This window comes from Mobula birostris, chromosome 21 (assembly GCF_030028105.1).
Source record: "Mobula birostris isolate sMobBir1 chromosome 21, sMobBir1.hap1, whole genome shotgun sequence".
Classification (NCBI taxonomy): domain Eukaryota; kingdom Metazoa; phylum Chordata; class Chondrichthyes; order Myliobatiformes; family Myliobatidae; genus Mobula; species Mobula birostris.
In genome coordinates, this window is record NC_092390.1 from 60,270,591 (window position 1) to 60,408,633 (window position 138,043).

General features: G+C 40.5%; 1 protein-coding gene across 1 annotated transcript; it reads left to right on the forward strand.

Annotated features, from left to right (window-relative positions):
* Positions 1-2,474: 2,474 nt before the first annotated feature.
* fhip2a (FHF complex subunit HOOK interacting protein 2) lies at positions 2,475-81,070 on the forward strand. The gene is made up of 17 exons (XM_072239589.1): positions 2,475-2,751; positions 30,925-31,003; positions 33,423-33,592; positions 35,751-35,855; positions 38,568-38,690; positions 40,439-40,768; positions 43,297-43,493; positions 50,110-50,224; positions 52,912-52,988; positions 53,416-53,605; positions 63,926-64,095; positions 66,681-66,824; positions 68,753-68,843; positions 70,605-70,748; positions 73,887-74,027; positions 75,038-75,141; positions 79,446-81,070. Exons 1-17 carry the CDS (start codon positions 2,707-2,709, stop codon positions 79,549-79,551), a joined length of 2,331 nt encoding a protein of 776 aa, XP_072095690.1. The 5' UTR covers positions 2,475-2,706; the 3' UTR covers positions 79,552-81,070.
* Positions 81,071-138,043: the final 56,973 nt, after the last annotated feature.

The following is a 138,043-nucleotide window of genomic DNA, read 5'->3' on the forward strand; positions in this document are numbered from 1 at the left end:
TGGCCACAGGCAGGAATGACTTCCTATGACGCTCTGTGTTGCATCTCGGTGGAATGAGTCTCTGGCTGAATGTACTCCTGTGCCCAAACAGTACATTATGTAGTGGATGGGAGACATTGACCAAGATGGCATGCAACTTGGACAGCATCCTCTTTTCAGACACCACCGTCAGAGAGTCCAGTTCCATCCCCACAACATCACTGGCCTTACGAATGAGTTTGTTGATTCTGTTGGTGTCTGCTACCCTCAGCCTGTAATGAATTACTGAATCTGAAGTAAAAGGTACTGAACTGCAGGAGGAATTGAGCAGCATCTCTGGGAGGCAAAGGGTGCTGTTCCAGGTCTCAACGCAAGGTCTTGACCTGAATCATTGATGATCTTCTTTTCTCCACAGGTGATGATAGTGGTGAATCCGTATTGGATGTCCCCACTATTCAGATCAAACTCTCTTCTCACTGCTGCCATCAGAAAGAAAATATAGGAGCCTCAGGACCCTCACCACCAGGTTTAAGAACAGCTTCGAACAAAGTGGGATAACTACACTCACTTGCCCCAACATTGAAATGTTCCCATAACTAGTGATCTCACTTCAAGGACTCTTTCTCTCATTATCTCATGTTCTGCTTATTTATTGCTATTGTTACGTACCCTGTAACTGGGTTGCCAAACCAGCAGAAATGGATCACTTAGTTGGAGTCTGGATTACTGGAACTAAGAAAGTTTTATTAAAGAAATAAGTAACACAGCACTCTAATCGCAAGGATATAAATGAAACAGGCTAGCAATGATAAACCACACATGTACACAGAACTAGGATAATAGGAATCAATCAAGCTCTATCGCAGCCTAGGGGTAAAATGATCGGTCTCGAGTGATGCAGAGTTCAGTTCAGCTGAGTACAGTCCGCAGCAATCGCTGCTGTGCTGTTGGGGAGAGAGAGAGAAGGATGATATGCAAATCGGATTCAGACAGATCTTTGATGTTCCTCGCAGTTAGCTTTCGGGCGAACCCTTTTAATGTCTTCTGAGGTCACTGACTGTGACCCCTCCGTTCCAGATACGACCGTTCTTCCGCGGTGAACCCGGCACCCAGGCAAGGGCGGACACACGCACCAGGTTCCCGCCGATTGTACCTTTTCACCCTGTGCGTCTATGGTCGGTTCTGCGACCAGACCGCCAAACTCGCACCAACTTGTGGGGGCACACCGCTTTTCCAGGGTCTCGTTATCTCGTGATCTCGTGGTGTCTGTCGTGCCTTAGCGAACCTGTTCCTTTTATCCCCCTGCTGGGGTATCGCCTGTCCATCAAACTTCAAACAGTTCAGGTTCAAAGCAACCGGTCTGTCAATACTTGGAACTGTGTCTCTTTTCATTAATCTCTCTTCTCTCTCATTAACATTTTAAACGCTTCTCTCTTTGTCTCTTATCTCTCTCATCAGCATCAATCTTCTGATAACTTGGTCTTTCGTCACACTATTTATTTATATTTGCACAGTTTGTTGTCTTCTGCACTCTGGTTGATCTCTCATTGATCCCGTTATAGTTACTACTCTACAGATTTGGTGAGTATGCCTACAGGAAAATGAATCTGAGGGCTGTATATGGTGACATATTTGTATTTTGGTAATAAATTTACCTTGAACATGAGGACCTTTTAGAAATACTGACATGACAGAACCAATGCAAGAGACAGGGCAATATTGGAATAGAAAAATGTACCTATGAGAAGCAGCAGAAGTACCTCGCATCCGGAGTTTCTCGGTTAGCAGATGATTTCCCTCCACGCCTCTCTGATGTAGTGGGGAACCGCGAATGAGGCAAGTTACAGCTGGCTGAGTTTCCAAAGAGATCACCAGCTCGTAACCCAGCATGGATGAAAAGCTTGCAGGGAAGCCGGCTGGATGGATTCGAATTCAGGACCTTTCATCCCGAGGTCCAGCGCTGATACCACTACGCCACCAACTGGGTGACTTATGAGAAGTAGGTGACTAAAAATGTTGTTTTATGAGCTACAAGAGTCTAAAGTGCCACTTTTCCAATCACAGAACCTGACTTTAACATTTGAAAATTGCTAAATACTTAACTTAGAACAGAATAACTTATTTCTGTGGTAAAACAAATGATCCTTTTTGATGGCTGGTAGAGTTTTCCACAATGCTATGCCTTTAAGATCCACCCAGGGCTATTCGGAGACCAGGACTGTCAATTGGCCCCGCCCTTAAGGATGTGTCCTTACTGCCCCCTGGCCGCAGGATGATCATTGAGTCAAGCTGGAGGACTGCATCCTGCGCCCTCTGGTGCCAGGATGACCACTGCCTGCATTCTACGCTCTTGGTGACGGGAGGCCTTCGATGCTGCCGCGCCCCTGGCGGCGGGAGTCCTCGATGCTGCCGCGCCCCTGGCGGCGGGAGGACCTCGATGCTGCCGCGCCCCTGGCGGCGGGAGGACCACGGCGCAGCTAGAAGGAGCAGTCAGTGAGTGCACTGCCACCGTGTCGGTTGTGTACTGATTGTCGGGCCGTCCAAAGTGTTTACTGTTTGCGTCTGCGTCCGTGATCCGTCATCTGACTTCTTTTCCGTGTTCTAAATTACTGTTTTACTGTGTTGTGAGTCGAGGCTGTATGAACTGTCAGGCTGGATCGAACCAGGAAGAAGATTGAGGAATCCAAGGAGAAATTCCGCCGGGAGATCCGCGAGTCCAAGGCCAAGATGTTCACCAAATTCACCAACATCCTGCAGCAGGCGGTGGAGGCGGTGAGTCCCGGCCAGACCTGCCTAGCCCTGCCCTCCCTTCCCCTTCACTTTACCGCGGGATTCACACCGGGCCTAGTCTCTAGGAGCCTAGGGACCAGCTGCCTGGCATAACAATACTTCATGTATTTCCTTAACATTGCATCTTTCGCTTTGTTTCGATTTATTTCTAAAGCTTTATCAGGTACAGGCCTTGAGAGAATTGAGCTGTCTCCTCCCCTCCAGCTCTCCTCCCCCACTTTGTCTGATGGTCCAGTTCTTCTGGGGTGGGGAGAGTAGGCATTATATACATTATATATTGCGACTGCGGCTACGTTGTTGTCCTGGAACCAGCTGTTGGCCTCAGGCTTGACTCCCCCCCCGGCCAAACAGCCCCAGCACCTTGTATACAGGGTATGCTTCGGGGGAGGATATGCCTTTTGTCTGTGTAATTGCAAATTCCACTACAGTAGTTTGGGAGTGATCTGGAGAAAACGACGATTTCCTTTCCCAAGCGGGCTGGAGAAGCACTTGCTTTCATTTATTTCTGGGTCTCCTGTATGTAATTGCAATGGGTAATGCAAAGAGGAAACAAAGCAAGCAATAAATAAAGCGAGTGTGATTAATAATGCAGAACTTATGAATAAAGGCAGGTTGGTCAGTTGTGTGAATGGAGTAACTGCTATTAAATAATCTCTTTGTGTTAGGAAGCCTGCATACTTAAAAACAACAATGTGTTTCAGCACATTGACACTATGAAGGGACATAAACAACCTGAAAATTTGCTTTATTACGCTTATACTCTCACTTTTTATTCCTCTGTCCACTTTTCCATCTCTACAACATAAAGTGCTTTGAGGGATATTTTTCCAAATTAATACTAAGTTAGAGTTTATCTCAAGATACTTGGAGATAGTTGCCTAATTTTGCTTTCCAAGCTGTAATTCTTAATGGAGTATTTGAACTACAGTGGTCATCATCATCATGTGCTGTGTCGAATAACAGAAATGGTTTGCCATTGCCTTCTTCTGGGCAGAGTCTTTACAAAACGAGTGACTCCAGCCATTATCATTACTCCTCAGAGATTGTCTTCCTGGCGTCAGTGGTCACATATCCAGGACGTGATGTGCACTACCTGCTCCCATTGCTTCATGTGACCCTATCTGGTGTTCCACCTTGCCCAAGGGTGACCTACAGGCTAGTGGCATCTTCCTTCCATCTCCTTTGGTGGAGATGTATCTCTAACCCGTCATCCAGCTGCAGTGGTATAGGGTTTAATTTGCTGGAAGATAGAAAAAAAATGCTAGTCCTTTTATAGAGGTACAAAGGAGAACATGGACACTAATTGAAACTTTGAGAAGTTTGGTTAAAAATAAAGGTGTATTGGTTTAATTGAGCTGAGATCAGAAAGAGTGGGAACAATGGGGGAGCAGAGAGTTGGGGTAAAGAGCTTACAGAAGTGTGGCGCTTGTTTTAGAGAAACTATTGAGATCAAAGGGTGGCAGGGTGGAGATACGTCTCTACCAGAGGAGGTGTAAGATGCTCCTTCCCCCCACTAATGCTTGGGCCACCCTTGGGCAAGGTTTAGCACCTGATCAGGGCCACGTGAAGCCCTGGGAGCAGGTGGTGGATGGTCTTATGAGCAGCTGGTGCATATCACAAGTCCTGGTTATACGATCACTGACGCCAGGCAGACAATCTCTGAAGCTTATTGATAATGGCTAGGGTTACCCATCTTGTTAAGACACTGCCCAAAAGAAGACAATGGCAAAATGCTTCTGTAGAAAAATTTGCCAAGAATAATCATGATTATTGATAGACCATGATCCCCTGTGTCATACAACATGGTACATAATGATCAAATTCATCAATGTGTTTTTTTTTGGAAGGTATGATCATCCTTTCATTGGAGAACACTTGGCTGGTATTTGATTTCATTTTGTATGGTGTTTTACAGGGGAACAAGTCAGTCTTTTGAATAGTATGGATATATGTTTAGCAAAATAAACTTTATCAGAATTTGCCTGATTCTCAGATTCATGCCTGCCTCTGTCATGTAACTTTTTCTGGACATTTAATAATTACTATTTCTGTTTTTAGCAGTTATTGTATGAAGTGTCACTTGTATGTGTAAGTTACACACAGGTACCCACATGAAAATTTTTATGCTTTAAGCCAAGCTGGACTCTGTTAAAATTTGTTCTTGATTTTCGTACTTTTCTGTGATGACACACTACACACGGTACCGGAACTCACAGCCCAAATTTCAGTCAGATAAGTCAGCTGTCAAAAGAAAAATGTTGCTTTTGTTGCACAAAATGATTTTTTACTAATGTGCGGTGATGGATAAACTATCCTGCTGTGAACAAACACACTGATCTCATGAATTGTGGTCACCCTGAGATGTTCTGCTGAAGGTTGCTTGGGTTAAAATATCCTTGTTTGTTTATTTGTGGGACATGAGAGTTGCAGATAAGGCTGACTTCCTCTGAACACACAAAATACTCTGCAGATGCTGGGGTCAAAGCAACACCCACAACACGCTGGAGGAACTCAGCAGGTCGGGCAGCATCCGTGGAAAGAACAGTCAATGTTTCGGGCTGGAACCCTTCGTCAGGACTGAAGAGGGAAGGGGCAGAGGCCCTATAAAGAAGGTGGGGGGAGGGTGGGAAGGAGAAGGCTGGTAGGTTCCAGGTGAAAAACCAGTAAGGGGAAAGATAAAGGGGTGGGGGAGGGGAAGCAGGGAGGGGCCCCCTCCCCCAGCTGCCTATCACCTCCTTCATGGTTCCACCTCCTTCTACTACCCATTGTGCTTTCCCCTATTCCTTCTTCACCTTTCCTACCTATCCCCTCCCTGCTTCCCCTCGCCCACCCCCACCCCTTTATCTTTCCCCTTACTGGTTTTTCACCTGGAACCTACCAGCCTTCTCCTTCCCACCCGCCCCCCCCACCTTCTTTATAGGGCCTCTGCCCCTTCCCCCTACAGTCCTGACGAAGGGTTCTGGCCTGAAACGTTGACTGAACGTTTCCACGGATGCTGCCCGACCTGCTGAGTTCCTCCAGCGTGTTGTGAGTGTTGTGCTGACTTCCTCTGTCCATCCCTAAAAATGCCCTCAAGGAGCCAGTTACGATCTACCATCTGCTGTCACTTTGGTGAAGATATTCTCTGTGTTATTTAGTGAGTTCCAGAATTTAAACACTGTAATGATGAAAGATCATAGATTATTTATTCGTTCAATTGTTCGTTCATTTATTGAGATACGGTGAGGAGTAGGCCATGCAGCCCCTTTGAGCCTTGCTAACCACCAACCCACAACTTAACCTAAGCCTAATTACGGGACAATTTACGCTGACCAATTAACTTATTAACCGGTACATCTTTGGACTGTGAAAGCCTTCATAATCCAATTACATCCATGCGACCAATTAACCCACTAACCCATATGTCATGGGAATAGTGAGGGTGGAGCATCATAGGAAGGCTCTGGGACAGGTAGCAGAGGAGGAGTGCCTCGGGCAGTGGGTGGTGTGGGTGCAGACACACCCAGCCTCAAGATGCCAGGCAAGATTATTTGATTCAAACAATTGCTTTATTGATCATTACAGAAAGTCTTTGGTGCTTTCCTGTCCTTCCCCTTTTCCCAACCATGAGTCCCCTCTCCCTGCCCCTTTCCATTCTCAGTCCACAATAGAGACCCATATCAGAATCAGGTTTATCATCACTCGCATGTTAGGAAATTTTTTTTTGTGCGGCAGCAGTACAGTGCATTACACAAAAGTATTACAGTACTGTGTGCAAAAGTCTTAGGTGCCCTAGTGATATATATGTGCCTAAAACTTTTGCACAGAACTGTACGTATTAATATGACATCACCTTGTTTGTGAGTAAATGTACTACTTTTGAAAAACTTTTAGAAGTATAAGGAACAGTATTCTTCAGAAAATTGTGTTATGGGCATCCTCCCACATTCATCAACAGCATTATCTGTCAAATTAGGTTAGGCTGCTGTCAAATTTGAGGCAAAATCTTGTCATTTGATTTCACAAGCATTCTGTACTGTTATATTTCACCAATAATGCCTTTTCATTTTGATTATATATTTTCCATCTGGTTAGTGAACCAAATCATTGATTTTTTTCTACTCTTTTCTATGTCCCCAACCTGTGGGATATTTTTCTGTGATTTGTGTTTGTCATATAATGTAGACATCAGTTTGCAACAAGAGCTTCCTCCAGTAAACTTAAAAAAAGAGGGCAGTGTATTTCCAAATCATATTCCTTTACTTAAGCAAATTAAAAACTTAAATAAAGTTCTTCTTCTTAAACCTTATCACCCCAACTGGGACATTGGCCACTAACAGCAACTTGCCAGAGTCCTCTATCCTGGTCCAGTCTTTCAGTCTTTTAAAGGTGTAACCCATCGAAGATCCTTCTTCTCCCAGGGATGACATCTTTGGAGCTTCTGTTGGCTTTTCTGTAGCTCTGTGTTTTTACGAGATGGAGTTGCTAGCCCACACCCTCCTCCTTTTGTCGTAGGGCATGGGACCATCCAAGGTGTAGTTAGATAATAGTTACAGAGAAGGATAAGGTGATTGATCTTGCACTTTTACATCCACGTGGTCCAATTAATCTACTAACCTTTGTTGTAGAGAGATGTGATAAAATTATGACTCAGATTAGTCTTGCAGAGTATATGGGAGTCAAAGTAAAGTAGATTTATTTAATATCAAAGTACATCTATGTCACCGTATTCAACCCTGAGATTCATTTTCCTGTGGACATACTCAATAAATCCGTGATAGAGTAATAACCCTAACAGAACCAATAAAAGGTGGGACCACCGTGGGATTCAGCCTGTTGTGCAAACTACAACAAACTGTGGAAATGTATAAGGAAAGAACTGATAATAAATAAGTAAGTAATAAATATCGAGAACTTAGATGAAGAATCTGAAAGTGAGTCCATAGGTTGTGGGAACATTTCAATGAAGAGGCAAGTGAATTTGAGTGAATTTATCCCCTTTGATTTAAGAGCTGGATGGTTGAAGGGTAATAACTGTTTCTGAACTAGTGATGTATGCTCTGAGGCTCCTGTACCACCTTCCTGATGGCAGCAGTGAGAAGAAAGCATAGCCTGGGTAGTGGGTGTCCTTGATGATGGATAGGGTTGTCTAGTATGGAAACATGTCCTTTGGCTTAACTCGTCCATGCCAACCACGATGCCCACCTGAGCCAGTCCAATTTGGCTGTGTTTGCCTCACATCTCCCTTCCTATCCCCCTTCCTATCCATCTATCTGTTTATGTGTCTTTTAAACATTGTGATTGTACCCACTTCCTCTGTGTTTCAAAACTTTTAAATCATTCCTTTCTCTTCTTAAATCCATACCCTCGACTTTTAGACTTCCCTACACAGGAGCAAGGTGTTATCATTCAGCTTATCTGTGTCTCTCTTGATTTTATAAATCTTTAAAAGGCCACCCCTCAGTCTCCAAGGCTCAAGGAGAAAAGCCCCAGTGTATCCAGTCTCTCATTATGTCAAGCGATTCAGTTCTGGCAACATCTCGATTCAACATTTGTCCAAATTGCAATCAGTATTAAGAAATTATTTAGAATATTGGCAGTCTGTTGTATAGAGCCAGGCTGCCTTGTAATGAGCTATCTCTTCATTGTCAGTCTCATGGCGTTCATTCTGCTTTTGAGCGTTCTGAGGTGACAGATGAGTTCCTGAGGCTCCTTGATGTTTTCTACAGATGGGGCAGAAGGTGCCCGCCCGGTAAGGTAGGTGGGTCACTTGTGGGGTGGTGCATTCCTTCTGCTGAGTGCTGCTGAGCATGGACCTGAGTCCTCAATAGTATCCTCAAGTTCAAAGCAAATTCATTATCAAAGTATGTAGATGTCATCATATACTACCCTGAGATTAATTTTCTTGCAGGCATTCACAGTAGAACAAAGAAGTACAATAGAATCAATGAAAAATTACAAAGAATGATGAACAACCAACATGCAAAAGAATGCCAACTGTGCAAATACAAAATAAACCATTAATAAATAATATTGAAATCATGAGTTATAGAGTCCTTGAAAGTGAATCCATAGGTTGTGGAATCAGTTCAGCTTTGAGATGAGTGTAGTTATCCACGCTGGTTCAGGAGCCTCATGGTTGAAGAGTAGTAACTGTTCCTGATCCTGGTGGTGTGGGTCCTGAGGCTCCTATTCTTTCTTCCTGATTGCAGCAGCGAGAGGAGAGCTTGGTGTGGATGGTGCTGTCCTTGATGATGGATGCTGCTTTCTTGTGGCAGCGTTCCTTATGGATGTGCTCAATGCCGGGGAGGGCTATCCCTGTGATGGACTTGGCTGTATCCACTACTTTTGTAGGATTTTCCGCTCTTGGGTATTGGTGTTTCCATACCAGGCTGTGATGCAACCAGTCAATATACTTTCCACTCTGCATTTATAGAAGTTTGTCAAAGTTTTAAATGACCTGCTAAATCTGCGCAAACTTCTAAGAGAGTACAGGCGCTGCTATGCCTTCTTTGTAATGGTACTTCTGTACTTGATAATGCCAAGTTACTAAGCCTCTCACCCTTTGATTCCTCGGATGTGGACTGGCTCGTGGACCTCTGGTTTCTTCCTCCTGTAGCCAATAATCTGCTCTTTGGTTTTGCTAACATTGGGTTGTTGTGGCACTATTCAGCCAGATCTCCCTCCTATATGCTGATTTGTTCCCACCTTTGAGTCAGTCAACTACAGTGGTGTCATCAGCAAACTTAAGTATGGCATTGGAGCTGTACTTAGCCTCACAGTCATAATTATAAAGCAAGTAGAGCAGGGGGGCTAAGCACACAGCCTTGTGGTACAGCTGTGCTGTTGGTGATTGTGGAGGAGATGATGTTGCCAATCCGAACCGACTAGGGTCTGCAAGTGAGAAAATCAGTGAATGTTCCTTCAACACTTTGAATGTTCATCAGTTAAAGCTTCCCTAGAGTTGGTGGGGATGCTTCAATTTTTAAGGAGGATTTGAGAATATTTGCAATTAATTTTCACTATACACCTGATGATCATTTCTTCTGACAGAGCCCCGCATGGATCATTTTAGCGAGCCTGCTGATAGGCATGCAAACAGCATGGCCTGCCTGGCAGCTGAAGTTATGTGTAATACACAACCATTTCCTTTTTTTTAAGAGGGCTCTACAACGGGTAGTTAAAACTGCCAGTGCATCACCGGCATCAGACTACTGCCATCAAGGGCGTATATACAAAAGATGACGGGAAAAGGTCAACAATATTATAAAGGGTTCCACCCACCCTGCTCATGGACTGTTTGTCCCACTCCCATCATGGAAGAGGCTATGCAACATCCAAAACTGGACTCAAAACTGTTACCTTTCCCATCAACACCTCCAACCATTAACCCACCCTACCACCCCATGTTTCATATGCCCTGCTGTTACCTAAAAGAGCTCCTTTTGCCAAGAATCACTCGTCACCTGACCATTTCCTGTCAGAGTTGCAGAATTGTTGCAGATAGAGTTCCGATGCCCTTACTGCTGATCTGGGAGTGAGGTCGCATCGCTCTGTGCACTGAAAGGAGATGTCGCGGCCCAGTCAGAGAAGTTTCGATTCTCATTCAACTGGCCTGGGTACAAGGTTGGATTGCTCTGAGTGCTGAGTTCATTTGAAGAGCTTGAGAACGGCTTTGGCTTGGGTGACGGAATCTGAACCCGAAGAGAGTCGCTGGTGTAGGCCCAGAGCCTGGGTCCTAATGTGAGGAAGAATACATTGTTTAGACAATTTAAATGCCGGCCCAGATCAGAGGCGAGAGCTGATTTTGCTCACTCTCCATGATTTTCACTCTCTCTATGGCACTGGAGTCTTTCACTGTCTTTTGTTGGATCAGTTTAAACGCTGGCCCAGACAGACTGGTCGGGACGAGAGTTGATCTTGTTCATTCTCCATGATGGTATCTCCATGGCGCTGAGACTGTGAAGGCTGCCCTGTCCCCTGGCTGCTGCACTCTGTGCTCGCTGATGTGATGAATTGAGAAGCAAGACTTTGGGCCTCCTCAGGGCTGCTCCAGGGTTTGGATCTGAGGGCTCAAGTTTGGTTCGAATCCTGTTCTTGTTTGCTTCAATTGCATGATTTTTTTCCTTTCTCTTGCACATCAAATGTTTGGTCTCTTATTTTAATTTTTATTATTTTTTAATTTTTTTTCAGTTTTCTTGCTCTGTGGCTACCAGTGAGCAAGTAAGTCTCAAGGTTGCATAATCTGTACATTCTTCGATAATAAATGAATCTTGAACCTTGTGTTACTGTATGTTCATACAATCAGTCTAAGCTAATCTTATGTATATACGGCCGTACTCAACGGTTATTTGGATATTGTTTTATAGAATTGCATTTATATTGTATTTTTATGCTTACTGTTTTTTTTATGCTGCATCATTTCTGGAGTAGCAATCATTTCATTCTCATTTACACTCTTGTACTAAATGACAATAAGTAATCTTGAATCTTTTTTATGCTTCTGTGAATAAGTCACCCAAAGCTGGTATTCTAGTCATCTCTGAGCAAATGTAACAACAGCTTGGTTGTGGTCAAGTTGGTGCAGTCGTTCATTGATTCCATTATGGTTATTATTCTATTCTGGACTTAATGAGTATGCCTGCAAGAAAATTAAACTTATGGTTGTATATGGTGACCTTCGTGTACTTTGATAATAAACTTACTTTGTGTATTGCATTTCAACTGCAAAGGTTCAGATGAGCTTGTTCTGGAGTGGGTATCTGAGGAAGAATATTGTAGCAATAATACAGTCTCACTGAGATTGGAAACTCATTGCCTGGGATTGTAATTTGTATACTGTCAGGAAGCAAATACTGTTTCCAATTGGCTATCAATTCTGAGGAGAGCATTCCACAAACCTTCCATTTGTGAGGTCAAAAAAGGACTCACTTCCAAGGACCCTACAACTCATGTTGTCAGTATTATTTATTTACTATTTATACAATTCGTACACAATGGTTGCTTGCCGGTCTTTGTATCGTTTTTCATAAATTCGATAGCATTTCTTTATTTTCCTGCAGATGCCTGTAAGAAAATGCAATTCAAGGTAGTACAGCATATGGTATATATACCTACTTTGATAATAAATTTTAATTTGACTTTGTGTACACCCACACCCACCCACCCACCCAAGAATATGGGCTTGATGACCATACAATGGTGTGTGTGAGAAGTTTGACCACAGATGAATGTGTTCTTCCATATAATTGTTTAGGACGTAGCTATCAGTAGCTAGGCCAGAATTTAATATTTAATCCCTATTCCATATGGCCTTCAGCCACTAATGGTTGGATGGATACCTTTAATCGCTGAAGAGCTGCTGGGCTTTGGTTTTCATCATTTTCACCCAGTAACAAAAACTATTGTTGGTCTCCAAGTCAGTGTGCTTGTGTACTGGATGTCACAAGCTTGGAAGATGCTGAGATGCTGCAACATGGCCTATAGTTGATACACACTGTAGCCAGACGATGCCAGTGGCAGAAGTGGAAGAGCATGTTTACATTTGTGGATGGGATGCTAATCAAGTGGGCATTGTGTGTGTGTGTGTGTGTGTGTGTGTGTGTGTGTGTGTTGCTTGGATATCTTCATTCGGGATGGATTTGGGAATTGATTTTACTCTTGGAGAGTTGATACAAAGCATTTTATTGATTTTAAAACTACTTCCAGTACACCAGAGGTGGGGGAAATGAATGATTTATGTGGCGGTTGGAGAGCCTTGTCCTGTTTGAATTTCTTCATTGTTTGTGGAAATGTACTTGTTTACAGTGGAGGGGTTTCCCAAAGTAGAGTCTCAAAATTGAGGTATGTCCATTTAGAACAGAAATGAGGAATTTTTGTAGACAGAGGGTGATGGATCTGTGGACTTCATTACCACAGACAACTGTTGAGGCCACATCATTAAGTATATTTAAAGCGGATGTTGATAGGTTCTTGGTTCATCAGGACGTCAAAGCTTATGGGGAGAAGCCAGGAGAATGTGGTTGACGGGGATAATAAATTAGCCATCATGGAATGGTGAAGCAGACTCAATGGTGCTCCTGTGTTGTATGGTCATATTGCTGAAAGAGTTTTGCATTAACAAGCATGTACAGGTGTACCTAATAAAATGGCCACTGAGTATTAACTGCGGAGGAGTTAGTTTACTGTGAAGGAAAATTCTACCATTTCTAATCTTATTAGGCTCCAAAAAATGCTGACTGGTTCTAAATGACTTTTGGAATTGGTTATTAATGTTGAATATGTTTTCTTTAAGCTTAGGTATCAGGCTCAGATCAGGTGAATGTTCTGATGAAATAAGGTTTGAGTCAGGCTAGACTACGTCATGCCTTCCAGCACAGTAATATTACCCATGTCAAAATGATTTGTTGGGTATTTCCACATGTCCTCTGTTCTCGATCAACAGCAATGGATCCTTCTTGAGCAGAGAGATCAGAGGATGCATGTGATCTGTCAGCATGGAGTAGCCACTGCCAGTCCCTACCACTCACTGTGCTGGCAAGAGTGCATCTCTGAGCCTCACACAACAGCACTGAGCATTTGCAGTACTCGCCCCAGTTTGCACGACGCCAGCTCTCGTTGGCAGCAATTGCGTTTTGCCTTCTTGGCTCACTCCACGCTGAACTATGCCATGATGAGGTTACATTACTCCACTGCTGAAGGAGTGCCAGTGGATGACTGAAGCTTCTGCTAGCTTCTTGATGCAGCAGTATGAAGGACAAGGGTTCATATCAGGTTCATAGCCCAGCAGAGATGTCAGTGATATAAATCTTTTCGCAATGCTATCATGTTCCCTTTTGCAGCGATTCCATTTCCACTCTTGGCCCTAGGAATGCATCCACACAACTGAGTACTGTTAGTATATTTTGTAAAGACATGAAATCCATGACACTGAAATAATAATTAATAGGAGTAAGGTTAGTAAAATAGTAAAAATAAAATTAATTAAAATAACAGCCAGAAGGATAATTAAAGTAACTCGTGTGAGGCAAAGATACGCTTGGGATTTGGGGGAGAAGGTTCAGATCCTTTATAACAATAATAGGAAAAAGATTAGGTTTGGTCAATAGATAGTTCTTATTTACATGAAACTTTCCTTGCTGATTTTTTTTGAGCTGGAAAATGGTTATGAATCTTAAGTACAGTGGATTCTGGTTAATTAGGACAGCCACTGAATTGCACCAACTGTTACAGAACAAATCTGAATTGAGAAAATAGCTGGGATTCATTCATTCAGTATTTGGGACACTATGCTACTTAATTGAGAAAGGAGCTGCTGCTGAACAGTTTCTGACTAGCATCAGTCATGTGTACTTGCGTGGGCATTCGACTCAACCCCCATGCTTCGAGTGAACAGTTTTTAAATAGTGTCAGTTTTGTGTGTTTGTGTTAAAAAAAGCAGTGAATTTTGTCACTGATAGTTGGTGAGAAATGAGCTGTAAGACAATTTCATACTGGCTTGCTCACTGTGATTTCAAGCGTTCAGGCTTGGAGATGTTAGAAACAGTCGGGAGTGAAAAAGAAACAGATACACTACTTCACTACTACCTATGAAGAATTTGAAGGTATCAACAATCGTCTTGAATATTACATTAGAAATGAAAATTTGGGGAATGCAGTCATCGACAAAATTGTATGAAGGAAGTCCTTAATCTGCACTAGGTGTCTGAGCTGATTTTGGTCATTTACAGTCCAAATACAGATGAATTCTGTAACCCGGATGAATTTCTCCATCGATAAGTATCGGAACTAATACAGTTTTATAGTACTGCAGTAATATTGGTAGTATTCTAATTTGTTCTGTCTTTAATTTAAATAAATAATGTATTACTCAGTTAAACCAGGAATGTGAGCAGATAGAAAGAATCCCTATTACTGATCCAAAAAGGTTACATCAACAAATCAAGAATATCACTGGTAAAAAGGCTCCTCTGTTCTTCAGCTAGATGTTTGAAAGCAAAGGACGGTACCATTATCATGGAAAAAGATGAGATTATGAACAGATGGACTGAATATATTCAGGAATTGTTTGAAAACAATTGAGGCGAAAAACCAGAAATTAAGAAAAACATTAAAGGTCCAAGTATTTTAAAATCTGAAGTTTGTAATGCAATAAATAAGATGAAGAAAGGAAAGGCAGCAGGTCCTGATGAATTAGAAAGAACAAATTATTGCTCTTGAAGATTATGGAATTGAAAAACTTACTGATTTATTCAATGACATTTATGAGACTGGAATAATACCAGAAGAGATGAAAAATCAGCATTTATCACGCTTCTTAAGAAACCTGGAGCAACAGAATGTGAATTACATAGGACCATAAGTTTAATGAGTCATATCACCAAGATACTTCTAAGGATTTTGATGACAAGAGCTAAAAGTAAGATACAAGCTGAAATAGGTAAAGAACAATGTGGTTTTGTGAAAGACAAAGGTACAAGAAACACGATATTGATGTTAAGGATACTATCAGAACGAGCTATTCAAGTGCAAAAAGATTTGTTGTTTTATCAACTTGATAAAGTGAAACACAATAAGTTATTTGAAATATTACAGAAAACTCTAGATCTAGATTCAAAAGACCTCCGCCTAATCAGAAATCTGTACTGGGAGCAAACTGCCGCTGTAAGAATAGATGGAGAAGTGAGTCAGTTTACGAAAATCAAGAGAGGCGTTAGACAAGGGTGTGTTTTCTCCCGTGTACAGTGAAACACTATTACAAAAAATAAGAGACATCTTGGGAATCAAAGTTGGTGGTGAAAACATCAATAATTTCAGATATGCAGATGACACTGTTAATTGCAAGTATGGAGGAAGAACTACAAAACTTAATTGATATAACTGCTGAAGGAAGTGCAAAAATGGGTCTAACTATCAATTGCAAAAAGACAGAATGTATGGTGATATCCAAAAAGAAAGAGAATCCTATCTGCAGGCTGAGAGTAAATGGGGAAGACATAAAACAAGTACAGAACTTTTGTTACTTAGGAGACTGGGTGACATCAGATGGCGGGTGCGACATGGACATCAAAAGAAGAATAAGGATGGCAAAAGACACCTTTACGAGAATGAAGAGTATACTGACCAATACTAAACTAGGCATGATAACCCGCCTCAGAGTACTGAAATGTTACGTTTATCCAGTTAGGTTATATGGCTCAGAATGTTGGACAATATCTAGTAACATGAGGAATTGAATTGAAGCAGCAGAGATGTGATTTTTGAGGAGGATGCAAAGAATATCATGGACGAAACTAGTATCTAATGAGAATGTCATGAACAAAGCAAACACAAAATGAGAAATAATGTATGAGATCATGAAAAGGCAATGTGACTTCATTGGACGTGTGATTAGGAAAGAGGAGTTAGAATGCAGGGTAATTATGGGAAAGATTGAAGGGAACAAAGCAAGGAAGACAAAGACAAATGATGATGGAGACAGCAGCCAGAGAACTGGAAATGAATATCAATGAATTGATCCACTTGACCGAAACAGGAATGTGTGGGCCATGGCAGTCAAAGCTCAAACTGGGCACAGCACCTGATGATGATGATAATTACTCAGTTTGTCTTTTTATACCTTTTTAACTATTTCCGTAAAACTTCGGCTAATTGGGGTAGCCAGTTAATTGGGCCAAAATGTACTGGTCCCTGTGTGTCCTGACTTACAGGAATCCACTGTATTCTGATAGTAATAACAAAGTTTTAATGATATTAATATGTTTCTTATGAAGGGGCTCATTGTTTAATACTGTATATCAACTATATCTATTTGTTCATCTGCTTCCTAACCTGCTGAGTGTTTCCAGCATTTTGTTTTTATTTCTGAATTTAGTACTTGAATTTTTTAAAAAATTCCATTTAATAAATTTAGAATTTATATACTTAGGACAAGGGATTACTTAACTTGGTTAAATGTGCCAAGGTAGGTTATCAACTTGAATACTTAAATAAAAAGGAACATCTCCTGACCCTGAAATACAATGAAGCAGGATTTTTCACAAATGAGTAGACTTAGTAATATTTAGGTGGCAGGGTGAGGATTCATCTCTACCAAAGGAGGGGTAAGGTGCTCCTTCCCTCTGCTAGCCTACAGGTCATCCTTGGGCAAAGTGTACCACCTGCTTAGCTCCCCCACCCCCTTCCCCTTCCCCCTCCCCCTCTGGATCAGGGTCACATGAAGCCATAGGAGCAAGTGGTGGATGGTCGTATGGGCAGCTGGTGCATATCACATGTCCTGGTTATGCAAGCACTGACGACAGACGGATAACCCCTGAAGAGTATTGATAATGGCTGGGGGTCACCCATCTTGTGAAGACACTGCCCAGTACAAGGCATTGGCAAACCACTTATGTAGAAAAATTTGCCAAGAACTATCATGGTCATGAGACTGTGATCGCCCACATCATATGACATAGAACATAACGATGGTAAGGATATTATCCTTTTGCTAAACTTGGTCATAATCCTGCTATTTAAAAGGCAACTGCACAGTTTTAATTCTATAAAGCATACTCTTAATTCGCATTTTACTTGTTCCACAGTAGAATAATAAAATTTCGAGTGAAGCCGTCTGGGAGGGTTGGAAACGGAATCAGTTAAAATTAACAGAAACAGGACAATTGGAACACTTCTGAAGTTAAAGAAAGTGCAGGATGCTGAAAAAGATGTGTTTAAAAGGAACAGGGAACTAGGAGCCCAGTAAGTTCAAAGGATTTGTGGGATCTGGAGCAATTGTGAGTCCAAAGAGAGTATGGGAACATAGGTGCCAGTTAATGAGAGGGAACAAGGGATTATGAGCCACAGTGTGTGAATGAAAAATAATTTTAAAAAGGAAGGGTGGAAACAGCTACTGATGTGTGAAAGGAGCTTGGGGAATCAGCACTGAGATGCTAAACCAATTGGATTTTCAAATAGAAGATTATCAGAATTATTATGAATTAGGAATTCAAAACTCTGCAATGTCTGCCAGGAGGGATTTGGGATCTGTATGACTGTATATCTCAGCCAATCACACTAGGTCATATTAGAGCATAAAGTCTCAGATACTAAGCCCCTGACGCAAAAACAGAAAATAGTGAAGATCCTCAACTGGTCGAACGGTATTTGTGGGTAGAGAAATAGTCAACGTTTGGGGTCACTGACACTGACCTTTTGACACTAATTCAAATGTTAACTTGTATGCGTAATCTCTCAAATAATGTTATTACTAAACTTCTGGTGGATTAAAACAACTCAGACACCAACATCCTGATAATAGTGTTTATTCGAGCGTGTGTGCTCGCTGAACCTGCTGCCCAATTTATGGTCTAGTAATAGGGAGCCCTGATAATTCATGATTGATACTGAGACAAAATCTGAAATATAGTTACAAGAATTGCATCTAACATGGGAAAAGTGTAGAATCTTTAAAGTAAAGGCAATGCAGTGGATGTTGTCTACATGGGCATTTGACAAGGTCTCGTACAGGAGTTTGGTCAAGAGGTTCAGTCGCTTAGTATTCAGGATGAGGTGATAAATTGGATCAAACATTGGCTTTGTGGGAGAAGCCAGAGAGTTGCCTCTCTGACTGGAGGCCTGTGACTAGTGGTGTGCCACAGGGATCGAGTCTGGGTCCTTTGTTGTTTGTCATCTATATCAATGATCCGAATGGTAATATGATTAAGTCAGCAGATTTGCAGATGACACCAAGATTGGCGTGTACTGGATCAGCTGGAAAAATGGACTGAAAAATAGCAGATGGAATTTAATGCAGACAAGTGTGAGGTTTTGCAGTTTGGTAGGACCATCTAGGGTGGGTCTTGCACAGTGAACGGTAGAGCACTGAGCAGTGTGGTAGAACAAAGGAATCTGGGACTATAGTGACATAATTTGTTGAAAGTGGCAGCAGAGGCAGACAAGGTCGTAAAGAAAGCACATTGGCCTTCATAAATCAATGTATTGAGTACAGAAGATGGGATGCTATGCTGAAGTTATTAAAGATATTGGTGAGGACAAATTTGGAGTATAGTGTGCAGTTTTTGGTCACCTACCTACAGGGAAGATGTAAACAAGGTTGAAAGAATGCAGAGAAAATTTACAAGGATGTTGCTGAGTTTGGAAGACCTGAGTTACAAGAAAAGATTGGATAGGTTAAGACTATTCATTGGAACATAGAAGATTGAGAGGAGATTTGATAGAGGTATACAAGATTATGAGGGACATCGATAGGTTAAGTGCAAGCAGGCCCTTTCCACTGAGGTTGGGTGGGACAACGACCAGAGGTCATGGTTTAAGGGTGAAAGGTAGGAAGTTTAAGTGGAACATCAGGGGAAACTTCTTCACCCACAGGGTCATGAGAGTGTGGATTAAGCTGCCAGCACAAGTGGTGCATGCAAGCTCGATTTCAGCATTTAAGAGAAGTTTGGATAGGTACATGGATAGGAGGGATATAAGACATCAGACATCGGAGCAGGATTAGGCCATTTGGCCCAAGGAATCTGCTCTGCATTCAATCAGCTGATTCTCCCCCCCCCCACCCACAGCCCCACTCCCTTCCCTTCTCCCTATAAGCTTTGATTCTGTGGCTAATCAAGAACCTATCAGTCTCTGCCTTAAATACCCCCAAATAACCTGGCCTTCACAGTTGCCTGTGGTAACAAATTCGACAAATTAACCACTCTCTGGCTAAAGAAATGTCTCCATATCTCTGTTTTAAATGGACACCCCTCTAACCTGAGGCTGTGCCCTCTTGTCCTAAACTTCCCCATCATGGGAAACATCCTTTCCCCATCTACTCTGTCTAGGCTTTTCAATATTCAAAAGGTTTCAATGAGATCTTCCCCCTCCATCCTTCTAAATTCCAGTGAATACATGCTCAGAGCCATCAAATGTTCCTCATGTGATAACACTTTCTTTTCCGAAATCATCAGAGTGATCGTCCTCTGAACCCTCTCCAATACCAGCACGTCTTTTCTAAGATGAGGAGCCAAAACCTGTTCACAGTACTCAAGGTGAGGCCTCACCAGTGCCTTGTAAATCCTCAGCATCACATTCCTGTTCTTATATTCTAGACCTCTTGAAATAAATGTTAACATGGCATTTGCCTTCCTCACCACTGACTCAACCTGCAAGGTAACCTTTAGTGTGTTCTGCACAAGGACTCCCAAGTGCCTCTGCATCTCAGATTCTTGGATTTTCTCCCCATTTAGAAAATAGTCCGCGCATTTATTTCTGCTACCAAAGTGCATGACCATGCACTTTCCAACATTGTATTTCATTTGCCACTTTCTTGCCCGATCTCCTAATCTGTTTTAAGTCCTTCTGCATCCTTCCTGTTTCCTCCACCAATCTTTGTATCGTCTGCAAACTTGGCAATAAAGCCATCTATTCCATCACCTAAATCATTGGTATGCAGCGTAAAAAGAAGTGGTCCCAACACCTACCCCTATGGGACACTACCAGTCACTGGCAGCCAACCAGAAAAAGATCCTTTTGTTCCTACTCGCTGCCTCCTACCATCAGCCGATGTTCTAACCGTGTTATTAATTATGGAGGGCTATGGTCCCAGTGCAGGTCAATAGGAGTAGGCAGTTTAAATGGTTCAGCACAGGCAAGATTGGCCAAAGGGCCTGTTTCTCTGCTGTAATTCTCTATGACTCTATGTGGTAATTCTCTAGTTACTTTGATATTAAGTTCCTTTATTATAGCTGCTCTTTTCCTGACTTTTCTGCAAATCTTTCTGATGAGGTCAGGTCTAATATTTCACTGAAATCTAACCAGGAGATAGTGTTATAACAGAATTTAAACTACCCCCCCCCCACCCATTCCCATCCCATAGAGCTTGACAATTTAACAATAACTGAGCCACTGAAAAGTAATTACTTTAAGCTTCAATTTGTAGTATCCTTATCATATGGCAAAAAGCAATCTGCCTGATTGTTGTTGGACTGCAGCATCTGCAGTTTCTTGTGTCTCCATCCTTATCATGTACTTTTATATACAAGAATTTATTTTCCTTTTTTTATTTTGATGTGCTGGCATAGGACTCCACTGATGCCAACATAAACATCTAGTATGTTTTCTATTCCCTAACTTCTGGATATTGCTTCCTCAGTTCAGTAATAAACACAAAGCTGATCTGTCCGGCTTGGTCCCCAGTCGCTGCCTGACTTCTTGATTTCCAAAACAATTGAATACAAACTGTAATTATTTTGAAAAATAATTTTACAAAATGGCTCAGTCCCATGTTTTCTGCCTGCACACTAACACCGCCACCCAGGACATGCTGCCTTCTCGCTGCTGCCGTTAAGAAGAAGGTACAAGAGCCTTATGACTCGCACCACCAGGTTCAGGAACAGTTATTACCCCTCAGCCATCAGGCTCTTGAAACAAAGGTGATAACTTCACTTGCGTTATCATTGAAATGCTTCTGCGACGTGTGGACTCTCTTTCAAGGACTCTTCAACTCGTGTTCTTGATATTTTTTGTTTGTTTGTTTATTTATTAATTATTTTCTTATTTTATTTTTATTATTTATTTCTTTCTGTATTTGTACAGTTTGTTGCCTTCTGCACTGTGGTTGAACACTAATTGGATGGTCTTTCATTGATTCTGTGATGGCTATTATTCTGTAGATTTATTATGTATGCCCACAAGAAAATGAATCTTGGAGTTATATATGGTGACCTATGTGTACTTTGATAATAAATTTACTTTGAGGTTTGAAAGATTGGTAATCACTTAATTCAGGTAAAAAAAAGGAACTGCTCAGTGCATTTGTGCACAGTGAATATTTTTCTTGTAACCTATCCTTTATAAAAATACAGGCACCCCTCTTTATGGAAGGGTTCTGTTCCTAGAATTATCTTAAGCTGATTTCTCTGTAAGTTAGAAATACTCATATCATAATAATTGAATAATCGCCCTTTACTGAATACATGAAACCTACTGAACAATACATTGCTAACTTGAAGTAGGTTTGAAAAATAAATGGGAGAAATTGTGTGAAGTTAAGCTTCAATAAGTCAGGTCATTCATAACTCAAGAAGTTGTTTGACATTGGGATACTGAGCTACATTGGAGTTGGTTATTTGAATGTTGTATATATGAAAGGTTTTAGAAATGTAGGATTGCTTTTCCTGAAGCTGGTATTACCATAAACTTAGAGCTGTCAAAAAGTGACAGTGGTTTAATATTTCATTTCAGTAAAAAACAAGTGAAAGGAATCACAAAGGATTGTACAGAAAATTATTTATGGAACAGATATTCAGCTGTTTAAAGAATCTGAGAAAGCTTAGTTCTTTTATATTATTTATTTTACCCCAGCTCTGAAGAAGGGTCTCAGCCGGAAATGTTGACTGTTTATTCATTTCCATAGATACTGCTGAGTTGCTCCAACACTTTGTGTGTGTGTGTGTGCTGCTCTGGATTTCCAGCAACTGCAGAATTTCTCATGTTTATTATGTATTTTGACATAGACTGTTGAACACCATAGTGTAGATACATGCTTTAAAGCTATGTGATTTATACTTGAGCTCCATTATTCACTGATTAGCTCTCTGCAGGTGTGCATATTTTTGAACTTGACCTCGGGCAACATCTCAAAGGTTTTGTTCGAACAAGTGTATTTTTATATTGAGGAACCCGTCTATTTTTGTATAAAAAGGTGATCAGTTTCCAGACCACTTGTGTTAAGTGGGTCTCTGTAGCTTGATATAGGTGGTCATCGTTTCCATAGAACCAATTTGGAATCTCCAAAGCGGTCTCTGTTTTTAAGTCTCAGTACATTTAATAGGAAGTGTTTGTTGGCTAATAATTTTTTTTAGGCACTTACAGTAGCAACACTAATAAAAACTGGTCAGGTTTCCCAATACAAGATGTAACCTGAATTGTCTGTATGTCCTGTGATAATAAGTTTCAACACATCTCTTGCGATACTGCAGTTGAAGCAAGAAATGCTGGAAAAATTCAACAGATGTGGCAGAATTTATGGAGCAAGGAGATGAGGTGGTGAGCACCTCCGAATTTGTTAATGACCTTTTCACCAAATTTCCTGATGAATGGTTCTAATGCCGTAAACCGGACATGATAAGTCTTCTTTCACCATAGATGCTGCCTGACCTCCAAGTGTTTCCAGCATTTTTGAGTTTTATTTCAGATCTGCATTTTTTTTTTTGCAGATGGGCCGGATGGCCTAATTCTGCTCTTATGTCTTATGGTTTTAAGGTTTTTTTAAATTTTTGGATTCTTATTCTAGTGTGCTGTTATGTGCCATCTCAAAAGATTGATAGGTGAAGGTGCTGATTTCATCAATAGTGTCAGGGAGAAACAAATTTGTTGGGCGTCATGGTAGTGTAGCGGTTAGTGCAATGCTATTACAGCTTGAGCCATCGGAGCTGGGAGTTTGGTCACGGTGTCCGTGATTAGGCTAGGGTTAAATTGGGGTTTGCCGGGCAGCGTGGCTTGAAGGACTGGAAGGGCTTATCTGCACTGTATCTCATTAAATAAATAAGTAAATTTAGAATCAAACCATAATGAAGAAAGTAAGGTTGGCCATGTTGTCAGATTCTAAATTATATCCAAATTTGAAACTATAACAATGCGCAGTTTTGCTAGCTACTAGAATCTTATTTTTGGCATTTGAATTAAAATTAGTTTTCTGTTGATTGTTAATTAATCTGATTAAATGGTGTCAACTGTGCATCACAATCATTGTTTGTCCCAAATTCTGATGCAGATAGTGGTTGTTCCTAGTCAGTGTTTTAGTTGTGCTCTGTCTGATGCCCCAACTCCCCCTGGTACCCCAGCTATTATTTATTTATATACACACATTCTTTTTCTCTCTCTCTCTCTCTCCTTTTTCTCCCTCTGTCCCTCAGACTATACCCCTTGCCCATCCTCTGGGTTTCCCCCCCCTCCCCCTTTTCCTTCTCCCTGGGCCTCCCGTCCCATGATCGTCTCATATCCCTTTTGCCAATCACCTGTCCAGCTCTTGGCTCCATCCCTCCCCCTCCTGTCTTCTCCTATCATTTTGGATCTCCCTCTCCTCCTCTCACTTTCAAATCTCTTACTAGCTCTTCTTCCAGTTAGTCCTAACGAAGGGTCTCGACCTGAAACGTCGACTGTACCTCTTCCTAGAGATGCTGCCTGGCCTGCTGCATTCACTAGCAATTTTGATGTATGTCCTTAATTGGTTTTTCAATGCATTTCTGCTTGGTTGATATACATGCACCTCTGTAGGAGCCATGTGTCTACTTTCTGTCTGTCTGTATTATATTTAGTCACCTGGGCTGGGTGTGGTCGAAGCGAAGAGTTTAGTTAGATATTCATGCTTTGTCTTCAGTTTAGTTTGGGTAGAGCGAGGAAGTGGGCTGGGGTGATATTTTTTGTTGACCACTTATATACATTTAAGAACACTTCACAAGCATTTAACTATGCTAAGATTGTTTGTTTCATAATGTTGCTAGTTTTAGTTTCATTAGTTTTTATTGTTTCAAGACTGTTTTGCTGTTTTTTTTAAGGATTGAGCATTCTTTCTTCGATGTTACACTTTGTTCTTGTGGATAGCGAGCCATACAGTGCTTAGTCTCTGAACGGTTTTGGTTTGTTTTCAAATAATCTCTACACCCTGAAGGACATTTTAATCATTCAACCATAAGGTACTTTATTAACTAGATTCAAAGCAATGTGGTGCTGCACACCAAGAAGAATAAAACATCAGGGTTCTGCAACCTTGATTTTCAGTGGGTTGAGGAATTCAAGATCAGGTAGTATCTGTAGGGGGAATGGACGGTTAACGTTTTGGATCAGGGCCCTGCATGTAGGTTTTAATACACTGAGTTCCCCAGCTTCTTGTTTATTATTCCACATTGCAGCATCTGCAATCTCTTGTGTTTTCACAAAACAATGCAGCATGTACAGTACATCAGCTAAAAAGTTAAATGTAGGCTCTTGTAGGTGAAGATGGCCTCTTTACTGCAACTACTGGGTAGTAATAGGTTAAATTTTGTACATCATTTATAATAAAATAGTGCTGATAGTTTTGGCCAAATATAAAAAGCTTTATTATAGTTCGCTGTATTCCATTACTGAAAATTGTATTAAATTGCATTCACATTAGTAGTAATGGCATTGATTTTCTTCAGCATTAAGGTTTAGATTGACCACTTGCACATTTTAGCCTGCAATTTAATGTTATGAATTATTTCCATAAATGAGATACTGTAAAATTGCCATGATTTGCTTTGAGGCCTGTTAGGCTTTTTGTTTGGAGATCTTTTTTGCAAGTTAATTCAGGATTGCCAAGTGTATAACACAAGGAATCATGAGAAGGAATTGTGTCAGGCTTCGATGAGTACTGTGGTTCATTCAAACTTAAGGTACTGATATAAGCTGACAGGACAGGATCCTTTCCTTTGTTAGTTTGCTTGGTACTGGATTTTGTTTTGATTTGCCTGCATGTTTTTACTGTGACTACTGAGGTTTGTGCAAGGTACTCTGATTTTCTCTCACGTTCCAAAGACATTCAGGTTGGTAGATTGGAACATTACCACACAGGTACAAGCATAATGCCACTGTAAATTAATCCCATGTGCCTGCACATGATTCGTGTGCATCTACTTCCTGTCTGTTCATGTGTCTGTCTGAAAGCACTTAAAGTATTACTACACATACAAAATCTAGAAGGAACTTAGCAGGTCAGGCAGCATCTACAAAAATTTATTTATTTATTGAGATACAGCGCGGAATAGGCCCTTCTGGTGCTTTGAGCCACGACGCCCAGCAATATCCTCGTTTAGTCCTAGCCTGATCACGGGACAATTTACAATAACCAATTAACCTACCAGTATGTCTTTGGAGCACCTGGAAGAGACCCACATGGTATTAGGGAGAACGTACAAACTCCCTACAGGTAACGATGGGAATTGAACCCCCGTCACCTGTGCTGTAAAGCATTGTGTTAACCACTATGCTACAGTGCCACCCTAATGAATAGATAGTCGACATTTCAGGCTGAGACCCTTCAGGACTGAGACGGAAGGGAGAGATGCCAGAATAAAACAGTGGAGGGTAGAGGAAGGAGACTAGCTGGAAGGTGATAGGTGAAGCTAAGTGGGTGGCAAAGGTCAAGGGCTGGAGAAGAAGGAATCTGATGAGAGTGGACCTTAGGGGTATTGCTGCCTTATCTGCTTCTACATCTTCCTGAGCATCTCTTAAACTTTCTCCCTCCCACCTTAAGCCCATGTCCTGGAGAAAAAGACTTCAACTATCTACCTAAGCATGCATTTCATAATTTTATGTATTTCCATCAGGATGCCCCTCAGTCCCCGAAACTTTATGGGAAACAGTTCAAGTTTGCCTGCTGTCTCAAAGCTTTTACACACTAATCTAGGCAACATCCTGATGAAACTCTTGTGCACCTTCTCCAAAGTTTCCACTTCCTTTCTATAGTGTGGCAATCAGAACTGCACGCAATTCTCTAAATGTAGTCTAACCAATGTTTGGTACAGCTGTTGCGTGGCTTCTCAGCTTTTAGACTCAAAGCCTAACCAATGAAAGTAAGTATGCCTTATCTTCTCTTCTTTATGAATCTCTGTCTTATGTTGTCACTTTCAGGGAACAATGGACACACCCAAAGATCCCGCTGTACATTAAGCATTTAGTGTTCTGTTATTTACTATATACTTTCTTTTGCATTTGAATCTCCCACACTTGCATGGATTAGCCTCCATCAACCTAATTTCTCTACCCAAGTTTCCAAATGATCTATATCCTTTGACAATCTTACAAAACTCCACCAATTTTTGTGTTATCTGCAAACTTACCAATCAGATCACCTACGTTTTTAGCCACATCATTAATATATACAACAAACAACAGAGGTCCCAGTACTAATCTTTGTGGAACACTCCTGGTCATCGGCCTCCAGTCAGAAAAACACCTCCTCACCCCTACCCTTTATGTCCTATGGCCAAGCCAATTCTGAATACAGTTCACGAAAACTCCATGAATCCCAGATGATTGATCTTCTGAGCCAGCCTAACATAGTTAATAAAGTCCATGTAGACAACATTCACTGCCCTACCTCTTCACTTCATTACTTCTTCAAAAGCTCAGATTTGTGACATTGAACCTCTCCAGCACAACCCAGTTGGCTATCCCTAATAGGTGCATGCGAGTAATTATTCCACTAAAAAAAATAAAATTGCCTCTACTGTGTAGATGAGTGGTAAAAGCTGGGGAAAGTTGAATAAGTTGTAGTGAAAATTGGTGGAGCAAGATGGTTTTGTATGTCGGCCAAAGCAGCCTCCTATGTTGTGTTTAAATCTGGATGAAAGAATATTGAACATAATTTATTCAGTTTTATTTTATAATTTCCATTCCTTGTCGGCTCACAAGTGCTCCAATTAATTTTGAATTTTTCGTTAGATTTAAGCTACAATTAATGTCAAATGTTTAAAAGTGTTCCATGTGTTATCTGGTTTACCACATCTCATCTATATAAGATAGATTATTTTATGTCGCCATTGATCGCTTGATCTTAATGTTTCTTCGTGCCATGAGTGGAATCAAAAGTAGCGTTTCCATGATCCATCTTGAGGCTGCTTGCTGTTCACACCAGTATGGAAAGCCAGTAATCGCAAAGATTTGTTCCAAACTGCCAGTGTGGATCACTTCGTCTGTTGCCAAGAGAATGGATGCATGTCCATTCAAATACTTCTACCAGCTCAAGAAGCAGCTAAATGATTGGATGCAGTTAGGGCAGAAGAGCTTGACAAAATTGCAGCAGAATTTCTCAAAGTGCACCAAGCTGTGTTTTTCCAGTGTGGCTGAAAAATTGTCATGCAGATTACGGGAAAATAATCCTTATCCATCCATCTTCAGCCAGCCACCCGCAGAGCATCTCTTGAGAATGTTTGTCAAACTGAGCAGGATTGAACCTATCCAAATGAATTGCAGGTACCATTATCCAGTAAAATTCTCAGAAAAGATTAAAAGCATAAATTTGGAATGCAAAATAATATTCCTTTTTTTCAAAAAAAGAATTGTAGCCTCCTTGTGATTTTTAAAAATAATTTCCAGGATCAGCTTGAATGAAGTATTTTAAAGCTACACTTAAGTTTTCTGTCAATAGTTGTGATTCATTGTAAAATCTTGTGCATTAAATGCTATTTAACACAGGAATTACTTTGTATTAAAGCAATTAAACTTTGAACATAATCTTACTTGGTTTTTCCTTTAATTTGGAGAGTGTCATAATTCTCAGTCAACATGAATTGATAGCTTCCAGGATGATGAAAGGAACACTTTATCTGTGTGTTTGCATTTGACTGACTAGTTAGTTATTTCTGCTGATGAATATGTTCATATTTGAGCATTGCATAAGGATGCTCTGAAGTATTTGTGATACTCATCTTTCTAGGCTCACAATGGAAAATGGCACTTAAATAAAGATGAAAATAAGAATAATAAATACTTTATTGATCCCAAGTGGGAAATTATTTCATTACAGCAGCAACTTTTAAAAACACACTTAGACTTAGCTAATAATAAAGTACAGAATAATAATATACAAAATAATAAAACAGACTATTGTACTATGATGTATGTTCTCCTGTTGCACAGAAATGAACTGTTGTATATGCTTATTTCACTTGGTAGGAAAGATTTTCTGTAACGATCCTTTTGCCAGCAGAGCTGAATGAGTCTGGTCAAAAGGGTGCTCCACTGCTTATTCGGTAGGTCACGGAGAGAATGTGCCAGATTGTCCATCATGGATAACAGTTTGCTTAGTGGCCTGCTCTCCACCACTAACTCAAGAGTCCAGATTGTAGCCAAGGACGGATCCAGCCTTTTTGATGAGTTTATTTAGTCTTTTTGCATCACCAGCACCAATGCTGCTCACCCCACATAAAGCCACAAAGAAGACTGCACTCGCTACAACAGTAAACACGAGGAATTCTGCAGACGCTGGAAATTCAAGCAACACACATCGAAGTTGCTGGTGAACGCAACAGGCCAGGCAGCATCTCTAGGAAGAGGTACAGTCGACGTTTCGGGCCGAGACCCTTTGTCAGGACTAACTGAAGGAAAGTCTGGTTTTGGCCACATTCAGGAGCAGGTGATTCCTCCAGCACCACTCCACATACTTGTCCACCAGTTCTCAGTACACCGATTCCTGCCCATCTCTGATACACCCAAACACTGCAGAGTCATCAGAGAACTTCTGCAAGTGACAAGACTCGGATTTGTACTGTAAGTCTGAGGTATACAGTGTGAACAGAAATGGAGACAGAACAGTCCCTTGTGGCGCTACAGTGTCACTCACCACCATCTCAGGCAGAGAACTACCCAGCTGTACAAACTGGGGTCTATCTGTCAGGTAGTCAGTAATGCAGGAGATAGTGGATCTGTCTACACCCATCCTTTGCAGCTTTTTGTTCAGAAGAAGCGGCTGGATTGCATTGAAGGCACTAGAGAAATCAAAAACTGTGATTCTCACAATGTCACAAGCATCATCCAAGTGGGAGTGAGCTCTCTGCAATGGGTAGATGACGGCATCATCCACTCCCACATGAGGTTGGTAGGCAAACTGTAGAGGGTCCAATGAAGATCTCACCTGCTGTCCACTGTAAGTCAGGGCCAGCTTCTCCAGCACCTGCATCACATGAGATGTGAGGGCAGTTGGTTTGTAATCATTAAGTTCAGATGGAGTCACCTTCTTGGGTACAGGAACCAAGCAGGAATTCTTCCATAGTACCGGTATCTTTTCCTGACTCTGACTCAGATTAGAAAGGTACTGCAAAATTCCAGACAGCTGGCTCGCACATGCCTTCAGTACCCTGGATAATGTAGATATTAGCAATTCAAATAAAAATAGAGAATGCTGGAAACATTCATCAGATACTATGGAAAAGCTATGATAGATGGCTATGATGATGAAAGATGAAACAATATTTCAGGTTGATGACTCTGTCAGAAGTTTCTTCTGTAGCCATCCTTAACCCATTTAACAAAGACCGTGATTCTTTATACTTGTTTAAAGTTTTACCAACTTATCCTTCTTTTAAGGAATCGTATGCCAGCCGATGGTGTAGTGGCGTCCACAATGGACTTCAAGGCGAGTGGTCCCGGGTTCGAATCCGGCCTGCTCCTTGCATGCTTTCCATCTGTGTTGGGTTAAGCATCATAAAAAACAGACAAATGCAAAAGAAACAGCAAGGCTGCCATGCTAGGCGAGGAGAGGAACAACAAATTTCTTTTGCCTCCTACTCTTAGCATCGACCTGACCATTTGGTTTTTCAGTGAACCTCCCTTTGCTTCATAAACAAAATGCTCTTTGCCCTTTCATTGTTTCAAAATGCTATCTTTTCATATTTCTTCCACTCTCATTCTCTGTCTCAGCCTCAGAAACTTTGTTGGCAAAACCTCGTTCTCATGTTTCTGGGTTTTTTTGTTGCCCATTATGGAATTATAGTGTCCAAATTTCTGATGGACAGTGCATTTCCAAGACTTTCCACCTGAAGAACTGGGAAAACTTTTTATGCTCCATTCCGGTATTTTTTCCCACTCTATCCCGTTTTACTGACAGTTCCATTTGTTCCTGGCTCCCTATATAAAATTTCAGTTCGAGATAATGTGATTCTGGAAAGCAGTGTTTGCTCATTAGTAGAAACAAGAACGTGAACTCAATAAAGTACTTGAAATTTGCATTGGTGCATGTTTATGAACAAAATACGTCTTTGTCCTGAAAGGTGCACACTGTTTTTCTTCCCACAGATGCTCTCTGACTTGTTGAGTGTTAGCATTTATTTCAGAATTCCAGCAGCTGGTTTTAATTTTATTTTCATGTGTCAGCACTTATGACTGATACGAGAAAATTAATTACTCTTCATTTGCATAGTAACTCATTTTAATGTAAGCAATAATTATTGGTACTGTAATATAACTGTCAATAATCCTAAATACAGTGAATTTCTTTAACCTTCAGCTTTGTCTCCATTTCAATACTGAATTAAATGATTGATAAATGTGAATGTCACCCAGTTTAACTACATATACCAAGAAATTCATGAAACATAAGAATAATTATAATTAAATTTTTAACTTCAAATAAGTCTAAACTGCTGTTTAAATTTTCTGTTTTGAATTTTATAGCTCGCTCCTTCTCTTCCTCTGCAAGAAGACTTTGTGTATCATTGGAAAGCTATTACCCATTATTACATTGAAACGTCAGGTAGGAGGCTGTCAAATTTTATTTTTGATTAATTGTAATTAAATTAAATAGATGAGAAAGCCTGTGCATTGAACTTGTTAATAGCAAGCCTGAGACAAGTTAGTAAGTGACGAAATGTCTGACTGGAGACTCTGATGCAAAGTGTTTTTGTATGAATGGCCAAGCTGACGAGTCTCAAATTTATGGAAAGGTTCTTGCTGCTTGTCATTCCAACTCCCAATTTAGATGTATTTTGAAGTTCAGGTGGGTAGTGTTGTGGAGGGTAGAAAATAGTTAATGTTTAAAGGTCCATGACCTTTCCTCAGGACTGGACTATTGACATGAAATGTGCTATTGAATCTTGCTAATTTCACCCACTGTCTGGGATCACCACTCGAAGTCTTTCATGTCTCTAGTTTCCTTTCATCCAGATACAAAGGATCTGTGTTGCCAACCCAAAGTGTCCGAGACTTAAGCAGTGTGACCCAAATAATGGCAGGGCTTCCAGTTGATTCTTGAATACTTTTAAGTATGAATAATACTGAGTAATTGCTAAAATAATTAAAATATCTAAAACAATTAAAACATTAAATTAAGCAGAATCAGTTGTAAAAGGTGAGTTGCCTTTCCCTTAGAGTGGAGAGACTTCCCTACCAAAGGAAGTGTAAGACGCACTTTCCCTCTGCAAGCTGCAGGTCATCCTTGGGCAAGGGTTAGGGTTAGCACTTGCTTAGCAGCCCCCTCCCCGGAATCAGGGTCACATGAAGCCATAGGAGCAAGTGGTCGATCGTTGTATGAGTATTTGGTACATATCACAAGTCCTGGTTTTGTGACCACTTTCGCTAGGCAGACTATCTCTGAAGAGTATTGATAATGGCTGTGGTCACCCATTTGGTTAAGACACTGCCCAGAAGAAGGCAATGGCGATTCACTCCTGGAGAAAAATTTGCCAAGAACAATCATGGTCATGAGGCCAAGATCACTCATGTCGTACGATACAGTTCATAACGAATGAACACCTTTCCCTTTGTCATATAGTTTTTCCCTATAATACTTGGTGGATCAGGGATCTTGTACCAGGTCTGATGTGTCAGCTACAATGTTTTCTGTCATTCAATCAGTTTGTGATTTCTCCATTTGACAACACATATGGTAGTTTTAGACCTGTGATTTGGCAAGATAATCTTGTCTATAAACTCTGTTTATCTCTCTTGATGGACACTGTCAGATGTAATCTTTTTTTTGCCCCTTGTGTTGTTTCTCTTTGATATTAACTACTTGATAGACTTTGTGTCCCCTTTCCCAAGCTTCACTCATGACTAGCATTTCTATGATTTTACCAAAATAAGCTTGGTATTCAAATATGATGCTGGTTTTATCATGTTAGAATCCTTTAGCATTAAATAATTGACAGCCTGCTGTTTGTAGTATTTGTTTTTTAAATGTGGTTTGATTTTTATTTACTGATATCCTTCTAACCCCATTGACTAAGCTTTGGCTTTGTGCAAGCATGCATTGCCTAACATTTGAACGTAGTTTGTTGAAATTTGTCTCTGGTTAAAGAACTATGGTGCAATCACTGGTTGGGTAAGATGTTCTCGGGGGTGGTCCTGTTGGTGGGTCCTCAGGTTCCACATATTCTAGTGTACTGTGGAAATGAGTAAGTGGTGGCTGTGGTTAGCATCAACAATGGGCAAAGTGTTTGTGTGACTCCTTCTGCTATCTGAAGAAGTAATCACTGAATCACAGTGTGGTTTCCACCCATCAAGAGGTACCACAGACATGATCTTCACAGTACACCAATAACAGGAAATATAAACAAAGGCAACCCTTGTACCTGGTTTTCATAGATTTGATAAAGGCATTAGATATAGTGGACTGCGGCTGTCATGACAAGTACTTGCGAATACTGAGGCTATTGCATGATGGCATGTCAGCCACAGTACTCAATAATAGTGGTTAAAGAACAGATATCTTGAACATTGTATGACACAAGAATAGGACGGGATTGCTGGGGTTTTGAATCTACTCTGAATAAAATAAGTCACTGCTTAATCAGTACTATTTAACTCCTTAAGGCCATAAGACAAGAGAAGAAATAGGCCACTCGGCCCATCAAGTCTGTTCCATCATTCCATCATGGCTGATTTATTATTCCATTCTCCTGCCTTTTCCCTGTAACCTATGATGCCCTGACCAGCTAAGAACCTTTCAACCTCTCCTTTAAATATACTCTATGACTTGGCCTCCACAGCTGTCCATGGCAATGAATTCCACAGATTCTTTCCAGTTGGATATAATGTTAATATAAGTATAAACATTGACAAGATTGATATCAAAGGTAGATACCAAACTTTGAATAGTTCTGCTATTTCATTGGTCTGTTGAAATGCAGTAATATTGATAATAAATCATGATTTTTAATGTGTTTTCTCAACAGATGATAAAGCTCCTGTAACAGATACAAACATCCCATCACATCTGGATCAGATGCTCGATATTTTAGTTCAGGAAGAACATGAAAGGGAATCTGGGGAGACGGGGCCTTGTATGGAGTACTTACTCCATCACAAGATTTTGGAAACGCTGTACACATTAGGAAAAGCTGATGTATGTTTCATGCTTCATTCTTTCTTTTAGCCAGTTGTAGGACATTAAAATTTTTGTAAGGTTTTCAGTGTAATAAATATTAATAGTAGATATAGCTTTTGAACAGTCATTGCAGGATTGCAATGGTCTGCTTTGTTTTTCCCTCTTTTCAGTTTACTCAGGATAGAAATGTATCATCTAGAGCAACACAAACAAAATGTTGGAGGAACACAGCAGGTCAGCATCTATTGAAATTTACAAATGGTTGACATTTCAGCCCAAAGCCCTTAACTAACTTACAATATTGCCTGTTATGCTGCTGACATTTTGGGCAGCAATGAAGGTCATCTATAACTGTCTGTCCTTGGCCATGTTCTGTATTGTGCCCCAGGTGTGGTTCAGTCGCACACAGGTATAGAAGGATTCTTCATTGCTGTTCCCATAACAATTTTTCTTTTTGACCGGTCAGGATTGTTGGCCCTGAGCCAGACCCCTAAAGCTGCAGGACCACTGAGCCACTCTTAGTCTGGCCTCTACCCTTTGACATGTTTGGCATGGGTGACCCTACCAAGAGTAAAGGCACAAATTCCTGGCTCCAGCCAACATAGCTCTCTGAGTCATTAAGGGATGTGTGCCTCCAAAAACTACGACATGGTTGTAGTCCTCTTGGAGGAATACCATTAACGTCAATTGTTTATTCATTTCCATGGATGCTGCCTGACCTGCTGAGTTCCTCCAGTATTTTGTGTGTATGGCTTTGGATTTCCTGCATCTGCAGAATCTCTTGTGTTTATAATGTGTTATCTAGTCTTTTCCTTTTAAGCACTGGATTTAAGTTGACCTTTAAACAAGTCTGCATTTAGTCTCCAAGCTAATACTGAAAACTGAATGGACAAGCACACTCGGAAACTTATAGAATCAAACTGATAATATGGGTTTTAAAGCACTTTTGAATTTAAAAACACTTGGCTAAAACCATTAGGAATAAATATTTGGTTAGTAATTGATCTGTTTTATAGACCTAATGTAATGGGTTCCAAGGCATAATTTGAAGAGGGCAAGTTGTCTATTGGTGAATCTCAGACAGTATCTTTGAGTTCAAGTTCAATTTATTTTCATTCTACTGTACACACGTATACAGCCAAACTTTCCTTTGGACCAGGTGCACAAAACACTGTACATATAAACCCACGCACATAACACATAATTTATCTGTGGTAATATTACTTTAACAAATAATAAGATGTGTGTACAGTACAAGTTAAAAAGTAAACCGTGTAATGCTACTAACACTTCATACATGAGATTCATACATGGTGACAGGGAACAGGGAGTTCAGTAGTCTTCAGAGCAAGAGGCTGTTTCCCATCCTAACAGTTCTTGCCTTAATGCAGTGGTACCTCCTTACTGATAGTAGGGTGTCAAAGAGATTGCAGAACAGATGTGAGGGATCAATGCTAAGGGTCCTGCGTACGCAGTGCTCCGGATAAAAATCTCCATTGGGTGGAAGAGAGATACCATGACCAGACAGTGATGCAGCTGGTCAGGATGCTCTCAATGGTGCTCCTGTAAAAGTTGGTTAAAATGGTGTGGGGGGAACCTCACTCACCTCAATATCCTCAGGAAGTGGAGACGTTGCTGTACTTTCTTGACCAAAGAGGTGGTGGTGTGAGACCAGGTGAGATTGTACATTATGTACACTCCCAGAAACTCGGTGTTTTTAACTATCTCCACAGAGGAGTTCTGTATGTGCAATAATTAGTGGTCAGCCTGCACCTTCCTAAAGTCCACATTCATCTCTTTGGTCTTGTCCACATTGAGACTCAAGTCGTGCTCACACCGTTCTACCGGCCACTCTCCCTCCTATCTGTATGCCAAGACATTAGTCTTGTGACGAATCTCATGGCCACTTGGGAAAATTTGTTACACAAATTGCCAACATTATTGAAAATAGAATTCAGGATAAAAATATTGAAGTTGATACAAAGCCTTAAAATTATTTGCAGACCTTAAAATTAAAGCAAATCATAATTATTTCAATACTGAAGTATTGGCAAAAAAGCACTGTGTCCATTCCGGTTAACTATAGGTGCATTTTACTAAAATTTTGGTTTTTTAATGATTTGGTTGAATTATATTTTCACGATGTGCTTATTATTTTTCTTTGTATGTTTGTTAGTGCCCACCTGGAATGAAACAGCAGGTCTTGATTTTCTATACAAAATTACTAGGAAGGATCAAGCAACCCCTGCTACCACACATAAATGTTCACAAGCCTGTCCAGGTATGATTTGTTTACTGCCATGTAAAGCTGACTGGTGACAATTTCTGTATCACACCAAATATCTTGCATGGTTGTAGAAATTCTGTCATGTAATTTTGGCATGCTTGTCTAACTTGAATGCAGAATACTATAAAAGAAAAAAAAATCTATAAGGTAGCTGGCAGAAGTACTTTTCCATATTGTCTGTGGGCTTACAAAGAATCACCTCCAGCTAGCTGTAAGCTTATTATTTAATTGTTTTATCCAGTGAAGAGCTAAGTTCTACAAATCACCTGAGTCCCAAGTGGACTATTCTGTGAAGAGCTAATCCTCATTACTTGTTTACTAGTTGGGGTTGGGCGGTTTCTAGCTTTTGACAAAAATTGAGCTTTCTGCTTCAGTCCATTTCTTATACTGGGGATGTTAACAGATATAGTGTCACAGAGCAGTACAGCATAGAAACGGGCCTTTTGGCCCATTAAGTCCATGCCAAACTATTACTCTGTTGGTCCCATCAATTTGCACCTGGACAAAAGCTCTCCATACCCCTCCCATCCAAGTACTTCTCTAAACTTCTCTAAACATTGAAATTGAACCTGCATCCACCAATTCCGTTGGCAGCTCGTTCCACACTCTCACCAGCTTTTGAGTTAAGAACTTCCCCCTCATGTTCCCCTTAAAAATTTCACTTTTCACCCTTAACTCATGATTTCTAGCTGTAGTCTCACCCAGCCTCTGGAAAAGCATGCTTGCACATACGCTATCTGTATCCCTCATAATTCTATGTACCTTTATCAAATCTTCCCTCACTCCAGGAGAGATTTGATAGAGGTACATAAAATTCTGTCTCTGCTCCAGGGAAAAAAGTCCTAACTTATTCAATGTTTCCCTATAATTCAGTATGTAAGTTCAATACTGACACAATGCAGAGATGTGTTTTGCAGTTAAAGGTTCCCGTGAAGAATCTTCATGTTTACATGAGTACTAAAAAAAAAGATGTTCGAAAAAGATGCTTTCAAGAAGGAGCTAGATAGGTATCTTATTGTCTATTGTCTATTGAAAGCATTTGTCAGTTGAAGAACTCAGTTAAACATGGTGGTGTCTCACAAAGGAGGCATCTATTGTTAAGGACCTTCAACATCTGGGACATACCCTCTTCTCATTACTACCATTGAAGAGGAGATGCAGGAGCTTGAAGATTCAACAATTTCACTTAACTTCTTCCCCTTCACCATTGGATTTCTGAATGGTCCATGAACACTATCTTATTTTTCCTTTGCTTTGCATTGTTTGTTTAATTTTGTAATTTACAGATTTTTATGTTTTTACACTACTGCCGCAAAACAACATATTCTACAGTGGTAATAAATCGGATTCTGGTATTGGCTTCATATTTGCACAAGGAAAATGGCTCCCCTTCAGTGTACCCATGGATCCTGGCACAAATGAAATGAAATATCAGCATAACTTAAGTCTGGGAAAAAGAGAGATGAAGTCTGCTTTCCTATCATTATATAGAATAACATCAAATAAGGATGAACATTTTTAAATTCGATAAGATGTGTTAATTTTCATTGGTGTACTGAACTGGTTAACTAAGAATGTTTCAGGGATTAAACTAGGTAGATATCAAAGTCAAAGTAAAATTTATTATCAAAGAATGTATGTTACCATACGCACCTTAAGGTTAATTTCTTGCAGGCATTTACAGAAAAATAAAGAAATACAATAGAATTTATGAAGAACTGTCAATGAAGACCAACAGACAGCCAATGTACAAAATAAAACAAATTACGCAAATAAGGAAAAAAAACATTGGTAATAGTGAGAAGAGGGCAAGATCTGGATGGTGAGGGTCCTTGAGTACATAGAACAGTGCAGCACAGGAACAACCCCTTGCCCCATAATGTACCGAACCAATTAAATTGGTAATCAAATGGCTAACTAAACTAATCTTTTCTGCCTACACAATGTCTATATTCTTGCATTTTCTTCACAATCTTGTGTCTGTCTAAACGCCCCTTTTATTTCTACCTCTGCCACCTCCACAGGCAGTGCATTCCATGCACCCACCACTCTATGTATATAAAATAAAATCTTGCTCATCACTTCTCCACTGAAATTACCCCCTTTCTCCTTAAATGTATGACCTCTGTATTAGACATTTCAACCCTCAGGAAAAAAGATATTGGATGACTACACTATCTATAATCTTATAAACCTGTGAAAGATCTCCCCTCAGTCTCCACCACTCCAGAGAAAACAACCCAAGTCTGTCCAAGCTTCAGTTGTAGTACATGCCCTTTAATCCAGGCAGCATCCTGGTATTCTCTCCAAAGTTTCAACGTTCTTCCTATAATGAGGCAACCAGAACTGTGTGCTGTACTCCAGATGTGGAATATCTGAGGGTGGGAGCTGCTTTGCTGTGGCAACGCTCCATGTACGTAGGCTCGTTGTGGGGCAGGCTTTGCCTGTGATTGACTGGGCTGTAGTCTCCACTTTCCATTCCCGGATATTGGCATTTCCTCCACTGTATATCTATCAAAGTTTGTCAAAATTTTTGGTGCCATGCCAAATCTGCACAAACTATTTAGAAAGTCTTCCAAGATATATAGAGATGTCCATGCTATTTCAGGCACCATACTATGTTAGGTATTTTTAGGGAGGTGGGGGTCAAGTGGTTGTACGTATTAAAAAAAAGTTTCCACTTTTCTGCTATGTCTTTTTTTTCAGAAATTAATTAGACTTTGCGGTGAAGTTCTTGCTGCCCCGACAGAAAATGAGGAAATACAATTCCTCTGTATTGTTTGTGCAAAATTAAAACAAGACCCATACTTGGTTAACTTCTTTCTTGAGGTACGTATTTTCCACTGTCCTGCATTGTATATTTTTAAAATGTGTAATGTTGCTTTAGTTAACTACTTAAAATTTTCTATATTATAATGTTGTACCATGTATTCAGAACTTGTGTAGTTTTTCCATATAATAACTTTGGAATCAATAGATCTAGTAATTTGCTCAGCAACATAAAAGAATACGTTGAAGACCTATAATATCCCAATCCTAATCACTGAAATTCAGGAATATTCCTTTTAAAGGGAAGAATATCTGCTATTCCTTCTGCATTAACCTCTATGCTACTCTACAAAAAAGCTATTGTTTAACATTCTGTAAAATTGCTGAGCAAGACAGTTGTAATCTGTTAGGCAAACATGCCCTCAATGTTAATTTTGTTTAGGCTTGTTAAGTTAGAATCAATTACATATGGATTTTAAGAAGTTTTTTTTATTTTTAAAAATGAGAATCGGCAAATTGGCGGTGTGACTTCATTATGAAAAAAACTTGGCAACATTCCAGCTATTCTTATCAACTGAACAATGGTTATCTCTGTTTCTTACTGCTTTTTGCAGTTGAATCATTACTCTTCTAACTCTAAGCTTCTTATTACTGGGTAATATGACAGCTGTACTGTGAAGTGCTTTTGTTCCAGTTTGCTAATGGACTCTTCACATTTGTTTGACCCTATTGCTTGCTGTTGAATCTGATGAGCAATAGTTACCTTTCACATATTCATCCCCTTACAACTTCATAAACATCAGCATTTTCAACAAGGAGTTTCTGCTATTGGGGAATAACAATTAGCGCAATGCTAGTACAACTCAGAGCTACAGAGTTTGAAGTTCATTTCCAGCATCCTCTGTAAAAAGTTGGTACGTCCTTCCCATGAGCATGTGGATTTCCTCCAGGTGCTCATGCTTCCCCTCCGTAGTCCAAAGACGTACAATTTAGTAGGTTAACTAGTCATTCTAAATCGTCCTGTGAATAGAATGGGTTGCTGGGCGGAGCGGATCATCGGCTAGAAGGACCTGTACTGTGCTGTATCTCAAAATAAAAAAAATAAAGTAAAAAATAAAGCTCAGTTGAACAGTGCATTCTATTCAGATATTCCAAACCAGTAATTCACTGTTTCACAATATCATGGCCCAAAATTTACACCGATATGACATGATAGTGTCATTACTCCGGTCCAATTCTGCAATTAATCTTAATAACTTGCACCACTGTGGATTAACAAAATCGTCTATAAACACTAATAACTCCAGTGGGAATTTAGGAGAAATCATATTTATCCAATGACTGATCAATTATGAAGTTTGTGAGTAGTTGATGTTTGAACTTTAGCAAAGCAAATTTTTAACATCAGTAAAATTCTCAATACTGAAGTGGTTGGAGCAGACATGTAATTCTATAAGAGTGCAGACTGGATAAAGGACAAATACTTGGAAAAGGCTGCTGCAGTTCTATCAAAATGAATAGCTTGTTTCTGTGCTATAAACACTATGTAATATCAGTACATAATTGCTACAGAAGACAAGCAACCCCTTTTCAAATCAGCTTATCTCTAATTCTTTCCAAATCTGCCTCTTTCACTGTGATCTGTCAGTATTTTTTGGGAAGTGTACTGTTATGCTGCAAGAATATATTGTCATCATAATAGTGCAACTGTTGTTTTATTAACAAATTAGTGCCTTAAGTTCTTTTGTAGGTTTCCTGAGTTCTCCCTTAAAGTTATAGTTATAAGACGAAATCTTTTCTTCTTTCAGAATAAATCTCCAAGAGATGCAGGAACTACAAACCCACGGCAAACAATGGGAGATGTTGCAAACAAAGCAGTCACAAACAGAGGTGTATCGTCAGACACTGAACAGGCCCAATCTCTGGAAGCTGAGATAAGTACAGGACTTTGCAGTGCCACCTGTGGAGCTGTAACCAGCTCTCTGGACAGCAGTGATAGATCATCTCAGCAGAGTACTGATCTGTCTGCATCATTTAATGAGATGGTCCTCTCTCCACACATAGTTGCTGCAACTGATCACTGTCAAAATCAGGATTATAACTTGGTGAACTCATTGATAAATCTGAGTAAAAGCCCGGTAGGTATTCTTTTAAACACTTTATGAACCGATTTCATTTACAACAACAATTGTGAAATTCTTCTGATGTGATCAGGATCAGGTTTTAATGGTGTCCAAGGTGAAAGAAATAGCTAAACAGAGATACCACTGCACCTATGTAAATATGTAAAGATGAAATATCATTTAGTATAGATAGGAGAAGTAACAGTGGGAACATTTGAATCTTTGGATTTGCTTCTAGAAAACCTGTATTTCATTGTATGTACATACAACCCACAGGAAAAAGAATCTCAGGGTTGTATGTGAAGACATGTATGTAATCTGATAATAAATTTTTCTTTGAACTTTGAATTTGCAAGGGCAATCAGTACCCACAGAACTTAGAGAAAAGCTACCTACATCCACATATATTATCAATGCTTAAAAAAACATGCTACTTAATCGCATTGAATTTTTGTGCCCTTAAAAACATGCAACAAATGTATAACAAAATGTCAGAAGGTGTTAAAAGAAGGTTGATACAAGAGTAACGGTGCTCCTGATGTGGCCTCCTGTACATTGGTGAGAACCAGTGTAAACTGAGGGTTTGCTTTGTTGCGCACCCCCGCTCCATTGGCAAAAAGTGGAATTTCCTGGTGACCAACCATTCTAATTCCTGCCTTCAATTCTGTTCCAATACGTTGATCCATGGCCAGAATGAGGTTAGAGAAGCAACACCTCATATTCGGTCCAGGTTGCCACCAACCTGATGACATGAACATCAATTTTTGTCCCAACTTTCGGTAATTTTTTCCCACTCACCCTTTCCTCTTCTTAAATTTTACACTATAACCTTTTGCCCCTTCTCACCTGCCTATCACCTCCCCCTAATGCCCATCCTCCTTACCTTTCTCCCATGGTCCAAGTTAAAAAAGAGAAAAGTTAGGGTAGAGTGTAGAAAAGTCAAGTGCATAAGAGACAAAGATTACTAGATTTTAAAGGCACAATGAGTGTAAGGGTACTTTATCTGAATGCCCATAGTATTCATAACAACGTCAGTGAAGTTGTAGCACAAATCAATGTAAAGGGGTATGATTTAGTGGCCATTACAGAAATGTAGTTGCAAGATGGAGAGGATTGTGAATTAAATATCCAAGGATATCAGGTAAGGCAGGAAGGTAAGGGAGGTGGGATAGCGCCCTTAATTAGGGATGAGATCAGGGTGATAGTAAGAGATGATATAAGGTCTAAAAAGCAGAATGTTGAATCCATCTGTGTAGAGATAAGGAATAGTAATGGGGAAAAAAATCACTGGCGGGAGTTGTCTGTAGGCTATCGAATAATAACATTACAGTGGCACAGGCAATTAACCGAGAAATATCTGAGGTATGTAAGAATGAAACAGCAGTTATCATGGGGGACTTTAACTTGCACATAGATTGGGTGAATCAAGTTGGTCGAGGCAGTCTCGAGGAGGACTTCATAGAATGCAGCCGTGATAGCTTTCGTGAGCAGCATGTTACTAAATCTACAAGGGATCATGCTATCTTAGTTCTGGTCCTGTGCAATGAGACAGGTAAAATTAGGGATCCTCTTGGAAAGAGTGATCACAGTATGACTGAGTCTCTCATACAAATGGAGGGTGCAATAGTGCGATCTAAAACTAGTGTATTATGTTTAGACAAGGGAGACTGTATTAGGATGAGGGAGGATTCGGCTAGTGTAGACTGGGAACATAGGCTATATGGTGGGACGGTTGAGGAACAGTGGAAGACTTTCGAAGAGATTTTTCATGGTGCTCAACAAAAGTATATTCCAGTTAAAAGCAAGGACAATAATGGTGGAGAGAGTCAGCTGTGGATAACTTAAGGAAGTAAAGGAAGGCATCAAACTAAAAGTTTGTGCGTACAAAGTCGCCAAGAGCAGTGGGAAACTGGAAGATTGGGAAACCTTTAAAAAGCAACAAAGAACCACTAAGCGAGCAATAAAGGAAGAGAAGATAGATTATGAAAATAAACTGGCAGAAAATATAAAAACAGATAGTAAAAGTTTTTATAATTGAATGGCAGAGCAAGCTCAACGGGCCAATGACCTACTCCTGCTCCTATTTCTTATGCTCCACTCTTCCCATTTTGATTCCTTCTCTTCCTGCCCTTTGCCTTTTGCCCTTATCACCTCCCAGCTGCTTACTTCATTTCCCCCTCCCCAGCACACCTGGCTTCACCTATCACCTTCTAGCTTGTCCTCCTTCCACACCCTCCACCTTCTTATTCTGGCATCTTCCTCCCTCCTTTCCAGTCCTGATGAAGAGTCTTGGCCCAGAATGTCGACTGTTTATTCAGTTCCATAGATGCTGCCTCACCTGCTGAGTTCCTCCAGCATTTGTTCTGGATTTCCAGCATCTGCAGAATCTCCTAGGTTTATGATACAAGAGTAGATTTATTGTAGTAATACACTTCATTATTGATAGTCAGTTCAAGAAAACTCTGGAATTCATCACTTAATTATAATGTGAACTACATAGAGCAACACAACACCCAAGCACTTCTTTCTTATTTGCATTTCAGGATGGCCGAATTGTTGTTAAAGCTTCTGAGGGTCTAATGCTACTGGTTAGTTTGCCAGAGCCAGCAGCTGCAAAGTGCCTGACTGAGAATACTTCGCTATGCCAATTGCTAACAGAAAGACTGGGCAAGCTTTATAGAGCATTGCCACAGTCAATAGATCCCATGGATATTGAATCTTTGGAGTCTGTTAACTGGGGGTAAGTAGAACAGAGTAACTCCGATGTATCTTACGTCGTGAAGAAACTGTGCAGACAGTGACAGTTCACAATAATAAATATCCCTGAAAATTGTTCTGAGCCAAGTTCTTCCACTTTGTCAGTTATTCTTCCGCTATTGTGTTAAGTAGTAACATATAACAATGAGATTACCATGTAGACAGCACTGATAATCTTCACTGTTCAAAAGCATGAGGAATGTTAAAAGGTATCTGACAGCCTGGAGAATAATATACCCACAATTTTGACCTCATTTTTGTCTGAAAGGTCTTGTACATTTTCTCATATTTCATGAACCAAAACAGCAAATATTCTATAGGTGTGTTCATGAGGCAGCACGGAAGTGTGGTGGTAAGCACAATGGTTTATAGTACCAGTGACCCGGGTTCAATTCCTGCCACTATCGGTAAAGAGTTTATACGTTCTCCCTGTGTGGGTTTCCTCCAGGTGCTCTGGTTTCCTTCCACAGTCCAAAAACGTACTGGTTAATTGGTCCTTGTAAATCGTCCTATGATTAGTCTAGGATTAAATTGGGGGATTGTCGGGCGGCGTGGCCCAAAGGGTGGGAAGGCCCTGTTGTGTGCTGTATCAATAAATAAATGTCATGCTGGTTCACTATCTCAAATCAGCAATTCTGTTCATACCCACTCAGAACTGCCATTGCTACATCTGTTCCTGTTGACTCAGTGAAAAGGATTTATCATTTCACATTGTTAGCCTCTTAATTCCTGCCAATCAATTGAAAAGCAAAGTCGATCAAGGTGCAAGGATGTAAATCAGGCTATAAGTTTGAAATAAAAACAAAATTCAGCATTTATGGCCACATCACTGGAGACAGAAATAATGTTAAAGACTTGGGTTGATGACTTCTTGTTAGAACTAGAAGGATGTCCACCCAGGAAGTCCTTTCTTCTCGTTACTGCCATCAGGAAGAAGGTATTGGAGCCTCAGTACCCACACCTCCAGGTTCAGGAACAGTTATTACGCCTCAACCATCAGACTTTTGAACCAAGGGGATAAATTCACTCAACTTCACTTGACCCATCATTGAAATGTTCCTACAACCAATGGATGAAATTTCAAAGACTCTTCATCTCATGTTCTTGTTATTTGTCACTTATTTATTATTATTAGTTATTGTATTTGTGCAGTTTCTTGTCTTTTTCACTCTGGTTAAACCCTCTAGTTGGGTGATCTTTCATTGATTCTGCTATGGTTATTATTCTATAGATTTATTGAGTATGCCCACAAGAAAATGGTGACATATATATACTTTGATAATAAATTTACTTTGAAATTTAAACTTTGATTTGGAAAACAGACATGTTTTAAGTAATAAAGTGTGTTGGGGAGAGGGTGAGGTAAAGAATACAAAGAAAATGTCTGATAAGGTGGAGACCAAGATACACAGAGGGTGCTGAAGGCTTAATGGCAGCTAATCTGTCCGATAGGAGGTAAATGGCAGGAGAGAAAAAAAAACACAAACAATATTAGAAATATGAGTTACCAAATATAGGTGTTGCTGGAAATCTCCAATAATGGGGAATGCTGGAAAAGCCAAACAGATGTGGAAGAATCTTGGATTTCTGTCAAACACCACCATCAGCCACAAGCAGGACTTTCTGGTGGCCATCCAGTTTAATTCCTATTCCTGTTCCGATGTGTCAATCCTTGGACCAAGATAAGGAGCGACTTATATTCTGTCTGGGTACCCTCCAACCTGATATCATGAATATTGATTTCTCCTTCTGCTGAACACATTCTTCCCAGCCTATTCCACTCTGACTTTTCACTTCTCACCTGCCTATTACTTCCCCCAAGTCTCCCTCCTTCCCTTTCGCCTATTAACCACTCTCCTCTCCTATCAGCTTCTTTCTTCTCCAGCCCTTGACCTTTCTCACCTACCTAGCTTCACCTACAACCTTCCAACTAGCCTCTTTCCCCTTCCCCACCTTTTTATTCAGACATCTTCCCCCCTTCCTTTTCGCAGTCCGAAACGCTGACTGTTTGCTCTTTTCCATTGATGCTGCCTGACCTGCTGCATCCTTCCAGCATTCGGTGTGTTGTTTTTTTCTCTGTTCAGAGATGTGACCCTGTTTCAGATGATACCATCCATATCAACATTTTTTTCAGTCTTCATCACAGACATGGTCTTTGAACTTCCACCCATCCCTTTTATCCAAACTAAACTTTTTTTTCTCAATTTATCCAGTTCTGATTTTGATTTGAAACTTTAATTCAGTTATATTTTGCAAAATGCTTCCTCTGGCATTTTATAATGAAAGATATATGGACTTAACAGCATAATTTTATTGCACTGAAGATACACTGAAATGTGGTTTTGATTTAATTAACAGGAGGATATCATTGCAGCAGAATGTTCACTCTTCATGTAATATAAGTTGTATTTTAAAAGATATATTGCAGTCCCTGGATAACTTAAGTTTGCTCGAGAGAGAGACACAAGAGATTACAGATGTTGCCTCCTGCTTCTGTTAATACCAACTATCATCTCACCACCCTCAGTCCTAATGCAAGATCTCAATCCAGACATATGACAAATGCTTTATCCCCCGCACATGTTTCAAGTTCCTTCAGCAATCTGATTTTTGCTTTAAATGTACTCGTCCTTTTAAATACTAGTAACACTTATCCCTTCTAAAATTTGCATTTTTGCTTGCATAGTGTAGACAAGTATTCAATTTTTCTTTCTTTGACAGTGGAACATTGTAATCCAATTGGTGGTATTTCTATCCAATTCAATATTACAGCTATTGGCAAGATGACCATAATATTTGGTATGCGTATTTGTGATTTAAAAACATGAGTTTATGAGGGGGTGTGTGTGAATATTTAGTTTCAATTTTTCCTTCGGCTTCATTATAAATTGCAACGGAGGAAACATATTGCATAATGTCCTGGCCGAAACATAAATAAGAGCTAACGTATGTACTTTTGCATCATTTATCAACTGTTGTGGAGCAGACTTGATGGGCCAAATGGCCTAATTCTGCTCCTAAGTCTTATGGTCTATAAATAATCCTCTTTCTACCCGATCCAGTTTTGATCCAAAAACTGAATTATGGAATAATACAATTGCCAGATGTTTTGCAGGAAAAGAACTGTGCTCTAAAATTTTTAAGCTGCTGAAATTGCGTGTTCCTTCAAAATTAACTTAGCATCTCTACAACGAGTATTAGGAATAGTTTTGTAATGAGTGTTAGTTACATAAAGTTACTTTATCACCAAGACTTCCCCTTCCTCTGTCAACATAGCTGGATTGTTGTCATAATGAAATACCCTTGACCTTTTTCTGTTCGTGGTCCACTTGTGACTTTAATTTACCTCTGTGACCCACCCACTCTTCAGAGTCTCCGTTAGTTGCTGAAGTTTTTTTTGGTCATCTGTACTAATTATTCTAATGTAAATGCAAATATCGAGGAACTGTGCTAAGTATAATCTCAGAAAAAAGTATCAGTATTGAATATATGTGTAAAAATAAAACTAGGGTTTTAGGCAGCATTTTTTTAATGATTTAATTTTTAGGCATTTTTTAAACTACTGTTATATATGTAAATTCTATGTTGTAATAAAGAGTGTGTACTTGCCAAGAAAAGCGAATTGAACTTCCTTTCAAAATATGCTAAGTATTACAAATTTAATAGATGTTGTAGGGGTAGATAGTGATGCAGTGGTATACTTCACGTGTCCTCACCTGTCTGCAGTTCTGGCAGATGACCCCCCCACAGCAGTAACTATAGCCTTTGTATCACATTTTATAACACACACAGGTCAGTGGAAAGCATACTTGCTGATTGGTCTTGCTGCAGGCAGCCCCACCCAATCTGCAATTTGAGATTGGGGGGTCGGTGTGCAGGACCACCTTTATACATTGAGAAATCTTTGAAAGTGACTGGTATCCCATGTTAAGAGAATCCTGGGCACAAAGAACCTTTGTATAGATAGCTTCAATAAGTACATAGTCATAGAACAACTCAGCATGTCATGATCTAAGTATTCTCCTTCAGTGGTGCAAAAAAAAATTTCACTAAATTTCTTGAAGATTAGCAGTTTCAAAATATGACAGATAAATCATTCAGAAAATTGTACTGTCCATTTTCACAACTGAATTTATTGAATCAAAATGAGGTTTAATATCACGGTACATATCATGAAATTTGTAACTTTATGACAGCCGTACAATGCACTGCATGATAATAGAGAGAGAAAAAACCTGAATTACAGCAAGAATATATATGTATACTAAGTAGTTAAATTTAATAAGTAGTGTGCATAGGTTCAATATTCATTCAGAAATTGGATGGTAGAGGGGAAGACACAAAATGCTGGAGGAACTCAGCACCTATGGAAAAAGGTACAATTGACGTTTCGGGCCAAGACCCTTTGGCAGGACTGAAACATCGACTGTACTTTTTGCCATAGATGCTACGTGGCCTGCAGGTACAGGTTTTCTCTTGTTTGTGGCAGAAGGGAAGAAGCTGTTTCTGAATCGCTGAGTGTGTGCCTTCAGGCTTCTTTAAAATGGAAAGAAGTTGCATTTTATGGTGGCTTTTCTGATCACACAGCAACCAAGGCACATTTCTCTTGACTAAGCATTTTGAAATGTACAAACCCCATTTCCAGAAAAGTTGGGATATTTTCCAAAATGCAATAAAAACAAAAATCTGTGATATGTTAATTCACGTGAACCTTTATTTAACTGACAAAAGTACAAAGAAAAGATTTTCAATAGTTTTACTGACCAACTTAATTGTATTTTGTAAATATACACAAATTTAGAATTTGATGGCTGCAACACACTCAACAAAAGTTGGGACAGAGTTAAAATAAGATTGAAAAGTGCACAGAATATTCAATTAACACCAGTTTGGAAGACTCCACATTAAGCAGGCTAATTGGTAGCAGGTGAGGTATCATGACTGGGTATAAAAGTAGCGTCCATCAAAGGCTCAGTCTTTGCAAGCAAGGATGGGTCGTGGCTCACCACTTTGTGCCAAAATTCGTGAGAGAATTGTTAGTCAGTTCAAAAGGAACATTTCTCAACGCAAGATTGCAGAGCATTTAGGTCTTTCAACATCTACAGTACATAATATTGTGAAAAGATTCAGAGAATTCAGACACATCTCAGTGCGTAAAGGGCAAGGTCGGAAACCACTGTTGAATGCGCGTGATCTTCCAGCTCTCAGGCGGCACCGCCTAAGAAACCGTCATGCTACTGTGACAATTATAGCCACCTGGGCTTGGGAGTACTTCGGAAAGCCATTGTCACTCAACACAGTTCGTCGCTGCATCCAGAAATGCAACTTGAAACTGTATTACGCAAGGAGGAAGCCATACATCAACTCTATGCAGAAACGCCGGCGAGTTCTCTGGGCCCGAGCTCATCTCAGATGGACCGAAAGACTGTGGAACCGTGTGCTGTGGTCAGACGAGTCCACATTTCAGCTAGTTCTCGGAAAAAACAGGCGTCGAGTTCTCCGTGCCAAAGATGAAAACGACCATCCAGATTGTTATCAGCGATAGGTGTAAAAGCCAGCATCTGTGATGGTATGGGGGTGCATCAGTGCCCACGACATGGGTTAGTTGCATGTACGTGAAGGTACCATTGACTCTGAGGTGTATATTAGGATTTTAGAGAGACATATGTTGCCATCAAGGCAACGTCTCTTCCGGGACGTCCATGCTTATTTCAGCAGGACAATGCCAGACCACATTCTGCAGGGGCTACAACAGGGTGGCTTTGTAGACACAGGGTGCGTGTGCTTGACTGGCCTGCTGCCAGTCCAGATCTATCTCCTATTGAAAATGTATGGCGCATCATGAAGAGGAGAATCAGACAATGGAGACCACGGACTGTTGAGCAGCTGAAGTCTTATATCAAGCAAGAATGGACAAAATTTCCAATTGCAAATCTACTACAGCTAGTATCCTCAGTTCCAAAACGATCAAAAAGTGTTATTAAAAGGAAAGGTGATGTAACACAATGGTAAACATGCCTCTGTCCCAACTTTTGTTGAGTGTGTTGCAGCCATCAAATTCTAAATTTGTGTATGTTTACAAAATACAATTAAGTTGGTCAGTAAAACTACCAAAAATCTTTTCTTTGTACTTTTGTCAGTTAAATAAAGGTTCATGTGAATTAACATATCACAGATTTTTGTTTTTATTGCATTTTGGAAAATATCCCAACTTTTCTGGAAGTAGCGTTTGTAGTTATAGTGCAGAATTTCAACAAAATGTGTTTAATAACTCGGCATTGGAACTAACTTGGTGTATATATAGTAAATTCCTTTTGACTAACTTAGCAGGAATCTATCAGCATCTGTGGATCTTACTCAGTTCTTATGTTAAGTGATCCACCTAAAATATTGTCCAATTCCCTCTTTACAAGCGCAGCCAGACTTGCTCTCAATGTTCAGCAGTTTAGTGTTTTTTTTCCAGTTTCTAGCACCTTTTGTATTTTATCATTGTAAACGTGAGTTAACACAATGAGAAAGGGTGTTTTCCTTTTAAATTCAAGCTGCTAAAAATCTTAATGAACGATGTCAAATTTTATTCTTCACATTCTGTATTACAGTTTGGATTCTTACAGCCAAAAAGAAGACACCACGGCTTTTCCAGGAAAGCGGCCTCTCATCTCTTTCCTGTCTTGGTTGGATTACTGTGACCAGCTGATTAAAGAAGCCCACAAGGTCTGAAAGCTAAGTAAAAAGTTTAACTGTTCACTGTTAGTTCCCCCCTGCCCCACCACAAATTTATATAAATAATTAAATTTTGATTTGAACTTTTTCTCACAGATAAAGCAATATAATTTCAACTGGATTGTCTCTTGTATTAAGAGAGTAAAATAATTTTATAAAGTATTTTTTGTGGATAGCTAATAGAATACTTCCAATGGCAGAAATGAATGTATGAAGGATCCAGTAAATCCTTCTGGGGAATATAATGAAGTTATAAATTAATTTACATTAAACTTATTGGATGTACTTTATCCATGTTCATTCTTCAATTTCTTTAAATATTTTCCATAATAAAATAGTAAATTGGAAGGGTATTTCAGCCCTATTACCATAATGGGATTTAAAAAATTGAATTCCACATTTATGTACCACAGGTGAGGTAACGCACACAAAGTGCTGGAGGAACTCAACAGGCCAGGCAGCATCTATGAAAAAGAGTATAAACGGTTGACGTTTTGGTCCGAGACCCTTATCAGGACCTGATGAAGTGTCTCAGCTGGAAACATTGACTGTACTCTTTTCCATAGATGCTGCCTGGCTTGCTGACTTCCTCCAGTATTTTGTGTGTGTGGCTTGGATTTCCAGTATCTGCAGATTTTCTCGTGTTTGTGATTCTACCACAAGTGAGGTGTTGCATTTTGGGAGTACCAACCAGGGTAGGCTTTATACACTGAACAGTGGGGCACCGAGGAGTGCAGTTGAACAAAGGGATCTGGGAATATGGTCCATAATTCATTGAAAGTGGTGTCACAGGTAGTTGTGGTATTAAAGAAAGCTTTTGGCACATTAGCCTTCATAGATCAAAGTATTGAGTACAGGAGTTGGGATGTTATGTTGAAGTTATATAAGATGTTAGTAGGCCTAATTTGGAGTATTGTGAAGAGGGGTCTCGGCCTGAAACGTCGAATGTACCTCTTCCTAGAGATGCTGCCTGGCCTGCTGCGTTCACCAGCAGCTTTGATGTGTGTTGCTTGAATTTCCAGCATCTGCAGAATTCCTGTTGTTGGAGTATTATGTGTAGTTTTGGTCACCTACGTACAGGAAAGATGTAAATAAAATTGGAAGAGTACAGAAAAAATTTACAAGGATGTTGCTAGGACAGGAGGAACTGAGTTAGAAGGAAAGATGGAATAGGTTACAACTTTGTTCTGTAGAACAAAGAAGATTGAGGGGAGATTTGGTAGAGGTATTCAAAATAATGAAAGGTATAGATAGAGTAAATGCAAGCAGGCTTTTTCCACTAAGATTGGGAGAGACTACAACTAGAGGTCATGGGTGAAAGGTGAAATGTTTAAGGAGAACATAAGGGGAATCTTCTTCATTCAAGAGGGTGAGCGTGTGGAATGAACAGCCAGCGCAAGCAGAAGACGTGAATTTGATTTCAAGATTTCAGAGAAAATTGGATAGGTACATAAGGGGAGGGGTATGGAGGGCTATGGTCCGGTTGCTGGTTGATGGGACTAGGCAACTTAAGTAGTTCAGCATGGACTAGGTAGGCTGAAGGTCCTGTTTCAGTGCTGTGGTTTTCTATGATACATCTGAGGTGGTAAACTTTGAGTTACATGGCTATAATGCTTCTGCTATTTTAAAATAGTGTATCACCCAAGCTGAGTTCCACAGATCATCTACAAATAGCAACCAATATTGGAAACATTTCTGAAATAATTAATAAAAATCAAAAAACTACAGATGTGAAAGTCCAATATAAAACAGAATATGCTGAAAACATCAAGCAGATCAGGTAGTGTCTTCGGAAGGAGAAAGAGTTAAGGATTCATGCAGATGAATGCTTATCAGTACTGAAAGAGAGAGAAAACAAGTTAGTTTGTAAGATGTAGTTTGTAACTGTGCCAGCAGATCATGATTTGGCAGCCATTCTGATTCAGCCTATCAGAAATATTGTCTTTGTCCTATTCAGCCATCCCTCAATATCTAGAAATTTAAGTCAATTTGTTTTCCTTCTTTCCCTCATTCTGTTTGAGTTTTTGACGTGAAAGTCTTAACTATCTGTTTCTGTTTCTCCAGATAATGCTTGAAATTTTCCAGTAATTTCTCTTATGTTTCTGAAACAGTTATAATGAAAATCTATATAATATAATTTAAACGCGCTTGCATTATTTGGGTTCCATTTGACAATTCTGCTTTTTGAGGATATTTTGATTCAGTGGGTCATGGAACTTCCCAGGATGTTGTTCGAGCAGGAGGAAAAGGATACATATACTGAGAGGTGAAGGAAAAAAATTAATCTTAAATTAGGTGTATTGCAGGAAGTTTAAAGGAACTCACATTATACAGATGGAAATTATATTACTTATTAGATAATGTCTCAAATGTAAAGTAACTAAGCCAAAGGGTACAAACAAAGGAAATCAATTTGAGAAAATTAGTGTATATATTAAGAAAAACATTGAACTCTGAAGAAAGATAAATATTTCTTTCAAACCATTGTACAAAGACTATTTGAAACTGGAAACTTGAGATTGCTAACAGAAAAGTATTTAGCTAAGACAAAATCTTTACGTTGTCCTTTTCCTTAATAAATATTCGTTAGGCTGTATCATGGATTGGAATGTTTCATGATGTGGAGTACAAATAACCAATCAACTGTATAATTATTTATGCTGCTTTTCATTTTACAGGTCACTGCTGCTGCCTTGGCAAGAGCTATCCGAGAGAGATTCTTTGTCCCAGTTATGGAACCTCAATTGCTTCAGACGTAAGTCCCTTAATTTCTCTCATCATTTCACTGATTTGTTCTATTTGTCTTATAAAGCAAAGCAGAAGAGTGCTTTCAGTATTTTTCTGTAATTTTTAACCACTTGCTCCTATGGAGGTAATGATTGAGGGACACTGTACCTGGAAATATGGCAGACTTGCTTTCCCACTCTTGACAGTAAAAGAGAGGTTGAATTCCTCAGAGAAAACATATAAAATTTCTGTCAATGTATTCCTTGTGAAAGCTTGCATGAAAATGTAGTTGCTGTCATATTAGAGTTCTTGTTCATTAAGCTTGCTTTATTCTGTATTTACCTGCTTGAAGAAGCCAGAAACTCTAATCTCAAGGTGACTACGATAGTTTCTTTTTAAAAACCTCTTCAAGTCTGGACAATGATACCTAAAATATCTTTTCCTTGTGTGTATAGATCAGAGATCGGTATTCTGACCTCAATATCACTACTTAATCGCATCATCCGTCAGATCACGTCAAATGCAATGCTACAAGAGTTAGTTTTCTTCTTGTTAGGGGAACAGAGACAGCCTGAGGCACCTGGACACAATAAACATCAGCTGCGGTACCGGCTCATAGAACACTGTGACCATCTGTCAGATGAGGTAAATATTGATAAATACAAAGTTTGCATTAACATAAAGCTACATTTCTTTTGTAAAACTTCTCCCATGTTGTGTTCTTGCAATATAACTCTGATGATCCACTGTCCAACTATTGGAAAATCCCAGTGCATGTGCATGTGGCTCTCCAGGTTTTGTTTGTTACACTCTCTTCCCACTCACAGGGGCCCCAGTTCCTATGCTCAATTTCCATCAACAAATGAAAATCAAAAAAGCAAACACAAATGCTGAAAATCTAAACTAAAAGCAGAAAATACTGGAAATATTGAGATGGTCAGGCTGATGAAGGACCCTACATCAAAACTGAAAAGCAAAAAAAAAGAATATCATTAAGCTGCAGGCTGGGTAAAGGAGAGGGGGATATCTCTTATAGGTCAAAACCAGAGTGGCTAATAAGAGAATTGGAGCAGTTAGACAGCGAGAACATGTACAAAGGAATGTAGGAGTTGCAAAATGCAAAACAGGAAGGTATGCCCAGCAGATCAGGCTGGGCATAACCTCCACTTAAAGAAAATGGGAAAAATACTGACCCATAATACTCTCTGCTATCAGATTTATGAAGACTCCAGAAACACTACCTTTTATTCCTTTTTTTGCACTATTTATTTAATTTTGTAATTTACAATTTTTGTTATATCTTTGCAGTATATTACTGCTGCAAAAGAACAAATTTCTTATCATATGCCAGTGATAATTCTGATTAAATACAGGCAGGGGTATCATGTTACTTGCAGTTATGGAATTTAGTATTGATTCCAGAAGGCTGCACTATGCTCAGATGGAAGATGAGATGCTGTTCCTCTGGCTTGCATTAGGCCTCATTGTTATATTTCAGGAGGCTAGAGGCTGATAGGTCAAAGTGTATATACTGCACATTTAAAGTGGAAGGCAACAGGAAGCTCAGGGTCACCTTGCAGTGATTGTACACAGATGTTCCACAAATCATTTGCCTAGTCTGCATTTAGTTTCTCCAGTGTAAGAGTCTGCATGTTGTGAACAATCTCCCAGCAACTTCTTTCCTTCCTTCCCATTTCTAACGAGAGGTCTTTGACCTGAAGCATTAACTATTGTGCTTCACAGGCGCGGCATGACCTGCTGAGTATTTCCAGCTTTTTCTGATTTTAATCCCAGTTCCTGCTCTCGCTTTCAACTTAACCAAGTTCACTGGAAAATTTATACCGTAAAACATCAAAAATTAAGTGAATTTATTATTTAATTAATAAAATTATAATAATGAAAGTCTATAAAAGTGTGTCAGACACCTGAGTATGCCAATTTATGATGACAGTTTTACTGTAGTTCTTTGAACTTTTTTTCTTAAAAAAAAACTTCTTGCAGCATTTAAGGAAATCAGTCAAATCCAGTATTATTCAGTTTGTTCTAGCTTTTGCAATAGAATTGAGTCAGATAATTGAACATGAAGGCCGTTGTGCTTGGTGGATAAAATAGTATATATCCAGTTCCTACCTCTTTTTGTCGTTATATTAAAAAGAACAGTTCTTGTCAGGGGAAAGCAATTCTACTAAGATGTATTGTCTTTAAAAATGAAACAAATCCTTCAGCGTTCAATTGCATTTAATGCAGATGAAGGAACTATATCTTTGGCACAGAGTCTGGCCCTGTGTCTCAGAAGGATAGAGAAAGGAAGAGGATGGTAGCACTGATACGGGACTCTATAGTTAGGGGGTCAGACAGACAATTCTGTGGACGCAGAAAAGAAGCACGGATGGTAATTTGCCTCCCAGGTGCCAGGGTCCGGGATGTTTCTGATCACGTCCATGATAACCTGAAGTGGGAAGGAGAACAGCCAAAGGGCGTGGTCCATATTGGTACCAACGATGTAGGCAGGAAAAGGGAGGAAGTCCTGAAAGCAGACTACAGGGAGTTAGGAAGGAAGTTGAGAAGCAGGACCACAAAGGTAGTCATCTCGGGATTACTGTCTGTGCCACGTGACAGTGAGTATTGGAACAGAGTGAGGTGGAGGATAAATACATGGCTGAGGGATTGCAGCAGGGGACAGGGATTCAGATTTCTGGATCATTGGGACCTCTTTTGGGGCAAGGGTGATCTGTACAAAAAGGACGGGTTGCACTTGAATCCCAGGGGGACCAATATCCTGGTGGGGAGGTTTGCTAAGGCTATTGGGGAGAGTTTAAATCAGGATTGCTGGGGGCGGGGGGGAGGGGGTAGGAACCAAACTGAAGAGACGGAGGAAGAGGTGGTTGGCTCACAAATAGAGAAAGCTTGGAGACAGTGTGAGAGGGAGGATAGGCAGATGATAGAGAAGGGATGTGCTCAGACCGATGGTTTGAGATGTGTATTTTAATGCAAGGAGTATTATGAACAAAGCAGATGAGCGTAGAGCGTGGATCAGTACTTGGAGCTATGATGTTGTGGCCATTACAGAGACTTGGATAGTTCAGGGGCAGGAATGGTTACTTCGAGTGCTAGGCTTTAGATGTTTCAGAAAGGACAGGGAGAGAGGCAAAAGAGGTGGGGGCGTGGCACTGTTGATCAGAGATCAACAGGAAGGGGTCAATAACTCTACTGGGTGTTTTTTATAGACAACCCAATAGTAACAGGGATATCAAGGAGCAGATAGGGAGACAGATTCTGGAACGGTGTATTAATAACAGGGTTGCCAGGGTGGGAGATTTTAATTTCCCAAATATGGATTGGCATATCCCTAGAGTGAGGGGTTTAGATAGGGTGAAGTTTGTTCGGAATGGTCAAGAAGGTTTCTTGACACAATATGTAGATAAGCCTACAAAAGGAGAGGCTGTACTTGATCTGGTATTGGGAAATGAACCTGGTCAGGTGTCAGATCTCTGTGAAAGAGCATTTTGGAGATAGTGATCACAATTCTATCTCCTTTACCATAGCATTGGAGTGGGATAGAAACAGAAGTTAGGAAAGCGTTTAATTGGAGTAAGGGGAAATATGAAGTTATCAGGCAGGGACTTAGAAGCATAAATTGGGAACAGATGTTCTCAGGGAAATGAACGGAAGAAACGTGGCAAATGTTCAGGGGATATTAGCGTGGAGTTCTGCACAGGTACGTTCCAATGAGACAGGAAAGGATGGTAGGGTACAGGAACCGTGATGTACAAAGGCTGTTGTAAATCTAGTCAAGAAGAAAAGAAGAGCTTACGAAAGGTTCAAAAACCTGGGTAGTGATAGAGATCTAGAAGATTATAAGGCCAGCAGGAAGGAGCTTAAGAAAGAAATTAGGAGAGCCAGAAGGGGCCATGAGAAGATCTTGGCGGATATGATTAAGGAAAACCCCAAGGCATTCGACAAGTATTTGAAGAGCAAGAGGATAAGACGTGAGAGAATAGGACCAATCAAGTGTGACAGTGGAAAAGTGTGTATGGAACCGGAGGAGATAGCAGAGGTACTTAATGAATACTTTGCTTCAGTGTTCACTATGGAAAAGGATTTTGGTAATTGTAGGGATGACTTACAGTGGACTGAAAAGCTTGAGCATGTAGATATTAAGAAAGAGGATGTAATGGAGCTTTTGGAAAGCATCAAGTTGGATAAGTCCTGGGACCATACGAGATGTACCCCAGGCTACTGTGGGAGGCGAGGGAGGGGATTGCTGAGCCTCTGGCAATGATCTTTGCCACATCAATGGGGACAGGAGGGGTTCCGGAGGATTGGAGGGTTGCGGATGTTGTTCCACTATTCAAGAAAGGGAGTAGAAATAGCCCAGGAAGTTATTGACCAGTATGTCATACTTCAGTGGTTGGTAAGTTGATGGAGAAGACCCTGAGAGGCAGGATTTATGAACATTTGGAGAGGCATAATATGATTAGGAATAGTCAGCATGGCTTTGTTAAAGGTAGGTCATGCCTTACAAGTCTGGTTGAATTTTCTGAGGCTGTGACTAAACACATTGATGAAGGTAGAGCAGTAGGTGTAGTGTATATGGATTTCAGCAAGGCATTTGACAAGGTACCCCATGCAAGGCTTATTGAGAAAGTGAGGAGGCATGGGATCCAAGGGGACATTACTTTGTGGATCCAGAACTGGCTTGCCCACTGAAGGCAAAGAGTGGTTGTAGATGGGTCATATTCTGCATGGAGGTTGGTCACCAGTGGTGTGTCTCAGGGATCTGTTCTGGGACCCCTACTCTTCGTGATTTTTATAAATGACCTGGATGAAGAAGTGAAGGGATGGATTAGTAAATTTGCTGATGACGTGAAGGTTGGGGGTGTTGTGGATAGTGTGGAGGGCTGTCAGAGGTTATAATACGACATTGATAGGATGCAAAACTGGGCTGAGAAGTGGCAGATGGAGTTCAACCCAGATAAGTGTGTCCTGACGAAGGGTCTCGGCCTGAAACGTCGACTGCACCTCTTCCTACAGATGCTGCCTGGCCTGCTGCGTTCACCAGCAACCTTGATGTGTGTTGTCAGATAAGTGTGAGGTGGTTCATTTTGGTAGGTTGAATATGATGGCAGAATATAGCATTAATGGTAAGACTCTTGGCAGTGTGGAGGATAGGAGGGATCTTGGGATCTGAGTCCATAGGACACTCAAAGCTGCTGCGCAGGTTGACTGTGTGGTTAAGAAAGCATACGGTGCATTGGCCTTCATCAATCATGGGATTGAGTTTAGGAGCCGAGAGGTAACGTTGCAGCTACATAGGACCCTGGTCAGAACTATGCTTAGTTCTTAGTTGTATAGGAAGGATATAGAAACCATAGAAAGGGTGCAGAGGAGATTTACAAGGATATTGCCTGGATTGGGGAGCATACCTTATGAGAATAGGTTGAGTCAACTTGTCCTTTTCTCCTTGGAGCGATAGAGAATGAGAGGTGACCTGATAATGAGAGGCATTGATCGTGTGGATAGTCAGAGACTTCTTCCCTGGGCTAAAATGGCTAGCATGAGAGGGCATATTTTTAAGGTGCTTGGAGGTAGGTACAGAGGTACGTTTTTTTTACGCAGAGGGTGGTGACTGCGTGGAATGGGCTGCTGGCAACGGTGGTAGAGGTGGATACGATAGGGTCTTTTAAGAGACTCCTGGACAGGTACATGGAGCTCAAAAATAGAGGGCTATGGGTAATCCGGGGTAATTTCTAAGGTAAGGACATGTTCAGCACAGCTTTGTGGGCTGAAGGGTCTGTATTGTGCTGCAGGTTTTCTGTGTTTCTATGTTTTTTTGCAAGTGCACTAAGAATTGTGTGTAAGTACATGCTTTTGAGTATTCCACAGAAATAGACTGAAGTTTCTTTAAGACAAGACAAGGAGAAAGCTTAAATGACATTTATGTCAAGCTAGAATCTAAAGCTTGCATTTTAATAATTTAATGGTTTAATGTTAGTGGTAATTCATATTTCTTTATCATGTTTTAAATCATTGTTTTCTGCCACTAGGTGGGGCTGTTTTGCTTTGCAAAGGTAATTACATTGACTGTCAGTTTATTGTGCTGGATTCCAGTGCTTTAAAAGGGATAGAGAGGGGAAGGGGAGGAGGGTTGGTATTACTAGTCAGGGATACTATTACAGCTACAGAAAGGGTGGGTAATGTAGCAGGGTCCTCTTTTGAGTCAGTATGGGTAGAAGTCAGGAACAGGAAGGGTGCAGTTACTCTACTGGGAGTATTCTATAGGCCCCCTGGTAGCAGCAGAGATACTGAGGAGCAGATTGGGAGGCACATTTTGGAAAGGTGCAAAAATAACAGGGTTATTATCATGGGTGACTTTAACTTCCCTAATATTGATTGGCACCTGATTTGTTCCAATGGTTTAGACAAGGCAGAGTTTGTTAAGTGTGTCCAGGATGGATTCCTGTCACAGTATGTGGACAGGCCGACTGGGAGATTGCCATACTAGATCTAGTATTAGGTAATGAACCGGGTCAGGTCACAGTTCTCTCAGTGGGTGAGCATCAGGGGGACAATGACCACCACTCCCTGGCCTTTAACATTATCATGGAAAAGGATAGAATCAGAGAGGACAGGAAATTTTTTAATTGGGGAAGGGCAAATTATGAGGCTATAAGGCTAGAACTTGCGGGTGTGAATTGGGATGACGTTTTTGCAGGGAAATGTACTAAGGATATGTGGTCAATGTTTAGGGATGTCTTGCAGGATGTTAGGGATAAATTTGTCCTGATGAGGAAGATAAAGAATGGTAGGGTGGAGGAACCATGGGTGACAAGTGAGGTGGGGAATCTAGTCAGGTGGAAGAAGGCAGCATACATGAGGTTTAGGAAGCAAGGATCAGATGGCTGTATTGAGGAATATAGGGTAGCAAGAAAGGAGCTTAAGAAGGGGCTGAGAAGAGCAAGAAGGGGGCATGAGAAGGCCTTGGCGAGTAGGGTAAGGGAAAACCCCAAGGCATTCTTCAATTATGTGAAGAAGAAAAGGATGACAGGAGTGAAGGTAGGACCGATTAGAGATAAAGGTGGGAAGATGTGCCTGGAGACTGTGGAAGTGAGCGAGGTCCTCAATGAATACTTCTCTTCAGTATTCACCAGTGAGAGGGAACTTGATGATGGTGACGACAATTTCAGTGAGGTTGATGTTCTGGAGCATGTTGATATTAAGGGAGAGACGGTGTTGGAGTTGTTAAAATACATTAGGACTGATAAGTCCCTGGGGCCTGACGGAATATTCCCCAGGCTGCTCCACGAGGCAAGGGAAGAGATTGCTGAGCCTCTGGCTAGGATCTTTATGTTCTCGTTGTCCACGGGAATGGTACCGGAGGATTGGAGGGAGGCGAATGTTGTCCCTTTGTTCAAAAAAGGTAGTAGGGATAGTCCGGGTAATTATAGACCAGTGAGCCTTACGTCTGTGGTGGGAAAGCTGTCGGAAAAGATTCTTAGAGATAGGATCTATGGTCATTTAGAGAATCATGGTCCGATCAAGGACAGTCAGCATGGCTTTGTGAAGGGCAGATCGTATCTAACAAGCCTGATAGAGTTATTTGAGGAGGTGGCCAGGCATATAGATGAGGGTAATGCAGTGGATGTGATCTAGATGGATTTTAGTAAGGCATTTGACAAGGTTCCACACGGTAGACTTATTCAGGAAGTCAGAAGGCATGGGATCCAGGGAAATTTGGCCAGGTAGATTCAGAATTGGCTTGCCTGCAGAAAGCAGAGGGTCGTGGTGGAGGGAGTACATTCGGATTGGAGGGTTGGTGACTAGTGGTGTCCCACAAGGATCGGTTCTGGGACCTCTACTTTTCTTGATTTTTATTAACGACCTGGATGTGGGGGTAGAAGGGTGGGTTGGCAAGTTTGCAGATGACACAAAGGACGGTGGTGTTGTAGATAGTGTAGAGGATTGTCAAAGATTGCAGAGAGACATTGATAGGATGTAGAAGTGGGCTGAGAAGTGGCAGATGGAGTTCAACCCGGAGAAATGTGAGGTGTTACACTTTGGAAGGACAAACTCCAAGGCAGAGTACAAAGTAAATGGCAGGATACGTGGAAGTGTGGAGGAGCTGAGGGATCCTGGGGGTACATGTCCACAGATCTCTGAAAGTTGTCTCACAGGTAGATAGGGTAGTTAAGAAAGCTTATGGAGTGTTAGCTTTCGTAAGTCGAGGGATAGAGTTTAAGAGTCGCGATGTAATGATGCAGCTCTGTAAAACTCTGGTTAGGCCACACCTGGAGTACTGTGTCCGGTTCTGGTCACCTCACTATAGGAAGGATGTGGAAGCATTGGAAAGGGTACAGAAGAGATTTACCAGGATGCTGCCTGGTTTAGAGAGTATGCATTATGATCAGAGATTAAGGGAGCTAGGGCTTTACTCTCTGGAGAGGAGGAGGATGAGAAGAGACACGATAGAGGTATACAAGATATTAAGAGGAATAGATAGAGTGGACAGCCAGTGCCTCTTCCCCAGGGCACCACTGCTCAATACAAGAAGACATGGCTTTAAGGTAAGGGGTGGGAAGTTCAAGAGTGATATTAGAGGAAGATTTTTTACTCAGAGAGTGGTTGGTGCGTGGAATACACTGCCTGAGTCAGTGGTGGAGGCAGATACACTCGTGAAATTTAAGAGACTACTGGACAGGTATATGGAGGAATTTAAGGTGGGGGGGGTATATAGGAGGCAGGGTTTAAGGGTCGGCACAACATTGTGGGCTGAAGGGCCTGTACTGTGCTGTACTATTCTATGTTCTATGTTATCCTAAAATCAGTTGGTTAGTGAGGAGAATTGCTGCTTTGAGGTGGTCCCCTGGAATAATATCGACTACCAGGTGGAATAGACTGCAACCAGAGGGAGGGCTTAGGGAAGTGAAGATTGGAAGAGTCAAGGTTGAGGTTTTAGCATTTTAAATAGATCCAGAAAGTAAGTGCAAATGATGATCTTACCAGGTCCAGCAGTACTTTCTTGCCTTTGTTAATTGATTCCCCATAGCTGGTGAAGGTTGTAATTATAATGAGATCTGAACATCTTGGAAATCCACAGTAGTCAGACAGCATCTGCAGAAAGTTTCAGGCTGAGGACACTTTATCAGAACTGGGAAAAGACAAAGCATTTAGAGACATGGAGAGGGATTGAATGGGCAAAATGGTCAGGTCAGGATACCTAGAGGGATAAACTGTTAATGAAGTTAGTTAATAGATTAGTAAAGGCATTTTGCGGGGAGGGGTGGGGAATCAGAAGGGCACATAAAAGCTGTACACTTCAGATCAGAGCTGTGGGAAATGACCAGCAAATCAAACAGTGTTAGTGGAAAGAGGATTATTCAAGTCAGGTCAAGTTTATTGTCATTTCGACCATAAGCTGCTGGTACAGTACACAGTAAAAATGAAACAATGTTCCTCCAGGACCATGGTGCTAGACCTTTAATAAAACAGGTCTGTTCTGATACAGACAGACAAAGTGAATTATCTGAAATGGTTGTACTGAATATTGAGCTCTGAAGTCTCCACTGTGTTTGACTGAAAGATGAAGTACTGTTGCTTAAGGCTGTATTGGGTCTCATTGAAACAATGCAATAAGCCACAGACACATGGGTCATTGTGAGGTGAAGATTCAAAGGTAGAGAGTCAAGAGTGCTGAAATTACCTCTGTGCATTGAACAATAGTTCTCTGTGAAGCAGCCACCATTAGTAATACGCATGATTTCTCCAATGTTAGTACTTGTAATATCCAGTGTTTCCTTGTCTACTGACACTGCCTATTCTGCTGGGCATTTCTGTTGTTTTATATGGCCTCCTTGTTTACTTTCTTTCTAATACCCTCATTATTCTATCAATCAGATGACTTCATTTTGGTCCTACCCTTTCAGACAGATTGGCTTATCTGTCTATCCCTTATTCTCCCAGCAATTTAAAACTAAACATTAACGGTACTGATGAAATATCTTCAATCTTTCTCTTTCTATAGATAGTATTTGGTGTTTTCTTCATTATTTTGTTGTATTTTTGATTTTTGGATTTTCATTTACACTTAATTGTCTTTGATTCTGATGGATGTACTCCTTTTATAATACTTAAGTGGCCAGTCTATGTCCTGTTATGCTGCTAATTGTCCTGTTCACACTCCCAAACAATCACAATTCTGTGGAGTTAAAATTCTCATTATTCTCCTTAAATCTCTGGTGACATTGTTTAACTAACCTTTAAATTACTCATAGAACTGAGAGAGCTGGCAGTTAACTGATCTGATTTCAAGGAAAACTACTACTTTGCTACTGAGATCAATCCCAACTTTTTAAAAAGTCTCCCTAAAAGCTGTCAGATTTGCCTAGATATGTGAGCATTAATCAAAGTATGCAGATATCTGGGACTCTTGAACAAATGTCAAAGTCACAAACTCTGCTGAGATAAGCAACTGTGCTTTGCCCTCTGACTCCTCATGGAGTAGGTTGCCACGTAAACTGGAAGATCTGTCTGCTGAGTGACACATGTTCAGCAGACACTTATTTCAACTGGAAGGAAAGCAAAGTACAGAAATATGAGTAGAAGGTATTTTCCTTCTTTTAAAAAAAGTATTGGAGTAAATATATTTATTTCATAAAGCATCTAGGGCAAGTTGCATACTAACATGGAAAATCAATACCATTGTTGATTGAGTCAAATAAGCTCATAGCCATGCATTTGCTCCAAAGAAAGCAGCTTTGTGCATCTCCTTATCTCTGATGCAGTTGTGCATTTCTAACCAAAGGTTAATGGTATTAAGTTATTAAAATGAATGCGACATTAAACTATCATGTTTGAATTCTTAAAGTATATCATTGCGTGCAAGTCTGTAGCCTTCTGGTCAAATAATTAGTTGTTTGTCAGATAGTATGTAATGGGGTGATTGAAGGTATTTACTATGTCCTACAGATCAGTATAATGACTTTGCGAATGTTTGAGCATCTATTGCAAAAGCCAAATGAGCACATTATTTACAACATGGTGCTGAGGAATTTGGAGGAACGGAACTATGTGGAGAATAAGCCACCTTGCCAAGAAGACAAGGATATAGTTGAGAATGGGCAAATAGCAGGAGCAGTGTGAGTTTTTAATTTCTTTTTATCTAGTTACTAATTTAGTCCTGGTTTACATTAACATTTTTATTGAATGCATTGATGGTGAATGAAATGGAAAGGTCAGTTTATTTCTCCACTGTATTTGTTTTATATGTATATGGTACTTTTAATACCTTCATAATATTTTATGTATCAGTTTTTCTAGATTTCAAAAGATGAAGTATCTATATTTAGCTGGTGGTAATTTGAATGTAGGCGGTTTGCTGCTTCGTTAAATAAATGTGAATTCCTTCATTGGAGTTGAAGTAGGAACAGTACTGTAGTTCAATTCTGTTCTTTCAGCACCGTGGCATTGTATTTGGCCCCACGAAATGCTGCCCTGGATATTGGGAATAAGGCATATTGCTTGGGTCGAAGAGAAAAGGGTTTCAATGGAAAACATGTCCATGGGCTCCTCTTGTGCCAAGTTGAGGCCACCCTCAGATGCAGGAACAACACCTTATATTCATCTGGGTAGCCTCCAACCTGATGGCTTGAATATCAATTTCTCCTTCCAGTAAAGAAATTCCACCTCTCCTCCTCTATTCACCACCCTGACCTTTTACCTCTTCTCACCTTCCTCTCATCCCCTCTCCCCAGGTCTCCTCTTCTTTCCCTTTCTCCTATGGTTCCCTCTCCTCTCCTATCAGGTTTCTTCTGCTCCAGCCCTTGACCTTTCCCACCCATCTGGCTTCATCTGTAACCACCTTCCCCTCCTCTCACCTTTTTATGTTGGCATCTTCTCCCTTCCTTCACTGTCCTGAGGAAAGGTTTCGGCCTGAAACGTTGACGATCTATCAGTTTCGTAGATGCTACTTGATCCTGCTGAGTTCCTCCAGCATTTTGTGTGCTTTGCTATGTATGAAACATTTTTTTACATTCAACCTGAAGCATGTTGTTGGAAGAACTCATCAGCTGTGGAGAGAAACAGGATCAATAATCCTTCATTAAAAGTGAAAACATGTTTTAAGGCGCAGAATGGGAGATGAACAAAGAGAATAAATGTAATACGTTTAACCCAAAGTCTTTGACAATATTCACCTGTATCATATCATAATAATGGATAGACAAAGGAGAATTGGTTGATGTTGTGTATTTGGATTTTCAGAAGGCCTTTGGCAATGTGCCACATGAGGCTATTACAGGGAAGATTCTAGCATGGATAAAGCAGTAGGAGGCAGAGTGGGAATAAAGGAAACCTTTTCTAGTTGGCTGCCAGTGACTGGTGTGTTCGACAGGGGTCTGTGTTGGGACTGATTCTTTTTACATTATATGTTAATGATTTGGATGATGAAATTGATGGCGTTGTTGCAAAGTTTGCAGATGAGACAAAGTTTGGTGGAGGGACAGGTAGTTTTGAGGAAGTAAAGAGGCTACAGAAGGACTTAGATTAGGAGAATGTGCAAAGAAGTGGCAGATGGAATATCATGTTGGGAAGTGTATGGTCATGCACTTTGGTAGAAGTAATGAAAGAACTGGTTATTTTCTAAGTGGAGAAAAGTTACAAAAAAACTGAGGTGGTGCAAAGGGACTTGGGAGTGCTTATGCAGGATTCCCTAAAGATTAATTTGCAGGTTGAGTCTGTGGTGAGGAAAGCAAATGCAATGCTAGCATTCATTTGAAGAGAACTAGAATATAAAAACAAGGATGTAATGTTGAGATTTTATAAAGCACTGGTGAGACCTCACTTGGAATATTATGAGCAATTTTGGGCCCCTTATCTTAGAAAGGATGTGCTAAAACTGGAGAGGGTTCAAAGGAGGTTCATGAAGATGATTGCAGGTGTGAAGATCTTGTCATATGAAGAGCGTTTGATGGCTCTGGACCTGTATTCACTGGAAATCAGAAGAATAAGGTGTGTCCTAATTGAAACATTGAATAGTGAAAGACCTTGATAAAGTGCCTGTCAAAAGGATGTTTCATACGGTGGGAGAGTCTAAGACCAGATGGTACATCCTCAGAATAGGGGGGTGTCCTTTCAGAATGGAGATGAGGAGGAATTTCTTTAGCCAGAGGGAAGTAAATTTATAGAATTTGTTGCCATATTTAAGGCAGAGGTTGATAGATTCTTGATTGGTCAGGGCATGAAGGGATATGAGGAGAAGACAGGAGACTGGGGCTTAGAGGAGAATTGGATCAGCCGTGATGAAACAGTAGAGCAGGCTCAATGGGCCAGAAGGCCTAATTCTGTTCCTACATCTTGTGGTCTTACCTTTTCTCTCCATTGCTCCCTGTTTTTGGGACTTAAAATATGATTGTTTTCTCACTTTTCCAGTTCTAACATTGGGTCATTGATAATATTCTTCTCTCTTCGCAGTTGCTGTCTGGCCTTCTGAGATTTTCCAGCATTTTTTTTTTATGTTACAGATATGAAAGTACTCTTGTAAAGGATGTAAGCCACATTTGAAAGGATATAATCCATTCCAGCAAAGCTGGCTGTTTTTGGTTTAAGTGATCAGAGCATTTGGCTCTCACAAACTCGTGGTTGTCCTTTAATGAAATCTTGAGCATGCTGAGTGTTCATTTATTAGAGATTACGCAGTATTTTTAATCCTGATTCCATTTTACAGTGACTTGGAAGAAGATCCACTTTTTACAGACCTGTCACCTGATAACAGGATGCTGGGCTCCAGCTGGCTGACTGCATCACCACCTCCAACTCCAGAGCACATCAAACCTGACGGGAAAACAGAAGTGCATAAAATTGTAAACAGGTGAGTAGGAAGTTTTAATCGTTTTCCTTTCACACTAAACTCATTATTTATTTACTATTTTCCGGTATGCAGTTAAATTGGAACATTAAATGTTGACAATCTGTTCTTGTGTTCTTTAGTATTTGGGATAGATTCAGAAAATATGCTTGCACAATTTCCATTAACAATATTGGACACCTTTTTTCTACCGGTTCTGTGTGTGAGGAGACTTTAAACATGAATGTCTGAAAACCAAACTTCTTGAGAGTTTTTTGTTGTTAGTACTTTGCACTTGGACATTGGAATGAAATTTTATGCAGTGTATCCCTGTTTCCACTGAATTTAATATCAGTTTTGTGCCAGGGCTGCTGACCTCTTGTCCCACTACTGGGCTTCGTACTGATTACAGAGGCATAGCTTAACTCTTTGAGCTGAAGGGTTGGGTGCACTTGCTATTTGGCTGTCGAGCTGCCCTGTTTCTTTGATAGGGCTTGCTGCCATAAATGGAAATTCTATGCTAAGGTATATGGTTAGCAACTTTGGCTTTTTTCCTTTATGTCCTTTTAAGCTTTTATTTTTATTTAATATTTCATCCTTAAGTTTATATCAACTTTTTTTCAAATGCCTCTGAACATCAGAGGAATTTAGAGGTAAGTAAAAGACCTGTAATAACATTTGCTGTCAAAATGCATTCCATCCAATACATGGGTGAATTTTCAGGGTTTGCCAGTTGAAGACTACTTACCACACATGGACCTTTACACTTTGCAGTGTGCTTCCACAGAGGTTATACTCTCAGGTACCCTCCAAGGAGCTCAATGGATTAGTTCATCTGTCGGGATTGCAGTGGGAAGGGGGGTGGAGGGAAAGGGCACAATACAGAAGCTGGGCCATGCACAGTCCAGCCCCTTCAGATTACTTAGCAGCTTTGAAAGTCAATTATACCTGAGCTGATAACTCAGCTGGCTGTCAAGCTGTGTGCAACATGATGCCATTTTGATCCAGAAAGACCTTAGTTATTTTCCAAATAATTTGGAATCAATGTGTTGAAAATTTTGCCATTTGCAGTCCTCCTCAAACTAAGTATACACTTAACAGACAAAGGCAGACTATCAAACTTTCAACAGCAGAACCATTTGAACAACAGCATAGTAATCCTGCCCTAAAGAGTTCATCAGTAACTCAGTGAAATTTGGCAAATTGGCAAGGAAAGCGAGCATTCCTGTCTTTTTCATAACTGCAGGTCATCACAAAATTCCTTTTAATTGAAGTAACAAAATAGGGCAGCAGCAATTTGTCCATAGTGAAATACAAAATATAGTCATAAGTAAATTGGCATTTCTCAAAGAAATCCACTCAAATGTTGTTAGTGGCACAAATACATTTTCTGAATATAAACATACTGGGGTGTCACAGTAGAGTCACAGCCCAACGCTATTACCGCTCATGGCATGAGAGTTCAGATTTCAGTTCTGGTGTCCTCTGTAAGCTAGTTTGTATGTTTCTTCCCATGTGTGCGTGGGCTTCCTCAAGGTGCTCCGGTTTCTTCCCACAGCCCGAAGACATACCAGTTAGTAGGCTAATTGGTCATTGTAAATTATCCTGTGATTAGTTTAGGGTTAAGTCAGTGGGTTACTAGCTGGCATGGCTCGAAGGGCTGGAAGAGCCTGTCCTGTGTTGTATCTCTAAGTAAATAAAAATAACTAAATAATTCCTATACTCAGCATCATTGTTGTAATTTCATGTTACTGAGAAATTAGATGCTGTCTTGGGAATTCAAGTTTCAAGGAATTTAACCAAACTTCTAAGTATAAATTGGAAGGACTGTAACTTTAATATGAAAGAGCTGATCATGAATTATATTTCAGGTACAGTACTTGCAAAATATACATTGATTTGATTCATAATCATAAGTAACAATTCTTTTCAAAATTTATTCGATATTTCAGTTTTCTCTGTCTTGTTCCTGATGAAGCAAAGTCGTCTTACTATGTTGAAGGTACTGGATATGATACCTACCTCAGAGATGCACATAGGCAGGTAAGGGCTAATCTTACAACATAGGTAGTAAGTTTCCATATTTGTGTTGACAATGTCTTTTATTTCTTCTCTGCATTTTGATTCCATGCATTTTGCTGTCCTGTTCTACCACTGAAATCTGTCTGTGGATAAATTAGAATTTTCTGTATAGTAAAACTTCAATCAGAATTTTACGGAAGCTCTCCAAGTACGCAGGACTGGTCAGCAACTGTCAGCAGGCTGGATGGAGAACGCAGTACCACCGATGCGGCAGAGAGGGCCTCAAGATGGCTGTGGCTCAAAATAGGGGAGCCATGGAGTCATAAGTAGCTAGCCATCTGGACACAAACTGGGGTCTGATCAGCCCCGGCTGGGTCACCTGGAGGAGGTTGTATGATGTTGAAAGACCCGAAACACCTGATGATTCCAGGAACATCACTGAAGATGTGTCCAGAAGCATCAGTAGATGTATGTACACAATGCAGCAAAGAAAGCAGCATTTGGACTCGGCATCTGGAGATTCCCAAAGATCTTTCTACTGGATGCTCATCCTTCTTTCTGGCTGTTGGTTCAGGATGAATTTTATGGTGCACTAATTTGATATCTCAGTGACCATGAGCTGACCTTCTAATTCTCTATATAGTTCACCACCCAGCCTGTTCTTGTCACTCTCCGAAATATTACCAGTCTCTGCTTCAGCTGTGTCCAAGTTGATGATTGCTACCCTATTATACACCTTCATATTCAATATATCTTTAATCACAGCATTACCTAGCACCACCTATATTACCTCTGCCACTGAACTTATTTAGCTCCACATCTTGGTACCACTGATTTCTCTCACATTCTGAAACATTTCTGCATTGTTTAAAGTCTGAAGTATTATTAAAGTTTCAAGTCCTGTTAAGGTGGAAGTTTGTGATTCCCAATGAAAAGTAGCTTTAGACTTTCTGGTGCAGTATAATAACATCTTAAATGCAGAACAAAATGTGAGCCCCATAGCTTTGTAGGGATGGTAACTACCTTCATGCAAGTATCAGCTGTTCTTCCTGTAGTTTTTAAAAGCACTGAAGCAGACACTATATTTTTTGAGCAACACTCACAACACGCTGGAGGAACTCAGCAGGTCGGGCAGCATCCTTGGAAACGGTGAGTCGAGATTGAAGAGGGAAGGGGCAGAGGCCCTATAAAGAAGGTGGGGGAGGGTTGGAAGGTTGAAAGGTTCCAACCCTCCCCCACCTTCTTTGTAGGGCCTCTGCCCCTTCCCTCTTCAGTCCTGACAAAGGGTTCTGGCCCGAGCCGTCGAGTCATCGTTTCCACAGATGCTGCCCGACCTGCTGAGTTCCTCCAGCATGTTGTGAGTGTTGCTTTGATCCCAGCGTCTGCAGATTATCTTGTGTTTACTATATTTTTTGAACTGTTTTCTGAGTCTTCATCCTAACAATACTAATTGCTGATTTTAAAATGAAAGGAAATTATTCCTGAATGTGAAGGCGTTAAATATCAGCCAGCTCAATAATAGATGATGTTGTAAGAATGTGATTGGTTTTACATAGTTTGAGATCACTTTATTCTTTTGAAGATTCTTTATGAGCAATGTCATAAATATATGAAAATATAATTTGACTTCTAATTCATCTGAGAATTTTACCATCAAAATAATTTAATACAAGGTATAAGGTGCCACGATGGGCTGCTTTCTTCCATCACTGACAGGAGGAAGAATTAGTTAATTAATTGGTTTTCTTTGCTTGAGTTAATTAATACTGATTTCATTAACAGTTCCGGGATTGTTGTGGTAACTGTATGAGGTGGGACTGGCCAGGAACACCCAAACCGTTGGAGAAATGTAACCTGGAGTCTCCTTTCTATGAGGGACATTTTCTAAAAGTATTATTTGATCGAATGGGCAGGATACTTGATCAGGTACTGTGAAATAATTGAAATTATTATCACTGTTTATTAGAGAAAAGAAGGCATTGTAATATTTGGGTTCTGTTTGCACACTCCAGAACTTAGAAAGAGAACTGATTGTGTTTGAAATTAAAGTGACAGCCTGCCATCGAAGGGGTTTTATTATTGCGGTCTTCTGCTGATAGAATAGACCAAATTCATCCCAGTATGCAAAATAACAAATTACTCTTCCTTGGTATTGAAAGAGTTTCAGTGTGGAGCTTTTATTACTGTACCACAAAATGCCCTGTGATACATTTACTGAAACAATTCCATTTATAATTTGTGTTGGTAAATTGCTGCTACATCTGAACGATCAATAATTAGACCAAAAGATATCAGAGCAAAATTAGGCCATTTGGCGCATCGAGACTTTTCCACCAGTCAGTCATGGCTGATCCTTTTTTTTTACCCCCCTCGTCAGCCCCACTGCCAGGCCTCTCCCTGTAACCTTTGATGCCGTGGCCAATCAAGAACCTATCTCTACCTTAAGTACACAACGACCTGGCCTTCACAGCTGGCCTGTGATAACAAATTCCACAAATTCACCACCCTCTGGCTAAAGAGATTTCTCCGCATCTCTGTTTTAAATGGACGCCCCTCTTTCCTGAGGTTGCATCCTCTTGTCCTAGACTCCCTTGCCATGGGAAGCAGGGAGACTCCCCTGCCATGGGAAGCATCCTTTCCACATCTACTCTGTCTAGGCCTTTCAGCATTCAAAAGGTTTCAGTGAGTTCCCCCCGCCCCCCCCCATCCTTCTGGTACAGCTGGTACAGGCTCAGAGCCATCAAACATTCCTCACATGATAACCCTTTCATTCCTGGAATCATCCTTGTGAACCTGTTCTGAACCCTCTCCAATGGCCGCACATCTTTTCTTAAATGAGGAGCCCAAAACTGTTAACAATACTCAAGGTGAGGCCTTAATTAAAGCTGAATAAAATAAACATGAACATTAAAAAGAGCAATGGACTAAGTCTCACAGCTCCACAAATCTGGTTCACTCAAGAGTAAAATCATGGTACAAGATTTCCCTGGATTCACTTTCCTCTGTCGCCATTTCTTTTGGTTCCTTTGGTGTCAGAAAATGAGATGGTTTCAGTCCACACTCAACATCTGCAGCCCAATGCAGTACAAAGTTTGAATGATTCACAATCCTCTGTGGAAAAAATATTTCCCTCATAAGTGGGTGATTATGTTTTAATGATTTAGACTTATATTTGAATCAAGGGTTCCCAACCTTTTTTATGCCATAGGCTGCAACCATTAACCGAGGGGGACAGTGGACACCAGGTTGGGAACCCCTGACCTTCGATGGATTATAAAGATATTTGTGAATGGCACAAAAAAAATCACTATGTGGTTGACAATGAGGAAAACTTAGATTGCATTGGGTATCTAAAAACTAAAGAAAAATGGTAAATGAAATTCAGCTTGGCAATGAGTGAGGTGCTGGATTTAAGGAGTTGTAGCGGGAAAAATGCACGATAGGAAGATACTGAGGGATAAAGTTGGACAAAGGGACTTTGTGGAGTGTAGATCTACAGATCTTCAAACATAGAACAGGTCAGTAAGATGGTTAAACAGGCGCACAGCACTTTTTTAGCTGAGGCTTAAGAGTAGAAATGTAGTTAGGTCACAAGGTGATCTGTCATGTGTAATTCTAGTCACCATGTAACAGGAAATATGTGATTACTTTGGAGAAAATGCAGAGAAGATTATTAAAGGTGGTGCCAGAACTTGCAAATTTTATTTGTGAGGTAAGATTGGAACAGGGGAGACTGATTGAGCATTTGAGGTACATGAAATGACAAGGGGTTTAATTGGGTACTGTAATAGAATGTTCAAAAACCTAGAAGGGATAGATTGAAGTGATTGGTGCAAAGGTTAGACGGAAATGAGGAAAACATTTTTCGGTCAGGTAGTGATAAGTGTCTGAGGTACAAGCTCCTCGCTTTTCAAAAGTTCTTGAATGTGTACTTGGAGCCATTGTTTTAGGGTTATAAGGCTATTGCTGGAAAGATTAAGTAGCCGAAGTAACCCTTATTTTTTGCCTGCATGAACATGATGAGCCATAAACCAACTTCCTGTGTTGTAAATTTTGTGATCACTTGACTCCTCCTTGAGCTGCATGTTAGCTGACAGCAGTTTTCAATCAAGGCTGAATAACACCATATCCCAGTTTCTAACTAGTTCAGAAGATTTCTATTATATGAAAAGAATAGCTAATTTAGCATCTGCCAGCATAATATGCTCTCCCCATTTACTTTTTTTTACAATCTCTTGTTGAGCTCTTAACATTTTAATTTTTCATCCATCTTTGTATTGTCTGCAAAATGGATAACATGAATTGATTGCACTCAGTATTTCAACTGTGTTCCAGAAATGTGGCAGGTTTTCTTAGCTTAATGATAAAAGTTACTTAACCAATCCATTTGACATGTTGGTGTTTCAATGAGTTGGTAGGACAACTGAAACTTGGGAAGATTTAAAATATGCTTCCTTTCATATCTGTCAGTTCTCATCAAGGTGAAGACTTCAGTACTAGAAATGTCATAGTTACTACTTTATATTCAGTGAAAGCATTTAATTAGTTTAAAGTTGAATGCAATTTAGATTAAATGCAAATTGCCCTTGCTTTTAAAAACCTAACAAGAGAATCAGCACAATGTTTTAATTTCAGCAACTGAATAACTGTACACTTGCTTTGAGATTAGAGTTATTCCAAATGAGATTACCCTTCAAGGCATTTCTGAGATATGGCTAAAAACAATTCAAAATCATTAGAAAATTAGATAAGCCAATTTTTTTTTAAAAACTTGGTATTGTTTTGTTGGTGTGACATCATTTTAGGATACCGGATCAAGATTATAATAATTTTGTTTTGTTTCTAAATTCTGCAAAATATGCTCAAGGAAAATTTTTCATTGGAGTGCCAATGAAAAGCTGATGTTAATAGATAACAATTTATTCTTGTGTGCCATTTTTCAGTTAAGGCCTCCATGATTAATGCATGTGACCTTGTACCTGAAAACATATTGTGTTATTTGAAATAATGTTTTTCTTGTTATTTATACACATACATACTTGAAAATTTCTGTTCCCTTTCCAGCCATATGATGTGAATTTGCAAGTGACCTCTGTGCTGTCAAAGTTGTCTTTATTTCCTCACCCGCACATACATGAATATTTATTGGATCCTTATATTAACCTGGCTCCCAACTGCAGGTCTTTGTTTTCTGTTATTGTAAGGGTAAGTGCATATCTACACACTTAGTCTTTCATATTATTAGATCTGAAAATTAAGCACATTTATTTGAACCAAATTGCTTTTTGTAATGGTTACAAAGTTTTTTTAAAATAAATGTGTAATACAGTGGATTCTGATTAATTGGGCCATTGGTTAACCTAACAGCTGCTTATTTGGGTCAACTCTTAAAGGAACTAAATCGAGAAAATAGCCGGATTCCCTTCATTTATTTGGGACACTATGCCACCTAATAGGGACAGGAGCCTTGTCGAACAGTTTCTAACTAGCACCAGTACACTTGTGTGGCTGTTAGACACTGTATTGTGCTTAGAGTGATCAGTTCTTAAATAACATCAGTTATGTGTGTTTGTGTACTAAAAGCAGCGTTTTACTCACTGATAGTTGATGAGAAATAAGCAGTAAGATGATTCAGAACCGTTTTGCTCACTGTGGTTTCAAGCATTCAGGCTTGAAGATGCCAGAAACAGCTGGGAGTGAAAATGAACTGATTTCACTATTTCAACAAGTTACAAAGAATTTGAAGGTATTTTGAATGTTACGATGAAAATGAAGATTTGAGGGATGCAAATATCTAAAGCATTGTATGAAGCTAGTCCATTATCTGTACTAGGTGTGTCCACTGATCTGTTCAATTACAGTCAATCATAAGAACATGGCAGATGAATTCCTCCATTGATAACTGTTTGGAACCAATACACAGTTTTATAGTACAGTAGAGGTATTGGTAGTGTTCTCATTTGTATTTATTTGAATATATAAATTGTTATGGTTAAATGGTAGTCTTGTCCTTGTTTATACCTTTTAACTATTTCCATGAAACTTCAGTTAATTGGGGCAGCTGCTTAATTAAACCAAAATGTACTGGTCCCGGTGTAAACCAATTAACCAGAATCCACTGTAGATGTTTACATTCATATTTAATTAAAATGACAGTTAATTGTATGGTTGAAACACTAATGGCATTATACAAAATTATTACTAAAATTTTCTAGGTGGTTGGAGACTTAATGTTGAGAATACAACGCATCCCAGACTTCACACCGAAGCTTTTACTTGTCCGAAAACGTTTGCTAGGTTTTGAACAAGATGGGCCCATGTAAGTTCAAATCAGTTGTTTTTTCCAGATTCCCCATCATAATAAGTAAGTAATGATATAATTGACGTGGGCAAAGTATTAGATGTCCCGGATTTTTACAAGCCCTTTTACTGAGTTTGTATGGTAGACTTGTCCTGAAGGTTAAAATACATGGGATTCAGGATGAGGAACAAATGAGACACAAAATTGGCTTGGTTGTAGGAGGCAGAGGGTGGTAGTGGAGATTTGATTTCCAGATTGGAGATCTGGGATCACAGGGATTATTGCTGGTGTTGTCATGTATATTAATGATTTGGATGGGAGTGTGATTAGTAAGTTTGCGTATGACACCAAAATTGGTGGCATAGTGGGCAGTGAAGGAGGTGTCCAGGGTTACAATAGGATAGTGCTCAACTGGAAAATTAGGTAAGGGAATGTCACTTATTTACTTGCTGCCCACTACGCCAGTGGCTTTTAAGATAGCAGTGAAAGCCCTCCATCTCCATCACACAGATATAGAAGGATTCTTCATTGTTGTGTACGTAACAATTTTTCCTGTCAGGGATGTTAGCCCTGAGCTGAAACCCCAAACCTGGAGAACTGGTGGACCACTCTTAGTCTGACCCATACCCTTTAACTTGTTTAGCATAATGACTCTATCGGAAGTCAAAACACAAGGTCCTGACTCCAGCCAACATAGCTCCCCAGGCCATTGAGGCAGGCAAGTCTCCAAACCCTGCGACAAGGTTGTGCTCCTCTAGAAGCAAGGGGGTGTTAGATAACATTTAATGGATACATGTGAGGTTAAACCAGGGCAGGATATACACAGTGAATGGTAGGATCCTGTGTGTGGTATTGAACAAAGAGATCTTGGAGAACAAGTACACAGTTCCTCAAAGTGCCATCCCAGGTGAACAACGAAGGCCTTATCACATGCTTGCGTACAGTTCTGGTTGCCACTCGATAAGAGTGGTGTAATTAGACACCAACAGAATCAACAAACTCATTCGTAAGGCCAGTGATGTTGTGGGGATGGAACTGGACTCTCTGACGATGGTGTCTGAAAAGAGGATGCTGTCCAAGTTGCATGCCATCTTGGATAATGTCTCCCATCCACTACATAACGTACTGGGTGGGCACAGGAGTACATTCAGCCAGAGACTCGTTCCACCGAGATGCAACACAGAGCGTCATAGGAAGTCATTCCTGCCTGTGGCCATCAAACTCCTCCCTTGGAGGGTCAGACACCCTGAGCCAATAGGCTGGTCCTGGACTTATTTCCTGGCATAATTTACATATTACTGTTTAACTATTTATGGTTTATGGTTTTATTACTGTAACGAAAACCAATTTCCCCCGGGATCAATAAAGTATGACTATAAAACGAGAGAAGCGTTCAGGAAAGATTCAAAAGGATATTGCATAGATTGGAGTGCTTCAATTGTAAGGAGAGATCAAATAGGCTGGAGCAAAGGAAGTGAAAGATCCCAAGAAATCAGTACATACAATCAGTTATAGGTAGATGGTCAGTGTCCGTTTCCCATCTTAGGGCGTATAAAACCAGAGGGCACGGTTTTAAGATGAGAGGCTGGATGTTCAGAGGGTGAAGTTTCTCAGAGAAATGGTGGTTGGTATCTGGAATGAGATGTCGGAGGATATGGAGGAGGCAGGACAGTAACAACACATCTGGACAGATACTTGAACAGGGCATAAAGAGCTGTGGAATAAGTGGAGGCAAATGGGGTTAATATTTAAGCATAATAGTCAGCATGGAACAGGGGTTCCCAACCCGGGGGTCTACAAAACCCTTGGTTTTTGTAGGGGTTCAGGGCCATTTCCAAGCTGCACAACTCCCCCCACCAGCACTCACCTTCAGAATTCTTTCTCTCATCTTTGTCGATTACCTTGTGTGATTTCAACCTGAAAGCATACATCTTTAAGCCATTAAAAAAAATATTGATACCTGTGCTGATAACTTTAAGCAAGCACTCATATCCCTCAGAATTTGAATATTGTACAAATTAAAATTAGTCTTGCATATAAATTCATATGTCACAAAGAGTTGGAATTGTGCATCATGCACACCAAATTTGTCTATTTTACATTATTCTTCTAAGTTATCTAAAATGTAAATTTATACTGAGATTTGCAGAATGTACATTTAGTCAGTAACAGATTTTCACTTTCGGCTCACCTCTTATCTTTATTTGCGCCTTATCAAATCTCTTTAAAAGGCATGTTAGCCAACAGGCACTTTGTAATTAAACATTGCATGTTCTAGTAATCTGCAGGGAACTGGATTGGGCTGGTCCTGATGTTTACCTTACATTCACCTCTCAAGGTCATGCATGACTTCTGTGCCCAGGATATTCAGTATCCTAGCAGTCATGACCACGGATATTTGGCAAAGTGGAGCAATCCACAACCTCATCCCACACAGTCCTCTGGTGTATCAGAAGACCTTATCCATTGTTTTGAAATGTTTCTGATGATTAGAAACTGCTCAAAAGTTAATATTTTAAAACATAAATAAAAGAATTGCTATAAAATTATTTAAACCATAATTAACAAGTGAATTCATTGAAAAGATTGATATATTGGTCCATAGCCTCCTCTTGTGCCAAAATGAGGTCAACCTCGGTGGAGGAGCAATAACTTATATTCCGTCTGGATAACCTCCAACCCAAGGGCATGAATATTGACTTTTCCTTCTGGTAAAAAAAATTCTCTGTGTCCCCTCTTCTTCCATTCCCCACTCTGGCTTCTTACCTCTTCTCACCTACCTATCACGTTCCCCTGGGTCCCCTTCTTCCCTTTCTCCTATGGTCTATTCTCCTCTTCTATCAGATTCCCTCTTCTCCAGCCCTTTATCTTTTCAACCCACCTGGCTTCTAGTTATCCTCCTTCCCCTCCCCCCCCCCCCACCTTTTTATTCTGGCGTCTTCCCCCTTCCTTTCCAGTCCTGAAGAAAGGTCTTGCCCGAAATGTCGACTGTATCCCTCTCCATTGATGCTGCCTGGCCTGCTGAGTTCCTCCAGCATTTTGTGTGTGTTTCTTTACCAAGTCATTTTGATTGTCCTTTGAAAATTGTTACATTATCATCTAATGCAAAAGGCTGAATCTTAATTTCCAAATGGAGCTATTTTAGAGATCAAATTGCAAAAAAATCTGGGACCAGAACAAAACATCCTGTAATTTTAGGTGGGGATAGGACTATGGGCTGTAATTAAACAACTCAAGGAGAGGGAGCATTAAAGAGTTATAGTAGAGCAACTTGACTTAATTTTAGGATGTGTTATTTCAATTGTACAACCCAGCTTTGAGAAAGTTGAGGTATTCAGGCATCAACTTCTGGAAATACATGAATGACTTGGATGAAAGGACTGTTTGCGAGATTTGCTGGTGACAAAAAGATAGGTAGAGAAAACTGTCATGAATAGGATATCAGGCTTCTAGAAAGGGGTGCCGACTGGTTCAGTGAGTAGTCAACAATCTAGCAAATGGACGATAACCTTGTAGAACCTTGGCACGAAAAGCCAAAGAGAACAATGTCAAAATAGTGATAGTTTGCTGATCTCCGAGATGCAAAAGAATTAGATGTCCTGCACTATTCAGTCAAGGATAGGTTGCAGGTGCAGCAGTTAAGTAAAAAAGCTAACGTAATGTTATTATTTCTTAGAGGAATTGAGGACGACAATTGTGAGTTATACTTCACTTATAAAGAGTATTGTTGATGCCCCATCTCGAATTTTGGTCTCCTTATTAAGGCAGTTCACTGGAATCTGTGGATTGTCTTATGATTTGTATGTGCTGCACTTTGGAAGAGGAGAGATGCTTCTCTGAAATGTGCAAGATCATGAAGGGTCTTTTCAAGATTGATGTGGAGAGAATGTTTCATCTTTTGGTGCAACCTAGAGCTAGGAATCACTGTACTTTTTTTAAAGAATGCCCCTGTGAGATGGAAATTTTTGTGAAATGTTTCTCTCAATTGATTATGATTTGTGGAAGAGAATTTTATAATATTTTTAGGATAGAAGTTGGATTCATGATAAGTGAGTGTAGTGGCGGGGGGGGGTGGTAGTTGCTGAAATTTTACTCAGAGAAGATGGGAGTTTAGATAGCAAGTGGAGTTTTGCCGGTTTGAAAGCTGACTGGTTGACATGTTTTCTGATTAATACTTTCCAATTCAGAGATGTTCACTGCTGCATATATTCAATATTAAATTTCATTTTAGCAACGATCAGGATTTTACTTGTTTACCTGTAAATGGAGCGATTTTATCTGAATTTCTCAAAACTCATTTCTTTCATCTTTTCTTCATACAGCATAGATCATATGACCTTGCTGGAAGGTGTGATTGTTTTGGAAGAATTCTGCAAAGAATTAGCTGCAATAGCATTTGTTAAATTCCACGCTTCCACTGCAACTTAATTTGCTGACTGGTTTCCACACAGGAGCATCCCATTACCACTTCAGTCTTACTGGTCAGCTTCCATAATAAAACAAGTTTTTGGAATAACACGGACTGCTGTGACTGCTAGCTGTGGTGTGCTGCCCATCACTGTTTTAGATATGGATGGAAAAAAGGGAAAGATGTGCAAAAAATGGAGCAATTTGATACAGTTATCTGAAAAGCTGAGAGGTTGGGTCTGAAAGGAAACCACTTCCTTATGATAGTCACTTTGCCTTGCAGGTGACTTGACTGCAGTATTGGACAGATGTTGATTTACTGATACAACAACAGTCTCAATGTTGTGTATACTGAGTTTTACAGTGGGGCTGGTTGTGTCTCTACTGTCCCTTTTAAAATCATGATACATTCTCTTACTGTTCTCAACACTTGGGAATAGATTGGGCAGAGGTCAATAATAGAAATGTTTATCAGTATTTTATCAGATGATTATTTAAGTAAAGAAAGTTGGAATGCTGATTTGAAATTATTGTATATTGTGCCTTTGAAAAGGGCAGCATTAAGTGTTAAGTCGTGTTTATCTTTTGTCACTCTGTTCTCTTTCACCTCAACACTTTCAGATAGTCTGGAAACTATAGCCATGTCGCTAATGGCCTTCTGTCCGTTCCAAGCCTAAGCCTTTGTGCTCATCCCAGGGAATGGTCTGCATCTGTAGATGAAAAGTCTAAGTTTAAGTATTGTATACTTGCACAGTTGGAGAGGGTGATTTTTGTGTTTATGACTAATGCTCCATTTTTATTTGTTCACTATTAACAAGTACTCGGCAAAGCTTTAATGCTACATTGATCTGAATATAACAATGCCACCCAGTATTAATAAATCATTTAAAACAGTTATCATTAACTCTAAACAGCAATACGGAACAATAACTAGTAGATGTCTATAAAGTAGTATGTCCTACTTACTTTGAAAGTAAGTTGAAATGGTTAATATAATTCACATTGGATACCCAATATGATATGGTGTCATTGTGCAATAACCCTTTAAAAGTGGTTCATAACAAGGTTTTGTTATAAATTACATGTTACCAAATAATTGTTCTGTATTTGAGGATTTTTTTTTGAAATTATTATTTGTGATATATCATTTCTGTTTTCATTTTAATACTGAATATTGACATTTCACAGATCTGAACTTCTTTTCTGGATAGTAGCATTGAATTTTCTTAAGGGAGTACTAGTTTTTAGTAAACATTAGATATGTTTCTGCTTCTGTAAATAACTGGTATTTGGAATGTATTTGGTGTATAGAAACCAAATATTTTGAGACTTCATCACATTCAATATCGGTCTTCCTTTTTCTTGTCATGCGTGCAATATCAAAGCTGTATTGCCTTACATGCAGCTTAAATGCAACACTTTTTTCATATATAAGAAGGTCTTATATATTGATCTGTGCTTGCTTCTAGTGTCACTGTTGTATATGGTAAATGGGTTCATAAACTGCCTAATTTACATTAAAAATTCATTTATAATTTTCCTATTGAATGAATTCTCTTTATAGCACATTATTTTGGTATGTTATACTATTGGGACTTATTTCAGATGAATTTTAATTTTGGGTCTCAAGTGCAAGTTTATTGTTAGCATGGTTTTTATTGTTTACATTTTGTTTAGCTATGACAGAAATTCTGATCAAAACTCATCATTTAGAACATGGAACAAAGAACAGTTAAGCACAGGAACCAGCCATTGGCCCCACAAGGTTGTGCTGAACCAGCTAAAAAACAAATCAAAAAACACTCAAACACTCGTCCCTTCTACCTACACCATGTCCACCATCTTTTTTACATCCATGTGCTTATCCAAACGTCTCTTAAAAGCCTTTAATGTGTTTGCCTTTACCACCATACCAGGCACGCACCATTCTCTGTGTAAAAAATAACTTACCCCTCACATCCCCTATGAACCTATCCCCCTCACCTTCAATACATGCCCTGTGGGAAACAGATACTCACTTATCTTTTCAACTGATGCTGACTGACCTGCTGAGTTCCTCCAGTGCATTGTGAGTGTTCCTTTGACACAGCATCTGCAGATTATTTTGTGTTTACTCACTTAACCTATTTTGTGCATGTAACTCCCTAGCTATCAAAGTAAATTAATACTAACAAGAGTTTATTTTTTTTAAATTTTCATCTTTTTTAAGCCTTCAGAATTTATTTTCTTCTGTAACATCACCTGCATTTTAATTAAATTTAATCTGCATCACTTGCAGATTCTGCACTTTCTTTTTTGTTAAGCTCTGAAAGCTTCGGTAGTTTTGATATAAAAACGTTGAACAGCAGAACTTTCTTTGTAGGTGCTATTTGACCATTAGGGCAGACTTCTTGAAGAAACCATAACAAGTCCACATTTAATTTAATCATTTGGCTTTGTGTTAAATTTCTATGACATCTTTTTAACATTATGCATTTTAGATAATTTATTCTTTCAGTGAGAAGAACGTGGTCCAGTAGCTGCATTTTTTTAAAACTTTGGGATGGCTTTGAATATGTTAGCAATACTTTGGTGCTAATTTGAATCTGAAATGGTAATATATTTACTAATTTTCACAAGTAATATTTTAATATGATTCATTTGTCTAAGCAAACCATTTCATTATTAACTGCTAGTACATTGTGGGTAAACTTAATTGATGTTCTGACACTTGAAGCGCGCGCACACACACACACACACACATAGTAGTGTCCATTTTTTTCCCCTTTTCGTGTGATGCTGGTTGCTAGTTGCTTTTCACTCAATGTTTTTGTGGCATTTCATGGGAAGTTCTGAGCAATGATGCCAGAAAGTGCTGCAGAAGCGTGAAGCCTGGGAGAGTTGTCTTCATTCATTGAATTAAAACATGATTTACACAATTTAGGATTGTGTCGATATTGTTTTGTTGGAAATAAACTGGTGGTTCTTCAAAGATAATTAATGTGAGGGATCCCTCAGTAGTGTTTTTAACAGGATGCACAACAGCAGTGGTGTGGTATTTTTTTCTGATTTGAACATGATGCAAGAAAGACTCTCTCCAAGTCTGTTAGAAGATGTCAGGAGTCCATCATGTCAAGGTAATTGTATTCAAATATTGAAGAAGAGCTTCAAGTTGTCAACATCATATTGATAAAAAGTGCTGGAAAGTATAGTTAGCAAAAAAAGGAAGTAGAAACATCAGCTGTCAATATGCACCTTTCTGACTGGGACCATCTATAACTGTTGAATCCAAAAATTATTTTCTTTTTGTTTAAAACATTATGACCCGGCTGGTGGCGTAGTGGCATCAGTGCCAGACTTCAGGACAAAAAGTCCCGAGTTCAAATCCAGCTGGCTCCCCTGCACGCTTTCCATCCATGCTGGGTTACGAGCTGGTGACCTCCTTGGAAACTCACCCAGCAGAAGGCAACGGCAAACCACTGCTGTAACTTGCCTCGTACGCGGTTCCCCACTACGTCAGAGGTGTGGAGGGAAATCGTCCGCTAACCGGAGAAACTCCGGGTGCGACATACCTTTCCGTTTAAAACATTATACTGGTTCATAGCCGAACTTGGGAGATTATCAAGGAGTAAGGTGATGCCGTTGAAGAATTTCCCTAGATCTATAGATTCCAGTTAATTTTGATGTGCATTGCTCTTTATCTATCTGTAAAATAACAAACTGTGTGAAGCAGTCCCGTTTTCTCAAAGTGGCTACTGTAAACATGCACATTCTTCCTGTCAGTACTGCAATCTTCCAAAGAGCTGAACCGCCTGGCAAAAACAAAGGCTCTGGTCAAAGTTAACAACTCTTAAGTAAAAGGAAATAATAACTGAAAAAAGCAAAAATATATGCACTGGTTCAAGTATTTTATGGAATATTCACTTCCTTTCCAGTCGTTATGTAGTTGACAAAATTGACTTCTAAATCTCTGACTTGGGCAGGGGAAGCTTTTTCATGGCACTTCAGGACCTGGTAAATACAACTCTTTGTTAAATCTACATTAGGAAGTGCAATCTCTGTTCATTATCCTGGAAACTGCCATGAAGTGTTCATTTGATTTATTTTTCAATCTGTAATATTGATGCAGACTGGAATATTGAGACTAATTTGTATTTTCTGTACTGCAATTCTATGAAGTATCTCACAACTTCAAGGATTAACTCAGAACCTAAAATATAAGTAGTGAGACCTTGTACCTAAACAATAAACTAGCCCATGCCCAAAATCATTCTGGCCACTGTTTTTCTGATTTTAAATGTAAGATTCCAAGAATTGTTCTGAGATGGATGACTTCCAGGGAAGAATTTGCCCCAGAGCCACATGGCGGAGACATGTTGGGCAAAATTATGCACTGTATGGTGAATTCTGCTCTCAGCTAACCTTGAAATTAAATGGAAACTCACCCTCCATCTCAGTGACTACTTGGTCCAGGGATTTGCTGCAGAATTTTTTCTCAGAGATGCAAGAAAAGCATCTCCAACTGAGCCAGTTCTGAAATCCAATGTAACCCAAGCAACAAGCAACAAGGATGGAGAATAACGGAAGTAGAGTGTTAGTCCTTCCAGGAAACAAGCTAATTTCTCTAATTTCAACAGCAGGAGAATATGTTTACGAACTTTAGTTAAAGTACTATATTGAGATTAGCATTGTGATTTTTCTTTAATATATGTTGAAAGGAACAATGTCCTTAACAGTTTCTGGAGAAAGATTGACATAGTTCAATGTTTTTTAAGGTTTAGTAGAGTTAATTCTGAAGATAGTAATGTGCAAGCTGCAAATCAATGCTGAATTCACTGTCTGAAAGACTGTTAGTTACCAAGAACACCAGCCTAAAAGTAATCATTTACTCAAAAGTTCTGATTATTTATCAGCAAGTCCCTTCTGTGTGCTATAGATTGTTTCTCTTCGATTGTCTTTGCCATACATACAATGGCAGTGAGTAGATGTTTGAACATGACCTTGTGTCCTGCAGATGATAACTGAACTGATGAATCATCTGGAAACATCAACTATCTATTTCCCTCCATAGATGCTACCAGACCTACAATATTTTATGTGTGTTGCTCAAGATTTCCAGCATCTGCAGAATCTCTTGAGTTTAGTATTTCCATGGCACTGTCTTACCTAATAGAATGAGTGTTAACAATGTGCATTATGTATGTGAACAAATGTGCGCGTAATTTTAAGCACTAATTCAATATACTGATAGTAATAAAATTAAATGGTTTACAAAACAGTTTTACTAAAATGCAAGTTTTTGATCTGAAATATTCACTAGGTGGCAGCAAAAGCTGTAATGTAGAGAGCAATCTTCTGTAATGGATGTCTCTGTTATTTTGTTTTTTATTTATTATAAATGTTTGAAAATAAGTTAAACATTTAAAACCACTTTCCTACTTAACTATCCATGCAAGAGATACTTAAATCAGCTGGATCCCAGTATTTAGTTAGTAAAGTATGTTTGCTTATCCTAGTGTGTTTGGAATGCAGATAAAAATTACTAATGCTACAAATAAGTTTGGTAGCATCTGAAAGGAAATCAATATGAATATCAGATACAGCCCCTTTCTCTGGTGCTCAGATGAATTTATCTGTACCCCAGTTTCATCTGTTCCCTCCACTCAAGCTTCAGAAAATTATTTCTTGGCTCTGGGTATTCATGGAGATATTTTCACCCAGAACAATTAGAACATGAGAGAATCAGAGGAGTGGGAAGTGGATGTGGCCAATGATTACAATATATGTGATTTCACTCGGGATTTGATTTCATGAATACTTGCCAGAGTAAAAGACCGCTTAACAATATGACAGCTCCAAAGCTGGTGCTGCACAAAGCAAAGCAATTGACAAAGAGCTGCCTACGCTCCTGTTACAACAGTAGTGGAACTTCAGCTTCATTGTAGATGACAATTGGGCTTCATTAGAATCGGAATCAGGTTTAATATCACTGGCATACTGTATGTCATGAATTATGTTGTTTTGTAGCAGCAGTACATTGCAATATGTAAAAACTTAATTACAGTTTGTTTATATATATATATATATATATATATATATCTCAAATGAGTGCAAAAAGAGAGCAAAGGAAAAAAAAACTTTCTACGGCTTTTTTCAGCCTTGTTGATTAATGGCTGGTGAACAGGTGGAATCTCTGCCTCCATGGAGGCATAAACTTCAGTAATATCAGCAGGAAAGTGGAAAATAAACAGCATTCAAGACAGTGATTTCCAGTCCTTAGTGACTACGATGCTTTCTGCTCCATCTAGAATTGGCTGTTGTAGAAGCAGCCTCCCCACTGAACAGTGCTACATAGATCCAAGTCTGATAGAATAATGTTGGCTGGAGTTCACCTGCTTTGTCACTGTGGTTTCTTGGGACAACAGCACTGCACTAGAATGCAAGGGGCAGAGAATAAGCCAGCAGCAGCAAACTGACATGAGATTGGGGCACTTCATTTACATCTTTTTTTTGCACAAAAATTCCAGGACATCCATGCAATAGTAACTAATTTACAAAAATCATGCAACACACACAAAAAGTGCTGGTGAACGCAGCAGGGCAGGCAGCATCTGTGGGAAGAGGTACAGTCGACATTTCGGGCCGAGAAGGGTCTCGGCTGGAAACGTAGACTTTACCTCTTCGTATAGATGCTGCCTGCCCTGCTGTGTTCACCAGCATTTTTGTGTGTGTGTTGCTTGAATTTCTAGTACCTGCAGATTTCCTCGTGTTTACGAAAAAATCATGTTGCTTACATTAGTATTATTCATCTTCCAATGAATTACTGCAAAGTGCACAAAAATCTGGTGAAAAATAAATCCCTTTGCAGTTTTGAAGGTTGCAAGTTCCAATTTTAGTAGAGTCTGCTTTCCATGTGAGTATTTTTGCATGTCTTTGCTGTGGAAGACACTAGCCGTATGCCTGGTGTAGTGTGCGAAGGAAGAGAAGTGGGTGCAGTTACTATTACAAGAGAGAAGGGGCTCAAAACGTTGAAAGATCTAAAGGTACATAAATTACCTGGATCAGATGAACTGCACTCTAGGGTTCTGAAAGGGGTAACGAGAGATTGTGGTGGCATTAGAAAGGATTTTTCAAAAATCATTGGACTCTGACTGGCATGGTGCTCGAGGGCTGGAAAATTGCAAATGCTACTCCACTCTAAGAAAGGAGGAAGGCAGCTGAAAGGAAATTATAGACCAGTCAGCCTAGGTTGGGAGGATATTAGAGTCAATTGTTAAAAATGAGGTGATGGAGTACTTGGTGACACTGGACAAGATAGTACAAAGTCAGCATGGCTTCCTTCAGGGAAAATACTGCCAAATGAACCTGTTGGAATTCTTTGATAAGATTCCAAGTAGGATAGATAGAGGGGATGCAGTGGATGTTGTATATTTGGACTTTCAGAAGGTCTTTAACAAGGTGCTACACGTGAGGCTGCTTACCAAGTTAAGAACCCATGGTATTACAGGAAAGTTACTAACATTGTTAGAGTATGGGCTGATCGGCAGGAGGCAGCGAGTGGGACTAAAATGATCCATTTCTGGTTGGCTGCTAGTGACTCATGGTGTTCCACATGGGTCGGTGTTGAGACCACTTTTTTTAATGCTGTATATAAATTATTTAGATGATGTAATAGATGGCTTTATTTCCAAGTTTGTAGATGATACAAAGATTGGTGGAGGGGCAGGTAATGTTGAGGAAACAGGTAGGATGCAGAAGACACATAAAAGTTGCTGGTGAACGCAGCAGGCCAGGCAGCATCTCTAGGAAGAGGTGCAGTCGACGTTTCAGGCTGAGACCCTTCGTCAGGACTAACTGAAGGAAGAGTGAGTAAGGGATTTGAAAGTTGGAGGGGGAGGGGGAGATCCAAAATGATAGGAGAAGACAGGAGGGGGAGGAATGGAGCCAAGAGCTGGACAGGTGATAGGCAAAAGGGATACGAGAGGATCATAGGACAGGAGGTCCGGGAAGAAAGACAAGGGGGGGGACCCAGAGGATGGGCAAGGGGTATATTCAGAGGGACAGAGGGAGAAAAAGGAGAGTGAGAGAAAAAATGTGTGCATAAAAATAAGTAACAGATGGGGTACGAGGGGGAGGTGGGGCATTAGCGGAAGTTAGATAAGTCGATGTTCATGCCATCAGGTTGGAGGCTACCCAGATGGAATATAAGGTGTTGTTCCTCCAACCTGAGTGTGGCTTCATCTTTACAGTAGAGGAGGCCGTGGGTAGACATGTCAGAATGGGAATGGGATGTGGAATTAAAATGTGTGGCCACTGGGAGATCCTGCTTTCTCTGGCGGACAGAGCGACAAGGGAGTTGCGTAGGGAGCGATCCCTGCGGAATGCGGGGGGGGGGGGAGGGAAAGATGTGCTTAGTGGTGGGATCCCGTTGGAGGTGGCGGAAGTTACAGAGAATAATATGTTGGACCCAGAGGCTGGTGGGGTGGTAGGTGAGGACCAGGGGAACCCTATTCCTAGTGGGGTGGCGGGAGGATGGAGTGAGAGCAGATGTACGTGAAATGGGGGAGATGCGTTTAAGAGCAGAGTTGATAGTGGAGGAAAGGAAGCCCCTTTCTTTAAAAAAGGAAGACATCTCCCTCGTCCTAGAATGAAAAGCCTCATCCTGAGAGCAGATGCGGCGGAGACCGAGGAATTGCGAGAAGGGGATGGCATTTTTGCAAGAGACAGGGTGAGAAGAGGAATAGTCCAGATAGCTGTGAGAGTCGGTAGGCTTATAGTAGACATCAGTACTGGGAGACCGCTTTGCTGAACACCTACGCTCTGTCCGCCAGAGAAAGCAGGATCTCCCAGTGGCCACACATTTTAATTCCACATCCCATTCCCATTCTGACATGTCCATCCACGGCCTCCTCTACTGTAAAGATGAAGCCACACTCAGGTTGGAGGAACAACACCTTATATTCCGTCTGGGTAGCCTCCAACCTGATGGCATGAACATCGACTTCTCTAACTTCCGCTAATGCCCCACCTCCCCCTCGTACTCCATCTGTTACTTATTTTTATACACACATTCTTTCTCTCACTCTCCTTTTTCTCCCTCTGTCCCTCTGAATATACCCCTTGCCCATCCTCTGGGTCCCCCCCCCCTTGTCTTTCTTCCCGGACCTCCTGTCCCATGATCCTCTCGTATCCCTTTTGCCTATCACCTGTCCAGCTCTTGGCTCCATCTCTCCCCCTCCTGTCTTCTCCTATCATTTTGGATCTCCCCCTCCCCCTCCAACTTTCAAATCCCTTACTCACTCTTCCTTCAGTTAGTCCTGACGAAGGGTCTCGGCCTGAAACGTCGACTGCACCTCTTCCTAGAGATGCTGCCTGGCCTGCTGCGTTCACCAGCAACTTTTATGTGTGTTGCTTGAAATTCCAGCATCTGCAGAATTCCTGTTGTTTTAGGATGCAGAAGAACTTAGATTTGGAGAATGAGCAAGAAAATGGCAAATGAAATACAATGTTAGAAAATGCATGGTCATGCATTTTGGTAGTAGAAATAAATGTGCAGACTATTTTCTAAACAGGGAGAAAATCAAAAAATCTGAGATGCAAAGGGACTTGGGAGTCCTTGTGCAGAACACCCTAAAGGTTAACTTGCAGGTCGAGTCGATGGTGAGGAAGGCAAATGCCATGTTCGCATTCATTTCAAGAGGTCTAGAATACAAGAGCAGGGATGTGATGCTGAGGCTTTATAAGGCACTGGTGAGGCCTCACCTTGAATGTTGTGAACAGTTTTGGGCCCCTCATCTTAGAAATGATGTACTGGCATAGGAGAGGGTTCAGAGGAGGTTCACAAGGATGATTCCAGGAATGAAAGGGTTATCATACAAAGAATGTTTGATGGCGCTGGGTCTGTACTTGCTGGAATTCAGAAGGATAAGGGAGGATCTCATTGAAACCTTTCTAATGTTGAAAGCCCTAGACAGAGTAGGTGTGGAAAGGATGTTTCCCATGGTGGGAGAGTCTAGGGGCACAGCCTCAGGGTAGAGGGGCGCCCTTTCAAAACAGATGCAGAGAAATTTCTTCAGCCAAAGGGTGGTAAACTTGTGGAATGTGTTGCCACATGCAGCTGTGGAGGCCAGGTCACTGGGTGTACTTAAGGCAGAGATTGATAGGTTCGTGCTTGGACATGGCATCAAAGGTTAACATAGAAACATAGAAAATAGGTGCAGGAGTAAGCCATTCGGCCCTTCGAGCCTGCACCACCATTTATTATGATCATGGCTGATCATCCAACTCAGAACCCTGCACCAGCCTTCCCTCCATACCCCCTGATCCCCGTAGCCACAAGGGCCATATCTAACTCCCTCTTAAATATAGCCAATGAACTGGCCTCAACTGTTTCCTGTGGCAGAGAATTCCACAGATTCACCACTCTCTGTGTGAAGAAGTTTTTCCTAATCTCGGTCCTAAAAGGCTTCCCCTTTATCCTCAAACTGTGACCCCTCGTTCTGGACTTTCCCAACATCGGGAACAAGTTACGGGGAGAAGGCCGGGAACTGGGGTTGAGGAGGAGGGAAAAAAAGGATCAGCCATGATTGAGTGGCGGAGCAGACTCGATGGGCCAGATGGACTACTTCTGCCCCTATGTCTTATGTATTTATTTATTTATTGAGATACATTGTGAAATAGGACCTCAATTTAACTCTAGCCTAATCAAGGGATAATTTACGATGACCAATTAACTGACCAACCAGTTCATCTTTGAACTGTGGGAGGAAGCTGGACCACCAGGAGGAAACCCACATGGGGAGAACGTACAAACTCCCTGCAGATACAGTGGGAATTAAACCCTGTTTGCTGGTATTCGAAAGCATTGTGCCAACATTACACTACCATTCTCATTGGTTTGTACTCAAACCAATGTTTAGAGAATGAACAATCAGTTGAAAGAGTAAATTATAATAACATGAAGCCAGTTCACTTTAGAAAAAAACTATTCATAAGAAGGGTCATGTAATAACTTGATGTTAAAAGGGCAATATAAATGCAAATAAACAATAATTTCCACTGCTGGTTATAAATAATCTGCTTTACCTCTCTTAAACATTTTGAAGAAATTATTGTCATGCTCACTCTGGTTCTGTCTTCTGTCTCCACCAATGCCCATTCTCATCTGTCTTCCCATGTACAACCACTTCAGCCCAGAGCCAAGAATGTTTTTTCTCTCATACATTAAACAGAGTTTCTCTTGTACTACTTTGACCACTGGCATTGTGTCCAAAGAATGATTCTTTGCAGAACTGTGCTATTCAATCTCCAAGTATAATCCCAAGTTTGCAGTTCTCTGACACTTTCCAGCCCACTCTCACTCTATCCTCTCTATCAACAGCGACCTCCTTTCTTCCAGCAAAAGCACAAAGTATTGTTCATCTTCTGATCATGTACATTACGTTCTTCTGGACTCAACATCAAGTAACTGTTTAAGATATCAGTATTTTTTTCAGATTACTAACATTCTAATTTCACTTGGTAGTGATTCTACATCTATACTACATACTTAATACCTTGCTGTTATCCTTCAGTTTTATTTAATCTCTCCTACTTTCCTTTCTCTTCCTAGATCCTGCCTTTTGTTTGTTTCAGTTCTGTCCTCATTTTCTGTATCTTAATATCCATTACCAAAGTCTTTGACTTGACCTCTCCATATTGGGTACTGTAGTGTTTTTTAACTCCAAAACATTAAACTAAATAAAAGGACAAGACAAACAGTCCAGAATGAGAGTCTAACATGAGGAAGTCTGCAGATGCTGGAAATTCAAGCAACACACATCAAAGTCGCTGGTGAACGCAGCAGGCCAGGCAGCATCTCTAGGAAGAGGTACAGTTGACATTTCGGCCCGAGACCCTTCATCAGGACTAACTGAAGGAAGAGCTAGTGGGAGGGAGAGGGGGAGATCCAAAATGATAGGAGAAGACAGGAGGGGGAGGGATGGAGCCAAGAGCTGGACAGGTGATTGGCAAAAGGGATATGAGAGGATCATGGGACAGGAGGCCCAGGGAGAAGGAAAAGGGGGAGGAGGGGAAAAACCCAGAGGATGGGCAAGGGATATAGTGAGAGGGACAGAGGGAGAAAAAGGAGAGAGAGAGAGAGAAAAAGAATGTGTGTATATAAATAAATAACAGATGGGGTACAAGGGGGAGGTGGGGTATTAGCGGAAGTTAGAGAAGTCAATGTTCATGCCATCAGGTTGGAGGCTACCCAGACGGAATATAAGGTATTGTTCCTCCAACCTGAGTGTGGCTTCATCTTTACAGTAGAGGAGGCCGTGGATAGACATATCAGAATGGGAATGAGATGTGGAATTAAAATGTGTGGCTCTTACTGGCTCTTCCTTCAGTTAGTCCTGACGAAGGGTCTCGGCCTGAAACGTCGACTGTACCTCTTCCTGGAGATGCTGCCTGGCCTGCTGCGTTCACCAGCAGAATGTGAGTCTAACTTTGTTTTTACTTTAAGCAAAGCACACACACATATCACATAGTGGCATGATAATGTATGCAATTCTTGTATTTTTACATATAATCTAATGTATTATTTAAATTAACAAAAATGCTTAATCAAACATATTTACAAAATTACTGAAATATTAAATACACAACATTTCTCCCTGCTTAGCTATAAACTCCAACTCAATATAGAATATATCCTAACTTGTATACATATATATATATATATATATATATATATATATATATATATATATCAGTATACTATATAATGCAACTACTATATAGACATCCACAACATAGTAAATTTTAAATTGTTCCACTCAAGCATAAGATTTAATTGTTACAGAGGATTTCTTACTCTTGTGGTATAATGTATTTCCTGACAAGGGAGGTCACTCTGCTTGGCAGGTGAGACTTGTGACTGTGAAAACAACCTCAGGTTCTGGGGACTCCTCTGTGCTACTTGTAGCAGTTGGGTCTGCGACTACAGGAAGTGGTTCTGACAGCCCTGGACACCTTCCATCTGGATGTGTTGGTATCCTTAACATTGCATGGCAAGGTTCATTGGACAATGTGGATCTTAATGTGAGTACAGTGCCTGATGTCACCATTTCCTTTACCACTTTGAAAGCCACCTCACTCTGTTTAGTCCTTTGCCATTTCTTCACCATCTGTAGTAATGGGTTTAAAGGGTGAAGCACAGTAATCAGGTTTGGCAGGAACCTATTATTGTAATTGACAAACCCTAAAAAGGAATGCAACTGCAACATCCTTTGGACATGAGGCATCCACCACTGCTTGAATTTTCTACACTTGGGTAATCCTTGTACAATAGTGTAACCACAGTAAGAGAGCCCACAATCTTCTAATCTTTTTAACACTTTCTTGAGCTTTTGGACATGTTCCTTGTCTTCCTTACTGGTGACAATGATGTCATCCAGGAAACACTGAGTGCCTGGATAGCCCTGCAGCATCTGGTGCATGAGCTTTCTGCCAAGGTACAAAGTGCAGATGATACTCCAAAAATAAATCTTTAGAGCGATAAAGCCCTTTGTGAATGCTTATGGTGTTACATGCCCCGTGGGTATCTTGTGACGGTCTTATGAGCATGATGTCGTGGCCAGTGTGAGCTCACATGATGACCTGTTCTCAGCATGAACACATGAACATCTACGCTCTGTCCGCCAGAGAAAGCAGGATCTCCCAATGGCCACACATTTTAATTCCACGTCCCATTCCCATTCTGACATGTCCATCCACGGCCTCCTCTACTGTAAAGATGAAGCCAGACTCAGGTTGGAGGAACAATACCTTATATTCCGTCTGGGTAGCCACCAACCTGATGGCATGAACAATGACTTCTCTAACTTCCGCTAATGCCCCACCTCCCCATCGTACCCCATCCGTTATTTATTTATATACACACATTCTTTCTCTCACTCTCCTTTTTCTCCCTCTGTCCCTCTGACTATACCCCTTGCCCATCCTCTGGGATTTCCCCCCCCCTCCCCCTTTTCCTTCTCCCTGGGCCTCCTGTCCCATGATCCTCTCGTATCCCTTTTGCCAATCAACTGTCCAGCTCTTGGCTCTATCCCTCCCCCTCCTGTCTTCTCCTATCATTTTGGATCTCCCTCTCCCGCTCCCACTTTCAAACCTCTTACTAGCTCTTCCTTCAGTTAATCCTGACAAAGGGTCTCGGCCTGAAACGTCGACTGTACCTCTTCCTAGAGATGCTGCCTGGCTGCTGCGTTCACCAGCAACTTTGATGTGTGTTGCTTGAATTTCCAGCATCTGCAGAATTTCTCGTGTTTATGTTTTTTTTCCAGTTATTATTGTGACTTTTTCAAACTCCATCTGAAAGAAATCAAAGCAAAACAAATTCTGCAATGTTTTGGTATGATGTATATGATGTGGTTTTATATCATATCATCAGGAAGCATTCCATTCCAGAGATTTTGTGATGATGTAACCAATCTTTTTAATCATTTCCATATGCGTGGTGAGGGCATAATTTTATTTATTTATTGAGATACAGTGTGGAGTAGGCCCATCTGGCCCTTTGAACCACACCGCTCAGCAATCCCCCGATTTAACCCTCGCCTAATTGCCCGTGGGACAATTTGCAATGACTAATTAACCTACCAACTGGACTGTGAGAGGTAACCCGCAAGGTTGCATGGAGGTCATACAGCCTCCTTACAGGCAGCCATGGGAATTAAACCCGCTCACTGGTACTGTAAAAAGTTGTGCTAACCACTACACTACCATGCCACTCTGATATGTTTTACCTTCACAGTACCAAATTACAAAATACGTAGATGAGCTTTTTAATGTTAGTTCTACCTGCATGACGTCAATGTAGATGACACAGATATTTTGAAGTTCGCTATTAATCCTTTATGTATTAAATGAGTAGTTTGTAATGATTTCATTCTGTGTTATATTCAAAATTCAATTTTAAAGCAATTGACTTTTGAAGAAGTTAGAATTTAAAATCTAATCTATAAAGAACACTCAAAGAATTGTTCACTGCTGCGGAAGAATGCTTCATATAAATGTTTTGATGTGACATGAACGGTAATGTAGCATAATATTAACGTTCAATTTTAGGATTAGTATTGTGAAATTAAATAGAGCTAAACTAAAGCTTGGATGTTGTAAGATTTCCTTTCCTCTTGATTTATGGCCACTAAGTACAGCTGGATTATTAATGCTAAATAAATACAGGTAACCATTCATGTAATTGTGTTCTGTTAGAACTTAATATGTGTTGGATGTAACTACAGGGTTTATGAATTACCTTGATGACATCAGACAAGATTTTTTTCTCATCTGTTCCATTTAATGATATTATTATGAAAAGTGGCAATTTCTTGCAAACAGTCAACTTGGCTTCCAGCTTTAAGTGAGCACAAATAAACTTGAATTCATCTCTAGGTCATCCTAAATGTCTGGGCATAGGTATTCAACCAGCCCACAGAATTTACATAAGTTACATAAAGCATTGACCATGTCACTGCAGCCAGTTTATTTTTTAAAAGCTCACTTTAAAAAAAATCCTTGTGCAGGACTCAATTCTGCTCACTAAAGAGGCCAAGCTCCCAGAATAAAAGGGTGAATGTGGTGAATTTCAGTCGACGTGTAACTGTTGGAGAATGTTTAAGGGTCCTCCTCAAAATAAATCTAACATTCAGCCTTAAGTGGTCCAGTGAGCATGTCGGACTGGACACTTAATGGGCCAAATTGAACGGGTAGCTGAGAACTCGGCAGGGGACAGTCACACTCAGACACTGTATCTCAGAATCTCAGTTCCTGTTCTGAAGTTAAGCACGGCTAACGCTCACTGTTGTGAAGTGTTAATGTGCAGAGAGGGGCGCTTAATCCTGTCCTCACCTTTCCTCTCAACCCTACACCAAGAAGAGTTGGAACCTCATTAATTTAAAAGTTGTATTTGACCCTGCACAGAAAAGTGTTTGAATTAATTTTATTCTGGCATTTTCTCCTTCCTTTCCAGCCCTGAAAAAGTGTCTCTGCTCAAAACATCAGCTGTTTATTCATTTCCATAGCTGCTGCCTGACCTGCTGAGTTCCTCCAGCATTTTGTGTGTATAACACACACAAAAAATGCTGGTGGAACGCAGCAGGCCTGGCAGCATCTATAGGAAGAGGTACAGTCGTTGTTTCAGGCCGAGACGTCGACTGTACCGCTTCCTATAGCCGCTGCCTGGCCTGCTGCGTTCACCAGCATTTTTTGTGTGTGTTGCTTGAAATTCCAGCATCTGCAGATTTCCTCGTGTTTGCGATTTTGTGTGTGTGTTGCTTTGAATTTCCAGCTTCTGCAGACTTTCCTGGGTTTGAATTAAGTTATTATTTTTGATGTCTTTAATCATGAGGTATTTTGAGGTTTTTCAGCAAAGCTTTTTTTGAAAATGATTTATTCTATTTGAAGAGTTTTTTAAATATTTTCAAAGATAGGTGGAAACAGTTACTTCAATAGGAGCAAGCTGTTAGGATGTCTTGCAAGTAGTGCTTCTGTGATTTACCAGCTGAAGATACTCACCTCCAAGCTCCTGCCTTGGGTTTAGAAATCAAAATACTGTAGGTACTGGAAACACAAAATAAAATCAGAATATGCCAGGAACACTTGCCAAATTAAGCAGCATCCGTGGAATAAAAGAAAGTGGAAACATGAGTCGGTCACTCTGCTCCTCAAGCCTGCCCTACCATTAACTATGATCATAGCTGACCTGCCCCAAGCCTCATCTCTTCTATGTCTTCACTTCCCTAACTGTTCTTTAAATATTCCCAATAATCTATCCTCTCTAAGGAACGTCAGAGATTTAGCATCCTCTACAAGGGAAAGTAAAAGAATCGAATTGTGTTTCAGGTTTGTGACTCTCACAACCTTGCATTTGGGAAGGTCAGTTTTTTTTTTAATCCCTCTGCCCCCACAAAAAAACAAATCAAGGTGGGCGGGCAATGCACTAATGAGGTTCTGCAATATCTGACCCGTTAAAAGCTCATTATCAGATAAGCCTATAAAAAAACAGTTCGCAAATATATTCCTGTTAAGTTCATGATAATATGCATTTGTTTGTGTTTGTGGCTAAATTCAAAGTATATTTGTTATCAAAGTATTTATACTTTATACAGCCTTGAGATTTGTCTCCTTACTAGCAGCCACAAAGCAAAGAAACCAAATAGAACCCATTGAAAGAAGACCTTTGAATACCCGATGTTCAAAGGTTCAATGGTTTATTTTTTATCAAAGTATGTATACAGAATGCAACTCTGAAATTTGTCTTCTCCAGATAGCCATAGAATATTGAAAACCATATGTAGGTGAAAGAAAGATATTAATCCACCCCTCCCCCGCACAAAAAGAAAAAGGGACAGAAACTCACAAACCCCAAACACGACACAAAACCAAACAAATCACCCACACCTCCAGCCCCCGCAAATCTGAAACAAGAAAGAGAAGGTGAGAGCATGAAAAAAAACTTAGAACTGAAAGATGCCAATATGAACTACAGTTAGTTTGAAATTCAGTCCAGTCCATAAATAATTAGAATTTTGATAACATCTCCAAAAGCATCGGGCCCCTCTGATGCGGTGGCTTGAATCAATGTGCAGAGAGAGAGAAGAAACAAACCGAGCAAACAATACAAGTGAGTAAATAGCATTCCCGAACTGAAGTTTACAAAAATGAGTTAGTTGCAGGCCACAGTCTCAGTTCAGTGCAAAGACCAGTAAACCGCAGAGCAGCGAGCTGACACTCACCTCTGGCCCTGATCTTTTCTATCTGGCCCAGTGCTTAAATTGTCCGAACCTCATGTCCTTCCTCACTCTTAGACCCATGAGGCATCTTACCCCTCAATCATCAAGCTCGTGACTTCACTCACTCAACACTGAGCTGTTCCCACAACTTATGGATTCATCTTCAAGGACTCTTCATCTCATGTTCTTGATATTTGTTGCTTATTTATTATTATTATTAGTTTCTTTATGTTTACTGTGAATGCCTGCAAGAAAATTAATCTCAGGGTAGTATATGGCAACGTATATGCACTTTGATAATAATTTTACTTTAAACTTTGAACCACAACTTTACTTAATGAAACCAGTGTGACTTGAAGCTTGCATCTGTGCCAGAAAATCCACCGCAAGGTCATAGAGAAATGCAGTGCGGAAACAGGCCCCTTGGCTACCCAAATTCACACCTCCTGCCAAACACCCGTTTACACCGATCCTCCATTAATCCCATATACAAACAAGAGAAAATCTACAGATGCTGAAATTCCAGAACAACACACACGCACACACAATGATGGAGGAACTCAGCAAGTCAGGCAACGTCAATGGAAAAGAGTACAGTTGACATTTTAGGCTGAGACCCCCGATACCATATATTTTGTTCTCCCCATACTCCTATCTACTCCTCTGGAGTTCATCGTTTCATCCCCACACTAGGGGCTATTTTCTGTGGCTTGCGGATCTTTGGATGTGAGAGGAAGCTAAAGCCCACAAAGGAGGCCGATATAGCCACAGAGAGAAAATGCAAACTCCACACAGGCAAGACCTGAGGCCAGGACTCAACCCAGGTCTCTGGCCTTGTGAGTACCAGCTGTGACACTACGTGCACCTTCTGAAGCAAGCTGGAATGATTCAGAGGAGGTGCTCATTGGGTCGATTTGTAAGAATGGATATTCTATTTTAAATGCAAACAGCCATTTTCAAAGTGGCTATTTTATAGGAAGTAAAGAATGCTTCAATTTCCTGGTCCATAGTAAGGAGTTACTGGTTTACATGTTAATAGGTAAACTACCTTTCGTGTGTGGCTAGGAGGAAGTAGGTTTCTATGACAGGAGGTCTAAGGTACTCCTTCCCTCTGCTAGCCTGCAGATCACCCTTGGGAAAGGTGTAGCACCTGCTTAGCCCCCGATCTAAGTCACGTGAAGCCATGGGAGCAGGTGGTGAATGGTCGTATGAGCAACTGTGCATATCAAAAGTCCTAGTTATGCAACCATTGATGCCAAGCAGACAATCTCCAAAGACTATTGATAATGATTGGGGTCTTGCAGAGACTGCTCAGAAGAAGGCAATGGCATGCCACTTCTGTGGAAAAATTTGCCAAGAACAATCGTGGTCGTGGAAAGACTATGACGCCTCATGTCATATGCCACGGCACATAACAATGATTATGACCTCGGGTGTAGGTGGATATCAGGGAATGAAGTGGAGTTGATGTATATGTGAGAGGGAATAGGTTACATGGAAATAAATGGGAGAAAGGGAAGATGGGAATGCCTGCATTGCTGGTATAGGGTGGGCCAAATGCCCTGCTCCTTTATTGTCAGAAGTACAACACCGTTCACCATCTAAGAGCACCCTAAAGAACACCACAGCTGAAACTTAGAGCTAAAGGGAAATGAAAGCAAACTCTGGGCAACAATTGTTTTTTAAAAATATTGTTTCCTCAGAATTTTTTTTTGTTTATGATAGACCGCTTAATGCTGAACACAAATGTAATTTCAGACTATTTGTATCACATAGGAATTTGGGGAAACAGTTAACTGTCATTGAGTATAATGTTTACTTGCATAATGGTGCTGATTATTTGCAATAATTCAATAAATAAAAACATTTTTTTTGACTTTTGTTTGTACACAGTGTCTAAGGCTTCTTGCTTAAATGTCGAACAATAATCAGCCAGCATTTTTGGATTCCAGTTGTCCTGATACTGTTTCTTCATAACCTGGTGAAACCTTTCACCATGCTCGTCGCTGACAGTGCCAACATTAGCAGGGCAGAAGTCTAAATGGGAATGCAGAAAATGAATCTTTAATGATGTGTTGCACCTCATGGTTTTGTATGCTTGAAGCATGTTGTCCACTAGCTGCACATTGCTTGGTGTTCTGTGGTTGCCAAGAAAACTTCCCACAACACTCTTGAATGCCTTCCCTGCGATTTTTGCCGGTCCTCCTGGAAGTTGCTTCGAATTGCCTGTCTTTGATGACCTGTTCAATTTGTGGACCAACAAAAATGCATTCCTTAATCTTAGCATCAGTTATTCTGACTTGAATTGTGAATTGAGATAACAAATATAGGTATAGGCAACTTTTTTTTAATGGTGTACTATAGAGAAATTTCATGGTTATTTTCAAGATCTGCAGCCTGAAATCCATAAGATAAACATAAAAGTATTCAGAAAGCAAAATTTTTGTTCTCCAGTGAAATCACTGTCTGAAAATCTGCAATGAAATTACTGATCAAATATTAGTGACAATATGTTTGTTAGGAGTTATTTAGAGGTATTTGTTGGGAAACCTTGTTCACTTCCCCAAATTGTGTCTTGAGTTATTCTGTATCTGCTTGAGATAACAATCAGTTCCATCATGCCATCACTCAGCACTGATACGGCACAGAGATTATGTGCTCAAATCCCTAGAGCACTGGTTCCCAGCCTGGGATCTGCAGTCCCATTGGTTAATGGTAAGGTTCCATGACTTTAAAAAGGTTGGGAACCCCTGCTCTAGAGTATGACTTAAAATGATCTTCTGTGTTCCGACACAATCATTAAACGCTACCGAAGCTCAAATCCTAACCTGGTATCTTAAAGGAAACAAGCCTAATGTATTCTCAGTGGATTGTGTCTCATTCTTTTTTTGTTACCTCCTCTGTTAGGAGAGCGCATCCTCCTGAGTGATGAAAACAACATAACGTTTGCGCAGGCGTTGTCATGAAGTGGAAATGTAAATATTTATATTATAAATAGTCTTTCATTGATTTGTGACTCTTCAAGTGATTAATATCATAAACTGTGCAAGAAGATGAATTACAAATGAACACTGGCCCAAAAGTTGATCTTTTCTCTAGCACAGATTCAACATACTGGAACTAAATTAAGGAAAAGTATCACAGGAAATTTAATCTCAAAGAAGATTCTAAAAATTGTGATAAGCTGTGATTTCTCAAAGTCATGACAAATGAAATTTGAAATAATGAAATTAATATGAATGACTAACTAGCTTTTTTTATACTTCAAGAATAGAAATGATTGCTAAGTGATGCACATGTTAAAAAAAGAACTGGAAAGGAGGTTACTGAGTGCTGCTCATGTAGTGCCCTAGATTCTGATGTTAGTATCAGAAAGTCTTCTCCAGGAGACTGCAGTGCTGAAACTGACACCTGGATTCCTCGGGGCAAATACATTACTGGCTCTGAAGAACTGTGCAATTGTTTGGTAAGAGTGGAATTAGTTCTCTGGTGCATATACATTTATCACTTAAAAATGAAGCAAATATTTGGTCTGGAATATCTCATTTTTCACATAAGGCTCAAAATTAGTAATCATAATCTGTTCCCTGAAAAGTATTCAGATAAAGATTTGAATGTTATAAGAAATCTCAGTAATAAAAGTGACCTTGAATCTTTGGTAAATCCTGTGCACAGTAATGTTTATCGAATTGTCCAAGTCATTTTAATTCCAAGCAGATGACAAAGGGTAAATTAATACATTATCAGCGTACCTGGAGTGTTCAGTGTTTGTGAGTGCTTTTACGTAGCAACTTTCAAAAGCAAATGCACAGAGAGAGAACATCTATTATTAAAGTCTGTAATTTCCAAATAAGTTGTGTGGTTTGGGTTCGAGTATACACTGAGTGTCATAGCAGATGATACAAACTATTTTGCAGAGGTACATTGCTTGTGAATTGGGCTCCAGTTCACGTTATGTTCCATTTCGGGTTTCTGGTCACTTTTTTTTTATCACTATTTTGTGCATTATCAAAGCACGTGTGCAGGTACTCCCCTGAGATCCATCTTCCCACAGATAGACAGGAGACAAAGAACACCATGCAATCCATTCAAAGAAAAACATCAAAGCCTGTCCCCACATGCTAAAAAGAAACAAATTGCACAAAGTGCAAAACAAAACAGGAGTGAGAAACTGGACACACTGGAGGCTGTGGTAGAGCAAAGGACCCTCCGGAAAATCCTGGCAATTCTGGACAATGTTTCTCACCCTCTGCATGCCACCTTGGCTGAACAGAGGAACACCTTTAGTAATAGACTAGGACAACTGCACTGCTCCAAAGAGCGCTAAATGAGGTCATTCTTACCCTCAACCATTAGGCTCTATAATGAGTCAAACTATAGCTGGAGAAGTGATGATCCCCTCCTGTTAGACTGTTAACCTCTGTTTCAGCTCCGTTTAGCTCTGTTTACCACACCCTGCCATCGTGAACACCCTGTGCAATACTACCATCACTCTCATCTGGACGGTGTGAATGTGCACCCATTACCGAATAATATTACAATAATCTTTGCACTATCATCTTATCAGTGTGAACTTGTAAATCTTATCATACTTTTAAGGTAACTTATTTAACATATCACTGAGCCACAGTGATCAGTGCTGAACCCATTGTTATTTGAAATGTATATCAACAATCTAGATCAGGGGTTCCCAAACTGGGGTCCATGGCATAAAAAGGGTTGGGAACCTCTGATCTAGGTGATAATGTAGTAAACTGGATCTGCAAATTTGCAGATGACACCAAGACTGGGGGGTGTAGCGAATAATGAGGAAGACTGTAATAACTTATAGTAGAATCTGGACCAGTCGGAAAAATGTTATCTCCTTGTTTCTTTCCCCTTATCTCTATGTTGTCTCTCCATTATTTCCTTTGTCTCATCATTGTTTCCCTGTTATCCTTCCATTGTCCCACAATAGTTTTTCCATTGTCTCCCCGTTATTTCTCCATTGTGTCCCCATTATCTGTCCATTTCTTTTCCGTGATCTCTCTGTTTCTGTTCCATTATCCCCGACATCTCAGTTATCTCCATTATCTCTTTGTTTCTTTCCATTATCTCTCAGCTGTCTCTCCAATGAACCTCTGTTATCTCTGTTCTTTCTTGGTATCTTTCCATTATCTCTGTTATCTCTCCAATGTCTTCTGTTGTCTTTCCATTACCTCTCCGTTATCTTGCCGTTATCTTCATTATCTCTCCAGTCACTTCTGTTACCTCTCCATTGTCTCTCCATCGCCTCTCTTTCTCCTCTCCATTGTCTCTTCAGAATAAATTGTGTACATGTTAAGTACTCCTGCATTTTATCTATTTGTTTGTTTCTTTCTCTCTCTGGAAATGCAACACCAAACAGAACCTTACAGCCCAATGAGCTGCACCACTCAACAACCCCCAATTTAACCCTAGCCTAGTCACTGGACCATTTACAATGACCAATTAATGTACTAACTAGTATGTCTTTGAACTGTGGGAGAAAAACAGAGAACCCGGAGAAAACACATGCATCCCATGGGGCGAATGTAGAGATTCTTTACAGATGACACTAAAATTGAACACCAAAATCCAATGCCCCACGGTGTACTAGCACTGTGCTAAGTACTATGCCACCATGGCACACAGTGAGTACTGAGCACTGCATGAGTAATGGCACTAGCAATTTCTATACATTGGAAAGAGCTATCACATTAATTGGGATTCCTCCCTAAGGCTTATTGCAATCCAAGTTCCACGTTTCATCAATGTTTAGTTTGCTCTGATTAGCATTAATAAATCTGTATTTTTCTATAAGGTAAAAAGCTCCTTCAACTGACAGAGGTGACATATTCAGAATGAGACAACAAGCACTTCTGAATGTCCATGAAATAGCTGGTGGAAGTGGATTGCAGATCCCTCAATCAACATTACTTAAAACAGTTCTCAAGTCATAATCACACTGGAATTTTACATACCCCTTATATGTAAATTTATGGCTACATTTCTGATATGAGGACGTTTAGTAATAACACTGGCCTTCTGGAGTGGAGATGGTTAGGTAGTTTTTTTTTCACTGCCTGGTGAGCACAAGGCTGGAAGACGGTAGGATAGATTTTGTGCACAAACTTAATACATCAATCCGAGCATCTTTCTGTAACTAACCTTGCAGTGTAACGTACATGCTGCCCCAATTCAATCTGCAATTACATTGCTGATGTTCTGCATCTATTAGATATTCTAAAACTGCCTTCCTGGTGCCAATTTTACTAATTATTAACAGCATTAATTACTTCCACCAGCTACCAGTCCCTATGATTCATGTAATAGTTGTCATGCATTCACTCAAGTTGCGTATGAGGTTCTCCTAAGGATTTGTCTATTGGTAGATCTTCAGTTAGCTGTAGAGGCTGATCTGGGATCCACGTGTTCTGCCCTGAATGGAGAACACCTGTGTATGACTTTTTTTAACGCGAGGAGACTGATGCATTGGCGGCCACCACACAGTCCTTGATAGACTGGGCTCAGGGTTCAGTGGCATGGAATGCAAGATGACTGGGAACCCTTCACTGCCATTGTGATGTATCATTATCTTCTGCCAGCTCCACTGTTGAGGTCTTGTTGGTTTGCTCTCTGTCTGGAACCTCACCTTTGACCTTGTCACCATAGGTAACCCTACCAAGAAGTAAGCGCCATTGTTCTCAGCATCTCCGGAATTCACAAGCTTCTCACCGTGACAAAGCAACAATCCTTGAAGATCTTTAATATATCCTGCTATGGATATTTTACTCAAATCCATGAAGATCTCAACCAAACAAATGATTCTATTTGTCGGTCCCATAATCTAGTTAACCCATAGAAACATAGAAAATAGGTGCAGGAGTAGGCCATTCAGCCCTTCAAGCCTGCACAGCCATTCCATATGATCATGGCTGATCATCCAACTCAGAATCCCGTACCTGCCTTCTCTCCATACCCCCTGATCCCTTTAGCCACAAGGGCCATATCTAACTCCCTCTTAAATATAGCCAATGAACTGGCCTCAACTGTTTCCTGTGGCAGAGAATTCCACAGATTCACCACTCTCTGTGTGAAGAAGTTTTTTCTAATCTCGGTCCTAAAAGGCTTCCCCTTTATCCTCAAACTGTGACCCCTCGTTCTGGACTTCCCCAACATCGGGAACAATCTTCCTGCATCTAGCCTGTCCAATCCCTTTAGGATTTTATACGTTTCAATAAGATCCCCCCTCAATCTTCTAAATTCCAATGAGTATAAGCCTAGTTGATCCAGTCTTTCATCATATGAAAGTCCTGCCATCCCAGGAATCAATCTGGTGAACCTTCTTTGTACTCCCTCTATGGCAAGGATGTCTTTCCTCAGATTCGGGGACCAAAACTGCATGCAATACTCCAGGTGTGGTCTCACCAAGGCCTTGTACAACTGCAGTAGTACCTCCCTGCTCCTGTACTCGAATCCTCTTGCTATGAATGCCAGCATATCATTGGCCTTTTTCACCACCTGCTGTACCTGCATGCCCACTTTCAATGACTGGTGTATAATGACACCCAGGTCTGGTTGCACCTCCCCTTTTCCTAATCGGCCACCATTCAGACAATAATCTGTTTTCCTGTTTTTGCCACCAAAGTGGATAACCTCACATTTATCCACATTAAGTTGCACATTAAACTCACAGGTTTGTCTCAGAGAGTCATAGTGCATTACAGTGCAGAAGCAGGCCTTTTGGCCCATCTACTCTGTCCTATCTGCCTCCACCTGGGCCACAGCCCTCCATATATTTTTCATCCATGGACCTATCCAAAGTTCACATCAAATATCTGGTCTTCCAGCTAAGGGAGCTGTCCATGACCAAGTGCTGGCAACCAGCACATAACAAGATCCATGGGCAGGTTTTAAGGGATGCTCTTAATTGAAATTCATCCATTAGGAAAACCTCAGTCTAATCCCTTGTTTAAAATGTAAAACCCTAGTCTCTAGATGTTATTTAAGAATGGTTTTACTGTTTATAAATATAAATGTACTCATTGGTAAGATGTTCAGCTGCCTTTATACTATATTTAAGTTGAGCACCTCTGCTCCATCTGCCAAAAATGGTACTTCCCAGTGGCCAAACATTTTAATTCTGTTTCCGTTCTCATTTTGATACATCGGTCCATGGCTTCCTCTTGTGCCATGATGAGGCCACTCTCGGGATGGAGGAGCAACACCTTGCATTCCATCTGGGAAGCCTTCAACTTGATGGAATGAATATCAATTCTCTTTCTGGTAAAAGAAAAACTTCCCCCTTCCTCTTCACATCATCTTCTATTCCCTACTCTGGCCTCTTACTTCTTCTCACCTGCCTATCACCTCCCCAGATCCCCTCCTCCATCCCTTTCTCTTATAGTTCACTCTCCTCTCCTGTCAGATTCCTTCTTCTCCAACTCTTTATCTTTCCCACCCACCTGGCTTCACCTATCACCTTCCAGCTATCCTCGTTTCCCTCCCCCCCCCCACCTTTTTATTCTGGTATCTTCCCCTCTCCTTTCCAGTCCTGAAGAAAGGCCTTAGGCAAAAATGTCTGCTGTTTATTCATTTCTGTAGATGTTGCCTTACCTGCTGAGTTCTTTCAGCATCTAGTGTGTGTTGTTTTGGATTTCCAGCATCTACAGAATTCTTTGTGTTAATGAATTGTATTTATTTGTTTGTGTGAATGATTTTACACTTTAAGTACTGTATGCATTTTTTAATGCAAAGATAGAGACTTTTACTGTTCGGTAACACAGAGCAAAACTGTCCAGGTCTGTTGCACAGAATATTACTTTTTTTCTGTCCTTGTTCTCAATGACAGTTGAGGACAACTAAAAAGTTTTTTTGCCTAGACCTGATCAGAAAACAAGCAGAAAAGCTACATGAATAGAACATATGGATCATGTGTATTCCTAGTACATTGCAAAACATGTTCTCTCACATAGGAGATATCTTCAATGTCCGTATAGCAGCTGCTTTTAATCCTTACAGGAAACATATCTCAACATTTCACATCTACAAGTTAACATTAACACATGTTGTTTAAAGCATGCTAAGAGTGTTGCTAAGCGACGAAGTTATATCGTGACAGATCAACTGAGCGAAGAATCGCCATCATGGCAGCCTCCATACACACAGCTGAATGTGCTCTTGAATACAAATGTTCGCATTTTAATCAACCCTTTTGTCTCTAGGGCATTTCCAAGAACAAAGGAAGTCTGTGAATGAAATGCGCATCAAAAAATCTCTGCTATTTGATGCAGACTGTACTTCAGGTTTGAGTGAATTCAAGGTCACTCAATATCCTTCAGTTAGACAAATCCTTATAATGTAGCATCTTTAACAAACAAAATGCTGCATCCCTCTACTTTGATGAGATGCATGACTAACCTCGCTTTACATCTTCACGTTCCTGTAACAGGTGCATTCTGTTTTTAGTAAAGGGATGAAACCATAGATGAATTGTCTTCTGCCACTATGAGACCCCTCTCAGAGTGGAGGTTCCATCTGGGTAGCGTCCAACCTGATGGCATGAACATTGATTTCTCCTTCCGGTAAGTTTTTTTCTTTTTCTCTTTTCTCTTCCTCACTTCCCTGTTCTTCTATTTCCCATTCTTCTTCTTGCTTGTCTATCACCTACCCCTGGTGCCCCTCCTTCTTCCCTTTCTCCTGTGGTCCACTCTCTTCTCCTGTCAGATTCCTTCCTCTTCAGCCCTTTACCTTTCCCACCCACCTGGCTTCACCTATCACCTTCCAGCTTAACCTCCTTCCACTCCCACCACTTTTAATTCCTCCTTCCTTTCTCGTTCTGAAGAAGGGTCTCGGTCCAGCATGTCGACGGTTTACTCTCTTCCATCAATACTGCCTGTCCTGCTGAGTTCCTCCAGCATTTTGTGTGTGTTGCTCTGGATTTCCAGCATCTGCGGAATCTCTTGTGTTTATGATTGTATCCTTTGTGTTGTTCATTGTTTAATAAGTAACAATATTAAACAATTGTTACTTTGTTAACAATTAAATGGGCATCTATCCAATGTTTTGAATTTAGAGCTGGATGTCTATTTAAAAAGGGGTTGAATCCTACCCACATCCCAAAGACATGGTGGATTTATTGACAACTATGAATTCCACCCCAGGAAAGGATGTGGCACATGAATTGATGTGAAGTGATAGAAAATAAGAGGCAGGTTTATAGGGAAATACAGAGGGGGGAAATGGGAATGACAGGATTCCTCTGTTGAGAGCGACAGATCTGTGGGTCAAATAGATAAAGAAATATATAAATAAGTATTTGCAGCAATAGTGAATGTGTACTTTGAAAACTGTAAATTCTGGAAAGGTTCCAGTGGATAGAAATTGGCAAATGTAATGCTGGTATAAGGTGACAGGTTGAAGATATGTCTCTACCAAAGGAGATGTAAGGTGCTCCTTCCCTCTGCTAGCCTGCAGGTCACCCTTGGACAAGGTGTAGCACCTGCTTAGCACCCTCCCCAAAAATTTAAAGTGAGGACGCATTGATGGGTTTATTTTCCATTCAGAAATCTGATGGCTGAGGGGAAGAAGCTGTTCCTAAAACATTAGTGTGTGTCTTCAGGCTTCTGTACCTGCTCCTTGACGGAAGCAATGAGAAGAGGCCATGCCCTGAGTGATGCGGGTCCTTAATAATGGATGCCGTCTTTGAGGCATCGCCTTTTGAAGCTGTCCTGGATGCTGGGGAGATTAGTGTCCATGATGGAGCTGGCTGAGTGTAAAACTTTCTGCAGCTTTTTCCGATTCTGTGCAGTGGCAGATATAAATATTTCAAATATGACATGGCGGGATTCAAGCGAAGAGAGGGAGAACATAGAATATAACAGTACTGCCCAGCTGCAGGCCTTTTCGCCCATGATAAATGTGCCAAACATGATTTCAAATTAAACGAGGTTCTTGCTGCCTACACCGTCTATCCAAAGTCTTTTAAACACCCCTAGGTCTCAAAGCTACAGAAATATGGCTTTGGAGAAGAATGGTGAAAATATCGTGGAAGGACAGTAACAAATGAGGAAGTGTTGCGAAAAGCCGAAATAAGAAGAGAGCTGATGTCATTAATCAGGAAATGTCAGCTGGAATATCTGGGACATGTACTGAGGAAAGAGAAACTCGAGTATCTTGCAGTGACGGGGAAAACTGATGGAAGAAAAAGTTGTGGTTGACAGCACATGACATTCTTGAGTTACATCAAGGGAGGGACAGGCAAAAGTTTTGAAGAGCTTATTGGAACTTCTCAGATTAAAAACGGAAGGAAGACCATGATGGCCAAGTCACAGGACACAGCACATAATGATGATCATCATATCTGTGTCCATCACTATTGCTGGCAGCCTGTTTTAGGCATCTACCACTCTTCGTGTAAAACTCCCTACACATCTCCCTTAAACTTTCCAGCCTCACCCCAAATGCAGGTTCTCTAGTATTTCATCCATCTTCAGGGACCCCCACCATCCAGGCCAATCTCTCTTCTTGCTGCTGTCATCAGGAAGGTGGTACAGGAGCCTCAGGACACGTACTACCAAGTTCAGGAACAGTTATTACCCCTCAACAATCAGATTCTTGAACTAAAGGGAATAACTTCACCACCCCTCAACTATCAGATTCTTGAACTAAAGGGAATAACTTCACCACCCCTCAACTATCAGATTCTTGAAGTAAAGGGGATAACTTCACTCAGCTTCCCCACTGTTCACCCCAACAGTGAACTGTTCCCACAACCTATGGTCTTACTTTCAAGGACTCTGCATCTCATGTTCTCAATATTTATTGCTTGTTTATTATTTTTTCCTTTGCATTTACTATGAATGCCCAGAAGAAAGTGAATCTCGGGGTTGTATATGGTGACATATATGTACTTTGTAATGAATTTACTTTGAATTTGATGAAGGGATTCACACTACTAATTAGGGAGAACAGTAGTATTTCGACAGGATATCCTGGAGGGGTGGATATACATCTCTACCAAAGGAAGTGTAAGGTGCTCCTTCCCTCTGCTAGCCTGCAGGTCACCCTTGGGCAAGGAGTAGCACCTGGTTAGTGCCCCCCAACCCTACTGATTGGGTCATGTGAAGCCATGGAAGCAGGTGGTGAATGGTCGTATGAGCAGCTGGTGCAGGTCACAAGTCCTGGTTATGTGACCACTGACACCAGGCAGACAATCTCTGAAGAGTATTGATAATGGCAGGGGTCACCCATCTTGTAAAGTCAGTGCTCAGAAGACAACAATGGCAAACCATTTCTATTGAAAAATATGCCAAGAACAATCATGGTCGAGACCATGATCGCCCACGTTATACAACACAGCACGTGACGAATGAATAAATAAATAAATCATCTGGGAGGTATTGTCCAAGAGGCCATATGGGAAGAACCTAGCAATAAGGCAGGATCAATCACTTTGCTGCAATTGTACCATAGGCCTCTCAACTGTCAATGGGATTTTGGAAAATATTCATGAGCAAATCAGAGAAAGGTGCGCAAGCAATAGGATTATATTGGTGGGAAATTTCAACTTTCCCACTATTGACTGGGATTACCTTGGTAAAGGAGGCTTCAATGGTGTGTAATTTGCTAAGTGCATCAAGGAAAGCCTCTTGAGACAGTCTAGAGAAAGTCCTATTATTCATGGGACAGTGCTCAACCTGATCATAGAAAATCAAACTGGGCATTTGGTGGAAGTACCAATAAGGGAAACAGTGACAATAACTCTGGAAGTTTGAATGGCTTTTGAGACAGAGTTGGTCCTCAAACTAAGGCCTTGAATTAAGGGAAGAGTGATTCCAATAGTGCATGAGAGGACCTGGCAAAAGTATATTGTAGGTACTAAGACAAGAAAATCCACAGATGCTGGAAATCCAAGCTACATGCAAAATGCTGGAGGAACTCAGCAGGCCAGGCAGCATCTATAGAAAAAAGTGAAGCGACGAAGTTTCAGGCTGAGACCCTTCATCAGGACTGGAAAAAAGATGAGAAGTTAGAGCAAGAAGGTGGGAGGAGGAGAGGAAGAAGTACAGGGTGATAGGTGAAACTGGGAGAAGGGGAGGGTGAAGTAAAGAACTGGAAAGCTGATAGGTGAGAGACAGAGGGCTGAAGAAGTGGGGGGAGGGTGTGGAATCTGATGGGAGAAGGCAGAATATCATGGAAGAAGGGGAATGGGTAGGTTCACCAGAAGGAGGTGATGGGCAGGTAAGGAGTTGAGGTGAAAGAGGGGAATGGAAATAGTGAAGGGTGTTTGGTAATTACCAGAAGTTTGAGAAATCGATGTTCATGCCATCAGGTTGGAGGCGACCAAGATGGAATATAGGTGTTGCTTCTCCAACCCGCGTATGGCCTCATCGCAGCAGTAGAGGAGGCCATGGACTGACATGTTGATATGGGAGTGGAAAGTAGAATTGAAATGGATGACCACTGGGAGATCCTGCTTTTTCTGGCAGAAGGAGCACAAGTGCTTGGTGAAACGGCCACCCAATCTACGTCGGGTCGCTCCAGTATACAGGAGGCTACACCGGGACCACCAGATACAGTAGATGATCCCAAAGGACTCACAGATGAAGTGTCGTTTCATCTGGAAGGGCTGTTTGGGTCCCTGAATGGTAGTGAGGAAGGAGGTGTATGGACAGATATGGCACTTGTTCTGCTTACAAGGATAAGTACCAGGAGGGGGTCAGTGGGGAGGGATGAATGGACGAGGAAGTTGCATTGGGATCAATCCCTGTGGAAAGTGGAAAGTGAGGGGGAAGGGAAAGATGGTGGTGGAATCCTGTTGGAGATGATGAAGGTTACGAAGAATTATGTGCTGGATGCGGAGGCTGATGGGATGGTAGGTGAGGACAAGAAGAACCCTATTCCTGGTGGGGTGGCAGGAGAATGGGGTGAGGACAGACATGCGCGAAATGGAAGAGATGTGGGTGAGGGCAGCATTGATGGTGGAGGAAGTAAAGCCCCTTTCCTTGATGAAGGAAGACTTCTATAGATCAGGAATGAAAAGTCTTATCCCCTGCCATCCACCAATAAAACAATGAATTAGACTTGCAGCATTCCACATTAACAATGTCCAACAGGAAAAGCGCCTGAGATTATCACCACTGTTAGATTACCCACTGCCTTTACACACTGACTCCTCTGACGTCTCTCTGACACAGGCAACAACACGATCTGCACCAAGTCCACCTCCTTCAGTTTCTCCACTAATGAGCAGGATCTTGCTTTCGTAAAATAAGTGTTTAAAAAGGACAATAACACCTTTGGTTGACCCCACAGAAGCCACTGCGGTCGAACGCATTGCCGTCCTACTGGAAGGCTGCTCCACCATTCAACAATGGCTGATTTATTTTCCCTCTCAACTCCATTCTCATGCCTTCCCCCCATAACTTTTAACGCCCTGACTAATCCAAAACCTATCAACCTCTACAACCATCAGAGGCAATGAATTCCACAGATTCATCACCTTCTGGCTGAAGAAATTCCACCTCATTTCTGTTCTAAAAGTATATCTTTGTATTCTGAGGCTGTGCCCCCGGTCCTAGACTCCCTCAATATTGGAAACGTGCTCTCCACATCCACTCTACTTAAACCTCTCAATATTCGACGGGGTTCAATGAGATCTCCCCCCCCCCCCGCCCCTTCCCACCCCCCCAATTCTTCTAAACTTAAGCAAGTACAGGCCCAGGGCCATCAAACACTCTTCATATGTTAACCCTTTCATTCCTAGGATAATTCTCATGAACCTCTTCTGGAATGTCAAAGAAGATGTACAAAAGATAATCAGGACAGTGAAAATACAGGCACGAGGACACTAGAGCATAGTTATATTATCAACCTCCTATAGTTATATTACATTTTAATGATGTTATTCAAGGGATAAATTTGAATGTTTTTTAACAACGTGCAATGTAATATAAATAATTTATTCATACTGTATTGTATTGCTTGTTGTGAGGAATACACTGAATCTGAATCCAGTCAGAGTATTGTAATGAAAATCTACTTTCTGGTAGGTAGAAGGGCCATCAATTAAATTAGATTGGTTAAATTCCCACATAATTCCTGCTGGATATGAAACTGCAGCTCAAAACTTCTCATAATTTGGCATTAATTGGTATTAAATTGCCAATCTTATTTACAGTGTACAAGGATGGCTGATTTGGGAAATTAAAATGTCAAAATAATTCAGATAGACATTTGTATCTGAGATTGAATTAGTATATATCACTCAGAAAATGTTGCAAGAGCTAATTCTGCCTCTGAGTAGTGCTGTACCTGATTCAGGAAAGCCTAAAGTTGGTAACAGTTCAAAGTTGAAGGTTTGAAGTCAAAGATCAAAGTACATTTGTTACCAAAGTATAGTATGTCATTTACAACTTTGAGATTCGCCTTCTTGTAGACAGCCACAAAACAAAGAAACACAAAAGAATTTGTGAAAACCCCCACGTCACAAAGACAGTCGTACATCCAATTTGCAAAAAAGAAAGAACACATCATGCAAGCAATAAAGAAAAAACTAACAATCCACAGAGCATGAACTGCAGAGTCCCCAAAAGTAAATCCACAGCCTCTGATCCTGTTCAGTGCTGCAGCCAGCCCAGGATTCTGGACTAGCCTTGGCTAGTCTTGGGTACTAGCCTACAAAGTACCCGGGACATCTTCAGAGAGTGGTGTCTCAGAAAGGCAGCGTCCATTATTAAGGACCTCCAGCACCCAGGGCATGCCCTTTTCTCACTGTTACCATCAGGTAGGAGGTACAGAAGCCTGAAGGCACACACTCACCGATTCAGGAACAGCTTCTTCCCTTCTGCCATCCAATTTTTAGATGGACATTGAATCTTTGGACACTACCTCACTTTATTTTAATGTACAGCATTTCTGTTGTTGCACATTTTAAAATCAATATATGTAATTGATTTATTTGTTTATTTATTATTATTATATACCTTTCTCTGCTAGATTATGTATTGCATTGAACTGCTGCAACGGTTAACAAATTTTATGTCACATGCCGGTGATAATAAACCTGATTCTGATTCTGGCTGCAGGCCACTGCCCCAGAAACCAGGTTCAGCGCTGAGGCGAGTGAAGCCTCCCAGAGAGTGAGCTGAACACTGTTTCATCCTCCACCTCAGCCTCATCACAATCTTTTTAATCTGGCTTGTCGCTTAAATCATCCAAACATTGGGTCATTATCTGCTCTCAGTCCAGCACCAAGTCTGCTCCTACAGTGGCTGCCATGGCTATACCTGGATTCTCGAGGGTCCAGTTCACCAAATATTTCAGGATACCACAAAAAAGCTAGGTCGTACAGATGGTTCAAACCTCCAAGCGAGAAATTACAGGCTGCAGATTTCAATGGTCATAGTCGCAAAAATTATATTCATTAGAGTTGTTAGAGGTTTGGTTTGCTGCTTGCAGTGAGTCATCATATCTAGATAGTGCCATCTTCACAGAAGAGATGCAGATTAGAGGGAAGTCCTTAACCTGAATGTGGAGAAAAATGTAATTTGGGTCATGATATACTGAATGCAAAGAATGAAAATATGTTCCATCTTCTATTGAAACTCTTCAGTCACCTAAAATAATTCAGCCTAAAGATGGCTGGCCTGTTCTTTTTATACTCAACATTTATGATGTCTACCCACAGCACCTGATTTAGATGTATTAAGGATACAGATACCTATCACAGCGCATAATTCTCCATAACTTCCGTCATCTCTTATGGGATCCACCCACCAAGCAATCTTTCCCTCCCCCTCTTTCCACTTTCCACAGGGATCGCTCCCTATATGACTTCCTGGTCCACTCGTCCCTCCCCACTGATCTCCATCCTGGCATCCTTGCAAGCGGAACATGTGCCATACCTACCCCTGCACCTCCTCCCTCACTCAGGGACCCAATCAGTCCTTCCAGCTGAGGCAACACTTCACCTGTGTCTGTTGGGGTCATATACTATATCTGTTGTTCCCGGTGTGGCCTCCTGTATATCGGTGCGATGCGACATAGATTGGGAGACTGCTTCACTGAGCACTTACGCTCTGCCCGCCAGAAAAGACGGGATCTCCTAATAGCCACCCGTTTCAATTCCACTTCCCTTTCCCATTCTAACATGTCAGTCCATGGCCTCCTCTACTACTGTGATGAGGCTACACTCAGGTTGGAGGAGCAACACCTTATATTCTGTCTAGGTAGCCCCCAACCTGATGACATGAACATCGATTTCTTGAACTTCTGGTAATTGCCCCTCCCCATCACCATTCCCCATTCCTGTTTCCCTTATTTCCCTACCTGCCCATCACCTCCCTCTGGTGCTCCTCCTCCTCCCCTTTCTTCCATGATCTTCTACCCTCTCCTATCAGATTCTCCCTCCTCTAGCTCTTTATCTCTTTCATCATTCAAATTGCCAGCTCTTTACTTCACCCCTCTCCCTCTCCCAGTTTTACCTCTCACCTTGTGTTTCTTTCTCCCCTTCCCCCCCCTTTCTTTTTTCCCAATCCCGATGAAGGGTCTCGGCCCAAAACATTGACTGTTTACTCTTTTCCATAGATGTTGCCTGGCCTGCTGAGTTCCTCCAGCATTTTATGTGCTTTGCCTTGGATTTCAGCGTCTGCAGATTGTCTCCTGTTTGTCTATCACTGCATTGTTCAATTAGGTTACTTATTTTACACAGAGAGAAAAAGCAGGATTATCGTTGCTATTTGACATCTCTTCTAAAATGCATTTTTAATAGGAGACAATCTGGATCATAAAGTTTTAAGAGATGCATTTTCGATTGAAGTTCGAATTTTAAATATTCTTGTTTTGTATTGTTGCCGAAATCAGTTTGATTGTCAAATTCAGTGAGGAAAATCCTAAAGTCCAATCTGCACAGCTCATAAGTAATTTAAAATTTGGGTGCCTATAAGGCACAACGTCTTAGCTGGAGTGCCTGAGACTTTTGCATAGTACTGTAGTTATTTTATGCATTGCACTGTACCGCTATCACAAAAAAAACACATCTCATGACATGTGTGACTGATGATAAACTTGATTCTGATATGGGTGTCTATTGTGGACTGAGAGTGGAAGGGGGCAGGGAAAGGGGAATCATGGTTCGGAAAAGGGGAAAGGAGCAAGAAGCACCAGAGAGACATTCTGTAATGAGCAATTAACCAATTGTTTGTAATCAAATGATCTTACCTGGTGTCTGCACCCACACCACAACCACCCCCCCTCCACTCACCGGCACTCCTTCTCTGCCACCTGTCCCACTCCCATCCAGCGGCGCTCAACCCTCACCATTCCCAACATCCTTTGCTCCAGCCAGATATACAAACTCGCCCTCTGCTCTACATTGTCAGCTACAGTACGTGTACGCTTACTGTATATCGGGTGCTATGGTAGTGTAGCTGTTAGCACGGAGCTGTTACAGTTCAGGGTGTGGGAGTTCAGAGTTCAATTCTGTAATGGGTCTGTACATCCTGCCTGTCACACATTTTAGAATGATTGGGTTTTCTTTGGGTTCTCTGCTTCAAATGTACATAGTGTTTTCTAAAATTTCAGTTCTTATACTTCCTTGTAAATTTTCCAGATCGGTGTCAGATCAAGATATCACGCCAAAAGAATATGTTATGTTACGTCATCAGCAACAATGAATATATAATTGAGTCAGGTTTTATAAGCAAACATAAACATTTATTAAACTCTGCTCAACAATAGTGAAAAGTATTCAAACGACTAACTTAACCGGAAGTTAACTGCTATACGGCAACTCTGGAACTGTTCTTAAAGTGGTAAATTTGAACACAGTCTTAAAGTGGTTTATATAGTCAGTAAGGAGAGACTTCCCTGAAACTGATTTCTTTGAAGACTTGACGTTACTGCTGATCCCAGCCGAGAGATGCCTTGTCCAAAGAATTCACGACGAAGGAAATAAAATGGCTTAAAGGAACTGACCTTTTTCCTCGATGGTGAACACTGCACAAACCTTCCTGATCTTGCAGGGGTTATCTCAGATGCAGGCCACTATTCCTGACGGAAGATTCAATAAGGTCGATCCTTTATGAAACAGTCGAACGACACCAACTCTACTCAATTCTTCGGGTTCCCGTACTTTAGTAGGGTCTTCACTCTCCAATACTAGACTGTAAAGGTAAATCAAAGGTGCAACACACAAAAACTGGTAGCGATTGGCGAAACTGCCAGTTCAATGATTTTACCTTACAATAGAAAGTAAAACTCCACTTTAAAATGAAACTGCATCATGAGACGAATACATAGCATAACGAAGTAACTGACGAACTAAACCTGCGTAACAACAGGGGTTTCCCTTTTATATATCTGTAGGGAACGTCATCACGTGACCTCACACTGGTGGGAAAATTACATCACCCCACCATCACAAGACCATTACATCATGCTCACAAGATACTCAATTACATCATGGTCATAAGACAGTCACAAGATACCCACGATGTACGTAACAGTTAATATGGGTTGAGCGAAAGAGCTTTTTGCCTTTGTTATATTTTACTGTTGAGCTCTGTTTCACAGATTTTCTTAGCCTTGAGTAAATTCTGTTGATAGTTTTCCCTTTATCACGTTATGATCTACTTGATTTGCTTGTTGATATCCTGGATTCTTACATGTTTCATATTCATCCATCAGTTGTATTGTATCCTGCTGATCTGTTTTATATTCTGCTTAGCTCTATTGCATCTTTCCTTATGTTTAATGTTCTGCACTTTTCTAGTCTAAAGTTTATGTTTTTATCTTTTGGAAACAGCTCTACTATTTGAATCATTTTCTTCAGCTTTACTAATGAAGGAGTGTATAATTTCAAATCCTCCATGAATAGAAGGAGTGCCAAGGTATAATTTGTTTCGTGTCTCTGATTTGATACCCTATGATACATTATTATTATTATTTCTTTTTTCTTTTTGTATTTGCAGTTTGTTGTCTTTTGTACACTGGTTGTTTGTCCTTCCTGTTGTGTGTGGTCTTTCATTGATTCTATTGTGTTTCTTGTTTTTACTTTGCATGTCTGCAAGAAAATGAATCTCAAGGTTGTATATGCTGACATATATGTACTTTGATAATAAATTTACTTTGACATTTGAATTTTGAGTTAAGATGACAAAAGTAATGGTGGCCTTCACAGTCAGCTGAACTGGGTACTGTATGACAAAGTGTCTTCCAGCAATTCTACAGAGCCCTGGTAAGATGACACAGAGCATTGTGTGCAGTTGTAGTTTCCATGTTATACAGTAGAGGGAGTGCAATAAAGATTCACTGGATTGATTGACAGAAACCATATTCAAGTTCAAGTTCAATTTCCAGTTTATTGTCATTCAACTATCCACATGTAAACCTCCAACTGAGCCAACGTGCCAGCGGACCAACCTGCACAACACAGTACATATAACTCACACATACAGCCCACAAATTACCACAAATAAATTCACGAATAATAAGGTGCAAATACAATATAAGCTAAAAAGTGAACAGTATAATGCTACTGGTGCTTCCTACATGATGTGTCCGTATGATGAAATACAGTATGTGGTAATGGAGTTCAGTGGTCTTACGGCCTTTGGGAAGAAGCTGTTTCCCATCCTAACAGTTGCTATCCTAATGCTACAGTACTTCCTGCCTGATGGTAGGGGTCAAAGAGGTTGTCAGGAATGTTTGGGCTTAAATTGATTGGAATGTAGAAGAAAGAGATGAAACCTCACTGAACATAAAATCCTGCTGGGACTAGGCAGACAAGACACAGGAATGATGGTCCCAGTGATGGAGAAGTCCGGGGCCAGAAATGATTGCCCAAGGAGCAGCAAACACGAAAGTGGGTCAAGCAGCATGTATGGGAGGAAGAGCCAAATGTCGATGTTTAGGGTGAAAGCCCTTGCATCAAGGAACACAACATCAACGATTCCTTTTCTCCCACAGATGCTGCTTGACCATGGGTTCCTCCAGAAGATTGGTTCCTGCACAACACAGTACCTACAGCTCACACAAAGTAATATTACCACAAATAAATTAACAGCCCATACATGCTGCCTGACCCACTTCTGTGTTTGCTGCTCCTCAGGCCCTGGACCTCTCCAACACTGAGACATCATTCCTGTGTCCAGTCCCAGCAGGAGTTTATGTTTTGGTGAGGTTTACTCCAGCACCTTTGGTTTCTTGTGCTTCACAGCCTCGGGAGGTGGGATAGGCTACGATGAGAAATTTCCTCATCTAAAGGGTAGTGAACCTGTGAATTGCTCTGTAGAAGATGGCTGCTGAGGCCAAATCATTAAATATATTCGAGACAGTAGCAGTGGAGATGAGGATATAACTCCACCATGAATATACATCTGGGCAGAAAGCAGGAACAGTGTACCGACTGGAATTGGATACTCAGTCACAATCATATTGAATTGCAGAGCAGTTGGAAGGGACAAATGTCCGTAAGCAGTAATCTGCAAATCTATTTACCATCTGAAAATCTAATGTCAGAATCTGAGGGAGAGGCGGGAGGTACGGTAGCACATGAGCACCATGGTGATGTAGCGGCTAGCGCTTTATAGCATCAGTGATCACTGATCCACTATGCTCAGCAGAACAACAAAAACCGACCCACACGGACAGGTCCTCCAACCTGAGGACAGGCTCCGGACCTCAGGAAGATTCACATAGATAAATGGGAAGGTCAGAATGGTTGTTCCATATTTTCCCATATTTTCCTTGGAAATTCCCAAGTTTTTGTTTTCAATATAGAGTTACAGAAGTCATAGAAAAGTACAGAAAAAGCTCCTTCGGCCCATCTAGTCCATGCCAAACCATTTAAACTGCCTACTCCCATCAACCTGCACTGGGACCATAGCCCTCCATACCCATACCATCAATGTACCTATCCAAACTTCTCATAGAGTCATAGAAAATGACTCCATGGTGACTAGATTTTGCACCTTTCAAATCTGAAGGATGTAATTCCCTACACTGGGGTTGCGTTATTCTGTTGGTCTAAAGATTTTCTTTAAGTAGTTTGGAGAGTGATGAGTTGAAGACAGTCTGAAGCTAACCTTATGTTATAAAGTAACGAAGATAACCCCAATTTTTCAGTGAAACCTAAATTTAGTTTACATTGCCTTGCATTAAAGGAGGGCAATATTTGTCTTTAAAGGTTCTGGCCAAGTCAGTAGGAGTTGCTTAGTTAGATGGCAACAATTAGTTGTCAGTTGACTGTAAATTTTATCTTGACCCGTCCAGTCTCAATTATTTAACGAGGCATGTACTACTGAAAAACACTAGTGCCCTTAGATCCTTTTCTCTTGCAGGAAGCTACAGTAAGTACTTTGGAAGTGCAGCAATAAAGAAGCACGGCAGCCATCTTGTTTATGGAGAGCTCTGACAATAGACATCTGCTTTGAGTGATGTCGACTGGTAGTTAAATATTACTCTCAACAACGAGGATGAGTCTGTCATTTCACAACCACAAAATCTTTACAGAAACGACACCTGCATGATCACCATAGCACTGGAACCTTCGCAAATTAATTATTCCATTTGAGAATAAAATGTATTTTCTTATTGAGATACAACATTGACTGGGCTTTTCCAGCACTTTGAGCCTCACTGCCCAGCGATCCTCTAACCAGCGGACCATTTACAATGATGGAGCTTAGGAGAAAATGGGCCCTAACGGTGACTCCTCTGCTTGCATTTTCAGAAATCTTTCTGTCTTTAATATCTCTATTTTTCCCTTCCAGGGTTTTTTTTTGAAGAACCTGACCTGGAGTTAATTGCTGACTTTGATTCTCTGCGGGAATGGGACCTTCTCTCGGCGTCTCACAACTGGCTGCTATTCAATATACCAAGGATGCGGCCAAGAAGATTAGCTCGTCTCCCGAGTTTCGGGACTTTGTGGTTCTGGAGGTTGGTGCCTCTGCAGGAGATCGGTGTGTCGTGGGAGATGGAAGATCTCTGGCTGTGTACCCAGAGACCTGAGTTCTTTGGGCACAGAGCTTGGAAAAAGCGAAGCAACGGACTCTTAACATTGTAAATCAGCGAGTTGTTTGTTATGTCTCCCCTCTCACTGTGAAATGGAGATACCTCTTTTTCCCTTATTTGGGAGAGACAGTGCCTATGGTAGGTCGAATTACTGGGTGAACGAGTAGTCTTTGGGGTACTGCAAGTCTGCGTCTTTATTGATGCTTTGCTGCACACTTGAGTGGTCGGTGGGGGGAGCCAGTGCTTTTTTTTTGCTGGTGGGAGAGGGGGATCATTGCTTTGCTGCTGCTTATGCATGGGAGGAGGGAAGCTGGGGGGGGCATTGGGGTTCTAACATTTAACTGTCATTCATTCTTTGGGGCACTCCTCTGTTTTCGTGAACGGTTGCAAAGAAAAAGAATTTCAGGATGTATATTGTATACATTTCTCTGACGTTAAATGTACCTTTGAAACCTTTGACCAATTAACCCACCAATCAGTATGTCTTTGGACTGTGGGAGGAAACTGGAGCACCTGGAAGAAATCCACGCGGTCACAAGGAGAACATACAAACTCCTTACAGGCAACGGAGGGAATTGAACCCTAGTCACTGATACTGTAAAGTGTTGTGCTAACCACTACACTACTGTGCCGCCAATCCATCTAATATTCAGAATTGGGAGATCATGTGCATGGGCAGGAGACATAATTCACTTCAGATTTAATTGTTATCAGCCATCTGTAAGAAAGGAACTGCAGACGCTGCAAATCTGTTAGAAATAGCAGGTGGGGCAGAAATCAGAGAGAGAAGTAAATTTAACATTTCATGGCAATAATGTTTTATCAAAAAGTTCTGTTTTTATATCTGTGAGAATGACCTAGCAGGTCAAAGATTCAACAATTCACTAGCTTGGAAAGCATTCACAGCCTGCTTAATAATTTATTTTTTAAAAAGTCACTGAGTTCTTTTTAATCAAACTTGTCACCCTTTACTGCACAGTAGTGGTGTCAGGAATAATATACTTGAGTCAGATATCCAGAGGTATATTAATCAGACTGATCCTACAGTGATATTGGAAGTTCTGTCTTCTAGAGTTTAAAGGAAGGCAGAGTTTGCTAACTCAGTCACTTCCAAATGATCCCATGACACAACTTTTAAGAACAGGAGAATTTGCCTAGTGTGCTGGTTATCTTTCAACTCACCTCACTAAGATATTTAAAGTACCTACCTAAGGTAGTTTAATATTTATTAAGTTAGAAACTTTATTATTAACATTCTGTGTTAAAATCAGAAGCAAACATTAAAGTTCAAAGTAAATTTACCATCATATACGACCCTGAGATTCATTTTCTTGCATGCATTCACAGTACAGCAAAGAAATTCAATAGAATCAATGAGAAACTACACACCAAGACTGACAAACAACCAATGTGCAAAAGAGGCTAATCTGTGCAAATACAAAAAAATGAATTAATAAGCAAATAAGTAATACTGAGAACGTGAGTTGTAGAGTTCTTGAAAGTGAGTCCATAGGTTGTGGAATCAGTTCAGAGTTAGTTGTGGTAACTCAACGATACTAAAAGCCAATGTCAATAAAATACATTTGAATATGATGAAAGAATCATAAATAGCAACCTTTCATTCTTTTTATTAAGTAAACAAATGAGATTGATCTTCAAGGTGAACTTTAAACCTCTTGTACAAGTATTAAGTTTGTAATATTCTCAAATCAATGATTTAATGAAATGGTCAAAGCGTTCTTAAGAATTTTAAAAGTTCTGCGATATTCCTATCTTCCTTACAGATGGATGGGTGGAAATTACAGTGTGATTTTGTGAAGAGTTAGTGGAATGTTACCACTAATACTTTTTTTTAAAATCACTGGTGTCAAGGCTAAGGTGTTGCAAGCAGTAGTAATATTGTGGAAGAATGCAGCGGGAGTTGTGGAAGAGATGAACTTTCAATTTTTTTAAAGATAATACCTTGAATCTTTTGGAGAAATGTATTCCACCTTCAACCTGTTGAGGCTTGTCAGGAAAATCTGCTTTATTTTAATTCTGTGTGGGCGTAGGGCTACAATTATCAACACAGAGAATATCAAGTGATAAAAAAAGCTTATTAGAAATCTTGTTTTCACTTAAATTAGGACATGTTAACCAGCGGGGAGTCTGGAAAATGAATGCCCTGCTCTGCAGAATCTTTAACTGTATGTAGCCTTAAATATTTAAGATAATTGAATCTGCAGAAGAATTTAAAGTAAATTAAAGAATACATTCCATTTAAATGTATCAGAAGCCTACATTAGGAAGACGTTCAAAGACAGAGAAGAAATTACTTTTATTAAGAGTGCCTGAAATGAGCTTTTTAGATATACAGCACATGCTGGCAGCAGCTCACCAGAGATGCAGTATTCCATTAGAATTAAATGCAGATGAAACATGTCCATTTACTGCATGTAATTGTTATTGAACCTCTGCCAGTAGCATTAATCATCAACTGTACAGGGAAAGCTGCATGCCCAAGGGTGGCTTCTGTAATCTATCATCTCTTAATGTGAAGCTGTGGATAGAAAGGCTGGACATTTATATTTTGCCACCACAGATAGTGCATTATGTCTTCATGCTTCTAACATGTAAATTCAAATTGTGGAACAAAATGGCCCATTGAAACTAATTCACTCCTCTCCCGTCTTTTTATTCTGGCATCTCCCCCCTTCCTTTCCAACCCTGAAGAAGGTTCTCATCCTGAAATGTCGACTGTTTATTCATTTCCTTAGATGTTCCCTGTCCTGCTGAATTCCTCCCGCCTTTTGCGTGAGTTGCTCTGGGTTTCCAGCATCTGCAGACTTTCCCGTGTGTAAGCTTCGTGATATAGCTGTCATGAGACCGAAACAACTTTGAACATCTTTTTCTAATTTCTAAATATCAATTGAATCTGAGTGATTCTGGGGTAGAAGGTCAGCCACAATCTAAGTGGGTGGTGAAACAGGCATGAGAGCCAAATGATTTTCTCCTGGACGGGGTATTTCTTCTGGAAGCCTGCATTGTCCAAAAGCAGTCCTCTCTGTACAGTAATATAGTGCAGGGTACAGCACGGTACAAATGCAGGGTGGATTTTACTGCTACTTCCATTGCTAATACTCTGGAAGGCACGATGACCAAAAAATGGGGTGTGTATTACCCCATTGATAACCAGTGCAAAATTAGAGCCTCATTCCAGAAGGCAGAAAGTCCTGATTTGGATAGCTTTAACTACACAAAGCAGCCTACCTGGAAAGCGCACTGTTGACAGATTGCTCCTCTCTTGTTGACTTTGAAAAGAACCAGTTCCTTATTGGATTCTAGCAGGATCCCACCCACCCTGCTCATGGACTGTCTGTCCCACTCCCATCAGACGCAGCATCCACACTAGGACCACCAGACTCAAAAAGTTACTTTCCCCATTCAGTAAGGCTGATCAAACGTCTCCACCACTACTTTATTATTTCCTGTCAGTCATCTTATGTAGAGTCTAGTGCCATTTTATGGACATACAATCAATCTATGTATATAAACTGTCTGAAGTATTTATATTTATTGTGTGTTTTATTATTATTGAGTTCTTTATCTTTTTTGTTTTTTTTGTGAGCATTGGATCTGCAGTAACGATTACATGGTTCTCCTTTACACTTGAGTACAGGAAATGACATTAAACAATCTTGAATACGCGGCTTTCCACCTCACTTGCAGTCACACCCTTGTCCCTGACCACAGACTGAATTTGAGGCAGCTAATCTAACGGGTGTGACCATCTCCTGAAACAGAGAACCCAGGAAACTCTCCCTCTCCCGTAAGTGCCGCAGTGTTTGAAGCTCAAAAGGAACTAATTCTTGCAAAATTCATTCTTTCCCCATCCACTGATTAAATACATGCATTTATTTAAATTTTAGATATTGATAATAAAATAAAGTTCATAGTAAATTCACTCTTAAAGTACATATATGTCACCATGTACACCCTTGTGGGCATACTTAATTAATCTGTAGAATAATAACCATAACAGAACCAATGAAAGACCGCCCAACTTGAGTGTTCAACCAGTATGCAGAAGATAACAAGCTGTGCAACTGCAAAGAGAAAGAAAGTAATAATAATAATAATAATAAATCAATAAATACATATCGAAAACATGAGATGAAGAATCCTTGAAAGTGCATCTGTAGGTTGTGGGAACAGCTCAATGACGGGCAAATGAAGTTGAGTGAAGTTTTCTCCCTTGGTTCAAGAGCCTAATGGATGAGGGGTATTAACTGTTCCTGACCTGGTGGTGTGAGTCCTGAGGCTCCTGTACCTTCTTCCTGACAGCAGCAGTAAGAAGAGAGAATGTCCCTGGTAGTCATTGAAAAAAATTGAAATAGTCAACCTTTCCTCTGCAAGTTCAGAAATTATGTGGTTTCTAAATACCTAAGCATATGGTTGGACAAGCTGTGATATTTCCGTCTTCATTTAAGTGTTACTTCGTGACAATGAGCCAGATTTTCAGTTTTTATCCAAATACTCACCAATATGATTCAAAGTACATCTATTATCAACATATTTATGCAGTATACAACGCTGAAATTTGTGTTCTCCACACACAGAACTAAAACAAAGAAAACCATGGAACCCGTTCAAAGAAATCCTCAACCAACACCCCCCCATCCCATACACAAAAAGAAAAAACGAACTGTGCAAACGGCAAAAAAAAACACAGAATAGGAAACATGAATCGAAAGAGTCCATTTCAGCTCAACCTCGGGCTATGTTGTTCCTTATTTGTAGACTGCCCCACTCAAAATCACCCAAAACAGCAACAAAAAAGGAGCAGAAACACATCATAATGTGGGATATTAGGGGAAATGGGAGATGAGGTAAACTGACACTGAAATAAAAGATATGCCTGTGTTTACTGAACTGTGGAACAGGCACAGTGCCTTGATTCTATTTGTTATGTGATTGTCCATTTTGTGGCTGCCTGTAATGAGATGAACCTCAAGGTTGCATAAAGTATACATACTTTGATAATAAAAATGTACTTTGAACTTGAATATTTGAACTTGCTTTCATGTTTGGTGCTATCCAAGCAAAATTTAATTTTCATAGAAGATGGATGGCTATACTTGATGCCAGCCAGCATTTTCTCAGTGTAGGCTACAATTGTGCTTTTGGCCAGCAGGCCAGAGAAAGCAAAAGGGGTTAGGATCTCTCTGTTGTATAGTGCAAAAGACCCCAGACCTGAAATTAGCTTCCTTAAATTGAAATTATTGACAGCATAGCAAGTTAAAAGAATAGGTGAACAATCTTGCCAGATTTTTAAAGATTTACATGCCACCTTGATCTTCTCAGAGTGGGCTTCATCACTATCAGTGAAAATTGCATTTATTCCAAGATAGAATTAGATGCTCACAAGCTACTTAGTGAAGATTGGAGGGGAAACCAGCAGTCAGATTCAATGACTGATTTTTGCAAGTACAACACACTGATTTTCCAAGGTTACGAAATAAGTATTTTATGCAGTAGGTTGTATTGTATTTTTAACGATGCAAATGATTAATGTTTGGAGACAGAGTATCCGGATACTAAGGGAAGTTAATAGATATGCTGGGATGCAGATATTACCATCAATACTGAGAAAGAATTAAAGCAGGCAGATCATTCGTGCATACTTATAAATTACAGTATGTCCAAGTCAGATCCTCCCCCCATCTACGGTTTGGTGGAGATCATTTATTTTAATATTCCGAGTGAGCTCAAACCTACGGAAAAGTCGCTACAGTAGAGTTGTGTCTTTCATCTAGATGCGATGTGACATATTCATGTTCCAGATGTACATTTATGGCTATTGTAGTAGAGGCATCTTTTATTGAAATATATCAAGGGGATTAAAATGTGATTGAAGAAAGATTTGAATGAAAGTAATTTTTGTAATCATCTAAAATGATACAGATTTACAGATAATGGAGACTTTGGGGATGATTAAAATCAGTGAAGGAGAATTATCACCCAATTTCCACAATTAACAATGTTAACTGAGGAATATTTTATTCAACAGAAGTTCCCACGAGAGAAAGAGAAAGTGAAAGAGAAAGAGAAAATTGGGCACCAGGCAGAGCACCAGACCAATAACTTTTTTTTCTCAACAACCAATCCTCAACCAAATGGAATTTGCGATAAAATCATAAAGTTGGTTATGGCACACACCAACTACAGCCTACCGGTCAACCTCGACGCATTGCAATTCACCTACTGGAACAACAGGTCAATGGCAGATGCCATCTCTCTGGCCCTACATTCCTCCTTAGAACACCTGGAGAATAAAGATGCATACATAAGGCTCCTTTTCATTGACTGCAGCTCTGCCTTTAATACCATCATTCCAAATAAACTGATTCCTAAGCTCCGGAACCTGGGCCTTAGCACTCAGATCTGCAGCTGGATCTTCGACTTCCTCACAGACAGGACCCAGGCTGTAAAAATAGGGGACAAGCTCTCCTCTACAATCACTCTGAGCACTGGTGCCCCACAAGGCTGTGTACTCAGCCCCCTGCTGTACTCACTGTACACCCATGGTTGTGTAGCCAAGTTTCCATCAATCTCAATATATAAGTTTGCTGATGACACCACAATTGTAGGCTGTATCTCGGGTAATGATGATTTTGAATACAGAGAGGAAATTAAGAACCTGGTGGCATGGTGCGAAGACAATATCCTATCCCTCAACGTCAGCAAGACAAAGGAATTGGTTGTTGACTTCAGAAGGAGTAGCGGACCGCACGACCCAATTTACATCGGTGGTGTGCAAGTGGAACAGGTCAAAAGCTTTAAGTTCCTCAGGGTCAATATCACAAATGACCTGACTTGGTCCAACCAAGCAGAGTTTACCGCCAAGAAGGCCCACCAGCACCTTTACTTCCTGAGAAAACTAAAGAAATTTGGCCTGTCCCCTAAAACCCTCACTAATTTTTATAGATGCACCGTAGAAAATATTCTTCTAGGGTGCATCACAACCTGGTATGGAAGGTGTCCTGTCCAAGACCGAAAGAAGCTGCAGAAGATCGTGAACACAGCGCAGCACATCACACAAACCAATCTTCCGTCCTTGGACTCACCTTACACTGCACACTGTCGGAGCAGTGCTGCCAGGACAATCAAGAACACGACCCACCCAGCCAACACACTTTTCGTCCCTCTTCCCTCCGGGAGAAGGCTCAGGAGCTTGAAGACTCGTACGGCCAGATTTGGGAACAGCTTCTTTCCAACTGTGATAAGACTGCTGAACGGATCCTGACCCGGATCTGGGTCGTACCCTCCAAATATCCGGACCTGCCTCTCGGTTTTTTTGCACTACCTTACTTTCCATTTTTCTATTTTCTATTTACGATTTAGAACTTAAATGTTTAATATTTACTAAATTTTACTATTTTTATTATTTAATATTTGTAATCCAGGGAGCGGGAAGCACAGAATCAAATATTTCTGTGATGATTGTACGTTCTAGTGTCAATTGTTTGGCGACAATAAAGTATAACTTAACTATTTAATCATCAGATATATACTTAACTGTAATTCAGTTTTTTCGCTATATTTATTTATCATATATTTCATTGTACTGCTGCCACAAAGTTAACACATTTCATGACATATGCCTGTGATATTAAACCTGATTCTGATTGTGAAAGGTGAAACCAATTCAGGGGGAGATGGGTGGTGAGGGAGAGAAATATGATCAAACAGTTTCTAAAGCTTGCATTATAATATTATCTGTCTTTGATTGACACAGTTCTAATGCACCAGTTTGCACTGAGTGTTAGGAAAAATGCTCTTGATTTTCAAATTATCTGGTAAGATAACAAACATGGCTGTTAATGAGAATGCAATGTGTTTTAAAATGAAAGGATAATGACATTGTTTTTAAATGATTTGCTGGAAATTGCTTCTTATTAATGTAATATTCTGAGTACTTTATGAGTCACATTAAAAGGAGGTAGTTATTGACTGACCCTGACTTGAGTAACTCCCTCAGCCTATAAAACGAAACGTGGGAGTATAGCATAAGTAGTGAACTGTCAGACTGTCATTCCAATTATATAATGCAATAAAAAGCAGCTTTTCTGCTAACTGTATTAATACAAGTTCCTTATCTACTAAGATTTTTTGTAATTCTCGATAGAGATTACCATGACCAAAATGATCTATTTTAGTCAAAGGCATACTGTCACTCCTTGTGCCTGTAATAACACTAACAGGATAAATTGTACGTTCTCTGATCCATACTTTCGTGTGCTGGTTGATTTTGTTGATTTATTATTTAAGTTAATCTCTATGGCAACCACTTGTCTCCTGGAAAATCTATCAGTGACAAATGCTCCATTGGTAAGTTAAAAATTGCACGTCGAATTGGAAGGGTATAATCCTTCAGCAGTTTGCAAATTTTATTTGATCCAACTAAACTAATGCACAAAAAAACATAATAACTAATAATAGCATGCAGTTCTTGGAACAATAACGTTACTGATTAAAGATGAAAAGGAATATATGATGAGAGAATATTCTCAGAAAACTGTTTAATTCACTTGTAGAAATTCTTTTGCGAATTTCCAGTGAAAACAGTGTCCTAGTTGGAATCCAAAGGATAAAAGGACATTGAAGATTGTGGAAAATGATGAGGAAACAAATTGTAAATGAATTATTTGTTTTTTCTTAAAGGTTTAGGATTCCACTCCCAGGACACCAGAAGTTCCCCAGGGCAGTTGCCCAGGTTCATCCATCATTAACGACTTCCAGGAAGATGGCATCATGTAAACGTACAGCAACCTCTCAGGGACCAAGCAAAGGTGTTTTTTTTCTTTGTTAAGTGTGTTTCTATAAAAAGTAAGACAACTCTTGACTCCAGTAACAACATGGACAGCAGGTCCACTGCATCAGTGGACCTCATTGGTCAGAGTAACCAGCCAGTGGTTCAGAGAAGGCGAGTTGGCCCATTAGGCCGAGAGTCATGTCGGGCTGTTGGGACAAGGAAGTTGAGGTGGGCCGTACAGCTGAGGGATTCGAGTTGAGCTGTAGGACGAGGGGATTCAAGTTGGGCTGTTGGGCTGGGGGAATTCGAGTTGGGCTGTCGGGTTGGTAGGTTCATATTGGGCCGTCAGGCTGTAGGAGGAGATGGATTGGGTTCTGGGTGGAGACCATGCTGCTGCCTGTTACTCAGGGGAACCCGAGTTGGCACCTTCGAATTGGTAGGAAGGTGGTGTGCAGTGAAACTGAATGACTGTTTTTGACACTTCTTTTGCAATCACAAGACCCTGTTGGACATTGATTGCCACATGCCTGCTTCCCTCGTTTGGTGTCAAGGCGGGCAGCGAGGAAGCAGTGTCACCTTGGTTGGAGCGAAGACTAGGCCTCAGTCCTTGAGCTTGCATTGTGACGTGGCATCTGGGCTTGGTTGGGAGTGGCCTCTCCCTTCAGCGCTGCCCTCAAGTGCTGGATCAGTGGAATTACAGACTGGGCTGCTGGGAACCATCAATTTGCAGGACTTGTCACTCAGTGTCTTGGACTAAAAATGTGTTTTCTTACATGATCGTGTTCTTTTTTTTTTCCTTTCTCATTACTTGAGTATGGGTGTATGGCTTTGCACCTTGACCGAGATAAATGCTGTCTCATTCGGCTATATCCAGTATGGTCTGAATGACAATTAAACTTGATTTGATTTTGATTTGATTTCCACCATAATGTCAGAAATGGGCTTGTTTGCGAATGTTCAATTCCATTCACAAACTCTCATCGAAAGCAGCAACCCATGCCTACCTCACTCCCCATCTTACCTACACACCTTCTCACCTTGTCAGGCACATCCCGTCTCTGGAAGTTCTCTGTGGTTCTGACATCAGACACCTCAGAAAAGCACAGAGCCACAGAGGAAGCAAGCCAACCCTGATCCCAAGGGACTGTAAATGAGAAAATAGTTAGAATGCCACATTTTTGAAGAATTGTATTTTGACACCCTTAAGTAAGCTATCTAAACACACATTGAATTGAATTGACTTTATTTCTTACATCCTTCACATACATGAAGAGTAAAAATGTCATAGCTGGAGGTTTACCTGGAATCATCAACATTATTATGTGCCATGTCATATGATACAGCAGATCACGGTTCCGTGACCATAATTGTTCTTGGCAAATCTTCCTACAGAAGTGGTTTGCCATTGCCTTCTTCTGGGCAGAGCCTTTACAGGACGGGTGACCCCAGTCATTATCAATACCCTTCAGAGATTGTCTGCCTGGTGTCAGGGGTCGCATAGACAGCACTTCTGATAAGCACCAGCTGTTTATACAACCATCCACTTCACTAGGGGTGAGAGGGGTTGCTAAGCAGATGCTACATCCTGCTGAAGGTGACCTGCTGGCCAGTGGAGGAAAGGAGTACCTTACACCTCCTTTGGAAGAGACATATCTCCACCCTGTACCTGGAAAGACTATTTTATACAGGCATTTAAACAATATACTTGGTAGTGAAGGAAAAGTGATAAATGTTTAAACTTCATAACACTTTACAAAGTGTTCTTTTGTAAAATCCCATGCATATAAACATGCAGAAAGTGTTTCTTTACCATTTATTAACTTATGTAAGTTAATTTTATATTCATCCATTTATTTATCAACCTATATATAAGTGAAGGAAATTACCATCTATTTACTTCCCCACAGCAATCTAAAAACACATCCACACTGCAAAATAGGAGTGTTATAGAGATATTCACAAAGCTCTTTGATTTATTTTACAGTAGGTTTGAGTAAAGAAGTTAATTCATGTAAAATGGGAGAGTAACCTTGAGACAAGTTAATGCAAAAGTGAGCAGGCTGAGTGATTGTATTTCTTGCTTTGGTGAGTTTATATTCTCTGTCCCTACAGAGGCCTGTTGCAAATATCTTTCCAAATCATTCTGTTGGAGAACTATGTCTCCAGCCTGTGCCTCCTTTGCCCTCCAACCATTCCCTTCCCAGCACTCCTGCATCACTTTCTCCTCTTTCCAAAAAATCTAATCTTTTACACAGCAGGAAGCCTATTTATAGCTTAGAAAATTGCCCTGAATACTAAAAATGTGTTGTCAAATGATAAGAAGAGACATTTGATAAATGTGACTGCATCCTAGGGAGGAAAATGGAAGAAACTGAGGATTGAAATGTTAAATTTGCAGACATTCTCCTTGTAGCAATATCAATGTCTCCTCCCTTGACAAACCGTAAATAACCTACAAGCCTTGCTCCCAACAGTACCAGATCATCTTGACTGATTGACATCTCTGGGATTCAAACCCTCAACCATCTGGATGGGAAGAATCAACTTTAATGACTTTCCCATTGGGTATTTTTATTTTCTAGATTGTTCAAAGGAAAAAAGCAACTTAACGTTGCCATTGAATGCTTTCATGTGATGTAAATGCCTCATTCTCACCAAGCTTCCATTTCAAGGCATTGAAGAGAAGCTCCACAATATCTTTTAGATCCTCCTGCACTCAACATAACCACTTTATAAGTCTTGTGGAATTTATTTATTTGTTATTTATTGAGAAACAATGTGGATTAGCCCTTCTGGCCCTTTGAGCTGCACTGCCCAGCAATCCCCCAATTTTTTTTCCTAGCCTAATCACAAGAGAACTTACAATGACCAAATAACCTACCAACCGGTAGGTCTTTGTACTGTGGGAGGAAACAAGAGCGCCCAGGGGAAATCCACGCAGACACGGGGAGAATGTACACATTCCTTCCAGGCAGTGGCGGGAATTGAACCTGAGTTGCTGGTACTTGTGTCTTTGCGACTACATATCATTAAATAAATGCATGCATGCGGGAGATGGCTTTAATTGATGTATTCACATTGCAACGAGAAAGAGAGATAAAGAACAATGTACATGCGTAGACAACAGATCAATATGCATGTGTAGACAACAGATCATACGTAGTGCTAAGGGGAGTCATTGTTCTAAAAGAAATGGATCCATACATTACACTTACCCTCTGCCAAGGTTCTGGGGGTGCTCTTCATCATTCTTGCCAGTCACAATCATATCAAGATAACATTGTAGTCCTGCGATATCTTGGAGCACTTGGTCCTTTGTTCTTTGCCAAATTGCTGGAGCTGATGTGATGCTAAAGATGAGAAGATTATACTTGAACTGTTCCTTGAGAGTGTTGATTGGGAGGAACTTGTTGCTTGACTGCTCGATCTCCATTTGCAGAGAGGCTTGTGACAAGTCAATCTTTGAAAACCTCTCAAAGTTGAAAAAATGTCTTCTATTCATTGTAGGGGATACTGCACAGTACACAGCACTGAGCTGATGCTCACTTTGAAATCCTCTCATACATGAACGGCTCTGGCCTTCTCTTTCTTGATCACCAGGACAATGGGTGTGGCCCATTTGCCCCACTCAACCTTGCAGAGAATGCTGGATGCCTCAAAGCTCTGAAGTTCAGCATTCACTTTAGGACATCACTGGACACTCTTTATGGAATCTTGGTGTTGCTGCTTCACCCAGTTCAATTCTGGCCTTTGTGCCTTGGAGTTTACCAATCCCCTTCTCAAACACCTTCTCATTAGCATTAAGCAGCTGTGCCAGTCTCTGGTTAGTGCCACCATTTTGGCTGCAGTTGCCTTTCGATGCCAGATTGAGAGCTTCGATTGAGTGCCAGTCAACTTGGATTTTTCTCAACCACCCACATCTGAAAAGTGCTGGCCCTCCACTTTTCAATACATGAAGCTCTAACTGTTGTGTTTAGCCTCCATACATCACCTTTACTCTCAGTTTGCCCTTGGGAGACACCTTTTCACCTGTGTAAGTCTTTAGCATCACTGAGGTCCTCTCTAATGGTAGCTTTGAAAACAGTCTGTTGTAGTCAGCCTCTCAAATTATGGACAAAGCTGACCCTGTGTCCAGTTCCTTTTTCAGTTTTACACTGGACACATCTATTGTGATCCAGATGATTTTTGATCTGCTTCAGTTATACTGTGCAATTCTACTCATGACAACTCACCTGTGTCAGACTCTGTGTTGTCTGATCTTGTTTCACGTTTACTCACTTTATGCACTTGCTTAGTTTTGTGTTTGAAACTTTTCACTCTGAGTGGTTTTTCTCTTTGGTTGTGCTTTTTGTCTGCCTTGCACACTTTCTGTCTGTGACACTTTCTGCAAACTTTTTCTTTGAGCCAACAGTCATTCGCATCATGGGAGGATTTACCGCACGATGAACATTTTTGGCTTTTGCACCATTCAGGGACATTTTGAACATTTCACATTCTAAGCTCCCTTTCTGTAGTTCTGCTGCATCCTTCGCTGCAGACTCTAATTATTTTGCAATGGTCAATGCCCATTCTAAGGTTCCGTCTCTTTCTGACAGTAACCTCTTATGAGTGCTTTGAATATGCATACCACACATAAGCCTGTTCCTTAATGCATCAGAAAGTCCATCACTGAAGTCACAGTACTGGGAAAGTTTGTGCAGTTCTGCAATGTATTCAGGAGTGCTTTCATCCTTTTGTAAAATCTAAATCTCTCAACTATTACAGCAGTTTAGGGCTCAAGTGAATTTGTAAAATTGTAACAATTTTGTTGAACGTCTTACTTGCTGGCTTTTCAGGGATTACTACGTTGCATAAGAGTCTGTACATCCTAGCACCCAATAAACTGAGAAACATGGGGGCTTTCTTTTGCTCCTCCGCCTTGTTCACATTAGAATACAGTTCTACCCTCTTGATATATGACTTCCAGCCTTCATTAGCACTATCAAATTTGTCAACTTACCCAACTAAAGCCATCGTCATGTTGTTTTCACTTTAACTCTGCTAGTTGCGTCTTTCACCATGTACTATCCACTGTTACTCACACGTCCCTTTGTTAGCTTCCATGGCTTACTCCGTACTGTTTAACTCTTTCCTCTCGTTGTCTCGTCCCGAAACCCTCGATGCAGATCGTGATATTTTCTGACATTCAGCTTGTGTTTTTGCAACTACATATCAATTAAATAAAGGCACACATATGGGGGATGGCTTTGACTGGTGTATTTACCAGCAAGAGAGAGAGCAATGTGCATGCACAGACAGCAGATCAATCTGCGTGCGCAGACAACCGTCCAAATGTAGCGCTAAGGGGACTCATTGTTTCTAAAAGAAATAGATCTATACATTGCAGTACTGTAGAGCATGGTGCTAACCACTACGCCACCATGCATCACTAAGAGCAACTTAAAATAAACAGGAGCATTTGGAAAGACCATGAGACAAAGGAGCAGAATCAGGCCACTTGGCCCATTGAGTCTGCTCCACCATTCTATCATGGCTGATTTATTATCCCTCTCACCTCTTTTCTCCTGCCTTCCCCCATAACCTTTGATACCCTTACTAAGTAAAATTCTATCAACTTCCGGTTTAATTGTACCCAATGGCTTGGCCTCAACTGCTATCCGTGGCAATGAATTCCACAGATTTACCACCCTCTGGTAAAAGCTCCTCCTCATTTCCGTACTAAACGGACATCCCTCGATTCTGAGACTGCTCGTTGGTCCTAGAGTCACCCACTTTAGAAAACATCTTCTCCACATCCACTCTATCTTGGCCTTTCAGTATTCAATAGGTTGCAATGAAATTCCCCCCCTCATTCTTCTAAACTCCTGCAAACACAAGCCCAAAGCCTTCAAACAATCCTCATACATTAATCCTTTTGTTCCCAGATTCATTTTTTGGTTCTCCGGAGATCAGACAGAACTTTGTTCATTTTGTTTCTCTGTGCGCTGGTACAGCCTGGCTTAATGCAGGGGGAACTGCGCTTCTCTGTTTTCATCCTGAATAAAAAGGCTGTCAGCAAAGACATCACTGGAATTTGATGGAAGATCTGATAGAGGAGTTGTAAGTGCTGAATAAGAGGAAGCTTTGGTACAAGTTGGAAAAATGGAATAATGAGTTGGAATTGTCATGATGACAAATTTTAACATTTGAGGAGTCTCTTGTGCTATTATGTTTGGTGTTTGACAATTAGACATTTGAAGTGCTGGTGGGAGTTTTGTTGAATCATTTAAATATTGGTTAGGGTTTCTCTGGTCTTCACTTCAAGGATTAATTTATCAGCAATGTTATAATTACTAGATTTGTCAAACGGAATATTTGATCTGTGGCTTTCAGAACGTAGACCATAGACCTAATTATGAAAATGTTTGAACATTTGTCATCAACCATGTGAATGACTAAAGAAACCATAATATCAAAGAAGTCCAGTTCACTCATTTTGTCCATGTTAGTTGAGGAAGAACTCCAGCCTGATTCCAACTCCTTAGTACACAGTACACATCTAAAGTCATGTTTCTTGTCATATGTACAAATACATGCATGTGCAGGTCTGGTGATATGACGTGTCAGAATGTGATTGGAGAGAGTTCTGAGCATGCGCAGAAATGATAGAATGATCTGGAACATGGCTTGGTAAAAACGTGGTTTGGTTTTGTTGCTGTAAGTAAAAGTTCTAGTTCCTCCAGAATATAATTCTTTATTGTTAACCCATGGTACGTATTAATATAAAGAACACAATATGGTGTCAAAAGTCGGTCTGGAAGAATAATACGTTGACTAAAACGGGGGAAACGAAGATAATCGAAGAAAAAAGAGTTCGAACTGTTTTGGTGTTTGCTAACAGTTTTAAAAATGGAAGGTTTGCAACCTCCACCAACAGTTCAGCTGACTGGAAACATAGCTGAGAAATGGAGGAAATTCAAGCAGCGTTTTAAAATTTATTTATCGGTGATCGGATCTAATAAAAAAATGGGAAAAAAACGAAAGCTGCGCTTCTACTCCACATAATAGGTGATGACACAATTGAGGTATATAATCACTTTATTTTTGAAGATGGAGATAATTTAAATTTGAAGTTGATGATGGACAAATTTGAAGCATTTTGTATACCGAAGCATAATGAGCGGTATAAATTTTTCGAATGTACGCAGAGAGCTGCTGAAACAGTTGATCAATATCTTATGGATTTGAGACACCGGAGTAAAACGTGCAAGTTTGCAGAATTGACAAACTCTCTCATTAAAGGCAGAATTGTTTGTGGCATTTGGGAGAATGGTCTGAGAGAAGGACTGTTAAGAGAACAAGACTTAGATTTGGAAAAAGGTTTGATGCTCTGCAAAGCTTCAGAAACCGTAATGTTGCAGGCTAATGAACTTTTCATTAAAAACTACAACGTAGATGCCGTGAAAAAGCGCAAACATATTAGAAATAATAATAAAACGACAACAAAACTGACAGAGAGCAAGACGTCGTCTGAGAGAAAAAAGCTGTATGATCACTGTGAGTGGCAGCACCAGCCTAAACAGTGTCCAGTGTATGGGAAAATGTGCAATGACTGTGGTAAGAGTAATCATTTTTCATGCAATTGCAGAAGTAGAAAGAAAATAAAACAAGTAAATGCAGTGCTTGAAAATGAACTTGAAGAGTTTTATATAGATGTGCTTTGTGAAAACAAACAAAGTAAGAATGACTGGACTATTCCATTGCAAGTGAACCAAAACAATATTCTGTTTAAACTTGATACTGGAGCACAAGTAAATGTTCTTGCAGAATCTGGGTTTAATGCATTAACGCCAAGACAAAAGTTACATAACATAGAAACATAGAAAACCTACAGCACAATACAGGCCCTTCGGCCCACAAAGTTGTGCCGAACATGTCCCTACCTTAGAAATTACTATTCTCACCTAAAGCTCTCTATTTTTCTAAGCAAAAGTCTCTTAAAAGACCCTATTGTATCCACCTCCACCATGTTGCCGGCAGTCCATTCCATGCACTCACCACTCTCTGAGTAAAAAATTTACCCCTGACACCTCCTCTGTACCTACTCCCCAGTACCTTAAACCTGTGTCCTCTTGTGGCAACCATTACAGCCCTGGGAAAAAGCCTCTGACTATCCACATGATCAATGCCTCTCATCACCTTATACACCTCTATCAGGTCACTGTTGCTCCAAGGAGAAAAAGCCGAGTTCACTCAACCTATTCTCATAAGGCGTGCTCCCCGATTCAGGCAACATCCTTGTAAATTTCCTCTGCACCCTTTCTATGGCTTCCACATCCTTCCTGTAGTGAGGCAACCAGAAGTGAGCACAGTACTCCAAGTGGGGTCTGACCAGGGTCCTAAATAGTGGCAATATTACCTCTCAGCTCCTAAATTCAATTCCACGATTGATGAAGGCCAATACACCGTACGCCTTCTTAACCACAGAGTCAACCTGTGCAGCTGCTTCGAGCATCCTATGGACTCGGACCTCAAGATCCCTCTGATCCTCCACACTGCCAAGAGTCTTACCATTAATACTATATTCTGCCATTATATTTGACCTACCAAAATGAACCAACTCACACTTATCTGGGTTGAACTCCATCTGCCACTTCTCAGCCCAGTTTTTCATCCTATCAATGTCCCGCTGTAACCTCTGACAGCCCTGCACGCTATCCAAAACACCTCCGACCTTTGTGTCATCAGCAAATCTACTAACCCCTCCCTCCACTTCCTCATCCAGGTCATTTATAAAAATCATGAAGAGTAGGGGTCCCAGAACAGATGCCTGAGGCACTCCACTGGTGACAGATCTCCATGCAGAGTATGACCCATCTACAACCACTCTTTGCCTATCGGCAAGCCAGTTCTGGATCCACAAAGCAATGTCCCCTTGGATCCCATGCCTCCTTACTTTCTCAATAAGCCT

What these genes read in the sequence shown, in the direction of transcription:
- fhip2a (XM_072239589.1), top strand. Translation starts at nt 2,707, where the DNA reads ATGTTCACCAAATTCACCAACATCCTGCAGCAGGCGGTGGAGGCG. An exon ending in TGGTTAACTTCTTTCTTGAG is followed by an intron (nt 38,691 to 40,438) that starts GTACGTATTTTC and finishes TTCTTCTTTCAG; the next exon opens with AATAAATCTCCAAGAGATGC. An exon ending in TTGGAGTCTGTTAACTGGGG is followed by an intron (nt 43,494 to 50,109) that starts GTAAGTAGAACA and finishes TCTGTATTACAG; the next exon opens with TTTGGATTCTTACAGCCAAA.